The sequence below is a fragment of the Rattus rattus genome, chromosome 5 (genome assembly GCF_011064425.1).
Source record: "Rattus rattus isolate New Zealand chromosome 5, Rrattus_CSIRO_v1, whole genome shotgun sequence".
NCBI classification, from domain to species: domain Eukaryota; kingdom Metazoa; phylum Chordata; class Mammalia; order Rodentia; family Muridae; genus Rattus; species Rattus rattus.
Window position 1 is genome coordinate 99,945,118 of NC_046158.1, and position 128,750 is coordinate 100,073,867.

The following is a 128,750-nucleotide window of genomic DNA, read 5'->3' on the forward strand; positions in this document are numbered from 1 at the left end:
CTCGGACTGAGCAGCTGCCAGATTCTCAGTGTTTGCAGTGTGTAGAGAGCATTGACGGACCACCCACATCATGTGAGCCAATCTAATCAATCCCCCTTTGATAAATATTCATCCTCTCAGTTCAGCCAGAGAATCCTGGGTAACAGGATAGGACCTGTGTCTGATCCCCAGAGAAAAGGAGAATCATTCATTAGCAAGTATTTACTAGGCATGGTAGTACCCAACTGTAATCTCAGCATTCGGGAAGCTGAGACAGGAGGATAATCAATTCAAGGGCAGTCTGGCCTACCAAAAACCTGTCTGGAGGAGAAAAAAACAAAGGACATAACAGAAATAAAATAAGGAAGATTTCAAATAAAACTGAGCAGAAGCAGAAAGAAAATAGACTGTGAGAAATTATCAAGGGGATAATTCATGAAAAGGGCCCAAAATGAACAACATGAATTTTCAAATTTATGGAGCCTGCCAAGTATCCTGCACAACGGATAGAAACAAATCTACGCCCCGACAGCACTGGAAAACCTTCGAGCCCTGGGAACGGACACAACACTTTTATTTCCAGAATGAGCAGAGTATTAGGAACAAGCATTAAGTTTCTGACTTCTCAAGAGCAGCTCTGTGAGGAAGCATCTGCAGGCTCTGGGAAAATAAGTTTCTCCCAAAACACTGTGCCCACAAGCACAAACCGTGCTTAGACACGTAAGATCTCAAAAGCGATTTAACTCACACGCACCCTTCCTTCTTCAGGGCGTTTCTGAAATGTGAGTTTACCAACATCATCACTGAAAACTTCGAGATAAGAATGCTCCAGCGTCTGTTTTAAGTCCTCAGACACTTAAAGTCCCTTCTCTCAGAGCTGCCGCTTTACTTCCTCCCCCAATAGAATCGAGGGTGGCTACTTACTGGTTTTGAACAATAGAATAAAACTGGAAAGGGTAGATGCATCTTTTTCTTTCTTTCTTTTCTTCTTTTTCTTTCCTTTTCTTTTCTTTTTCTGTTTTTTTCTTTTTGGATAGTAGTATTGAAAATTGAACCCAGAGCTATCTCCCTGCTTGGTTTGATTTTTGTTTTGCTCTGTGTGTTTTGTTTTGTGTGTGTGTGTGTGTGTGTGTGTGTGTGTGTGTGTGTGTTTCTTGCACTTGTATGTGCGGGTGTGTGTTCCCACACACACAGGCCAGGCCAGAGCAGAACATCAGGCATCCTGGTAATCATTCTCCATCTTATTCCCTTGAGACAGGGTCTCTTTGTTGTGATTTGCCCTGAAGTTACTGTATTTTGATGCTAATTCCACTGCCCCAAGGACAGCTGCCTAGTCAGTACTCAGAACTCTGGTGACTTCACCAGAACCACCTCCCCCCACTGAATTTGTAAAGTACAGGTGAGGGACAGGGACAGGATAGAAGGAGGCCTGTCATTGGAGGAGAAGGAAGGATGGGTGGGAGAGAAGTTTGAAGGAAGAGGAGGAGACGAGAGGAGAAAAGAAGAGACAGGAGAGAGAAGAGGGTGAGAAGCCATGGCAGGTGATGTTAAGATTCTGCTCTGTGTATTTACAGGTTGTCATTAATGTTCCTAAGGGATGGATGGTACCGGGCTTTGTATGTTTAAGTGGGCAATTATGTCTTATCAATTGGATCTAAGATTATTGTGTTGTGTGTTCTTTTATGTGAGGGTTTGAGTGTAGGAAAGTATGCGGCTGGGATGTGTTTCCACCAAGATATCTAGCAGATATCTTGGATATCTTGGGACACCGTGGTGCAGACTTAATGAGGTAAAAGACACCTATATTTTATTTTTATTTTTACTTTTTTTTTTATTTTTACAACAACATCTCTTCTTGAAACCAGAGCAAATCCCAGCCATCCCTCTGTCTCTACTTGTACCCAAACACACGGGACTACAGATGTGAGGCAGGGAGGTGGGGAGGGGGGTGGGGGAGATCCTGCAGATGTCAGGGTAGGCAGGTGAGAGTGAAAACTCAGTTCAGACTGACTTCACCAACCTGGATCAAACTTCAGGGAAGCTGATGCCAGGTAATGCTGTGGGCATATTTAAACACAATGAAATTTGGAAAAAAAAAAAGCAACAGTCATTCCAAGTCTAGGTGCACAATAAAGCTTAAGGTATGACTATATAGAAATTCCACACAAAGTACATGTGGCCTTAAAGACAGGCTCTATAGCTTAAGGGCCTAGCATCTGGTGAGACCTCTGATCAAGACAGCAGAGAGGTCAGCAGGCTACAAAATACATGTGACATCTCCCCTAAGGATAGGTTCTTTAAATGGAAGATAAAGTTAACAGTCTAGGCACGAAGAGTCTGGATTTGGGTGGGGTCTGCCTCTGCAGAACAAAAGGTCATCAGGTCCTGAAGGCTTATATTTTTAAAGCCTACCTTAGTAAGGGTTCTTAAGTGCTTCAGCCTCCCTTATAGCCCACTGACCAAAGGTAGGGGAGGAAGATGGTTAATAGGACAAGGGGGGCATGGACCTATTTAGAAGTAGTTCCTTGAGGCGACTCCGATCTTTGCTGTCAGCAGTCTAGTCCACTGGAGTCAGTAGCAGCAGCTCGAACCAGAAACCTTGAAGCTTCGCAGATCAGCAGGAGCCTAATGAAGCAGCAAGAAGCAGCCAGAACACCACCAGAAGTTCTTTGGTGTCTTTCTCTCTACGAAGCCACGACAAGTGAAGATCAGTGAAGAAAGCACGGTGAACCAATGCCAGCGCGTCATCAGCAAAGACCAGCATCAGTGAAGCCCACCCACAACCAGCAAAGAATTGCAAGGCGAACCAATGCAATAACACTGTCCACAGTCTACTGTTGATACTCATACTCTTCCCAAACATCACGTGACCTCTCAACGTCCGGTCCGACAAAACATCATGTGACCTTTCACCAGACTGCTTCTAGAAAAACACCACGTCTGCTCTCAGCAAATATCACATGACACAACTACTTCTCCAAAGGAACCAGAAATTTCCACTTCAAGGTTGTTAACAATATCCACTCCCAGCTTTCTGGGTGAAAAACAAGGGTTTTATCTCCTCCGTTGAGGAGACACCCCGAGTATTTAACGTTCCTGGTTTCCCTAGTGATTTGTGGGTGCAGAGACATTTGTGCCTCCAACATGCAGCAAGTACTCTTAGCCACTGAGCCATCTCTCCAGCCCTTGTTTTAATTTGGGGTTTGGGTTTTGTTTGTTTTGGCCCAGTCTTGCTCTGTAGTCCCGCTGACCTGATTCTTTATAGACCCAGCTGGTCTTTTTTTTTTTTTAAAGATTTATTCATTCTATATATGTGAGTACACTGTTGCTGTCTTCAGACACACTGGAAGAGGGCACCAGATCCCATTACAGATGGTTGTGAGCCACCATGGGTTTGCTGGGAATTGAACTTAGGACCTCTGGAAGAGCATTCAGTGCTCTTATCCTCTGAGCCATCTCTCCAGCCCCAACCCAGCTGGTCTTAAACTTACATAATCCCCTTGTTTCAGACACTTCCAGCACTGTGACTCCTGGCCTATTGCTAAGTCTTGACTTCCCATTTTTTAAAATTTTTTTTGACTTTTATTTTATATGTATGGTTGTTTTGTCCCCATGTCTGTCTATGCACCATGGGCCTATCTGTTGCTCACAGAGGTCAGAAGAAGCTTTTAGATCCCCTGTAAGTAGAGCTACAACTGTGAGCTGCAATGTGGGCACTGGAATTGAACCAAGGTCCTCTGAAAGAACTGTCAATATCTTTATCCCCTGAGCCATCTCTCCAGCCTGACTTCCTTCTTGGTAAGGATAGACTTTCCCAGAGCTGCTGGGAGAATGTGCCTCTATAGACAAGAGCTCAAAGGAGAAAGAGCACACACAGCACATAAAGCCCTGGCATTAGCTTTAGTTCCTCATCCTCCCTGTTAGGTTAACAGATGGCCGAAACAGTAAGTCAATAAAAGGGGGGAAAGCTAAGGGAAAATCCAGGATAATATATAAACTGGAAATCCAGATTGAAAATGTTTTTTTTTCTTCAGTTCAGGAGATCAAACGCAAGGCCTTGGAACAAGCATTCTGTCCCTAAACACAGTGACAGTGAGGTTTTTATCACAGAGGTCAAGGTTGGGGATTCAACTGCTTCTTCCTTTCTCTATTCTATTTTCTTTCCTTTCCCACGTTCATCTTAACCATCATTGTCAGTGTCCTATTTTTATTTTATTATTTTCAATTATGTGTGTGGGCTTAGTATGTGCACATAAGTGCCAGTGCCTAGGGAGTCCAGGGGTTTTGGGTCCCCATGAACTGGAGTTGGAAACAACTGTGATCCACCTAGTGTGGGTGCTGAGAATTGAACTCAGGACCTCTGGAAGAGCAGGACTCACTCTTAACTGCTGAGCCATCTCTCCAGCCTTGTCTACATCATTTTAATGCATCTTAAGGATCTCATCAGTTTAGGGAATGCAAAGTAACTAATGCAGGTCTTTCACTTTCTGATTCTCATGTGCTCGGCTGACCCACCTACATGATTTAGACAAAAATTAAGACTAGAAAAAAAGGGGATTTTCACTTGTAGTTGTGATCAGTCCTGGGTAAAGAGACTCAACAGCCTGAGAGCAGATGTGCTGTACAGCGCACAGTTCTCGAATACATGACTGTCTTCTACAACGAGAAAAATTCTAAGGATAAACGTGAAGTTCTCTCTCTAATACAGTCATTTGATTTTTCAAATGAAATCCTCTTCTCTCTCAGTGCTAAAGACTGGACCTGATACAGAGTGCTTCAGTTGTAAAAGCACAACTCTTACGAAATTACAGCTAGTCTCGCTCAACCTTTATTGGTCGGCCCAGAGAGGAGTGTCTGCTGAGACCACCTGTCTCTCAAGATAATCTCTCCGGCTTGAAACCATACCAGGAAAGAGAGACTGCAGACCCGTATGTAGCTGAAGCTGCTGCCTCCACTTACTCATTCCACCTCTATAAAAGGTTCAAACCAGCTTTTCCCCTTTGAGGGGCCTTCATTCCTGCCAAAGGTTGTCTGTCCTTCACTGTTTGAAATAAAGTTCATCTGTTGAGGTCAGACTCTGGTCCGTTTCCTGCCTTTTATCTCTTTACTATGTGCCCTAGAGTCTAACAGAACCCAGACCTTGTGAATGCTAGACAAGGTCTACCTTCAGCTTCCTCCCTAGATCTGGGTTTAAGGGTATAAGGTTTTAACCTGGGATTAAACCTTGGATTATAACTTTGTGTTAGAAGACCAGTTTTTTTCCTAGCCCTGCTATGGAGAATATCTAAGGACAGATTAGGGGTTGGGGATTTAGTTCAGTGGTAGAGCACTTGCCTAGCAAGTGCAAGGCCCTGGGTTCAGTCCTCAGCTCCGAAAAAAAAAGGACACAGATTAGAGGGAGAAAATATTCACTATCTCAGAGTTTATAGGCAGGAAGAAACAAACAATTTCTCTTTGAAATATAGATTTTTTTTTCTTTCTTCCCATGTCTCAGGGATGTCTCTAGGGTCACATGACATATTTAAGACCCTTGTTTGTTCATTGAGAGAATGGCATCCAGTGTGGCTTCTGTGATTAATGCAAAGACAAAAGATGCTGCCACATGAACACTTCCCTCCCTCGTGGACATGCTGGCATTTGTTCCTTCCTTTCATGTTCGCCCAGCATTCCCAGCCCTTCTTATCCCTTCGTAGACACACAGTCTGCCCAGTCCACGCCCAGGGTCCATCTTTACCTGAGAGCAATTGTAGATGTGTCCGTCCTGAGCTGCTTCAGTCTTACTTTCACAAGAAGAGCTCAGAGTTCTGACCCTCTGCCCCATTCCCAGTAATCAATTGGCACCTGAGTTCAGCATCCTCTTATTAGTCCCGAGTCTCAGTGGTGCTCTCTGCAGACATCCTGATTCAGGAGGTCCTTTTGAACTTTTAAATATTCCCCCTCCTGAATATTACACCGGAATAAGGTGTCTTCCTAACCAAAGTCAAGCTTTCTTATTAACAGTTTTCCCAGGCTCCTCCTCCTAGGGCCTGCAGCTGGATCCATATAACACTAGTCTTGCCTTATTGTACCTGTCTACTCACAGTTAACCAGAATTCTGGCCTTCACTGTCTCAAGGTAATTACTCAGTCACTTTACCAGGCAGGATATAGAGCCAGTAAAGAAGTAGGAGGATTGAAATCAGAGATCAAGACTGCTTGTACAAAGTCATTGTATGCATGTGTGTGTGTGTGTGTGTGTGTGTGTGTGTGTGTGTATACATACATATAGCTTACAATCCTTTATAGAGCCCACACTGCTCTACACCCATAATAAGACAAACATGAGTTACTGATTGTTTTTTTTTCGGAGTTGGGGACCGATGATTGTTTTAAAAGGATATTATACTAAAGAAATAGTTTGTCCCATTGGCTAACGGTTTTACATTTTGGGGTATAACTAATATCACTTACTGTATGCCAGGCACTGTTCTAAATACTTCATACAAATGAATTCATTTAATCCTCCTCACTTTCCAGTGAAGCAATATTGCCATTGTTCCCATTTCACAAATCAAAACGGTAAGGCACGTAAGGTTGAGCCCACCAGGAGAACTGGGCCTTTCAATTATGGTGACCAATGTCTCATATGAGACAAGAGATCACCTTGGGCTACGCAGCCAAGCCTGTCTCAAGATGTAATAATAATGAAAGCTGGTCCTTGCCCACAGTGGTGGTGCACGCCTTTAATCCCAGCACTTGGGAAGTAGAGGCGATTGTATCTCTGTGAATGACTGCCAGGGCTGCACAGAAAAACCCTGTCTTGAAAAACAAACAACAATAATAATAGCTGGGCCTAAACATAAAGAACCCTAGGAATGCACTATGTGTCTAGCCTCTACTCTTAGCTTTTTTAAACTGGATTTCTTAGTCCTTCGAATAAAACCCAAACTGATTACTCTAAGTGAATCCAGAAACTTCTGTCTCATTTGGCTTCAGCCTCATAAGACCCTTGATAATGTAAACAGGAAAGCTGCCAAGTTCCAGTAAATCATGTTTTGTATTTATTAAACAATACTATAAAATGCAGATGAAAACCCTTATTGTAATTCAAACTGGAGGGATTTTTTTTTTCTTGTTGACGATGTTCAGAAACTGGTCCAGCTGTTTCTCCAGCTGCCTGGTAGAATCCAGAGAAACAGATCAGCAAATCAGTTCACATTCTAAATTCTGGAAGGGACAGTGCATTCCCTTTTGTTCTCATATGGCATCTATATTTAAATTATAATGAGAAAGCTACCCAGGACTAAGTGGGCACATTTACGTAATTGGTGCCAGAGGTCTAAAGCAGAAGCAGAGGGGGTTAGACCTTGATGGGTGCGATTATTCTATCCATCTTCTTATTCTCCTTTTCAAAGATCTATTTTATTTATTTATATAAGTACACTGTAGCTGTCAGACACACCAGAAGAGGGCATCAGATCCCCGATGGTTGTGAGCCACCATGTGGTTGCTGGGAATTGAACCCAGGACCTCTGGAAGAGCAGTCAGTGCTCTTAACCACTGAGCCATCTCCAGCCCTTTTTATCCTTTTATGATGAGACATTTCATGGCTGTGCATACCTGCTTTAAGTCCACCTATACTAGTAGAGCTGAGTTTGGTTAAAAAGAGCAAATTTCACAAGTTTTTACATATTTGGACCTTTCTGTCATTGGTTAGAATGTATATGGTTAAACACGTGTGCCCATTGGCTGTAAAGTTTTCTTCATGCTGTTCAGCATTTCCCCAGGAACTATTTGCCCACAGAGCCTGCAGCATCTGTTGAGCTAAACTAGAGAATTCTAGCAAAGTTTTCAGGAGCCAGGCATCTGCAGTAAATATGGCCTACGTCCTTTGGAGTTCAGCTGTGTAGGGGCGATTGCCCATGAGGAACAAAATACCATACAAACTTGCCTAAGTGTGAAGATGCTGCTCTTGTTTAAAAAAAATTGTTTGTGTCTGAGAAAGCTGGCGGGGCAGCCAGATTTCACAAGGGACTTGACATGGGATTGAAGTTGAGACTGAAAATATTATTTTCCTCTCCCCTAGGCTCTATGAAGCCTTCTGACTTCTCCGAAGACTGGCTTTTCCAGCTTCTGCATCTTCTTGGTGGTAAAATACGTGACCTCACCTCAACCCTTCACACTCTCTGACTCCCCTGACAACAGAGGTTCCACACCCCAGTGCTAAATTCCCAGGAAAGAGAGTCGTAATTAACTTAGCTTAAGGCAGATGGAGAGCTACCTCTTACTCAATTATATGGACACTGGGTCCTTTCCCAGGTAAGGACCCGGGCTCCCAAACAATCTGATAAGGTTTCGAGAATTTTGTTGCCATTCTTCCAAATGAGAGGAGATTTATACCAACCAGTTCAATGTAAAGTGTCCGCACAACGATGCAACATGCCACACATGATGAACACATGTTTTTATTTGTCAACTGAATAGAAAACAGAAAAGAAAAACGGGCTACAGGTGAGTTTGCACTCAAGTCCTCGGGGCCCCACGCTGTGTGCATCTCTGTACCGCAGATCTACCCTTGTCTCTACTAATAAGGTTAAAAACCTTTTCATCGTTTTATCTGCCGGCAACCATCAGCAACGTGAACTTATACAGCTGACGCTGCCTCTCTCCTGTGTGGAGAGGATTTCCTGGAAATTTCACACATTGTCTACAAGAACTTCCACACTCGCCCTCAAATTAGGTGCTCAGTGACCAAAAATAACATCGGGAAACCTGATGTACACCTTTGAGTCAATGTCATCAGGAAGGTGAGCCGCTCTCTTTGCTGTTTTACTTGAACACGTATAGAAGAGAAATCAAGAGTGAGATCTTGGTTAATTAGCACATTATAGCTTTGGCATACTAACTGAAAAGGGAGTCAATTCACTAAAATACGGCCATGTCATTCTCTACTGCAAGTGACATCTCAGAAAACAAAAAACAAAAACAAAAACAAAAAAGCAGCTATCCATCTAATACTAGCTTCAGCCATGATAAACCCGGGCCTCTGTGAGCCGCCCAGGCCAAGGCCCCTTTTCCATCTCAGGAGAAAGTTCCATTTTAATGTTTAATTTTCAACTTTTCAAAAATAAGCTGCGTTTACTTTCTGTTGTATGGGCATTTTGCCTGCGTGTATGTACGTGCACCGCTTACATGCCTGGTGTCCTCATGGACCACAAGAGGGCATTGGGTCACTTGGGACTGGAGTAACATCGTGGTGAGGCACTGTGTGGATGCTGGGACCTGAACCCTGGACCTATGGAAAGGCAGCCAGTGCTCTTCACTGCTGAGCTGACCTTCCGGTCCTATCATTTTTCACCTTTACGATGCATGTCTCCCTCGGGCATCGCAAGGGTCTCTGGGTACAGAAGGTAAAGAACGCTGCCGCGTAGCTCTTAGACTCACTCAGTGAGAACACGGAATTTAGCAACTGAAGAGAGAGATGGCTTCCTAATTGCATCTGTGCAGAAAATGCTGACTCTGAGTTCTAGGCCAGGAATAGCCACAGCCATTTATTTTTCCCTTCCTATGCTTTCCAAGTGACTCATAAAAGATGCTGTGCATTCCAATAGTGCGCCACGAAGTGGAGCCACGCAAGGTGGAAAACGGACATTACTCTCTCTTCTCGACGGATCCGGCTTTCGGGTATCATTTGTGAGGGCACAGTAACCTATAGAAAGCAGAAACGAGACTACTCCATGCCAGCCACTCCCGGAGCCCTGCGCCACGTCTCTGCTCTTCATGTGGGTCCTCGTCCTTGCCGAATCAGTGCTGCTGGCCTTTGGGGATGTCGGATACAGTGCTTCTTAGCCCTCCCTGCAGATCAGAATCACTTGTGGGCTTTAGAAAACAAAACTAAAAAGTGCGTTGGGGCTGGAGAGATGGCTCGGCAAGTAGGAGCATTTACTATTCTTGAAGGTTTGATCCCAGCAACCACAGGCTGGCTCACAGCTGCCTCTAACGCCAGTTCCAGGGGATCCAACAGCCTCTTCTGGCCTCTACAGGTTCCTGCACATAAGGTATTTTTATATAGATCTTTCCTTATTTACAACTTTTATGGGTCTCTGTATGAATGTATGCCGCATGTGAACAGGTACCCACAGAGGCCAGAAGATGATGCTGGATCCTCCAGAGCAGGTGTTGTGGGGGTTAGGAGCGTCCAATGTGGGTGCTGGGAACCGAACTTTGGTCGCCTTAAAGAGCAGCAAGTGCTCTTAGACATTGAAGCATCTCTCCAGCCCTATAAAAAATTAATAATTTACCAATAATAATTGGGAGCATGTAGATTCTACCCATTAACTGGGGGTCTGAGAGGTAAGGTTGGATATCACTCTTTAAAAAAAATCTCCTAGGAAAATTGAATGAACTCACCAGAGGTAACACCCTCTACACCAGATTAGACTTAAAGAAAATCTGATCGGATAGATCAATGCCTCTGAATCTGTTCTTCATCATTACCTCATAAAGGAGCCTGTTTAGACTTTGGCCCTTCGTCCTCACCCCAAGAGTTGAGTGCAGATATGTATCTGGTTGTGTACTGCGTGTGTGTGTGTGTGTGTGTGTGTGTGTGTGTGTGTGTGTATCTGTGTTTAACACACATAAAGAAATGGCTTTCACCCTCTCTGGAGCAATTTTTCCTCACAGGAGTTCTAGTGAGCCCACTTACAATGGATGTCTGCTTGAACTGCAGCGACAACCCCCACATCAGCAGCTTAGAGCACAGACGTTTCCATTTCACCTGCACAGCATGTGCACTGATCAGCAGAGTTATTCTGAGTCATCTTCTAGACTTCTGGGTCATCACCTAGACTGTTAGAGCAGAGGGAAACAGGGTCCAGGGGATGGCAGGTGCAAGCTTGGACTGCGTGGCACAACACTGACTCAACGAACGAACAAACAAACAAACACCCCACAAGAGAGGACTCTTCCCCTCGAGCTTTTGCCACAAGACCCTCCAGAGGTGCCACCTACCTTTCAAGGAACAAAGCAAGTCACATGATACAAGCAGGGCTTAATAAGATGGGTCTGAGTTTCTAGACCATCAATCCTCAGCCTTTCTAATGCTCTTACCCTTTAATATGGTTCTGTGGTTCTGCGTCGGGCTTCCTCCCTCAGGGTGTCCAGGTACCACGGCTGTTGTTGCACACTGGGAGGGAGAGGATGAAGCAGAGACTGGGATGGGTGGGTCAGCAGGATCTTGGTCCAGCTGTGGGGAAGGGGGCATTCTCTGAGGATTTCAGTGTTACAGCTCTCTTAGACAACATTCAGTGATGCATCTTGTGCGTATGTATTACTCGGGGCGAACAAGGACTATATGAACCGTGGAGCATGGGAAAGGATTTTTAGGCGAGTGTACATTGACTGAGGCTCAAGGTACTGGGAACGCCTCATTTGCATGGAGAGGATCTTAGGTGTTTGCCAGGCAGGTTCTTACTGGGAGAAAGGGAGTTGAGCCTGTAATTTCACCAAGAACTACTTGGCATTCCTCAGGTAGATGTGGGGGTCGGGCTTCCTAGGTAAGGTCAGATGGAGAAGAGGAAGCCCTACCAGGAAAGAAGTCTTCCATTTTGCACCTAGCTCAGGGAACTGTCCAGTCATGCTACATTACAACCTTAATAGCAGGGTTTTCCAAAACAGTTCCTCAGCTCTGCTGACCCCCAACCCTAAAATTATTTTCGTTGCTACTTTGTGACTATAATTTTGCCATGGTTATGAATCATAACATAAATATCTGTTTTCTCCTATGACCTTAGACAACCCCTGTGAAAGGGTCATTTCACCTCCAAAAGGGTTGTGACTCACAGGTTGAGAACCACTGTTCTAGCCATCAATGAACAGGCTCCTAGAGAAGGCAATCTTCTCAGGTGCGTGCATTGTGATTTTAAAAGAGACATAATAATGGGAGAGTTGGAGCTGGAGAGATGGCTCAGAGGTTAAGAGCACCGACTGCTCTTCCAGAGGTCCTGAGTTCAATTCCCAGCAACCACATGGTGGCTCACAACCATCTGTAATGGGATTCAATGCCCTCTCCTGGTGTGTCTGAAGACAGCTACAGTGTGCTCATATACATATAAATAAATAAATCTTAAAAAAAAAATAATGTGAGAGAGGCTCAGTGGTGAGGGACTGTATTGCTCTTCAGAGGGCCTGAGTTCAGATTCTGACACCTCTGTCAGCTGACTCACAACTTCATCCCGCTGAGGCTCCAACTGGCTTCTGAGAATGCCTGCACTTATCATGAATGGTTGCTTATACAGACAGATACATCATTTAAAATAAAAGATAGACACCTCCCTATGGACCATAAAGATGGCTTAGTAACTAAAGGCTCTTCCCATCAGACCTGGAGACCTGGGTTCAGTCTCTGGGACCCACATGGAGAGAGTTGACTCCTCCGAGTTGTCCTGTGACCTCCACAAGTATGCCATGGCATGTGTCCACTGCCTCACCCCACCCCCGTTACTAAACAAAAGATTTTGGCGTTTTGAGACAGCATCTCACTGTGTAGACCAGACTGACTTTGAACTCAGAAAAGTCTGCTGGCTTCTGTCTCCAGAGAGCTATGGTAATGGTAAGGGCATATACTGCCACATCTAACATTTTGCTCTCTCTCTCTCTCTCTCTCTCTCTCTCTCTCTCTCTCTCTCTCTCTCTCTATCTCTCTCTCTCTGTGTGTGTGTGTGTGTGTAGGTGGCTTTGGAGGCTGTAGACAGAGTTGTGTCCCCTGGAGCTGGAATATTCTGTTGTGTACTGGGAACCAAACTCCAGTTTTTTGCAAGGGCAGCATATGTTCTTAACCACTAAGCCATCTCTCCAGCACAGAAGTTTCGTTTTGTTTAAATAAATAGGTCAGTAGGGGTTGGGGATTTAGCTCAGTGGTAGAGCGCTTGCCTAGCAAGCACAAGGCCCTGGGTTCGGTCCCCAGCTCTGAAAAAAAAGAAAAAAAAAGAAAAAAGAAAAAAGAAATAGGTCAGGAAAGGAACTTCAAGATAGTAGAATAATTTTAAAGAAAAGTAAGTATTTTAGCAGAAATTGACATGATTCAAATATTCAATATGATAATTTCATAGCAACTATTTATTATAAAATGTTTTGAGGAGTCAGGAAGAAGACTTACACACACACACACACACACACACACGAGGGTGGGGAGTGTCCCCAGTCTCAAGGCTCTTCCAGGAAAGGACACTATGGAAAGGACAAGGCCTTTGCTGCCTTGCATCTCAGTGGTAGAACCGTGCTGAGCTTGTGCCAGGCCCCAGGGCTGCAAACAAACAAGATCCAGGCTTTGTTTCATTGTTTCAGTCGCCCCAGAGCCAATCCCCAGGATCAAAGGTAGAAAGGATGGGGGGTGGGGGATGCAAGGTGGGAAAGGAAAGAAAAGAAGGGAGGGAGGAGAGGAAGGACGAGGGGAGGGGGGGAGGGGGAGGGAGGGAGGGAGAGAGAGAGAGAGAGAGAGAGAGAGAGAGAGAGAGAGAGAGAGAGAGAACAGACGTTCTTCATCCCGGAACCAGTTTGTTGTGAAGGGTCCATATGGACCATGTGACTCTGTGACAGATGGACACACATTTTCACAAAGCCAGGCCTCAGGTCTTTTAGGACTTCCGGGGAGTCAGGCGATGGATAGGTCTCAGGGTTGTTCACCCTTCCATGACTCCGTCCCTGACCTGTCTCTCTCCACAGACACAGCTCTGCAATCCTGTTTCCCTTCATGAGTTAGGCATCCGGCTCTGACCTGGCATTTCAGTACCAGGAACTGATTGTGACACCAGGATGACAACTTAAATCTTCATCTGTGACCCTGAACAATCAAGGACAGTGAGAGCTTTGGGGGAAGGTTGCGGAGGAATGAGCAATGCTGCCACCTTGTGGAAGACAGTAGTTACGTTCTTTGAGGAGGAAAAGGCTAACAAAAAAGAACTTCGGGGAGTAGGGATTGCAGTTCAGCCCTGAAATTTTATTTATTTGGTAGCTTGTGTGGTTTGACTTTCAGTAACTTTTAAGAATGGATCTCATTTTAAAGTAAGTTTATTCCACTAATAAATCAAATCTGAAAGAGACCACCCCCCACACACTCAAGGCAAATATTTCATTAACATTTGTCAAGGCTCTACTAGGAACTAGCTGGATAATGCTTTTTATAATTCAAATTTGGTCTCTTGTAGGTAAAAGGTGGGCTTTGACGATACTTAAATGGTAATTCTTTCTCTATTATCTTTTTATTGCATTTCCCCAACCTTTACCGACTGTAGGAACTCCTATCTCGAGGATAACTCAACAGGAAAGTAAGTGGGGCACTTTGGTCAGTGAAGCTTGAAGTGAGGCAGGGTTGCAGAGCACAGTGGCGTCCTCCGGACACAACAGGACAGCTGCCCTTATGAACCCAGGGCGGCTGTTCCTGCCTGCACGGAGGTTGGGGAAATGGCTCAACAACTAAGGGCTCCGACTACTCTTCCAGAGAACCAGGGCGATTCCCAGCACCTGGTGGCTCTCAACCAGATATGCATCCAGTTCCAGGAGGTGAATCGCCTCTCTGACCTCTGTGGAGGGTCAGGCACACACACGGTACACAGACATTCATACAGGCAAAACACACATAAAATTAAAAACTGAATAGACCCAATTTTCAAAAACAAAGACCTGCACTGTCGCAGTTTCCAGTTAAATCTACTGAAATCGATCCCAGAGGGTGTTTCTTACTACCCGCCCCGGGGTAGGTGGAGGTGCATTTCTTGCTATCCATCCCGAATGAAAGACTCATACACGGAGCCTTTGTAATTTTATATGCCTTAAGCAGCTCAATGGCCAGGTCACTTCCTAACCTCCACGTGCCTGATCCCTTCCGATATTCCCAAGTTATTACTTACTAAAATCTATATTCCATCCTTGCTGCCCTAGACCCAGACGTGCAGCCCTCATGGAGCACGATCCCCCAGCTCCTACACTGTGGCTATGCTCTCTGTCCAGCACCTCTCAGGCATGGTGTCTCTCCTCTCTTTCTCCTGTCATGGGAGATCTCCTTCCTCGGTCCCTTGCCCGGGAATCCTAAAATCCCGCCTCTGTCTCCCCGCCCAGTCATTGGCCGCTGGCAACTTTATTTACCAGTCAAAACCAACTGGGGGCAGAGTTCCCTCAATGTCTCACTTGTGGAAGAGCAGATTCTCTTGGAATTTGGGGACCCAGATTAACACAATACAAGCAAACCCACCACACTGCACAATGCCAAGTCAGTCAACATTCTAGCAAGGAGGGGGGAGGGTTCATGAAGCACATCCCTGAGGAGCTATTGACTGCCGATGGCTCCTGGGAGAGGGAGAGTCAGTTTTCTTTAATAATGTGGTCCCTAGGAGGTTAGTCATGCTCCAGTGGTTGTCCCCATACAAGAGTATATGAGTGGCTCAAATAACTCAATGGGAAAAGAGGAAGAAGGAGGAAGAGGAGGAAGGGGGAAGGAGGAAGAGGAAAAGGAGGAAGAGGAAAAGGAGGAAGAGGAAGATAAGGATGAAAATGAGGAAGAGGAGGAAAGGAAGAAGGGGAAGAAGAAGAGGAGGAGGAAAAGGAAGAGAAATGGGAGGCTGGGGCATAACTCTGGGAAAAGTTATGGAGAGGAGTTGAGGATGCAGATTTTCAAAATATATGGTATGAAATTCTATAAGAATTAAAAACAGTATTTTTTTTAAAAAGCAAGGTAGGTTCATTCCAATCTTTTAGTTATTCTGTGTTAATAGATTTTAAAAAATTTTTATGCGTATAAGTGGTTTTCCCCAAACGTATCTCTGTGCATCTCTTGCATTCTGGTACCCATGGAGGCCAGAAAAGGACGGCAGAACCTTTGAAGTATAATTTAAAGTTACAAGGCCAATCAGGTGTCCTCAGTTTCCACATACTGAAGGGTATGCAAAGAATTGCATCTCATGGACCGTTTCCTTTAATTGTATAAAGCTAGAGCCTAGGCTAGACTAGACTAATGAACTCACGTGAGATAATTTGACATAATGACTGAAGTAAAGGCATTCGGTCCCAGATGATTTTTGTCAACTTGACACAGCTGGAGCCAAAGAGAAACCTCAATTGAAGAAACATCCCTGTCCCATCGCCTTGGGTAAGCTTATGGGGCATTTTCTTATTGCTAATTGATAGAGGAGAGCCCAGTCCAGTGGTGTTAGTGGCACTCCTGGGCAAGTGGTTGTGGGAGTTATAATAATGCAAGCAGAACAAGGAATGAGGAGCAAACCAGCAAGCTGCACTCCTTCATGGTTGCTTTCTGGATCAGTCCCACCCTCTGGGATCCTGCTCCTCCATGATGGATTACAACTAACTGTAAACGGAATAAACCTTCTCGCCACATTGCTTTTGGTCAGTGTTTTGCTATCACAGGAATAGAAACCTAATTAAGACATGCACTAAATGGAATGCTAGGGTTTTATATGTGAAGAGAGCTGTGCAAAGTTATGAAAGAAGATAACTGAGAGCTCACAGAAGTCTGTCATATTTTATGTTGGGGACACTCTGAGATGAAGAAGATGTGGTTATTTGATGGTTGAGGCTATGATTAAAACAGGGCATGAGATGAGAACAGGAGTATGTGTGAAAGAAGATGTATAAGAAATTTGAGGGAAAAATAGAATTTCTGAGAAGGGTTACTTAGAAGAAATACTGGACACACAGAGACCAAACTGTGGATGATCTTGTAAAGGAGCCTCAGATGCTGTAAGTGGGTGAGATAACATTCTGAAAGGATTTTAAGAGGAACAAACCCTTAGGCCTCATATACGCTAACGCGTGTTCTACTGTTGAGCTGTACCCCACCCCATAATTCTTACTTAGTTTCATGTGCCATTTCACATTTTAGAAAAGTGATTGCCATATACTAGGCTCCAATCCAGGCAAACGAAAAACTGATAGAGCTCTATGAGTGTGGATAAGAAATGAATGAGGGGCTGGAGAGATGGCTCAGCCATTCACAGCACTGGCTGTTCCTCCAGAGAACTGGGGCTCATAGGTTCTGCATTTTCATGAATCCCGGAGACATTTTTCTTTAACACTATGTGCTTTACTGAAACGTTAGGTTCCAGCTGGATCTGAAAAAGTCATTTCAAAACGTAGTCCCTTCTTTAGGAAGAAATCGTTTCTCTGGGGCGATGAGACAGATCTCTTACTGCTCTGTGAGTCTCTTGTCTTTGACAAGTATGCTGTGAACCCCATCAATGAGAAGGAGTACGACTCCTGTAGGTAACCTTCAGACTACACAGCTTGGATTGCTGTCGGCTGAGTTTGCTGCACTTTAGGAAACACATTGCATAGCTTTCAAGAAAAAATAATTTGACTCTGCCAAATCTTTGTTTGAGACAAAGCTTTCATTTTGTGACAGAAAAGCAAAACAAAGAGGTCATGCTTATACCAATACAATCCTTATGCTTCCTAAATGAATGGAGTTTAGAAATTAGACTGTATCTAAGGAAATACATTTATGTGGTTGTAGGCTTGGGGTTTTTGTTTTGTTTTGTTTCGGTTTGGTTTTTGGACTTGTATACCTCAATTGTCCATTGTTCTTCCTTGCGTAGGCCTTTTTATGTAGTCATAAAACGTTTTCTTAGAAACCACTATCAAATACAAGGAAAGAACTCGGGATGCTTGCCATGATGCAGAGACGACTCTATTCCATCTGCATACAACGTTATTACTAAACTAGAACCCTTTTTCTTGGTTTGAATGAAAACTGACACACACACACACACACACACACACACACACATACACACACACACACACCACCGATTCACACGGTCAAGCACTTGGTCTCCAGTTGGTGCTGCTGTTTTGCAAGGTTATGGGACAATTAGGAGGGATGGTGGTTTGAATGAAAATGGACCCCAAAGGCACTTAGGGAGTGAAACTTTTAGGAGGTGTGGCCTTGTTGGAGGCAGTGTGTTGCTGAGGGGAGGGCTTTGAGGTTTGTGAAGCTCAGACCAGGCCCAGTGGCTCTCCCTCCTTCCTGTCTGGGGATCTAAAGGCAGGACTTTCAGCTACCTCGCTGGCACCATGTCCACCCACATGCTGCCATGTTTCCCTCTGAACTGTAAGCCAACCCCATTTAAATGCTTTCCTTTATGAGAGTTACAGTGACCCTGGTATCTCTTCCCAACAATAAAAACCCTAAGACAGGAGATGGAGCCTTGCTGAAGAAGTATGTCAGTTGGAGTGGGGCTTTGAAGGCTTATTGCCTTATCCCTGTAGGCTTGGCTTTTTCAAAACCTACTTTAATAATAATAATAAGAGTTCTTAAAAGCTTCAACCTCCCTTATAGCCCATCAGCCAAAGGTAGGAGAGGAAAATGGTTAATGGATCAAAGGGGATGTGAATCCATTTAGAAGTAGTTCCTTGGGGCAATTCCAATATTTGCTGTCAACAGTCCAGTTCCCTAGCAAAACATCTAAGCATGAGTCAGCGGCAGCTGCTCGAACCATAAGAAATCGTATCTCCACCAATCGGCAGGAGTCCGCTGGAGCAGCAAAAAGCAGCCAGAACACCACCAGAAGTTTCTCTCTACAAAGTCACGACAAGCGAAGATCAGCGAAGAGAGCAAGGTGAACCAATACAAGAGCGTTGTCAGCGAAGACAAACATCAGTGAAGCAAGCCAGTGCCAGTGTCCACCACTGTCTGTTGGACATCACAAGCCCACTACAGCAAAACATCACATGGCCTTTCACCAGACAGCTTCCAGAAAACACCACATGTCTGTTCTCAGCAAAGCATCCTCTCATGTGTCTGCTTCAACAACAACAACAAAAAACAAAAAACAAAAAACAAACAAACAAAAGAAACCCACCTTCCATAATACAGCTTCCAGAAAAACATCACTTCAACAGAAGCAGAAATTCACACTTCACACCCCACTTCCTTTCTGCCTCCTCTGCTTCCTGTGTATAAATAAGATGGGATTAGCAAACCTCTTGTTCCTCCCACAAGGTCTGCTTGTTACCATGCCTTCCCCATTATTGTGAACTCTGTCTTAGGAACAGTAAACTAAAATAAACCCTCCCTTCTATAAGCTGATCATAGTGTTGTATCACAGGAGCAAAAAAAAAAAAAAAAAAAACAAAAAAAAAAAACTGATTCTGAAGTTGACAGCAGTTCTGAAGACAGGGACCACGTTGGTTTTTGTAGGATGACTTTGGATTTAAATACATTGACTGCCAGTGAGCAGAGCTTAGATGGCTGTTAACAGGCTATTCTAGTCAGAGCTGTGAGAGTCAGCATTATAGTTAAGTTTTAATTACTGTGCCTAAGAGATCCATAAAACAAAAATCCCTATAACCTGTAAGCCCCTCGCCCAAGCACAGATACTTCCTGAAACGCTGGAGGCCGTTGTTTATAGGAGATAACAAGCCACTTGTTTTTGCTCCCCTAAACAAGGAGGTTTGACCCAACTACAGCAAATGTGCTTGATCACATGCAGGCAGGAGGTATGCAGGTAGGAAACATGTCAGAATGTATGCTTGCCCTTGATTGGATCTGATGGGAAATACACAGCCTTGTGAGTTTGCCTTTATAAGCCTCTGCACAATGTGACTCACTGCCATTTTCTGGGAACCCCAGAATGGGTCTGGCTTTTAATGAAAGCATTCTTCAGATCGGGCTCAAACGGTAGTGGTGGTCTGGTAGGATTAACAGAGCCTGGGAGATAGTGGGGCTATGAGTAATACACATGGTGGAGAGCTCATTCGAGAGGTTTCAAAGGGGAGCATGTACTGCATTAACAAGTAGCCTAGAAGACATACATGTGATATTTTAGTAAAGAATATGATTGCATCTATCTACATGCCCTTAAGACTTGCTTGAGAATAAAATGTTAAAGTAATTGACTCATTTATTTAGCAAAGGAAATTTCAAAACAGCCTGTGGTGGTTTGAGTAAGAAATGTCCCCGCCCCCATGTATTTGAACACTCAGGCACTGTTTGGGACAGTTCCAGGGAGGTGCAGCCTTACTGAAGGATGTATGTTTGTTCTCTCTGCTTCCTATATGTTGGTGGAAATATAATCTCTCAGCTTTCTGCTCCAGCTGTCTGCCACCATACATCCTTGGCTGTAATGGATCTTCCTCTGGAACCCAAAGCTCCAATAGACTCTTACTCTATAACCTACTTCTGGTCTTATCACAGCAACAGAAAACTAACTGATACAGAAGTTGGTACTAGGCAGGGGCTGTGTGGGGGCTGTTGATGTGAAGACCCTGACCGTTTGTTTGTTTGTTTGGAGAGATGTGGAAGCTTTAGACTAGAAAAGGGGTTGAAGATTGTAAGCAGAGTTTAAAAACCGATCTAGTAGACAGTAGTGCTGAGAGCTGTGCAGGCTGTGGAAGCCTGACTCAAAAGGTTTCAGAACTGGGCTAGAGACAGTGATATTTTGACAAGGTCTCTAGGTACCTTCTGACCACGTCACAAGAACATGTCTGCAGCTCAATTAAAAAGTAATGGCATTAGCACCTTTGTTGGAGGACATTTCGAGGCGGCATAAGATTGGATCTACGGTGTGGTTACTGCTAATAATGATTATGTAGATCTACAGTGACAAAGCAACTGGGGAATAAAGAAACACAAAATGTATGGTTTGGAGAGAAGAGTATTAGGAAGCTTAATGCTGTGTTCAAGGTATGTGCGTCTACAACCAACCAGACCCCACCAGAGCTCCCAGGGACTAAACCACCAACCAATGAGTACACATGGAGGGACCCAGACTCCAACCACATATGTAGCAGAGGATGCCATTGTCCAGCATCAATAGGAGGAAAAGCCCTTGGTCCTGTGAAGGCTCGTTTCCTCAATGTAGGGGAAGGCCAGGGCGTTGAGGTTAGGGTTGGTGTGTGGGAGTGGGAGCGTCCTCATAGAAACATGGGGACAGGGAGAGGAGAAAGGGGATAACATTTGAAATATAAACACATAAAATATCCAAGAAAAATAAAGTAAAATAAAATAAAGATGTGTGCTTGTAGGCTGTGGGTGTTGATGAGATTTGTATGATTAGAGACCTCCTCTCTTCACTGGAACAAAGAGTGCCCTCAGGACAACTGCACCCAGCTAAGCTTCCCATTTGTGAAGGATGGGTCTGAGGACTTCCCCGTTCCCAGCAATCAACAGCATGCGAAGGTTGCTGCTTATGTGATTCAAGGGAGCAAGGGTCCATGCAAGACTGACAGCCAAACTTGGCAGTATCATCCACACAGAACTGGCTTTAGGGTGTGAAAGATTCAAGAGTGAGGGGCTTGTGGATTCCACTCCCCCCTAACCCCCAGTCTCAGGGAGCTGCTGAGACTGACTAACATGCAACGGGGCTGGTTGGCAAAAAAGGCCCTGAGATGTCACTGTGTAAAGACGTAAAGGTGATGCCTGGGCTGTGGTGGAGACTCAAGGTGTCAGAAATGTTAGAGCAGTGAGACATCACAGTGGAGAGCTTCACACCTAGGGAGGAGTAGAAAGACCACACACGGCAAAGCTGGAGGGTGGCCCGGGTACCAGACACAGAACTACAGGATTTGGAGATTTCCCTGCTGGGTTTCCATCTTGCTCTGGGCCAATCATTTGTCACCATGTCCCCATTCTTCCATTTTTAAAATGAAAATGTATATCCTGTGTCATTATACATTGGCAACATATAATCTATATTTTGATTTTATAGGAGGTCATAGTTACGAGATTGCCTTGAGGTTCAAAGGGGATTTTAGATTTGTGAACAGTGTTGAAACTGGTGAAAATTAAGGGACTTCTTAAAGTGGATTAAATGCACTAATGTCAGGAGAGGGCCATGAGCCTAAGGAGCCAGGGGTCCAATGTGGTAGTTTGAGTAAAGAGTGTCCCCACGGGGTTGGGGATTTAGCTCAGTGGTAGAGCGCTTGCCTAGCAAGCGCAAGGCCCTGGGTTCGGTCCCCAGCTCCGGAAAAAAAAAAAAAAAAGAAAGAAAGAAAGAGTGTCCCGCATCTTATACATTTGAACAGTTGGTCCCACCAAGTGATGCTGTTTTGGAAGTTATGGAGCCTTAGGCGCTACAGTCTTGCTGGAGGAAATACTATTAATCCCCCCAGGTGAGACTAAAAATCCTACCACAATTTTTAAGCCAAACGTGAAGCAAGCTTTATCAAATACTGGCCAGGACAATGGACACTGCCCAGGTCCATACTTGGGATTCCCAGAGGATGATCCTGAATTACATTAGTCCAGTGTTTACGAAGGCAAAAATCCACAAGGTTACTACACACTTCCCACCTTTGTCCGATGATGGCAAATACACACCCTGATGTACTTCCTGCCTTTGCACGTCCCATCTCTGCGACCAAGCACATCCTGTGCGGTTTGGCAACCAACCGTGTTTCCCAACGTGAAAACATGCATGGCTCGTTATCTTACGTGGACAGCATGCCTTAGCATTCCCAAACGGTACCTCCTATAGGTTAGACTCGGCTTTGCTTTACAGATCTCTTAAGCACGGTAATTTAAACTTAAAACACAACTTTAGCCGTCCCAGTGCATCGCTGGGAGTTTATAACTCCTCTCTACTTCCTGCCTGTTCTCTCTGCTTCCTGTGTGTACCAACAGTGGTCAGCAAGTTTCCCACTCTTGCTCTCACGATTTCCTGATGCTATGCCTTCCCCACTATTACAGACTCCGGAAACATAAGCTAAAATAAACCTTCCTCCCATAAATTGTCGTGGTATTTTATCATAGCAACAGAAAAGCTACTAACAGACACTGACCTCCTCTTTTGCTAAAAGCTTATCTAGTCTTCATTGGCTCCCTGATGTAAATGTTGTTATCACTTTCAGGAGAGTAAGGAGGTTTAGAGTGCTCAGATAATCTCCCCTAAGCTTTAAAAACAAAACAGCAAAAAGCAAGGAACTGAAGAATAAATGCCATTGGCTAGGTTCTCTCTCTTTCTCTGGTTTATTCGTCATGCTTTGACCTTTCGGTGTAATTATGGAAAATAGTAGTGCTTGCATAATAAAAATAAGGAAAGAAAAAGTCAAACTGTCAACTAAATAACCAATAAACTTTTCGCTAGAAACCTCCATGATGGAAGTGTCTATGTTGTAAAGTCAGAAAGTAAGGAAATGCTAGAGGAGAAAAAGGGAAAAGAATGGAAGGAAGGGAGGAAGGAAAGAAAGAAGAGAGAAAGGGAGAGGGGAAAGGGGGGGAGAAAAAGGAGGAAAGAGAGATGAATAAGCACATCAGAAGAACTCGGAGGCCATGTTGGGGGTGTCTAATTGATAATCCTGCTGTTCAGTAAGAAGATAGCAGACACCAACAAAGGTCAGTGGAGTTACAGCTGGGTCTCGCTAGGTGAGAACTTAGCCTCTACCTATTCTGTAGTGGGGCTGCCCGATTCTGCGTGTGCATGTGAGTGTGTGTGTGTGTGTGTGTGTGTGTGTGTGTGTGTGTGTGTATGTGAGTGTGTGTGTGTGTGTGTGTGCGTGAGTGTGAGTGTGTGTGTGTGTGTGTGTGTGTGTGTGTGTGTGTGTGCGTGAGTGTGAGTGTGTGTGTGTGTATGTGAGTGTGTGTGTGTGAGTGTGTGTGTGTGTGTGTGTGCGCGTGTGCGTGTGCGTGAGTGTGAGTGTGTGTGTGTGTGTGTGTGTGTGTGTGTGTGTTGGTATCCACAGAGCACAGAGGTGTGGGAATCCCCTGAGCAAGAGTTGTAGGTACAGCTCCCTGATGTGGGAGCTGCAAGCCAATCTCAGATCCTCTTCAAAGGGAATGCATACTCTTAATGTTGAGACAAGTCTCTTTCCCCACTCCCTTTTAAAAGATTTATTTTCTATTTATTTATTTGTGTGTGTGTGTGTGTGTGTGTGTGAGAGAGAGAGAGAGAGAGAGAGAGAGAGAGAGAGAGAGAGAGAGAAAGAGAGAAAGAGAGAGAATGTGCACACGGGTACCCAAAGAATCCAGAAGTGGGTGTTAGATCTCTTGTAACATGAACCCTCTGGGAAAGTGCTTTCCCTGTTCACCCCTGTGTTATGATTTCATAGAAAAATATCTCAGCCAGGAAATACACATCTGTTTATTTATGTTGACAGAGCTGTGTAAAGTCTCTTCCTGGGAAGCAAGCACCACCTCTGGCTGGTATCTTTCGATCCCGGCATGGGATTCCCAGGGGAATTTTAATTCTTTGGGGTCCAGTGTTTCTAGCATTCTTGTAGTCAAAAGGATGGCACCCAAGTGCTTTTCTTTAAACTGTTGTTTTTCTCTCCTAGAGTGTTTACAGTCAGAGGTTGGCCTAAAAGAGCTCACAATGAGGAAAGAGTAATCATGTAATCCACAAATATGTAAGGATAAGATTATACCATAACCCAAGGAATATAATAAATATTCATGAGTTTACTCTGACATAAAAAACAATTAAGTAAACAAATAAATAGTAGGGAAGGGCAATCACTACTCCCAGAAGAATCCTAATTAATAATATAGAACAAACCCAGCTTGCTAGGGCTGCCAGTGTCCTAATAAGTTAATAACAATGCCACATTAACCAAACGATCATGGTTTTCTACCATTAGAAATTAGACATGCCACCGTCATGTTTCTTTGGCTGGAAACACTGAGAATAGCATGCTACCTTTCTTTTTAGGTAAAATACCAAAACAAACAGAAACCAAATATCTGTAATTTCAGTCTAATGAAAAAAACAAAAAACAAAAAACAAAAACAAAAAACAAAAACAGATAAACCCAAACTGAAATATATCTGCTGGATTCCAAGTTAGCGTAACTGAAGAGTGTGGAGGTTGTGAAAGACAAGCACGTCAGACATTACAGGAGCCTAAAAACACATGAAAACTAGTTGGGGGTAGCACTAGAGGAACATGGGTTGGAAGTTCAAAGAAAGTTCAAAGCCTTTGGAGTCTACACAGCGAGTTCAGCTCCAGGCTGTATATCCACTGCCTGTCTGAAGAATAACAGAAAGCAAAACAAAACAAAACAAAACAAACAAAACAAAACAAACAAAACAAAACAAATAAAACACCCAGAAGCCGGAGAGATGGCTCAGCAGAAAGAGTGCCTATTGCTCTATTGGAGGACCTAAATTTAGTTCCCAGTACCCACATCTGGTGGCTCACAACTCCAGTGCCAAGAGATCTGGTCTCCTCAGCCACCCCCACATGCGTGGAACATACTCATATACACAGACACTTAAATTAAAACAAAAATAAATCTTTAAGAGTAAAAAAAGGGTCAGTGAGATGGCTTCGTGGATAAGGGCACGTGCTGCCAAGCCTGGTGACCTGGGTTCAATCTGCGGAGTCTACGAGGTGCGAATGAGAGAGCTATGTCTGAGAGTTGTCCTCTAGTATCTGTGTCATGTACAACTCCCCACATTGATTAATTATGTGTAGAATAATATAGAAGAAACGTAAACACAGAATGAAATATAAGATCCTACCTCAAATCCTACAACAAAAGATATTTTTGAAAAATCATGATAGCCAAAGCAAGTCTGCACCTTAGGGTTTTACCAATGCTAGTGTTCTAGTTTTGGTAAGTGTGCAACGGTTAAACAAGTGTGACATTAACATTGGAGTAACCTATGTAAAAATGTGTAAGAGCTCTTCTATCATCTTTGGAACTGCTTCAGAATTCTAAAATTGTTCTAAAAGTAATAGAATTGATTAAAATTATATGTAAATAATACAAAATTGGGTTTCTTCTGCTTTTTTTTTTTAGCCTTCTAGAAAGTTCTAATACTTTAAAATTATTAATTTTGTATATATGGGTGTTTTGCTTGCCTTTCTTATCTGTGTACCATTTTGTGTGCCTGGTCCTAAGCAGGCCAAAAGAGGTTACTGGACCTCCTGGGTCTGTGAGCTTCTGTGTAGACACTGAAACTTGAACTTAGGTCCTCTGGAAGAGCAGCCAGTATTCTTAAGCCACTGAGCCATCTCTCCAGTCCCCTACTAGGTTTTAGTATTCATAGACATTATGTATAAGATTTTCATTTTCAGGTTGGACCAGAGGGCTCTGCCCAGAGACCTGAGTTCAATTCCCAGCACTCACATCCTATAACTCACAATCATCTACCTATAACTCCAGCTTCAGAGGGATCTGACATATTCAGCCCCTGTGGGCACCTGAGCTCATGTGCTCACACAGACCAGCTTAAAAACAATGCAATTAAATTAAAAAACGAAATTGTCACTTTAATAACCAGGTATGATGGTGCACACCTGTAATCCTAGCACTTGGAATGTGAAGGCAGGAGTACAGAGTTCTAGACCAGCCTCAGCTAGATAGCAAGTTCAAGGTCATCATGTGTGACCTTTTGAGACAGTGTCTCAAACAAACAAACAAAAAAAATCAAAATTAAAGGGGCTGGAGAGATGGCTCAGCGGTTACGAGCACTGGCTGCTCTTCCACAGATCCTGAGTTCAAACCACAGGGTGGCTCACAACCATCTGTAATGGGATCTGATGCCCTCTTCGGGTGTCTGAAGACAGCCACAGTGTACTCACATCCATAAAATAAATGAATAAATCTTAAAAAAAAAAAACACTGTCACTTCAAAAAGTCACATGCCATTAGGCCCTAAGATCCTTGAGAACAGAACCCACGTCTCATCCATTCATCTTTTTTGTGTTCTTGATACTTCACAAATAAGTACAAACAAATGCCTATTGAGTTCTCAATGCCTTATACATATCTATAATATACACACATACTTACACATACACATATATGTTCTGAAGAGTGGAGCACATGTGTACGTGCTCTTAAAACTGAAGTGCCAAATGCAGAAATGACACACCTCGTGGGTGAACTGAGCATGCTATCTGAGTGCAGATGCTGTAAAACCTTCCATTTCTAACATAGGAGAGAACAAATCAATTAATCTTTAAAAACCCTTCCATTTCTTTCTTCTCTGATGAACTTTGGGACCATTTGACATAGAACATTGGTCTTTGCCACCTGGTGACGAGAACTGAGGTCACACAGTGACGGAGTTAGTTCATTTCCCTCCCATGCTGCACCTTCCCCCAGAATTCATTCCCAGTGCTTCACCTACTCCAAAAAGAGCATCCTTCACAAGAGCTGACGCAGCCATGGAGTTACAGAAAGGGAAGTGCTGTAGCAGGAAACAGCAACCTGCCTTTCACACACCCACTTCACGAGCGGGGGATGGGAGGGAGATGAATACCCCGGAGAGCAATGTGCTCACACTTGCAGAGTGATGGGCAGGAAAGGACAAACGGGAGAGAATCAGATGACAGCTGTCTTTGTGTTTTCTTTGCCTGTATCCTCTTCTTTACGTGTATGTCTGAATATAGGGATGGTGTGCGTGCGAAGAGACAGGGAGAGACTAGAATTCATTTCCAAGTGCGTGTAAGAGATCATCTGCCTCTTACAGTCATTCGCACACAGTTGTCTGTGGAGATGCGGATAGGAAATGCCTGCTTGCCACGTCTCCTAAATATATGTGTTCAAAATTTTCCTATCACTAATGAACTGCAAACTAACTACATATTGAAGCGGAATACAGCTGTGTATGCTGAGCTTGAAATGCTTTAGCTAAACATTAAACAGATAATGTAAACTAGGGATGGAAATTCTCTAAGATGCTTCAATAGGAAGGAAGAAGCAGCCCAGTGGTGATGCACACCTTTAATCCCAGCACTGTGGATGCAGAGGCAGGTGGATCTCCGCGTGTTCGAGGCCCAGTCTACAGAGCTAGTTCCAAGAACCCTGTCTAGAAAAACAAAACAAAACAAACAAACAAAAAAACCAAAACAAAACAAAAAGCCAGCAAGCGTGAGAAGAGGGAAAAAATGCACTTTGAAGGTTGGATGTTAGATTTGGGAATATTTATTATGACCTTAGAGTTAAATACATAGCATGTATGTTTTACAAGTTTCAAAATATATGTTCCTAAGAGAGATGTGGTCCTCTCAACCACTCATGAGGCTTAAATAGGAGGATCTTAGGTCTGAAGTGTGCGGTGTGGTGTGTGTGTGTGTGTGTGTATGTGTGTGTGTGTGTGTGGTGTGTTATATGTATTGTGTGTCTGTGTGTGCACATGCATAGATGTGTGCACAGGCTGGTGAAGGACAGAGTTTGACATGTGGTGTCTTCCTTGATCACTTTTTAATCTTATTTTTGGATCCAGGGCCTTGCACTGCCTGGAGCTTACCGAGTCAGTTAAGCTTGATGTTCAGAAGCTCCAGCAAGCTGCCTGTGTCTGCCTCCCCTGCACTAGGCTTACAGATGTTCACTGTCATGTCCAGCTGTTCCCATGGGTACTGGGGATCTGAACTTCATTGATGGAACCTTCAACGTTGCTTGTTTTCTGAGGCCGAGTCTTTCTCTGTCTTCTTGGTTTGCCTGGACTCATTATGTAACCCACGCTGCCCTCACACTTGTGAGTCTCATCATGTAACCCACACTGCCCTCACACTCGTGAATCTCATCATGTAACCCACACTGCTGTCACACTCGTGAATCTCATCATGTAACCCACACTGCCCTCACACTCGTGAATCTCATCATGTAACCCACACTGCTGTCACACTCGTGAATCTCATCATGTAACCCACACTGCCCTCACACTCGTGAATCTCATCATGTAACCCACACTGCTGTCACACTCGTGAATCTCATCATGTAACCCATGCTGCCGTCACACTTGTGAATCTCATCATGTAACCCACACTGCCCTCACACTTGTGAATCTCATCATATAACCCATGCTGCTGTCACACTCATGAATCTCATCATGTAACCCACACTGCTGTCACACTTGTTGCCCCTTCGCTTCTGTCTCCCAAACATTCTGAAGTGTACTGTCCACCACACCACGCTCTGCAAAACTTGTAGTAGGAGCTTAGACCTGTCCTTGTTCAGATCACTGAGAGAGGTATAGGAAAACATGCTGGACCCACCACATGGGGAGGGGGCGTTTATTATCAAGTTTTTCTTCTACGATTATCCTATTTACAAAAGTCTATTCTTCATAAAGTGGATGCTTTTATTACCACTGCACAATGGAATTTAGGGACATTAACCAACTTGTGGTTGTAAAACTGAGCAGCCAGTCAGGCATGATGGTGCACACCTTTCAACCCGGCAGTCAGGAGACAGAAGAAGGTGGATCAATGTTAGTTTAAGACCAGCCTGGTCTACATAGAGTTCCAGGCTGGCCAGGGATTCACAGTGACACTCTGCCTCAAAATAACAAACACATTCCACAGGGAAAGAATTATAAGAACACTTTCTGTAGTCGGTAGGATATGACAAAGCCAAGGATGAATTTTGGAAGAGCAATTTCCCTGATATGGGAATACAAGTGTGTGAAAGGCAAGGGTATTTATAGAGGAGGTTTTGACATGGAAGTTCGTCCCTATAGGGCACATAGAAGGTAGTGGTAGGAATGTGGGCAGTGCAGAAGTGAGTCATGTGATCAAGTGAGGCCACCTGGACAGGGCTCTCTGTAGGAGAATCTGAGGATGACAGTCTTCTAGGCGCTGTGGAGTGACACTCCTGCTCGGTGGATAGAGTCTACCCAGGAGTGTAAAGAGCCTTTGAGGAATAGCCTGAAGTCTAGAGCAGACCTTGCAAGCCTTGGTAGTAGCACATCAGGGGTAGAGGTATTGTCAAATATCTACAGAAGTGGCCCAGCCACTGCTATGGGTAATAAGATATTTATTAAAGATAAAGACTGAGGTGGCATCCTGGAGGAAGATGTAGATGTGAGTGAGGGATAGCAAGAGAGGGATGTGAGGCTGGAGGCTTCTATATTGGCCTTTGGCTTAGAGGATTGATTAGATAAAAGAGAAGAGATCAAATTGCAGGGTTTTGTAACTATGAAGACCAAAGAGGAAGAGGATCCAGATTAGTTCAGTAACACAGAGCTGATCCTGGGCCCCAAACCTGGAAACTATAGAAGGAGTCAGGAATGAATGAGGAAGAGTGACCTGAAAGCAAAACATCCATGGTCCAACAGACAGGAGTCAGAGGTGGGAGATCATGGTAATCAAAGAATATTCTGCACCAGAATTACAGGAATTAAGAAAATCCTTAAACCAGCAGTGAAGGAATCCCCCACACCTGGCTTGAGAGGCTGAGGGATAGCAGAGAAACTGAGCACCATAACCACACACTCATCCTTGAGGCATAAGCTGCCCAGCCTGAGGCACTGTGGGAGCGGGACAACCAGTCCCCGATGGAGTGGTTCATGGGAGTCATTAGAGATACTTAGCCATCACCAGTACAAATCCCAGGGGCTGGAGGACCATAGAGTAGGGACAGATCATAAACCGAGGGAAGCAATGAAGATGTCCAGTTCACAGGGCCCGAAAGTGTGGTTTCACAAGAGACAAAGAGCTGGATTCAGTAAGGACGACAAGACTGGCATGGTGTTTAGGAGCTTTGCCGAGCCCTTTGGTGGGGCAATCTTTATAAAGTAGAAAAGGCTTTGGAGGTTCTAAATGGCTTAGACCAGCATGTCTAAAAATAACAGTGTCCTTAAAGTGGGAGAGCAACCTAGAGATACGAGGAAAGTGAAACAGAGAAAAAGGTCTATATACCTTGCAAATGGGGCAAGTTCTTGCATCAAGCCCAAGTTCCTAAGGAAAAAATTAACAGAATTCTGTGCTAACAAACATCTGGAAGGCTTTAAAGACTGAAGAGCATTTTACATAAGGCGTCCATGATATAGGTGCAGAAGATCAAACCTACCCCAGGAGTGGACAATGATCCCTCCAGACCAAGCAGGGTATCTTTCTGTCCTATGAAAGGATATGCCAGGAGTGGGGATGGCTTCCCCTCCAGGGCCTCCCTAAGCAGCTAGGTATGGTAGACAGACAACAGTGCCAATCCAGAACCTACCTGACCCAAGGAACCAGCCTGAGCAGCAGGGCAGAGGGTAGGGGGATTACTGCTGGTTGGTTCTAGCAGGCCTGGGCAGCATGAGCCAGTGCCAACAAGCTCAGTATGGATGGTCAAATATGGAGAACTCTATGGACAAGCTCTGGGTACGGAAGTGGAATGGCTCAGAGAGAATGACTGAAGATCGTGAAGCTCTATGATAGTGCATCCTTTCCTGGTACTGTAGCCAACATTGTTCTGTGGAAGAAACAACCAAGGCTAAGATGATAGACTTTGCTTATATTTAACTTTGTTGTGGACTTCCGTGATCATTGGATTCAACAGTCTTCCAAGTGCTTTGCCAAGGCTATCTCTAAAGTCCCAGTAATCATTATGGGATGGTGGCTCGGGGCTCTGCCTCATCATTCTAGCCATCCTCTGTATAAAGGTTTGTTCTATACGGATAGTGTTAAGGACATGAGAGTGCACCTGAAGGTGTAAGCATGGGAAATTAGGTCAAAGGATGGAAAGAAAGGTCAGGTATTGTGGAATTCTGGGGAGCTTTGTACAGCTAAGGTAGTGATACCCACAGGATGATTAGGGAAAGTTTGCAACAGCCTGTAAATGTTTGTAAGTAAACAAAAAGTAAAACATGTTGCTCTTAGAAGCCATAGTCAGTTCTCTGGGAATCCCAGTGCCAGGAGAGCATTACCTCCCTAGGGATTGTTGACAGCAGAGGCCTCTAAAATCATAAAGGTTATTGCCGCCATTTTGTTGCATTCAAAAACTGAATTGGAAGACCCTATTGCTGAAGAGGTTGCAGGTTTTAGTTGTCAAACTTTGAGAAATAAAGCTAAGACTGGGCCTAAAGTGTCCCCTCCCTGAGAGATAGCTCCTGTAAGAATAAGAGATGCCTCTAAGGATGCTGAGGGGAATTAAGATTAAAAGTCTCATTCAGTCATGGGTTCTCCTTGTTTCTCAATGGAAGTACCAGGCAAGATACACCAGCTGGCATAGTAGTGCCATGAGTACTTATGGATAGGACTCACTTTCTATCAGACTTAAGGCCGCTTCAGCTCTAGAGAAGGAAAAGTCACCTCTGGTTCAGAAACTGTACTGGAACAAAACCTGTGGCCATGGAAGCCCCAGGAGAACCAACTGCTACCAACTGATTAAATGGTGTGGCAGATACAAAGCTTCCCTCATTTGTGTTTGCAGTCAAACGTTATCCCTGCAGTCCATTTGGACATTCTTCCCATTCCTGTTTTTTGTACATTCCTCAGTTGTGTCTTGTGGTAGGAGAGATAGCAGAACAGCTGTGTTCTGGAAACGGAGGCATGATGAAAGGACACGAGGGTTTGGTGCCTCACTGGAGTTGGAGGAAAATAAGTCAGACATCGGCGGAATTGGAAGAGAATAGTCAGACATTTATGCACCCTCTCCAAGGCTCAGGGACCTTCCCAGAGGAAGGGGTGGGTACTGAACATGGCTGTCCTCTGAGCTGAACAATCGCTACCACGGGACATTCAGCTGGGCTGGTTCACAGTCCCAGTTTGGTTGTTGACTGTACACATCCCTTTGCAGAGGAGTGGGGAATGTCACAAAACCCTCACCTGAACTTCTAGCTGCTCCCTACTACCCATTGTAGGCAACTGTGCTCTGACTGTGTGGCCTGTGAGAGGGGCAATCCATCTATACGGCCGTGAGAAAGCCAGAATTCCTGTTGGGTAAAGACTTTCTCATGGGACTTAGGATGGGAGGAGTGTCTACACTCCAGGAAGTAACCTCAACCTGGGTCCTGTAAGTAAGCCCCATAAACTCCTTGATTCCCCTGAGTGAATTTTGGTGGAATTACACATCAGTTTGTGGTTGGTACCTTAGAAAGAGGGGTAGATATTGCTTATGTGTAACTTTAAATTTTTCAACATTGTTTTTAATGATGTTTCTTAAATGCTTTAACCTCCCTTGTAGCCTACCATGCACCAGAGGTAGTGGGAAAGAAGGGATGCAGGGAAAGTGGACTTGTTTAGAAAGGTTCTTTGGAACAACTCCCATCCGTGTTGTCTGGAAATCCACACTTCGGTTTACAGGTTACCAGGCAGCTCGATCCACTCACAAGCACTTCACAGACACAGATAGAGTTGGGATAGCAAACACGAATCAGCGGCAAGTGGCACTGCCTAGCAGAGACAGCCAGACCTCAGCCTCGGCTAGAATCAGCAGGAGGGACGAGAGTAACGCCAGGAGAAGTTCTCAGCTGTGTCTCTCTCAGGGAAGTGAAGATCAGTGAAGACAGGAGACCTACAAGCATTGCACAGCTAGTTGTAGCAGCAAGCCAAGCTCTCCTCCATCGCTCAGTCTTACACCCTCCACACATCATGTGTCCTCCACGTGCCCTGCCTCAGCAGGGGACTTGCCCCAATGCAGCCAATCAGTTTGATTCCAAGGAAACAGCAAGAAACTGCAGCACAACCACCAGAAGTGTTTTGGTGCGGTTTCTCCTAATGGAGTCCCAACAAATGCAACTCGATTACACAATGTAAGGCAGACCAATACATTCGTGTTGTTAGCAAAGAATCCTTCATCACATGTCCTTTCACGTGCTTGCTCTAGCAGAGCATCTTCTCTCCTGTGTCTGCTTCAGCGAAACCTTCCTTCAAGAGTCTGTCTTAGCCTTTCATGGCTGTGTCCATTTTAACAAAGCATTCCTTTCCATGATTGCCCCAGCAGAACCCCATCCAACTGACTTTTCAAAGAACCCTTAAGTTTCTACTTCACCTATGTCTCCTGAGGGGAGGGAATTTGAGCAGAATGACCTAAAATGTAGACATGAACATTATCTACATAGATATGTTCGGGTGATTGTCCATTCTCAACCCTTGAGAGTGCTTCATTCTGTGCTATCCTTCAGTCTTTACTAAACCCTGCCTGTCTTCTGCACCTCTGCACATATCTCACCTAAATTTTTTGACAGAGATCTTAGTGACCCAGTCTTGAGGGCCAAGTAAAAAAATACTGGGGCCTAACACCAGTCATTAAACCAAGACTCTGCTGACACCTCTAAACTAGAAATTTCCTAGCTGCAACACTAATGGTGTAAAGAGTAAGTACATAGCGTGATGTGCTCACATGAATGTCACACAATAATGATAACAACAGGCTACATCTAAATATGATACTGTGAGTCTCATGAGTACAATGTTGAATACAAGAAACTAGATACAAAGGGACTCATGATGTTTCTTCTCATCTGCGGAAAGTCAAAACAAAATGGGCAAGACCAGTCTCTAGTGTTCAAGAGTATGCACTTAGGAAAGTTCAGAAGCAAAAGGGCATAGTGATAGGGAGGGCTGTAGTTCCTTTTCCAGACTAAGTGTCTGGTTTTGTGATAACTTGCTGATGATCTATTTTTTGTCTTGCTTGATCTTCTAATTGTGAGTTCTATTTCACAATAAAACAGATTCACAAAGGGGGAAGAGGGAGATCAGAACTTTACATCCATTCAACTTTATTGCAAAGAGGGGAAAAGGCATTTAGTGCTTCTGTATTGAACAAATAGGATACAAAAGTAAAGACCAGGGTCACTCCCTCAGGAAGCTCGCTATTTTATGAGAATCAGGATGTGTAACATCTGGCATGGGTGAATTCAATGAACAGAAAAGAAAGGTATGAGTCAGCTACTCATACTAGCTGTGTTTCTACAAAGCATCTAAAAGTTGTACTTAAAAGTGATGGTCTCAATAGGAAGAATTGTAGTATAGATGCAGGAAACTCTTGATGTTACAAAGCAGAAGCTATAAAGGATTCACTAATAAACTTGCTTAGAAATACTAAGTTACCCAAAGTAGAATCTAGCTAAAGAAGCGCCACCTCCAACAGGACTGGAAGGTCCGTAGTAAACTGATCTGGCTTCTTAGAAAAGCTTGTGCCATCGCTGAAGTGTACAGCTGCTGACAAAACATGTCTGCTAATGTTTATTCACTAAGTCTGACTTTCTGCTGGGCTCTGTTCCCTTAACAAAAGGAGAGATGGCTCAGTGGTCAAGAGCACTTGCTGCTCTTGCAGAGGACCTGAGTTCATGTACCCTGCATCTACACAGTGGTTCACAGTCAGGCTTAACTCCAGTCACAGGGGATCTGATGGCCTCCTCTAACCTCCAAAGACATCAAGCACACACATGGAACATAAACACACATGCAGGCAAAATACTCACATATGTCAATAAATCTTAAAAAAAAAAACTCAACTCTAGCTGACAATGTACTATGAAATGTTAGATATTCTTATAGAGTGATGTTCCATATGATACATATTACATATGTCAGATTTAGTGGTTCTTCAGCTACCTATATTGAGCCACTTCTGCATAATAAAATTATCTCAAGACATCAAGAAGATCCAATTGAATGAGACTAGAAAACTTTATATCAGCAAAAGGGTGGCCTCTTTTCACAAGATAAGGGCACTTCTTATCCAAAGACAAAGAAAACACAGGGACTATTTGAATAAAGAATATTATTTTGGGCCTAGAGAGATGGGTCAGCATTAAGAATACAGACGACTCTTCCAGAAAACCTAGGTTCAATTCCCAGCACCCACATGGCAGCTCACAACTGTCTGTAACTCCAGTTCCAGGGGGTCTGACAATGTCACACAGACATATACACTAATGCACATAAAATAAAGATAAATCATTAAAAAGGAATATTATTTATAGCTAGTCATAGTGGTGCAAACCTTTAATCCTAGAACTTGGGAGGCAGAGGCTGGTGGATCACTGTGGAATCAAGGCCAACCTGGTCTACATAGCAATTTCCAGGCCAGCTTGGTCTATATAGTAAAATCCTGCCTTACAAAAACAAAAAACAACAAAAAGGATACATCGCGATAGATTATCTTGACCCTGGGTAGAAATTAAAAGAGATGTCCCCAGACCCAAATGTGGGGAAATAGATGGTCAGCCTCTTTCTTTTATGATTTATGGCAACTGAAAAGGATCACAGCTAGGAGAAGATCATAATTTTCGACCCAAAGCAAAGAGGCATGCTTCTTCAGTGAAGTTACCAGCAGAGGTCATTAGAAGGGCGTTTTCTGAGATACGCTCCTTGGGACCTTAATACCCAGCATGCCAGCAAGTGTGTGAGGCAAACAAGTTTTTCAACATTTATTTTTTGGAGAGAGGTAGACCTATGCCACAGGGATCAGAGGGCGGATTGTGGGAGTGAGTTTTCTCCTTACACCAGGGGTTTCCAGGAAATGAACTCGGATTTTCAGGCAACACACCAAGAATATGTGTCTGCTATACCATCTTACCACTCCAAGCCTCTCCCTCAAAGAATCCTTGTAATTTAAAGAGGGATTTTTAATTTTACCTACTTAACTTTATTTGGGGCAAGATCTTATTGTGTGGTCTAGTTAGCCTGGTAGTCAGTGTGTAGAGCAGGCTAGCCCCTAACTTGCAGGAAACCTCCTGCCTTTGCCTCCAGAGTGTTGGGGTTACAGGCATGTGCCACCACACCTGGCAGGAGAAAGAGCTTTAAAACTAGGGTCAAACTAATCAATAGGTTTACTGATGAAGAACAGCAGTGCTCCAAGAGGCAGGCATTAATTAGAACTTTAAAAAATATTTAATGTTATGTGTATGAGCATGTACGTATATGTACCATCTGAGTGTCTGGTATCTAAGAAGCCATAAGAGGGCATCAGACAGCCTAGAACTAGAGTGACAGGTGCTTGTGAGCCATCCTGTGGGTGCTAGGGATTGAACACGGATCCTCTCCAAGAACCTGTGTTAAATTCAATATAACATTATTATATGTTTATTATTATTATTACTATTATTATTATATATGTGTTCATTCAATAATTCAATAGAATATTAAGTGATTGCTGGTTATTACCTTATTTGCCATCTTCTTCAGGTAATCTTTTTTTTTTTTTTTTTCGGAGCTGGGGACCGAACCCAGGGCCTTGCGCTTCCTAGGCAAGCGCTCTACCACTGAGCTAAATCCCCAACCCTTCTTCAGGTAATCTTGATTCTAAAATTTTGTTGCTGTTCCCAGAACTATCAGAAATTCAGTTCTGCCCTACTCTATAAAAACATCATCTGGTTATTGTCCTATCTCCTCAGGTGACCTGCCACCTTCTATTTTAACAAAGGTTGGTAGTGAAAATATTTGATTACAATTTCTTTTTTCTCAGAGGCAGGGACGCAGCTAACTGATTGAGTACTTATCTAACATGTAGAAGGTCCTGCATTTGACCTCCAGCAATCCCCTACAAGGTACATTTGGCATCCATCACCAGAGTTCATTTCCGTATGGTAGAATAATACCAGGGGAGTAAATGTTAACCGATGAAACCACTCAAGACAACTACATTGCCGCAGAGCCCTTGACAAGCTTCTAGCAAGATAGCAAAATGCAATGTCAGATGAAGCTCTTGAAGGCTTAGTGATGTATAATCAGCATGCAATAGAAATGACTAAGTTCACTGGCAAAGGAACTCCTAATGCAGAATTCTCCAAGGTTCTGTGCCACAGTGCGTTGTCTGGGGGGAGAGGCTCCTTCTGCGACTCTTCCATTTTCATCTGCACTGTGACAGTCGCCTCATGAACCTTCCTGCCAGCCTCAGACTTTAGACATAATCACACGTATTCAGAAAAAAATACCCTGAAAGCAGAAGTCTGGTTATACGTCCTCCTCTTTAAGATCCGTTGTGGTTTCTTATTACTCTTGAACGGAAGTCCAGACACCCACAAGAAGTCTGGGCTCTCTTCTCTGGGCCTCAGTTTTCTCTCCTCCCATTCATCCTCTTGATGGTCTTTCTCTAGTCCCTGTACCAGGGGATCCCAAGCAGTGTGTATGAGACCATCCTCTGAACATGGATGCAAAAGTAAACGTCTACTAACCAATGTTAGAGACAAACAGAAAGAACGTGCAAAAGCCCGGAGTAAGTTATGCAAAAGTTAAGAGGAGGCAAGAACTTGGAGGAAGAAGGGAGAATCGGAGGAACATGGAGAAAGAGGGGCGTCAGAAGAAATGATTGATTTTCAGAGCTTTGATCATGATAGACAGACTCCTGGAACAAGTTTCAACCTATTAGTATTTAACATTAGTAGAATATATGCTCCTTTTCCTTGGGGCAATCTGAATAGGTTTTCTTTTCTTTTTTTTTTTTCTTTTGAGACAGGATCCCACTAAGTAGCTCTTGCTGGATCTGTTTAGAAATACTCCTTTTGGGATATTCCAATCTGCACTGTCAGGATATCAGCAACTCAGTTCACATGAATCAGCAGTGGTAGCTCAATCCACTTGCAAACATCATTCACAAATCAGCAACAACAGTTTAATCCAGAGGAAGCCACAAGGCTCTGCTAATCAGTCCAAGTCCGTGGGAGCATCAAGAAGCTGCTGGAATATCACGAGAAGTTCTTTGGTTCATTTCTCCCTAAGAAGTCACAACAATGATCAGCAAAGAGGACAAGGTGTGTCAAGGAGGATCAGGGTCAGCAAAGCCAAACGAAGACCAGCTGAGAGTGGCAAGGCAAACCAATGCCAGACAGCACCGTCCTCTGTCCGGTTATAGGTATACCCTTTCCAAACATCATGTGTTCTCTCAAGCCTCCGCTCTAACAAAACCTCGCATGCCCTTTTCCCAGGCAGTTTCCAGAAAAAACAGCACGTCTCTGTTCTCAGCAAAACACTCCCCATGTGTCTGCTTCAGTAAAAACATTCTCTCATAGGATAGTTTTAAAAAAAAAAAATCACATGACACAACTGAGTCTCCAAAGAAACCGGAAATTTCTACTTCGTTATGGTAAATGAATGAATGTGTTTATTGAGGGGAGGGGTAGTTAGGTAGGGGAAAGTTTGGAAAGAGCGAAACCAACATGCAAGCAAAAGTTATGCCCCAGTGAGTGTACTGTGGTTTTCAGTTTTGGTTTTCCCTTTCAGATTATCTGATTTTTAAGTGGGTGCATGTGTGTGTATGTATATGCAGGCACGTGTGTGTGCATGTGTATGTAGAGGAGAGGACAACCTTAGGTATCATCCTCTGAAACACCATCGATCTCCTTTAAGACAGGATCTCTTTTTGGGCTGGAACTCACCAGTTATGCTAGACTGGCTGACCAACCCCAGGGATCCTTCTGTCTGCCTCCCAGGTCTAGGATTACAGAGCATGCACCACTACGCCCAGCATTTTCCCGTGGCTTCGAGGGATGAACCCAGGGTTTCATGCTTACAACTGAATTGTCCCCTTACCTGGATTTTTTTTTTTTTTTTTTTTTTTTTTTTTTTTTTTAGAACTAGAACTAGACGTTTATTAAGAAAATCACTCCCAAGAGCAGGAGTAGACTAGTAAGCTGAGGGACAAGCCACGAAAGTGGATTAAAAATTTTTTAAATTACTATATATAATGGAGGGAGAAAAGGGACGGGGAAATGATAAAATTATGTTAAAAATAGTAATTAAAAAATTGTCTTTAAGACGCTCATAGTGTATAGCCAGGATAAGGAAGTCAACTATAGCTGGCTGAAGCTATAAAGTGTATAGTGTCCCATGTGCAAGATAAATCTAGGAAAGGCACTTAAATGTGAGTGAAAGGGTTTAGAGAAGGCAAAGGAAACATATTCTACAGAAAAGAAAGTGGACGACGGCACAGAGCAGGGAGTCACACAGCATGCAGACAGTGCCATCTAGTAATGTATAGTTTGATCCAACTTATTTGTCTGTGTATATTAAAAAGACTTCCTTAAAATACCACTAATGGTTAATATATGTGAAATGACTCCAATGGAGCCCAGCTAACAAAAGAAAGAACACTGTGTGTTCCAGCACTGTGTGAATAAGGGTGACTATTTCCAAGACACTGTTATCACTCGGTTCCAAGAGCCTCCTTCCTAATCTCTGGCTGGTGCTCTGCCTTGAGATACGATGTGCTGTTTCTCTAGGATAGACGAATCAAAAGAGAGCACCTGAACCGGAGCTGTGAAGAGGGCTCAATCCATCATTGTGTCTCCTCGCTGTACTTCCGGGGATCTCACTGTTGAGAGCGGCATGCTGAAATTCACTTAGTGAAAAAACAATGTAGGTTAAATAAAAGCTTTTAGCTTCTACTTAAAGCTCAGACAACAGGGAAATGAGGCTCTGCTTATGGAGCGCAGTGTGAACTCGCACGGCTCGGCTGGACGCTGTTTCTGCCACCTGAAAGCTAATGTGGAGGATTTAATGTAAGGCCAGGTTAGCTTCTGCAGCAAGCACACTGACAGGGGATAAGGGGGCGGTCGCCGTAAGTAAAAGTGGTTAGGGAACTCATAGGCTGATTGTTTGGAACCAAGTCCACGTAAAGTCTCACTGCATTCAACGGGGACATGTTTAATTGGGTCACTCTACAGAACCACATCTCACAGAGAAAGCCACCACTAGAAGATTAGATGAACTGCAGTGCAGAGAACAAAAAATAGGGCAGAAACCTTGGGTTTTCTGCCAAGTCCAGAAAAAAATACATTGCAGCAGACTGTGCACAGGCATGGCTGCCTTTTCACTGGTTGCCAAGATCCTAAGTCTGGTTTTTAAAAGCCCTAAAGGAAGAGAAGCAAATGTTAAGGAACACGAACTATTTTTTTAAAGGATATGTTTTTATTTTAAATTATACGCATGAGTTTGTGTCTGCATGTCAGCATGTACAAAGGGATGTTGTGCCCAAGGAGGCTAAAATGGGATGCTGGGTACTTCTGGAGCGGGAGTTACAGTGAGCTGCCTGGCAGGGGAGCTGGGAACTGAGCTCAGGTCCCTTGGAGAGCAGTAAGCTCTCTAATCACTGAGCAGCTCTCTCTCTTGGCCCACCATTATGGTTTTTTTTTTTAAGAGAAAGCTGAAAACTAGTGACTAATTGGTCAAAAATACTTATTTAACCCCAACTGTGTGTCAAAAAATCACTGGTTATTCTGTGAGCTACCTACTGACAGAGAGAGAGAGAGAGAGAGAGAGAGAGAGAGAGAGAGAGAGAGAGGGAGAGAGAGAGAGAGAGAGAGAGAGAGAGAGAGAGAGAGAGAGAGAGAGAGAGAGAGAGAGAGAGAGAGAGAGAGGGAGAGAGAGATGACCCAGTTGGTGCCTTCTGGAATTTGTAGCTAAATGAAGACTCAGGGCACATGAATGCATAAGTGTGGAGAAACAAGAACGCTGTACTGTTCCCCGTGAGTATTCCCAAAACAATACCATTTTGTGAAGAAACTTGTGTCCAGACCTTACACCTGCCTTTGAGTAGTAAGTCAGAAAAAGGTTTAGCGGTCACATTATGCCTCTAGATTTTCAGTTACCTTGTGGAAGCTTTAGACTAAGTAACCTGTAAATTCCCTTCCTGTCCTGTTTAAAAGAGTCTCTTTTTTTTTTTGTCCAATATAATTTTAGTTTGTATTTATTTTTTTAGTTTTTTTCCCCCATCTTTATTAAATTGGGTATTTCTTATTTACATTTCAAATGTTATTCCCTTTCCCGGTTTCCATGCCAACATTCTCCCTAACCCCTCCCCCTCCCATTCTATATGGGTGTTCCCCTCCCCATCCTCCCCCCATTACCACCCTCCCCCCAAGAATCCTGTTCACTGGGGGTACAGCCTTGGCAGGACCAAGGGCTTCCCCTTCCACTGGTGCCCTTACTAGGCTATTCATTGCTACCTACGCAGTTGGAGCCCATGTATAGTCATTGTATACATGTATAGTCCATGTATAGTCTTTGGGTAGTGGCTTAGTCCCTGGAAGCTCTGGTTGGTTGACATTGTTGTTCATATGGAGTCTCAAGCCCCTTTTCAGTTCTTTCAGTCCTTTCTCAATGGGGGTTCAGTGGTTTGCTGCTGGCATTCACCTATGTATTTGCCGTATTCTGGTTGTGTCTCTCAGGAGAGCTCTACATCCATGAACCCCATTTTTAATAGGGCTATTTGTCTCCCTGCAGTCTAACTTCATGAGTTCTTTGTATATTTTGGATATAAGCCCTCTATCAGTTGTAGGATTGGTAAAGATCTTTTCCCAATCTGTTGGTTGCCATTTTGTCCTAACAACGGTGTCCTTTACCTTACAGAAACTTTGTAGTTTTATGAGATCCCATTTGTCGATTCTTGATCTTAGAGCATAAGCCATTGGTGTTTTGTTCAGCAAATTTTCTCCAGTGCCCATGTGTTCGAGATTCTTCCCCACTTTTTCTTCTATTACTTTGAGTGTATCTGGTTTGATATGGAGGTTCTTGATCCACTTGGACTTTGTATAGGGTGATAAGAATGGATCGATCTGCATTCTTCTACATGCTGACCTCCAGTTGAACCAGCACCATTTGCTGAAAATGCTATCTTTTTTCCATTGGATGGTTTTGGCTCCTTTGTCAAAAATCAAGTGACCATAGGTGTGTGGGTTCATTTCTGGGTCTTTAGTTCTATTCCACTGGTCTATCTGCCTGTGTCTGTACCAATAACATACAGTTTTTATCACTATTGCTCTGAAATACTGCTTGAGTTCAGGGATAGTGATTCCCCTGGAAGTTTTTTTATTGTTGAGGATAGTTTTAGCTATTCTGGGTTTTTTGTTATTCCAGATGAATTTGCAAATTGTTCTGTCTAACTCTATGAAGAATTGGATTGGAATTTTGATGGGGATTGCATTGAATCTGTAGATTGCTTTTGGTAAAATGGCCATTTTTATTATATTAATCCTGCCAGTCCATGAGCATGGGAAATCTCTCCATCTTCTGAGATCTTCTTAATTTCTTTCTTCAGAGGCTTGAAGTTCTTATCATATAACTCTTTCACTTGCTTGGTTAAAGTCACACTGAGGTATTTTATATTAGTTGGGACTATTATGAAGGGTGTCGTTTCTCTAATTTCTTTCTTGACTTGTTTCTCTTTTGTGTAGAGAAAGGCTACTGATTTATTTGAGTTAATTTTATACCCAGTCAATTTTCTGAAGGTGTTTATCAGGTTTAGTAGTTCTCTGGTGGAACTTTTGGGATCACTTAAATATACTATCATATCATCTGCAAAAAGTGGTATTTTGACTTCTTCCTTTCCAATCTGTATCCCTTTGATCTCTTTTTGTTGTCTGATTGCTCTGGCTGGGACTTCAAGAACTATATTGAATAAATAGGGAGAGAGTGGGCAGCCTTGTCTAGTCCCTGATACTTCAGAGCTGGCAGTATAGCTCAGTGGTAGAGTGCTTGGCCAGCATGTGCAAAGCTCTCTCGGTTTGATGCCCTAGTGTATGTACACACACACACACACACACACACACACACACACACACACACACACACCTCTAAGTCTAAAGACATGGGAAAGAAGGGAGTAGTCCTGAAGAAAAACGCTATGAACTTTTTGGAGACAAATATGTCACACACACAAGAAACCTGCTTCGATGTATTATATCTTGAAATTCCATTCTGTTGAAGCGCAGTAAGACTGTGGTCATTTCTACTGAACAGCAGGGAGGGAAAAGTGTCAAAATTGTTTTCTAGAAGGGATCTGAATTGTTCCTAGATTGGAAGCTTGGGTTTTTGGAGGAACCTTTCTTTTCTTTTTAAAATTTTGTTTTATTTTTAAGCGTGTGTGTGTGTGTGTGTGTGTGTGTGTGTGTCCAGAGCTGTGAAGTTTGGTAGAGCCTATGTTATAATCATACAAACATGTGGCTGGGGAAGGGGCTCAGTGGTAGAGTACTTGCCTATCATCTATGAGGCAATTGGTGTCAATTCTCAGCATCCCTAACCTCAAATGTTGTAAGAGCCAGATGTAGTTGGCAGAGCTTGTAAAATCAGCACTTGGAAGGCTGAAGCAGGAGAATTGTGAGCTTGAGCAGTGTGAGCATTGTAGTGATGTCCAGGCTTGTTCTGGGCATACACTGAGACCCTATCTCAAAAAACAAAATGAAAGAAATCAAATGTGGTCTCCTTGGATATGTTAGTAATATACCTATAATTCCAACAACTCTGAAGGCTGAAGCAGGAGGATTGTGAATTCAAGGCCAAGCTGGACTATACAGAGACACTGTATGGCTTAAAGATGGGGGTTTGGGAGACTCCTAGTTTCCACTGTGAATATGGCTGGATCCCTTTGCCCTCTTGGTCACTAGGGCTTTGGTTAGCAAGAATTAAGGGGCATGTATACTTGGAGAAATTGTTTTAAAAGTAGGAGGAGCAGTGTTACCCTTCCTTTTGGTTCCTAGATCAAGAATGTCATGACCAGAGATAGAAATGAGGGTGACCCTGCAGGGTACTGAGAGCAGAGCGGAAGGAGCTGTACTAGTCTTGACAGCCTCCTCTGGGTGAGCCTGCTGTGTAGTTAGTGGTGCTAGAGATTGAAGCAGAGCATCATATGTGCCAAGGATAAGTTCTATCACTAAGCTCTACTCCAACCTTGCTTGTGAATTTATTTTATGTGGAAGAGATGCAGATTCTGTGTTGTTTAACTGAGCTTTATATATTTTCTGTAATAAATATATAAAGCCAAGATTAATTTTAATATGCTATTTCATAAAGGCAAAAACTAGGATTCTGGGTAGCTTGTCTGATGTTACAAAATTAAGAAGCAGGCATGACTTTCCTTTGTATGTCTCTATAGTTCTGTGAGCATGTCATGAAAGACTTGAAGTGTCAGGGTGAGCCCAAGTGTTCAGCATAAAACTTTCCAATTATACTCTAGAGCACACCATTCATTCCTCTTGTAATCAGGGTTTGCTGGTTGGTTTTTGTCAACTTGACATGAGCTAGAGTCACCTAGGAAGAGGAAATCTTAATTGAGAAAATGCCTCATCGGATTAGCCTGTAGGCAAGCCTGTAGGACATTTTCTTGATTAATGATTTGTGTGGGAGGATTCACCCAGTCAATGCTATCCGGGGGTATGTAGTCCTGGGGGCATAAGAAAGCAGTCTGAGTAAGCCTGTAGGCAAACCAGTAAGCAGCATTCCTCATCGGATTCTGCTTCAGCTCCTGTGCCCAGGTTTCTGCCTCGAATTCCCCCAGTGATAGGCTGTAAACTGTAAGCTGAGATAAACTCTTTCCCCTACAGGTCGCTTTTGGTCATGATGTTTTATCATTACAATAGGAACCTCAACTAAGACACAGACAGGACCATTTTCTCGTCAGATCTGCAAATAGATACTCTCTGCCTTGGAAAACTGGTTGTTTTAGTGCAAAGACTGAGGTATCCTTTAATCTCTAGATTGTTTGTAATACCTCAGGAGCATATAACCTAGAGGCATATATCAGACTGGTAAGTATTTCCACTTTTGCATTACCACTATTGATGGAAATTTCCACTTGGGAAGGGTGATGGCTGTCCTGATTTCTGAGGCATAAAAGTTTAGCTGCTGGACTGAAGAGTTAGCTCAGTGGTTAAAAGCACTTGCTTTCATTGCAAAGGACCCATGTTTGATTATCCAGCACCCACATAGAGGCTCAGCACCTCCTCAAGGACCAGCATGTATAGTACACAGGTCCCGGTGAAGGCAAAACTCTCACACATAAAATACTAAAAATCTAAAAAAGTTTTTTTTTTTTTTTAAAAAAAGTTTAGCTGCCAAATCGAAGCAAATGGTAGACTGTACACTGTGTTGAAGAGATTGTTATTGAAGGGTCTGGCTCTCCTCTGCGACTTTCTCCTTGAGCAGTTAGTCACACTTGTTTTCCCAACTGTCTTTTTAAAGAAATGTTTTATGTGTATGAGTATTTCCCTGCATGAATGTCTGTGCACTACTCACATGTCTGGTGTGCAAATGGGCATGTGTGTGGGAAGGTCATGGGTCAACGATGAGTCTACTTCTCAGTGGTTCTCCATTGTGTCTTTTTGAGACAGGCTCTCTCACTGAAACTGGAACTGGCCAGTTTGACTAGATTGGCTTGTCAGCAAGGGCTAGGGATCTATCTGTGTCCAGCATCCGTACTCTGTGCTGGGTGTACAGACATATCTGCTATGCCCAGATATGATTGGCATTGATTGACACAGATCTAAACTCAAGTCTTCACGCTTGAGTGGCCAGTGGTTTAATTACTGAGCCACCTCTGCAGGGCCTACTCCATGTTCTTATACCCCCAACTAATTCTTAAAATACCGTCTGTGATTAGCCTATATTTCTAGTTATACGATAATATACGCATCTATACTTGACAATCCTAAAAATATCCCAAAGGATGGTATTTGACTTTGTTTGTTTGGCTTTTCAAGACAGGGTTTCTCTCTGTAGCCCTGGTTGTCTTAGAACTCACTCTGTAGATCAGGCTCGCTTTGAACTCAAAGATCTGCTGTCTCTGCCTCAAGAGTGCTGGAGGAGTTGAGTTCTTTTTTAAAAATTAATTTATGGGGTTGGGGATTTAGCTCAGTGGTAGAGCGCTTGCCTAGGAAGCATAAGGCCCTGGGTTCGGTCCCCAGCTCCAAAAAAAAAAAAAAAGAACCAAAAAATTAATTTAGAGTTGTTTCTATTTTCTTTCCTTCTTTCTTTCTTTCTTCCTTCTGCCTGCATGTATAACCACATGCTTTCCTGGTGCAGAGGATCAAAATGGGGCATCAGATCTCTTGGAACTAGAGTTAAGGATGGTTGTGAGCTATAAAGTGGGTACTGAAATCTGAACTTAGCCTCTTTTCAAGAGTAGCAAGAGTTCATAACCACTGGATCATGTCTTCAGCCCCAGGAATTGCCTGTCTTCTTTTCTTTTCTCTTTTCTTTTCTTTTCCTTTCCTTTCCTTTCCTTTCCTTTCCTTTCCTTTCCCTTCCTTCCTTCCTTCCTTCCTTCCTTCCTTCCTTCCTTCCTTCCTTCCTCCCTGAGGCAGGGTCTCCCGATATAGCTTTGGCTGGCCTGGAACTTGCTATGTAGACTAGACTACGCTGCCCTCAAAGCCATAGAGATAGTCTGCCTCTGCCTCTGCCTCCTGAATGATGGAATACTACTAAGGTTGTCAGAGTTGACTTCTTTTTTTTTTTTTTTTTTTGGTTCTTTTTTTCAGAGCTGGGGACCGAACCCAGGGCCTTGCGCTTCCTAGGCAAGCGCTGTACCACTGAGCTAAATCCCCAACCCCCAGAGTTGACTTCTTAAAAATGGTCTTTAACTGCCTGCACAAGACTGGCACCAGCTACCATGACATCACAGATGGGGAGAAGTTCAGAAGGATTCCCTCCTAGATGGAGTTACATATAGTCAATGCCTAGTGAGGGAGAGAGACTATGTCTCTTCAGGAACAAACCTCTTGGCAGATTGTTCAACCCCGAGTGGTCAGTTCTAAGTCCATGTACACACAGGTAAGACTAACTGGACAATTATAGGAGTTATGGATTTGAGAGGGGGAGGTGGCAGGAAGATGGAGTTGGAGGAGGGATGAAAGGATGGAAATGTAAAGTCAATGTATCCATGAATGAAATTACCAAAACCATAAAATTAAAATGAAAAACTAGGTTTTTAAGAATAGTTTTAGATCTACAGAAAAATTGTAAGCGTGTAGAGTTCTTCATCTCCACTTTCCCTTGTTAACAGCCTTTACTGTATGTGTATTTGTGACAATGAATTATGCAAAGTACATTACTGTACTCAGGTTGTATAATGCTTGCCTGGCATATGCAAAGCCCTGAGTTTGGTCACCAGCACTCTTTAAACAGGCTGAATGACTGTGGAGGCAGGAAGCTCAGGAGTCAGAGGTCATCCTTGGCCACATAACATGTTTGAGGCCAGTTAGCCTGTGGTATACGAGACCCCTTTCAAAACAAAATGGAAGGATAATAAAACATTAGTATTTGTAATAGTTTTCTGTTGCTTTGATAAAATATGATAACCAAGGCAACCTCTAGGGGAAAAAAGTTTATTTGGGTTTATGGTTCCAAAGGAATAAATAGTCCATCACCTTCATGGTGAAGCATCGGGCACAGCGGCAAGCACAGCTGCTGGAATGTCAAGCTCAGAGCTCTTATCTTGAACCTCAGGTCGGAAGCAGAGGGAACAAAGTAGTGTAAAAGCTCGCCCATATGCCCTTCAGAGACACCCTGGGCCCACCAAGGCCACACGTCCTAAACCTCCTCAAAGGAGCACCGCCTTAGTTAAGGCTTCCTTAATTTTTACCTAATGGTCTTGTTCTGGTCCACGGCTCCACGCTGCACTTGTTTATCATGCCCCTTACAGTTGTGGCTGTTTCTCCGGTTTTCTTCAGTTTTGATGTCCTTCGATTTTTATTGTTGTTGTTCTTGTCTGTGGTGGTGGGGATCAAACCTGGGGGAGGCACTCTACCACTCAACTCTACTCCAGACCACCGCAAAGGCAGCTCTGAGGAATACTGTTTAAGCACTTTGTAGACTATCTCCCCATTTAGATTCGTCTGGTGTTCTTCTCACCATCAGTCAATGTATTCCACTGTTGGGGGTTCATGTCGCTCGCCTGTCTTAAAGAACTGGCGTTAACCTTTATTTGGTTAATCCCCCACTCAAAACTGGCCATATGGATGCACTCTTTCCGTGATTTCTAGATTAGACCTGAATAAGGGGGTAGGTTGAGGAGGTAATGGGGGAGGGGGATCTTCAGGAGAGGAAAAGAGGCTTTCAAGCCTCAGGTCTGCAACCCCTAGCTTATAAGTCTAGAAAAATGATGTGGGAATCTATAAAATAGAGTAACAGTCAAATAGGGCTTTACAGCACCTGTTGGCAAAAAGTTTGTGCTTGTGTTTTGTATGATGTAGGTCTGTCAGAATCCCATTTTAAAAATACAACATCCTTAACAACCTTTTAAGAAGTTGATAGCATTTAATGGATTTTTCAACTACTGGCTGAGATAATACATTAGTAGGATAAATGGTTAAGATTTCCAGCTTGGGGACCCGAGAGAGGGCTCAGTAGGAACGGTACCTGCCGCCATGCTGGATAATCTTGAGTTCGATCCCTAGGACCCATGTGGGAGAAGGGAACACACTCTTGCAAGTTGTCTTCTGACCTCCACGCATGTCCCCCCTCCAATAAGTAAGTGTAATAATTATTTTAAATCCCTTTTTGACCTGGCTCCCTTTTGTCAAGGCTCCTTGGTTGAAATGTGAGAGCGGAGATGACTTCTCAGATCTTCTAAAATCAGAGCTCAACATTTTGAGACAAGGACTTTGTATGAAGCAGCAAGCTTCTGCCTCAACCTCCCAAATGCCGGGATTGCAGACACAGCCAACCTTCAACTTTAATGTGAACCAAATAGTAACAATTCTGGTATGTTTTTGTTGTTGTTTGTAGAGTATAAAAAGAGAAACAGCTCTGTGAAGGTACACTATGTTTTGGAAGCAGATAAGCTTTACTTTTGAAATGCACAGGAACATGGAACAATTTTTCACTGTTGAAAACCCTTCATGTTTCGAAGTTTATCAGCCGGTTTGAATAAACACGTTTAAGTTTGTGTTCCTGAGTGCTTATGCTCAACGGAAGCTCTTGACTGGAGTCAAGGCTCGGAAACCAGGCTGCTAACACATCTCAATCCCAGAGTTTCCTAAAGCTTAGGTTCTCTCGCTGCATTGTCTGGGCACCACTGTTTTGTGGGCTAATGTCAACTGTTCTGTTTTTCCCACCTCGTTGGCACAAACAAGAACAAGCAGAAAACCTTTCTAGACATCCCTCTCAGGTTCTTGACTGGAGTCTGAAAAATAAAATCCATCTTCTGGTTACACCGGTGAAAACCACTAACTTTTTACTGTTTGTTTAAACAAATAAAAAGGCACGCAGAAGGAACAAGCAGGGGATTCTCTGTAGCATTGAAAACAACAGTAAACGTGGAACACCTGCTACGAAGCAGAGTAATAGTGTTAAGAGTTCTTGGCTTTAAGCCCAGTTCAGAAGATACAGGACTTTGAAGTTTCTGAATATCTTTGTTTCCTGGTTTTCTCATCTGTAAAAGTGTTGTTGGGATAGGAGGGATGTAAAACTAGGCGTGCAGAAACAACTTGTAAGGGCTGCTATTGCTAATTCGGAATGTGTCAGCCGTCAGTAACGGCGCATTAGCTGCCATTCACTGAGGGCAGCTTCTGGGCTTTCTCTTCAGCTAAGTCGAGGAAAAAGCAGCAGAGCGTTTTAAAATCAGAGCACCGCATTCTGGAATTCTTCCTGTCCGTGACAGCAGTAACCTTGGAAACCAGGCTGCTAACACATCTCAATCCCAGAGTTTCCTAAAGCTTAGGTTCTCTTGCTGCATTGTCTGGGCACCGCTGTTTTGTGGGCTAATGTCAACTGTTCTGTTTTTTCCACCTCGTTGGCACAAACAAGAACAAGCAGAAAACCTTTCTAGACATCCCTCTCAGGTCCCATCTCACCTAGAACCTTCCTTACTTGTTAACGGTCTCAGAATTCGTCCTGGCAGAAGAAACTCGCCAAGGGGCCAGCTTAAAGCAGGACCTCCCTAAACCTGGCCTCAGGGGTCACACCCAGGTGACAGCAGCAGGCACACCCAACCCAGGTACGCAGCGCGACCCCGACCCCGCGACCCAGCCTCCAGAGAACCCTCGCGAGACAGCACCGCAAGGGGACGAGAAGAAGCCCACTATCTCGCGAGAAGAGGGGGCGTCGGCGGAAACGAGCAAATGCCCCCCTGGGCGCCCCGGCCCCAGCCGGTGGGCGTGGACCGAGGAAACCCGCCCCCTTCCGGCTCGCGTCCCCGCCCCCAGCCTTGAGGCATCGGGTCGCTGGGTACCAGCGCCGGCTTCTCCCGCTTCCCTGCGGCGAGCGCCGGCTGGCCTTCGATTCTTGGAGGGGGCGCGGCGGGGGCGCAGAGGGGGCGGGGAAGACCCGCGAGGCCCCGCCCCCACCCGCGCTCCGGCGGCTCGGCCCGTCCCTTGGGGACCGGGTCCCGAGGCCGCTCGGAGAGCAATCCCGCCCTGCCCGCAGGTGTCGGCGACGGCTGAGCCACCGGCCTCATGGTGGGTTTCGGGGCCAACCGGCGGGCCGGCCGCCTGCCGTCCTTCGTGCTGGTGGTGCTGCTGGTAGTCATCGTTGTCCTTGCCTTCAACTACTGGAGCATCTCCTCCCGCCACGTTCTGCTTCAAGAGGAGGTGGCCGAGCTGCAGGGCCAGGTCCAGCGCACCGAGGTGGCCCGTGGGCGCCTGGAGAAGCGCAATTCGGACCTTTTACTCTTGGTGGACACGCATAAGAAACAGATCGACCAGAAGGAGGCCGACTACGGCCGCCTCAGCAGCCGGCTGCAGGCCAGGGAAGGCCTGGGGAAGAGATGCGAGGATGACAAGGTAAGGTCGAGCCCTTTCCTCGGCCCTCCTAGAGTTTTTCTTTTCACCCCTGGCGTAAGGTATTAGTATGAGCCCGCCGGGGGTTGCTTTATGCCTTCTGCATGGTAGCCCTGGAAGCTCCCCAGTTCCCCAGCCCCCTAGCAATCCTGTTTGTTGTCAGACTTTCCCGGTATCAGCGCCACATTTCTCCATTCGCTGACTGTAAGTTCTGGTTCTCTAGAGTGGCCTATGTGTAGATACCACCTTTCCCCCAAGCTCAGCTGCTGAGCTGGCAGTGGTAATCATCTGGCCTATGTGGCCGCCTTCCGTTCACAGACAGCCAGGTGTATGGTATGGGCATTGTCTCATCCTCATTCTGTGCAGACTGATCAATATTAATTTCTTTATTTCAGAATGGGGCCTTCTTCCCTTTTGGTGCTCAACATATATTTGTCAACAATATGGCTTTTTAAGAAATCTCCATACATTGATGTGTTTTGCTAAGTAGATTTTTAAAAAAACAAGTGATTTTTGTGTTGAAGTGTGATAGATGAGTCTGGAACCGTATATGAGCCACACTTGTGACTTGGGCACTGTTAATCCATTATCTTCTCAATTTGAATTGTTAATGAAATTAGCTGAAATGGTTGAATCTAAAAATAAGTTCTTAGGAACAGAATCTTAGGTCTGTCATTATAATTCTTGAAAGAAAATAAAATTGTGTATATGCTTAAGTAGCTCTTAGGGCTGCTGCTTAATGCAGATAGAAAATAACAAATTTTTAAATTTAAAAATCTTAAGACTGGACTTTTATCATGCCCTACTTAATAGGATCTGTTTTCACCATTTTATTGACAGTTTATAACTTAGGCATAAACTTAGGCACAACTTCAGTTGGCATATCAGAATTCCAAAGACTAATAAATAGGCACGATAGTAGATGACTTCTACACTCTTTTTTTCTTTTTCTTTTTTTTTTCGGAGCTGGGGACCGAACTCAGGGCCTTGTGCTTGCTAGACAAGCGCTCTACCACTGAGCTAAATCCCCAACCCCGACTTCTATACTCTTAAATCTTTTAAGGTTCAGTGTCTTCTTTATCATGCGTGTGTGTGTGTGTGTGTGTGTGTGTGTGTTTATGTGTATGTGTGTGTGTGTGTTTATGTGTATGTGTGTGTGTGTGTTTATGTGTATGTGTGTTTATGTGTGTGTGTGTGTGTGTGTGTGTGCATGTGTGTGTGTGTGCGTGCACACGCATGTGTGGAGAGCAGAGGACAGCTTTCTGGAGTCAGTTCTCTCTTTCCATCCTGTGGAACTGACTTCAGGTGATCATCTCGGCAGCAGGTGCTTTTAGCTGCTGAGCCGTGTTGCTGGCCCTTAAGTGAAATGTTGTTTGTGTGTGTGCTCACTCTAGTGCACATGTGGATATCAGAGGACAACTTGTAGCAGTTGGTTTTCTCCTCCTACCACGTTGGTCCTGGGGATGGAACTCAAGTTCTATGAGATTTTAATGAGCTTCCAACCTTCCTACTCTCATTGGCTTCTACCTTCTTACTTTGTGAAAACTGAGTCTCTCACTTGTTTCTTGTACCCTTTTCTTTATACAGTATGCACATTCTCTTGAGAGGGCTAGAGGACTTATGCATCTTCTATACACTGAACTGTATAACGTGGAAAACACTTGGATACAGTAGGTAGAAACCCATGAGAGTTTGGAGCATTAAAAGGTCTTCAAGATGGACTCTTTTGAGCTACCACTCTCCACCTTCTGGTTGTGGCTCAAAAAGTGAGCTCTCAGATGTTTCTTTGCTCTGTCATTTGATGGACTTTGACCCTGTAAAACTATGAAGTATTTTAGTTTTCTCTTGCCCTGTCAGAACACCCTGACCAAGGCAAGTTACAGAAGAAAGCATTTTATTTGTGGCTTAAATTTTTATTATTTTATGTGTCTGCGTGTTTTTATTTGTGCAGTAGATAAGTATCTGGTTCCTGAGGAGGCCAGAGGCTTTGGATTGCCCTGGAACTTGAGTTACAGGTGGTTTTGAGCCACCATGTGGGTGCTGGGAATTGAAGCCAAGTCTTCCTCACAGAGGAACACTGGGGATGACATAACTCCTTTGAAACCTCAAAGCTCTCCCCCAGTGACACACCTCCTTCTACAAGGCCACACCTCCTAATCCTTCCCAAACATTTGCACCAACTGGAGCCTATCAGGGCCATTCTTATTCAAGATATAAGAATCTCAGCTCTGGAACAAGGAAGGTGATAATTTCCTTCTTCCAGTTCATTGTGCCATTTCTGTCATTTCCAGGATATGAGTAAGAAACAGTGTTCTCATCACTGTCCATGAAAGTGAGAAATCAGACCCATTTCTCTAGATTCTCTCAAACTTATTAATTTTATTCTGTCTGTAAAGGATTTTTTGGAGATGTATATTAGTTTGCCAGGGCAGGCATAACAGCACCACAAAAACTAGATATAGAACTTTATTTCTTCACAGCCCTGGAGGCTTGGAGTTCCAGTTCAAGGTACAGGAAAGGTTTGGGTTTCTCTGACCGCTCATCTTGGCTGCAGATGGCTGCCTTCTTGCTGCTCTGTCCTGCCATTGTATTGGCTGATGTATGCATCCCCAGTGCCTCATCTTCTTAGATTCTGGGCACTTTGGATTGTGGCCCCTCTTGTATATGACTGTTCAAGTGAAACAAGTATCTTTAGGAGCTTACCTGTGCCTGCTTGGAAAAGATCCTCCTGCTGGGCTTGCCACACTGTTTCCTTCCCCTACTTTTGTGATGAGCAGGATCACAAAATCTACACCCGAGTGGTCAGCCGCTGCATACCAGTGATCCTAAGCAAGTCTGCTCTAATTGCTCAAGGTTGCAGGGAGGGTCTAGAGTGTAGAGGCTGGTGAAGTCTAAGGGCGGAGAGCTTCATCTGTGTGGCTGTGGGAAAGCTTCATTCCTTCTGGGTAAAGGCCTTCTGGTAGGTGCTTTGGTCAGAGAAGGAGAGCACTCACACTCCTGTAAGTAACCCTTTACCTGTGTGCTATAAGGAAATCCAGTAAGCTTGTTGGTTTCCTGGGGGTAGATGTTTCTTGGGATTTTCCCCCAGGGATGTATTTTAGCACAAGCCCTACACTAATAGCTTTATTTAATCACTGCTTTAAACTCCAAATATGGCTATATTTTGAGATCCCAGAGGTTGAAGCCTCAACATGTGAGTTTGAGTAGTACAGTTCACCCTGTATCTTGGAATAATCAATCATATACACAATGTAGTCTTCTTCTTTCCTTCTTTCTACCAAAAAACCTGTTTGTTACATACACTGTATTTTTCTTTTTCTTTCTGTAGTAGACAAGAGTCTCACTGTGTCCCAAGGCTGGTTCCAAGTGCTGGTATTCATGTGTGTGCCCTCACTCTGTTACTGTGTCCCATGCACTGCAGCAAATGGTCCAGCTCAAGCCCTTGAATAGGGGAAGGAGCTGTTTGAGTGTAGACAATATGTTCCTCAAAGCTATTCTTCTGTATAAATACACAGATGCAAAGGTCCATCTTTTGAAGCTAGGTGTTGTGGCATAGGCTTGTACTCACAGCATGGGGAGATGGAGGCCAGAGTGTCATGAGTTCAAGGTCAACCTGGGTTACATAATGGAACCCTATCTTGAAAAAAGAAAAAAAAACATTCAATTTTGATGTTTGAAGCTGAGCAATAAATGACTTTTCTCTTAACTGCCTTAATCCTGACTGAGAATATATTAAAAAGAATATATAAAGTATGTAAAAAATTACAAATAAATAGCCATTGTGTGATATACATATATATACACACACATACACATATATCTATATCTATCTATCTATCTATCTATCTATCTATCTATCTATCTATCTATCTATCTCCACATTCTTTCCTTTTAACCAGGGCTCTTTCCTCCTGTCTCACTAAATTCCCATTGCTGGCTGTGGTCACACTCTGCCGTACCTGTCTCTGGAACTCAGTTGAGTTGCTGGTGAAGGAAAACATCACACAATCTTAGTTTAGAATCAACAGATAACACAATCACTGCTCACAGAACCTAACATCCTAATTTTGTAAACTAATCCATGCTATAAATCCTCAAGTGGTGGATCGCCACTTAAATCAACAGCCTCTGTTCCCTACATTCTGGCTACCCTCCTTGCTCCCACCATCCAAAAAGAAGTCTCCTTCTCCTGCCTTCCCTCTTCCTCTCTCTGACCCAGAGGTCCTGTGTACTCACCCAGTGATTGGTCCCTTGTAATGTTTATTTATTAGGGGAAGATCCTACTACATATCACCCTTTCTGTTCAACAATAACAACAACAAACCCCTTTTCTTTCAAATATAAATTGAGTATAGCTATTATCATTTTGTAATTTACCAAGTATAAGATACACCTAACATCCAGTCCATCATTTTTGTCAATTAAATAGAATTTTCTGTTATCTATCCTAACTTTTAAAAGGCTTATAATTCCATGTCTGTTACAGCCTGGTTTAGCTTGTACACTATCTGAAAACCATCCTCTCAAATCTATACCATCTTTCTAAACAGCCTAGGTTGGCTATGAGACCATAACTAGTTTCAGTCCTGTCAGAAACCCGAGAATGACTAATATTATCTGAGAATATAGGAAGCCTAACACAGCTTCCAGAACTGAGACAAACTGTAGCGACAGCTGTCTACCTATACAGCCCCAGTATGTCAGGAAGTTGGAGTATCAGTCTTCAGCCTTCTGGCCCAGGATCATCTGACAAACCTTTGAAACAGGAAAATTAAGGACTAGCATATTCTGTGTCTGCAGAACCAAGCTGTCCTATCCTGTCACTAGTGTCCTCTCATGAGCAGTACAGGTCTGTAGATGAGCTGAGGCAATTCTTGCATAGCAGCTATATTGCCACAACTGGAGCAGCACCATCACTGCTCAATGTCTTCTTTGAATCCAAGAAAGGGGAGCTGCTGGGAGCAGATATGTCTCAACCACAAATGAACAGATAACACTAAATGTCACATTCTGTGGATTTCTGATGTTTCTGAAAACTGTAAAGTGTGGATGCTTTTATTATATCTTTCGCACAACAAATAGCTTTATTTGAATAAAGAAAGGAGAATGGGAAATATATTTTTCCTTCAGAAGTTATCTTCACTATGTGTACACCACAGCATATAGGTATTTGACACACACACACACACACACACACACACACACACAAAGCCTTGGAACACAACAGCTCCTCACTTAGGTCTGGGCAGTCGGGTGCCCTTTGCCACACCACGTTGCACCTTTGCTATGCTACTTGGCATCAGTATAAATCAGACAAATTACTTCTCTGTGCTTCAGTTGTCCTCATCTGTAAAAGGAGGATGATGATCTTTCTTACTCTCTGGAAGTTTAAATGAACAAATTCATTAAAATTCTTAAAACAGAGCTAGAGAGATGGTTCGTTGATTAAAAGCACTGGCTGCTTTTCCAGAGGACATGAGTTTGATTCCCAGAACCTATGTGGTGCCCACAGCGATCTGTAACTCCTGTTCCACAGGATCTAAAGCCTGGCCTCCACAGGCATGAGACACATACATGGCACACAGGCATACATGCAGACAAAACTTTTTATATATAAAATAAATGAATCTTAAAAAGAAAATCTTAAATAGCCTTGTAGCCATTATTCCTTTTCTGCTCCTTGTGACCGACTGCCTTCTCTCCAGGATGGAGATCTATTTGTATTCCTGCCCAAGATCCGGTTCGAGCTCCAGCCTACTGTTTGACTTTTTCTTTCCTCCCATTTCCTGGTCCATTTTCAGTTAACTTTAGTTGGTTCCTCCATAATTGTCTTCCCTGACTCTCTGGAGCCTGGCGGTTTTTCAGTACTTTAAGACCCAGCCTTCCATCATTCTAAATGCTTCTATTACTTGTGCTTTTCCTCTGACTCACCTGCCAAAATCTGGCTACTTTATAACTGTGATTTAATTGCTACTTCATGTAACTCAAAATCATGAAAAATTGGTACCTTCACTCTGAGCTTCCTATCCTACTTATTAGTCCTGTACATGGCATGTAACCATTAATAAAAACAGGTTAGGAGTTTGGGCTCTACCTTTAAGCCGTTCTCCCTTATAAACAAGCTCGAGCATCCTTCAACCTTGCTTTCAGAGTTGCTCTATCAATCACTTCATGAAGTCAGAATGGTGTTTAATCCTTTAAACTTCTGTGTTGTGTCCCCAGCCACCTGTGTCTTCCATTAGCTCCTGATCTAGAGTGTTCCAGACTGGTAGTTCTGCTGAGTTCTGTCTCCACTTACCTTTCTATGTTATATAATTGATTGTGTGTCTTTCTTCTTCCTTGACTCATCCTCTTGCTTTTTTGTCTTCCCCTCTTTAATCCACCTTCTGATCCATCAGTATTCATTCTGTAGTTCCTAGGACTTCTTATCTAGATCATGCTTTTCCTTTTGTAGGTGTAATTTACCTTATTACTTGAGCCACACTAGCTTATTTGTTTAGCTAATAGCTTCCAATGTGTTAACCTCTTCTCAACATTGGAAGTTCCCTGAGGACAGGCTGCTTTAAATTTCTGGTGGTGTTTCTGATGGTGCTTGCTGTTGATTGTATGTTAAGAGTTCGTTTGTGGGGCTGGAGAGATGGCTCAGTAGTTAAGATTACTAACTGCTCTTCCAGAGGTCCTGAGTTCAATTCCCAGCAACCACCTGGCAGCTCACAACCATCTGCAATGGGATGTGATGCCCTCTTCTGGTATGTTGGAAGGCAATGACAGTGAACTCATTTTTTTTTTTTTTTTTAAAGTTCATTTGTGTATCTCTCATATACCTCTTTTACAAATTCTTTTAAAGATTTAATCCCTATTATTACGAATGTCACTTTTGGAAAGGGTGTGGCTTTTGACATTTATAGGAGCCACAGTCTCACAGCAAACTCTTGTTCCTCTAGCTCTTTTTTTTTTTGGTTCTTTTTTTCGGAGCTGGGAACCAACCCAGGGCCTTAAGCGCTTCCCTAGGTGCGCTCTACCACTGAGCTAAATCCCCAGCCCTCCTCTAGCTCTTAAAATCTTTCTGGTCTCTCTTCTGCAATGGTGTCTTAGCCTTTGGTGGAGGAATCATGTTAGATGTGTCCCTTGGGACTGAGCTCCACAGCACCACATTTTGATTGGCTGTGCGGTTTCTTTTTTTTCTTTGTATGGTCCTTAGGAAGGATGAGTACTCCCCTTAATCTGTGGTTATAAGGACAAATACTTAGAGTATAGTTAGGGATTATGATGGTTTAGTAAAGTAGTGATTTTAAGTTCTCCTTCAAGGTCTACAACTTCACTAGTCTTGGGTAGTTGACTAGATTTCCATTACCAGACATGATTTCCCTCTTATTGAATAGGTCATTAGTCCAATTAGCGAATTCTTGGTTACTGGCAAGGTATGTGTACCACTACTGTGAATTTCACAGGGTTCTGGTGGTTGATGTGGTTCATGGGACTGTTGGTTTCTTCCCTCCTTTGGAAGCTTAACATCGTGCCTTCTTGGTGCCGTGAAAGCTAGTACTCAGGAAGGAATTTTCAGGTCCATTCTAGCTCAGGAGCCTCTGGGCCCTGTGCCTGGAGCAATAGGGACTTACCTTCCACCTCTTGGGGTGTAGCCATGGGCTGTAACAAGAGCCTAGAACCTTTTGGAGTCTCTTGGACAACCTTGGTCAACAACTCGAGACAGTGCTTCTTGTACTTGGATTTGGAGTTTTTGTTAAATGGTCTTTGGCTCTTGGATGGAACATTGTAAACACAGAGAGGACAATTTCATTAAACTATATGTATATTTATACACCTACTTATGTGTGCCAGAGTATTTTTAGGTAGACAGTTAATAAATGATTTCTTATGACTTTTTCAGATATCCTTTCTGTCCTTATCTCTCCCTCCCTAATTAGAGTCCTCCTTCTTCAGATCATTTATACTCTGCTATCCTTCCTCTCTTGAGCTCCCTCCAACACCTCCCCCCATTGGTCCCCTTTTTACTTTTTTGGTTTCTTTAGCTACTCCAAGATATGTACTCATGTCTCAATATTTGGAGCTAGGAGCCTCAGATGAGAGAGAACTTGAAACTGTTGCATTTCTGGGTCTGGGTTACTTAACTCAATATGATGTTTTTCTATTTCCATTTACCTGGCTAGATCTCTTTTTGATGTGTCCCCCCCGCCCCCACTTTAGCTTAAAAAGTAACTTTTAAAAAGTTTTAGTATTTATTTTTTAATTTGTTGTTCTTTTCATTTATATGTTTGAGTGTTTTGCTGCACACATGTCTGCATACCACATATGTCTGCTATCCAATGGGCCCGGAAGGCAGTGTTGCATCTCCTGGGTCTGGAGTTCCAGATGGTTGTGAGCTGCCATTTGGGTGCTAGGGATCAAACCTGGTTCCTCTGGAAGAACAGTCAGTGCACTTGTGTTCATCAGAGAGATTAATCTATAATTTTCTTTTTCTGTTGGATCTTTGTGGTTATCAAAGTAATGCTGACTCTATTAAAAGAATTTAGCAATATTACTTTCTTTTCTTCTTTAAGGAATAATTTGAGGAATGTAGATGTTCTTTGGAGGTCTAGTAGAAGTCTCTGTTGTCTTCATCTGGTTCTGTTACATTGCAGATGTGCACTATTCCTGGTTTGGACTACATTTTTCTTTTTTCCCAAATATATACTCTTGAGTTTGCATGGGGAGGATGTCTAGCAGAATGTTTGTGTAGTGTGTGTGTGTGTGTGTGTGTGTGTGTGTGTGTGTGTGTGTTTCAGTTGAAGTTGTAAGGGGTCCAACCCAGGTCCTTGCACATGTAGGCAAGCATGCTACTACTAAGCCGTATCCCCAGCAGAAGCCCTGAGTTTGGTCCTTAGCACTGCAGAAAACAAAACCAACGCCAATCTGGTAGGGAGAAGGCAACTGGGAGAGGTTGAGCAACAGGTGCCATGTTAGATAACAGGATGAATAAATTCTAATGTTCTCTTGCACAGTTGACCGACTGCAGGTAATAGTAATGCATTGTACACTCTAAGATAATGGTAAGGATTTTAAGTGTTTTTCCAGCAAGAAATGAAAAGCACTTGAGGTGATAGATACATTAATTACTCTGCTTTGACCAATGTACACTGTATATGTGTATCAAACCATCACATTGTGCCCTGGAAGTTTGTATGAGTGGTATATCAAAATAAAATAGAAAACTAAAAGCCTGACTGTTGTAAACACAAATTTGGCACTATAAATTATGTGTGGACTCAGTAAATATTTGGTGACTGATTATAGTTTGCTCTGGTTCTAGAATGAAAGCATGTGTAAATATGTGCTGGGCCACCCAACACAGATTACCCACTTATCTGAATACAACCTCTGGAAGATATGATCAGAATATTGTTTTGTTTCCTTCATGTTTTTCTCCTACACACTCTCCTGTATTAGTTAATATTGAGATGGAGTCTTGCTATGATGCCCAGGCCTGTTTTAAAATCTTGTTCGAGCAATCCGCCTGTCTTAGCCTCCCATGTAGTTGGGACCTTAGGTAAGTGTTCCCATGGCTGGTTTTTATTTTAAAACCCCAAGTTTATCTTTGTTTCAATTTAATATTTAATGAAGAAAAGAAAGTTTAGGGATTAAGTTCATGGAGTATAACGAAAACATTTTCAGTCATTTTATATATTGCTGTCAGAAATAGTTTTAACTACTTTTTCTTTTAGATTTATTTTTATGTGCATGAATATTTTGCCTGCATGTATATATGAGCGCTGTGCTTGTGCCTGGTGCCTGCAGAGGTCAAAAGAGAGTGTTGGATCCCCTGGAGTTGGAGTTACCAATGGTTGTGAGCTACCATGTTGGGTGCTGGGAACCAAACTTGGGTCCTCTACAAGAATAAATAGTGCTCTTAACCACTGAACTATTTCTATTGCCTCAAGGACTTGTTTTATAAACTGATATGAAGAAATAAAGTCTTACATTGATAAGATGCTTTATGATGTTTAAATGTGTCTCAGCACTCTGGAGGCAGAGGCAGGCAGATTTCTGAGACCAGGCTAGCCTGGTCTACAAAATGAGTTCCAGGGCATCCAGGGCTACTGTTATTGGGTCACCAGAGAATACTGCTCTGACACGTGTAAGCCAATAGAAAGTCTTATTAGTGGGCCAGTGACTAAACTGGGTGGTTGGGATCCCAGTGTAGCCTGAGCCTTTCTTAGAGTGAGCTTTTAAGTACAAAAGTCATGTCCTGGGTTGATATATGTCAGTTAACAAGAACAGTTAGCCAGAAGCAGAACTACAGAAACCCAAAAGAAAGGCTAGTATATTTAGAGACTTTTCCATAACTAGGTACTTTGATGGATTAGGCCTGTGTTTAGGTGGTGCTGCGTATATGCTGAGCTTTATAACCTGAATGATACTTCCACCATGGAGTCAGTTGTGGAAGGGTCTTAGGGTCTACTAAGATCTGAGGTCCTGTTACACTATACAGAGAAGCCCTCTCTTGGAGGGGAAAAGTGTGTATTACTGTTTTGTTTTCTTGTATGTCTATGTACCACATATGTGCAAAGCCTTCAAAGATCAGAAGAGGCTCGTAATGTCCCTTACAACTGGAGTTCCAGAAGGTTACAAGCCACCATGTAGGTGCTGATAATTGAATCCAGATCCTTTGGAAGAATAGCCAAAGCTTTTAACCACCTCTTCAGCCCCCTCCCACTTTGTTGCTGTCCTTGTTCTCCTTCTCCTTAAGTGAAGAGAGGCTTTACTTCAGCTCCTGGTTCCGGGGAGACTAGGGTATCATGGTGGGCAAAGCACGGTGGCTAGAGAGACTCCCTTTGTTCATTTTTATATTTGCCATTTTTGTTACTGAACTGTCATTCTTTATGTATTCTAGGTGTCAAGATCAACCAGAATTGTTCCTCTATTTTGTGGGTTATGTTTTCAGTCTATCACTAGTGTTCTTTGAAGTTTTGAATGTTGATGAGGTTCAGTTTTATCTATTTGTTCTTTAGTTTTCTCTGCTTTTTTTTAATTACCAAAAGAAAATGGGTATTATTAAAATAGGAATCTAGACTCACTAACTCACAAGAAAATCATAATTTAAAATCTTACAGATTATGACCTCAAAGTACACAAAGCATAATCTAAAAAATAAAAAAATTTCATTTATAGTAATTCTCATCTCAAACAATTAATTGACACATGATTAAAAAATTATTAAGGCTCTTAAGATTTAAACAGCATGGGTTGGAGAGGTGGTTCATTGGTTAAGAGCACTGACTGTTCTTCCAGAGGTCCCACCATGATGATAATGGACTAAACCTCTGTAACTGTAAGTCAGCCCCAGTTAAATGTTTTTCTTTATAAGAGTTGCCCTGGTCATTGGTATCTCTTCACAGCAGCAGTAGAAACCCTAACTTAAGACAGAGTGTGGTACATGTAGAACTACTTGTGGGAGGTAGTTCTCTCCTTCCACTATGTGGTTTTCTGGGATCAAACTTAGATTGTCAGGCTGGAGGAGAACTGCCCTTACGCTCTTAACCACCTCATTGACCCATAGTTAATACTCTGTTTTGTTGAGACAGACAGGGTCTCTCTATGTAACTCTGCTGTCTTGGAACTCACTCTGTAAAACAGTCTGGCCTCAAACTCAGAGATTTGTCTGCCTCCTGAGTGTTGGGATTAAAGGTTTACACTGCCATTTCCAGCTCATAGTTGATACTCTTGAAGGCGATAAGCCACATGAAGATCATTAACTATAAATTTAGAGTGAAAGATTGAAGTAATTAGAAGATAATCCAAAATGTACTTCTTTGTACATTTTGTATAATTAACTCAGAGCTATTAAAGAGTTGAAGATTGGTTGCATATGCCTCCATTTGCCTTTAAGCCCAGCACTTGGGAGGTGGAGGCAAGTGGATGTTTGACACTGGCCTGGTGTATTTAATGAGTTCCAGGCCAGCCAGAGGTGTGCAGTAAGACCCTGTCTCAAAACAGAGAATTGGGAATACCATACCCTACCCCCCAAAAACCCCAAAACCAACCAAACAAAAGGGTAGAGCTAACAAATGGTAAAGCTTCAGGTTATAAACCAGGACACAAAATCAGTTAATGCTGCTGTCACAGGCAGTGGTTGTTAGAGCATATCATTAACAAAAAACAAAATAAACACTTGGGATTTTACAAAGGGATGAGAAGCTCCTACATTGAAAATTAAAAACACTGAGGAAGGAAATTGAAGAATACCAAAAAAGTGAAAGATACCTCCTATTCATAGATTGGAAGATGGAATACTATTAAAATATTGGTACCAAAGACAAACATGGCCTGAAAGTAAAAGGATTTAATATTGCCCAGCAAATGCATATTAAAAATTAGCTGGTATAGCTATTCTGCTGATAAAATAGACTTCAAGCCAAAATTAGCCAGAAAAGATGAAGAAAACCGTACACACTAACAGAACTAACAGGTAGAATAGTTAGACAGGCAAGATAGTCCAGCTAAAGGTTCTTGCTACCAGTCTCCTGATTGGGGTTTGATGCCTGGGACTCACATTACAGATAGAGAAAACTAACTCCTACAAGTCGTCCTCTGACCTCCACAGGTGTAGAGTGGCTTGTGTGGCTCTACAAGCTAAAGTTAATTAATTAAACAGTTGTTAAAAGAAGATTGTAAATGTTAATATTTATGCACCAAACATTGGGCTCTCAATTTTATAAAACAAAACTAATAGACACAAAAGTATATATAAGTCCTGATAAAAATAACAGATAACTTTAGAGTCTCGCTTTCATCCATAGATAGGGTATATACTGATGTAAAAGTCAAGAAACTTAAAGAGCTGATGTGTACCATAGACTGAATGGATTTGACAGACATTTACAGGATATTTCTTCAGTGGGAATGAAGTACATAGTCCTGTTAGCAGCACATGGAACTTTCTGTAGAATAGATCATATTTTAGGTCATAAAGCAAGTCTTAACAATTAAAAAAAATCAGAATAATTTCTTTTATCTTATTAGATCATACTTGATTAAAACTAGAACTCCTAGCAAGCGATACCATAGAAAGTATAAAATATTAAAGAGGAAACAATATTATTTTATTATTGAAGAAATCAGGTACAAGTTACTTTTCTAGAATCAAATGAAAGTAAAAACAACTTTACCAGATTACATCTAAGGCGGGTCTGAGAGGAAAGTTTGTATCTGTAATTGTTCACAATGAGATATCAGAGAAATTTCAAATTACTAATGATACACCTCACAGTCTTAAGAGAAGAGAAAGAAAGAGCAAACCAAGTCACAAAACAGTAGATGAAATGATAAAGATCAGGGCAGAAACTAATGAAATGGAGATTAAGAATAATAACAAAAAAACCCAATCAAACAAACAAACAAACTAGCAAAACAAGCTTTTCACCAAGATGGTGCAGACAGTGAAGAAGGAAGCTCCATGCTCCCCGACCCCCGAGCCTAAGACAGCGGTGCTGAAAGACATCCATGGCCACAGAACAAAGATGGCGCCCACCTTCCTGCAGCTCTGGGCAGTACAAATACCCTCAAAAGAGTGCACCCTGGCAAAACAAGCTTGACCACTGTGGCATCATCAGATGACAGAGGACAATACCACACTGTGTTCATTGAGGATGTCAAGGCTTAACAAGCTCCACATCAAACAGGCCATGAAGAAACTCTGTGACACTGATGTGGCCTGGCAGAGAGAAGGCTTATGTTCAGTGGGCTCCTGATTACGACACTCTGGATGTTGCCAATAAGATTAGGATCATCTAAACTGAGCCCAGCTGGCTAATTCTAAGTATATGCTTTTCACCATAAAACAAGCAAACAACAAAAAACCTAGCAAAACAAAAAGTTCTTTGGAAAAATAAGCCAGATCAAGAGAAAAACATAGTAAAAGTAATCAATAGAGAGTGAAGAACTAAATTACATACATTACAAAATCTACAAGATTATTAAAGAACACCTTGAAATTTTATATTTAAAGAAAACTGAAAATGAAGATATAGTTATAAATTACTAGACACATATGACCTACTTAAATCCAGAAGATGTAACCCATGTGAACAGACCTATCACAAGCAGAGTTCCAACAAAGAAAAGCTCAGGATGGACAGATCACTGCTGAATAATAATTATTAGACTTTTAAAGTAGCTCACCCCAGTGCTCCTGTCATATAAACAAAAAGAAGAAGAATACTATCAAAACCATTCTGTGGGTCTCATATTACCTTGATACTAAAATCAGGTAAGGAAATAGAAAATGTTAGACCAATTTCTATGATGGACATAAAAACAAAAATTACCAGTAAAATACTTGCAAACCAAATTCAGTAACACAGTATAAAAACCACACACTATAATCAAGATTTCATTCCAGGGTTTCATCCAGAGATGGTTCAAATCAATAAATATAATATAGCACATACATATTCATAAAGAGAAAAACCAGACTGGAGAGATGACTCAGTGACAGAGTCCTTGCTGCTTAAGCATGGGGATCTGGCCCACAAGCTCTAAGGCCCCCAATCCTTGTGTGCAAGGCAAGGTCTGTAAACTGGAGTGGGGTAGAAACTGGTGGGCACCCCCTCCTGACTGCTGGTGCCGCCACCTTAAGGAAGAGCAGACCAGGCCCAGAACTTGAAGGACTTAGCTGGACGCTAGGCATTGGGCGTGGTGCTGAAGCTGCTGCTGAGGCTGGGGCTGTGGCCTACAGCTTCCGTGAATCCCTGTTCTCTGTGGAAAGTGGTTATAGAGCCATCTTCTTTAATCATATTGGTGCCGTGCAAAAGGACACAGTCCTGCCAAAGACCTCCACTTCAGGATCTCCTCGTCCCAGTACCCCATCATCTATGACATCCGGGTCAGACCTTGAAAAATCTTCTCCCCCACAGGCTCCAAAGACCTGCAGATGGTGAACATCTTCCTGTGTGTGCTGGCTTGACCCAATGCCCAGGAGCTCCCCAGCATGTACCAGCGCCTAGGGCTAGACTATGAGGAGCAAGTGCTGCTGTCCCTTGTCAATGAGGTGCCCAAGTGTGATGGCCAAGTTAGATGCCTCACAGTTGATTACCCCTCGGGCTCAGGTGTCCCTGTTGATCCAAAGAGAGCTGACAGAGTGTGCCAATGACTTCAGCCTCATCCTGGATGATGTATCTATCACAGGGAACACACAGCTGCTGTAGAAGCCAAACAAGTGGCCCAGCGGGAAGCCCAACAGGCCCAGTTTCTGGTGGAGAAAGTGAAGCAGGAGCAGTGACAGAAGATTGTGCAGGCTGAGGTGGAGGCTAAGGCTGCCAAGATGCTTGGAGACGCACTGAGCAAGAGTCCTGGCTGTATCAAGCTTCTAAAGATCTTGTAGGCCCAGAAATCCCTAAGACATCACCACATCACCGAATCTCACAGCTGACAACCTTGTGCTGAAAGCTTTACTTGGGGGAAGTGACAGCCTCATTAAGGGTAAGAAATGGGGGTTGGGGATTTAGCTCAGTGGTAGAGTGTTTGCCTAGCAAGCGCAAGGCCCTGGGTTCGGTCCCCAACTCCGAAAAAAAGAAAAAAGAGGAGAAAAAAAAAAGGGTAAGAAATGAGTGTGGACATCAAGAACCCTACCACCAGAGATGTTGGCGCACTTCTCCAGTTTGGAAGAGCCAGCTAGGGGGTCAAGTACACATGGATTCTTCTGTATCCTTAATTTGGATTAAGGAAGACTGAAGACCAACCCTTTCAGAGGGTTTTTCTCCTTCCTGTATTGGCTGGGAAGAGGGGATGGGGGACAGTGTGACTTCTCAGGGATTTCCTACAGCATTGTCCTTCTCCCAGAGTTGGGGGAGATAACCACCATTGCAGGAATTCCCAATAAAATTTTTATTATTTAAACAAACAAACAAACAAACAAACAAAGCATGAGGGTCTGAGTTGAGATTTTCATTATCTATATGAAAGGCATGGCAGCCAGTCTGTGACCTCAATGCTAGGGGCTGGGAGAGAAAGGGGGGAAAACAGTTGGATCTCAGAGGCTCCTCAGTCAACCACTCTAACTGAAAGGGTTAAGTCCAGGTTTTGTGAGAGATGGCAGAAGAGTAAAAAACCCTGTCTCAACAAATACAACAAAACTCAGTAGAATACCTGACATCAGCCTGTGGCCTTCATTCACCACACATGCATACCACATCACATGATCATCTCAATAGCCAAGAAAAGGCCTTTGGCAAAGTTTAACATCATTTCATGATAAAAACTCTAAAGAAACAAGTGGAAGGAACATACTTCAGCATAATAAAGATGATATGATAGATCAGTAGCCACATAATACGAGATCAAGAAAAGCTGAAAGCATTTTTTTAAATCAGAAATGAGACAAAATATCTACTCCACTTAATATAATGCTTGAGGAATAAGCTAAAGTAATAAGGCAAGAGAAGGAAATAAAAGTTCCAAATAGGGAAGGAAAAAGAGAAATCTCTGTTTGTATGATCCTATACTTGAAGACCCTATGAACTCAACCTCGCTGATGTTCTTGAAGAGAATTGTTTTCCTCATGCCTACATATCCATTTCATGCCCACTCCCCATGTCTCAGCGTCTTTCCTCCAACTCTCTATGCTCTTGGCTCCCAGGACCCCAGGCTTTCCTGTTTCTTACTCTACTTTGCTGGCTTCCCTCTGTTTACCACTGTTTAGTACTGCTCATAACGTTTAGTTTGAATCCTCGTTTATTCTTTTCCTAAGTAGCTATATTTGCTCACAACTTTGATTATGCTTGTCCGTGACTCTTGAATTTGTATCATTTAATTAGAACTCCCTCTGTTTCTTGTATATTTCTATATCTCTAATCTTTGCAGTGGCAGTATTTCCTTGTGACTAGTTAATGGAATGAATGATTTCAGTGATTTAATGGAGCAACAAAATACTTTGTATCTCCAGTCCTAAAATATAGTACACTAAGTAATAAATCATTGATTGAATGAATAATGAATGTGTACCCACAATACAATACAATTTTAAAACACAATTAATGAGTAAGTGAAAAAAATTTGTGGTTCTTCGTAGCCAACCAAGACCAAAGACTTTGCTCATTTAAAATATGTAACTAATAGGGCCAATGAGATGGCCCAGCAGGTAAATGCACTTGATGACAAGCCAATGAGTTCAATCTCTGGAACCCATATAGTGAAGGAAAGAAGCAACTCCCTCAAGTTTTCCTCTGACTATCACACATGAATATAAACATGCAAACATACAAATAAATACTACAATAAAATTATTTTTGAAAGCATGTAACAAGACAAGCATGCTGCATGCTTTCAAACCAAGCACTCAGGAAGCAGGGGCAAGATTGAAGTCCAGCAATCTTGGTGAGTTCCAGGCTATCCAGAGCTACCTAACAAGACTTTGACTTATACACCCCACTCCCCATGTAATAAGGCATGATATCTCCTACTACTTCAAGAGAGACAGATCACATATTTACAGGGGTATGTGCCATGTAAGATGTGAAAGGTCAAGGTTAATCTCTATCAGATTTAATACATGTGCAATGGTCACAGGCACATCTTTGGATTGGTATTTCTTAGAAGAGTATCTAAAATTTGTGCCTGTGACTTAGGGAGTAAGGTTCTCAACTGTGAAATGAAGAATGTCACTGTCTTAGGCTTTTACTGCTGAGAACAGACACCATGATCGAAGCAACTCATAAGGACAACATTTAATTGGGGCTAGCTTACAGGTTCAGACATTCAGTCCATCATCATCAAGGAGAGAACATGGCAGCATCCCGGTAGGCATGGTGCAGGAAGAGCTTGAGAGTTCTACGTCTTGGGGTTGGGGATTTAGCTCAGTGGTAGAGCGCTTGCCTAGAAAGCTCAAGGCCCTGGGTTCGGTTCTCAGCTCCGGGGGGAAAAAAAAAAGAGAGAGTTCTACGTCTTCATCTGAAGGCTGCTAGCAGAACACTGACTTCCAGGCAGCTAGCATGAGAGTCTTAAAGCCCACGCCCACAGTGACACACCTACTACAACAGGGCCACACCTCCTAATAGTGCCATTCCTGAGCATATACAAACCATAACAATCACCGTGCCTACTTTGTAGGATGGTTATAAGCATTAATCAAGAGGATTTATCACAGGATCTGGTGTAAAACAAGTATTTAATATGCATTCATTATGCTATAGCTTGCTCTTATGTGTATGAGTTTTGACTGAATGTATATATGTGTACCATGTGAGTACGTATTGTCCTTGGATGCCAGAAGAGGCCATGAGATTCTTTATAACTTACAGTTACAGACAGTTGTGAGCTGCCATGTGGGAGCTAGGATCTGAAAAAGGTCCTCTGGAAAAGCAGCCAGTGCCCTTGACTGCTGAGCAGTCAATTTCTCCAGCTCCTAATTTAGAGCTTGAACATTTTGCAGGGTCCATGTATAGAAGGCGTTGTTCCCAGTCCACAGGTGATGGGAATAGTGGTAAGGCCTGGTGAAAGCAAGTGGAGTCAGTGGGGGCATGCCCTCAAGGGTGATCTTGATATCCTAGCCCAGTTGAGTCCTCCCTTTTGCTTTCCAGCAAAGAGATGAGCAGGCCTTTGCTGTGTGTTCCCTGTCATGTTATACTGTCTTGCTACAGGCCCAAAGGACAGAGGGACCAAGTGGCTGTGAACTGAAATCTTTGAAAGGAAAGCCTAAATAAATCTTAACTTTTTGAAGTTGATTATCAGGATAGTGCCGTTGTTAATGGTGCTCTGGCTTCTTGCAGCTGGCGTGCTTTCTAGCCAGCAACAGTACAAATGAGTAATTGCTGTGCCTGTTTGTCAGAATCTCTTGAGTTCCTGCACCATCCCTTGGCTGCTGAATCATGGTGGGTGGTGAGGGGGAAAGGGTATGGACTTTTTGTTATTGGTTTCTTTGTGAATTTTGAAGTCTGGAACTTGCTTTATTTATAGTGTAAGCTGGTTTGAACTTTTGATTCTCCTGCCTTTGCTTCTCAGCTTTGAAAATGCATTTTTATTACATTTATTTTTTGTGTGTGCATATCTGGGCCATAGCACATATTAGGGGTCAGAGGATAACTTGTAATTGGTTCTCTCCTTCTATTCACCATGAGGGTTCTGGGGAATCAAATCAGGTTGTTAGACTTGGTGACAAGTTCCTTAACCCACTGAATTACCTCACCGGCTAGATTAAAAAATAAAACAGTCAAACACACACGCACACACACACGCGCAAACACACACACCCCTACCTACTAAATATATTAAATATATTAACAACTAAATATATTGAAGAAGATAGAATTGTTTGTAGTGAGGATGGGAGGCAGACACCAAGACTGTCATCTTTTGGTGTTGGAGACAAAGGAGAAAGAAATGGCAGTATCTTATTAAAAGCTAAGTATATGTAACCTCTGAAGTAATTGGTCTTAGCTTTGCTAGTTGCTCAAGAACAAGCCATAATGAAAGGGAAGCAGACACAGCTGAGCCATTTTCAGGCCCCCCCCCCACCAGATGAAAAGGAAAGCCGAGCCACTGAGCCAGTAACAGCTGCCAGAATTAATCGAGACAAGCCCCAGAGGCTGGGGAAGGCATTGGAAGAATTTCAGAAGGGGCTGGTAGGACAATAGAGGCAAAGTTTTAGGTACTAGAGGATGAAAAATTAGAGGGAGTATGTGAAGTACTTGGAGATGAATAAGAAGTATGCTGGGAAATAGAAGGAGATAATTCTTCCTGAAAAGAAGAGGTCATAGGAAGAACAGTGTTACTGTTTGGACATGAATTGTCTTCAGAAAAGGCTCCTGTACTCAGAGCTTAGTACCCAGGTGCTGGTGTTATTTTGGGAGGCCTGGAAACTTGAGGAAAAAGCCTGACTGAAGGAAAGGTGTCTGGGGGTGCATCTATAGAAATATTTCAAAGAGGAAGACAGGAAGGGGTCAGCCTCAGAACGACTCCCTCCCTCCACACAGTCCCACTGCCATGATGTTCTGTCCAAACACATAAAGCCAGGTGACAAGACGACACTCAGCATGAATCCTTGGTCCTTGTAGTTTGCTTCTCCAGTGAGAGTACTACCTGGGCCCCACTTTGTTTAGCATCCAAGATGAGAAGAGATCCTGTGCCCTCAGGGCTGTATAACTATAGATTCCCTTAGATTGGTGTTTTGTCACAGCAGTGAGAAAAGTAATCAGTGAAAAAAAGACATTGACAGGGCAGAGGCCAGAGAGTACAGTGAATTGGCGTAGTTTTTAGAGAGACCCAAATCCTAGGGATCAGTATTACAGAAAAGTAGAGAAGAAATAAACTCTTAAGACAATGAAAGCATTAATGGGAATTATGTGAGGAAGTTCAGAAGTCTGTGAGGGGTGAGTAGTGTAGCTTAGTATAGTGTCAGCCTAGCTTGTAGGCTCCAGGTTCAACCCGAGCACTGCATAAGCTGGGTGTAGGGCACAGCCGCAATCCCAGCTCTTGGGAGGCGGAGGCAGGATGATTAATGGTTTCAAAGTTAGCTGGCTGGTGGTTGTTCACGCCTTAACCCAAACCCTTGGGAGGCAGAGGCAGGCAGATCCCTGTGAAGCTGAGGTCAGCCTGGTCTACAGAGAGAAACCCTAACTTGAAAAACAAATACAAACCCTCAAAAACCACCAACAAAAAAGTTTCAAGGGCATTCTCACCTACACTGTCTAGTTTGAAGCCAGATAAGATACTAGACCCAACCTTCCCTCCCCCACACCCCAAAATTCTTGAACGCTAATTAAAATATGTACAAGCATGAATGAAGATAATTCAAGTAAGGAAGAGTACAAAATACTAAGAGCATGGAGCAGACAAGTCTAGGGAGTCACTCAAGCTTGCATACATTCAGGGTTCTACACACACACATACATTCAGATGATGAATAATATAGGAATAATATAGGAATAAATAAGACATAGTTTCTTTTATGTCACAGTCCACTAGCTGACATATAATTCTTATTTTAAATGATCGATTCTGATAAACATTGAGAGTTGAAAAAAAAATCTTAAGTGGTATTAGCATTTGAAACAGACCAGATAAAACTTTTCAAAAAAAAAGTTTTGGTTTTTTTTTTTTTTTGGTTCTTTTTTTTTCCGGAGCTGGGGACCGAACCCCGGGCCTTGCGCTTCCTAGGCAAGCGCACTACCACTGAGCTAAATCCCCAACCCCAAAATTTTGTTTTTAAGGACTGCTTATAAGATTACTAGTAGAATCTGAGGCCAAGCAAGTTGTTTCCAACATTGTAGAAGGTTTTTTCTTTCTTTATACATAGTGTATTATTATATTTTCCAAATTAGCCTTGAACTCCTGGGCTCAAGCAGTCTTTCTGTTGTCTGTCCAGTAGCTAGGAGTATATAACTGAAAGCCAGTATTCCCAGCCACCATTTCAAATTTTTGAAATCTGAATTGGTAACTCTTAGTCACTGTTCTGTTACTGGCAAGAGACACCATGACTAAGGCAACTGTTACAAAACATCTAATTGGGGCTGGCTTACAATTTCAGAGGTTTCGTTCATTATCATCATGTCAGGGAGCATGGCAGCATGCAGGCAGGTGCTGGATCAGTAGCAGAGAGCTACATCATAATCTGTAGGTAGAAAGAGGAACTTTGGGCTTGGCATGGACTTTAGAAACCTCAAAGCCCACCCCCAGTGACACACTTCCTCCAGGAGGCTACATCTCATAATCCTTCTTCTTTTTTTTTGGTTCTTTTTTCAGAGCTGGGGACTGAACCCAGGGCCTTGCGCTTCCTAGGCAAGCGCTCTACCACTGAGCTAAATCCTCAACCCCCTCATAATCCTTCTAATTCTTTCTTTCAAGCATTTCTACTCCCTGGTGACTATACATTCAAATATGTGGGTCATTCTTATTCAAACCACCACAGTGTCTGATTATAGATGTAATTGGGCAAGAGATGGGCTGTGTTTGTGACCGTCCATCCTTCAACAGCACTCACCTACAAAGAAACTTGAAAGAGAACTTATTTGTTATCTTTTTGTATACTTTTAAGTAACTATATCTTGCCTATTTTAAGTAAAAAGCCTGAAAGTAGGACTGGGATATAGCTTAGTGGTAGAGCACTTCAGTAACTTGTGGCCCTGGATTTAATTTCTAGTGCTAGAAACAAACAAGTTCACTGCAAAAGCTAGTAAGTAGGGAGGGGGAGAAGCCACACAGAACCCAGAGAATGAGGATCCCTTTGTGAGATAAGTGGTAAATAATACTTTTGAGGTTTTATACTGTATCCTGTCTAGAAGATATTTAGAAAAAAAGCTAAGTAATTTTAGAACTTTTTAGAGCATTGCCTATTTAACAGTGAGTATGGAAATGTGATGAACCCAAATTAATTACTAATTAATTTCTAATTAGTCACTAGTAGTAGCAAGAACCAAAATTAGGGGCTGAGCAGAGGGCTCAGTGGTTAATTGCACCTTATTCTCATCCACAGGACCCCAGTTCAGGTCCCAGCACCCATGTTGGGCTGCTGATAACTGCCTGTAATTCAAGCTCCAGTGATTTTCAGCTAGCTTCTCATATCTTACTACACTACAGACTCTTCCTTGGCTGGCTTGCCTGTGTGCCTGTTTCTCTCTCCCTGCCCCCATCATTTGTGTGCATCTCGTTTACATTTATTTACTGGGTGTGGGGAGCACGCTCATGCCACTGTATCTATGTGGAGCTCAGAAGACAACCTCAGGAGTCATTTCTCTCCTACCATGTGGGTTCTGAGGATCAGACTTGGTGGCAAGCACCTTTAACCACTTAGCTACCTCAAGGATCTGCCTTTCTATTCTTAGCCTGTTAGTTTAGGAATAATCGGACCTCTTTTTTTTTTTTTATAAAAAGCCAGACAGTAAGATCTTGAGGCTTTGGAGGCTGTATAATTTCTGTCACTGTGGCCACAGCTAACACACAAGCATTATAGTTAATTTCCTGCACAACTATTTAGATACATTGGAAGCTGAGTTTATGGAGCTCAATATCAGAATATTCCTTGGAAATTTTTCCTCAACCAATAAAGTATAACCAGTAATCCTCAGCTTGTCCCTATACAAACAGGCCTAACCTATAAAATGATCTGATTTTATTTTATTTAATCTTGTCCTCTCTGGTCTGCTCATCATACTGTAGCCAAATTTACTTCAAAATTGCAAATTGGATATCATAATCTTGCTTAAAATTCCATGGAAAGTGCCCATCATCTTTGGTAAGACTCTTGTGCTATAGACCTTGATTGTTTTTAAAGAGATATATCTTAATATTTCCCCTTAACTCATTATTTTCCAGCCCCTTGGGACTGATTGCAGATCCTAGGATGTTGAGTGATTCTTACTTCTTAGTTTTGGTGCATCCTTGAGTGTCTTTCCTCTTTGTCTCCCCTACTTCCACATGGGCGAGAGTTACTCTTTCCATAGGAGTCATGTTAGACTCCATTATTAGTCATTATTAGTCATTGTTAGACATTATTGTCATCTCCAGAAGCCTCCTAATTGCCTGCTTTCCTCAGTGTCTCTTTTGAATAACGAGGCTCTCGAGCACACAGTGTTCACTGTCCCATCTGTATTTTCTTGCATGCTGTCCAGAGCACATTCAGCATTCTATGGTCCTTTTTATTTTGCATTATAAAATGGAGATGCAAAAAAAGTAGATGTAATTGATATAAAATTAACCCTTCTAAAGTATGTAGTTCATTTTTAAAAGTAAATTTATAGTGCCTTAACTATTACCACTGTCTAATTCTAAAACATTTTCAGGGCTCAAAAAGAAATCCTGTGCACATTGAGACTCACTCTTATGGCTAGAGATACTGTTCAGATGTAGAGCATGGACTTGTGAAAGACTCTATCTGGGTTTCTCCTTAGAGACTCCTTGTTACCGTCCCTCCCCAGATGGTAGCCGCTGTCCCTCTGTCCTTATGGGCTGGCCTTTTCTGTGCATTTCATATGGGTGCGATCGGAATTGTTTTGCCTTTTTGGTGAGTGTCTTCTTTTACTTGCCTGTGCAGTGTTCTCAGAGTGTACCAATGTTATATTTTTGCTGTGTACTAGAAGTGTTCCATTTCTTTTCATAACTATGCATCAGCCTTCTTTAAACTTCCTTCTTCAAAGTCTACAAGACCTCAGTGACACTGCTAGGCTCCTGCTCTTGGGACAGTCTTGCTTTCATCTACTCTTTGGTTGAACTTCCACCTTAATAATAAGCCATAGGACTTAGGGTAAAGAATGGACCCTGCTTGATTTGAAAGGACCTGCGTAGCCTTTCTGCCCTAGCTCCTTTTTCTACTATTCTTATAGTATAAGAGTATACTATAACCAGATAGTATGTTTGAGTGTTCTTACACATCTCAGGCCTTATTGACTTTATACACTTTCTTGGTTATTTTCTCTTTCCAAAGGGCTCTTTTCTACTTGCTTCAAGTTTTATTCAACATTAAATTCCTATTTCAGACAGAATCCTTTCCATAAAATCTCTGAATTATCATAGGAGTTATATTCTTTATGTATTATCTTGTCTACTGATTCCTTGACACTGTTCTTATGTTTTCTCTGTAGTTTCATATTCTTGCCCGTATGTTGGCACTAGATATAGGAGAAGGAAATGAGTCTTGACTCTATAAGATAGTGTAAGGTCTGGCAGGATGGCTGTAAATCTGATGGACCTGAGTTTGATCTCCTGGACTCATGTGGTAGAAGAAAAAAAATTCTTTTCCTGCAATTGTCCTCTGACCTCTGTGCACATTATGTGTACACACACACACACACACACACACACACACACACACACATTATAAAACAAAATAAAGTATAGTATAAGAGAAGTCTTTGTGGGCTGGAGAGATGGCTCAGTGTTTAAGAGCACTAACTACTCTTCCAGAGGTCCTGAGTTCAAATCCCAGCAACCACATGGTGGCTCACAACCACCTGTAATGGGATCCAATGCCTTCTTCTGGTATGTCTGAAGAGAGCAACTATGTACTCACATACATGAAATAAATAAATAAATCTTTTAAAAAAGAGAGAGCAGTCTTTGCAGTGATGGAATGCCTTCTGTGTCTTGTCTGTTATTGTGGTTTTACAGACCCGCACATATGATTAAATGACATGGAACAATGCATAGTTGTTATGTTAGTGCCCTAATTTTGAGATTGTACTAATATTTATACACACTGGGAGAAATTATGTGAAAGTTACATGAGATATCTATACAATATTCTAAACTTCAATTCAGAAGTTGGTATTTATCGTTTGCCTCTTACATGGTTGCTTTGGATCATTGTGAATCTGGCCTCCTTTGGGGCAAGAATACCCATTTGTAGTGATATTTTACTTATGTTTTATAATTAGGCAAAGCTTGTCTACAGCAAGAACACTTTCATGAAAAATAAGAGTATAAAGGGAAAAATGAAAGATTTTAAAACATAACGAACTTTTTGTTGTTCAAGTAAATGTTTTTACTTTTACTATGAGTGGTTTTGTTCACCTATGTTCTTATCATTCACGTGTACTGACTTCTAAGGGACAGTGACCATGGCTTTGAATCTTGAGCATAAACCTGAACACAGAGATGCTGTGTCATCCTGGGAAAGCCTGACAAGCAGGAGTCACTTTTGATTTGATAGTAAATGTTTCAAAGAGTTAATCTTCTTCTAATATTGAGTTAGTGAGAGGTCTTCGGTATGATTTGGGGTAGGGAAGTCAATAAATGATGTTCAATTCAAACTTTAAAACATTGAAAATTGTTATATCAGGTAAATATTCCCATGAATTTAAAAATAAACATTACAGAATCAGAATTTACCTAATTGTTTTTGAAATAGAGGTGGGGTATAAATAGAGTTTTTGTTTACATTTGTGATCAAGTTCAAAGTGAATATGAGTAAATATGAATGAAATGACATATTCTTGGTGAGTGACATAGCACACACATGTAAGCACTGGAGGTGGGGGCATGAAAATCAGAGGTTTAAGGCCATCCTTGACTTTACAGAGAAGAACAGGGAGGTGGTGGTGGCGGCAGATACCTTTAGTTCCAGCACTGGAAGCAGAGGATATATGACGATACCCATGAGTTTAAGGCCAGCCTGCTCTACATAGCAGTTCCTGATTTTCTAGGGCGACATAAAAAGACCTTGCCTCAAAAAAGAAAAACCCAAACCAAGCAAACAACAGCAACCACAAAATAACATAGGGAATTCAAGAATAGGTTGAGCTACATAGGATATTGTGTTAAGAAAAGAAAAAACTATATTATTAAAATGAAAACAATTTCTTTTTTAGGTTAAGCTACAAAACAACATATCATATCAGATGGCAGACATACATCATTTAAAGGGTAAGAAACTTTTCTTTTAGATTTATTTATTATGTATGCAGTCTTCCTCCTGCGTATAGGCTTGCAGGCCAGAAAGGGACACCAGATATCATTGCAGATGGTTATGAGCTACCATATGGTTGCTGGGAATTGAACTCAGGACCTCCGGAAGAACAGTTGATGCTCTTAACCTGAGTCATCTCTCCAGCCTCCAAGAAACTTTTAATTATAAAGGTAAAGACTACTTCATGTCTGAAATCTTCAAGCATTAAGTAGTAGATGACAGAGCCAGGTGGTGGTGGTACATGCCTTTAATCCCACCACTGAGGAGGCAGAAGCAAGTAGATCTCTGGACTCCACATGCTTATGTATGCATGTGTACAACCACATAAGCACATTAAAAAAATTCTCAAAGAAAATTGAACTGTAGCTTATGTGGCCATTACATTTCTAGGAAAAAAAAAAAAGGTGGGGGTTCTTATTCTGCATTGTGTCTGATCTGCTAATATTACCCATTCAGATCTGAGGATGCTTTGGTGAGGTTCTCTTGAGATAGAAAGAAACCTGGAATGTAGAGAAATAAGTAATAAATAAATTTAAAGCTCTAACTTTAAAAATACATTAATTAGTTTTCTATTTCTGTGATAAAACACCATGACCAAAAGCAGCCTGGGGAGGAGAGGGTTTATTACCTGTTGTAGGTTCTAGTCTGCTATCCAGGGATGTCAAGGCAGAAACTGATGAAAAGGCTATCAGTTTGCTTGCTTTCCATGGCTTGCTCAGCCTGCTCCTATCATTCAGGACCACCTGCCATGTGGTTTTAGATGAAGGGATAGGAAATAGTTAAAGTGTTTATAGAAAAGAATAGGCAAAGAGAGTAAGCGCCTCACTTAGATTAATTACATCACGTCCTCTGTCAGCTTGCCTTTCAGAATTGGGGCATGTGATGGTTTAATCTTCGTTGTCAACTTCATTGGATTCATAATCACTTGGGGAAAACAACTCTGGCCACTTCTGTAAGGGTGTTTCCAGAGAAATGTAATGGAGGAGCTAAAACTTACCCTGAATGTGAGTGGCATTATTCCATAGGACTTTTAGTTAAGGTCTTCCTGTGTAGCCAAGGCTACCCTCAGACTTACAGTGACTCTTATAATAGCAGCCAGTAGCAGCTTCATTGAACATTATCTTTGAGCTCATATTAAGAAAATACAATGTAGCTGGGCAGTGGTAGCCCACACTTTTAGTCTAAAGAGCCAGGACAGCTAGGACTTTACAGAGAAATTCTACCTCAAAAAACAAAACAAGAAAGAAAAAAGAAGGTAGTGTAATCAGGCATCCTGGTGCAGGCCTTACAGTCCAGCACTCAGGGCAGAAGCAGGTAGATCTCTGAGTTCTAGGCCAGCAGAGTTACATGGAGAGAACCCTGTCTCCATGAAAAGGAAGGAAGGAAGGAAGGAAGGAAGGAAGGAAGGAAGGAAGGAAGGAAGGAGAAAGAACAGAGAGACAGAGAGGAAAAGATTGCAAGATGCATCTAAGAACATATATTCAAATCTTACCTAAATACTCAAGTGTTCTGTTAACATGGGCCTGCCAAGGAACATGGTTAGTAAAGCAGAAATATAGACTTCAAAACTGAAACAAAGAAATAATGTAAAAAAAATATGGCAAAGTTGGAAAATACATGATCTTTGAAATTTCTGGTGCTCCAATGATGAAGCAGTATGGATAATTTTAGAAATTGAGAGCGTTAAATAGTAGCTAAAACTGCTTGGAGGGATTTTGATAGATAAGCAATAAAAGAATGTTTCTACAGTTTCTGTGAATACTGGGTCCTAGACTTGGCAGAACAAGTTTGATTTTTCAGAACTGGAGTCATCTCAGTGATCCTTACATGACCCATAGTCTGAACAATGAAAAAGGGACTTGTTGACCAGCCAGCCTAGCCTGCTTGGTGAGCCCAGATCTCAATGAAAGACCTTGTCACAAAACCTCGAGAGGAAAGGCTGGAGAGATGGCATGGCAGTTGAGAGTACTTAGTGCTCTTGTAAAGGACCCAGGTTTGGTTCTAGGACACACATGATGTGTTATAGCCGAGTGTAACTCCAGATGCAGGAGACCTAACACCTCTTCTGACCTCCAAGGTTTCCTGTACATGTGCGGCACAGATAAATACTCAGGCACACAAAAATAACAATAACAACCAAGGTGGAGGCCTCCTAAGGAGCTACACCCAAGGTTGACCTCTGACCACACAGGTTATCTGACATCCTGAGAATCTGACTAGAAAAATTGAAAATGTACATAATTAGAAGACCGTTCTATAGATCTCAATAGAAAGGGTTGCAGTAAGTAAATTTGATTCTTCTTTCGCTCCTTCCCTTGTCTGGCTAGAGCAACTGGCTGAGCTTCGTCAGGAGTTTCTTCGACAAGAAGATCAGCTTCAAGACTACAGAAAGAATAACACGTACCTTGTAAAGCGGTTAGAGTACGAGAGGTAAGGTGGCACATGCAGCAGCCTGTGAGTCTCCTCAGGGTTTGCAGCTTTCGTACACAATGCAAGTCTTCCCATCTCTCCTCTGCTCTTCCTCTTTTATTTTCTACATCTTATTTTATCTTTCAAAGGTTCTTGTAAATTTACAATCTTTTATTTTAATATGTTTAACACTGTGAAAACATCTCTTACATGATCTAGATTGTCAAACAGAAGAATCTTATGACAGCAGGTTTGAATGGGATACAGTAAGGACTAAAACAAGACTTTCTTTCTGAGGACTTCCAGAAGACGAAAACATCTCTGTAGCCTGTTCTCAACATGTGCTCCTGCTCTTGATCTGTCCCCTCTCACACTTCTACCTGGGGGGGAAATGGGGAACTTTTTAGGGCTATATAGGTTTGATCAGGTTTATGGTAAAGGGTTGAGTTTTTTTATCTATGTGTAATTACTTACTGTATGAATATTTTTAACCTGCCAGTATTCAGTGTTTTTTCTAGCATATCAATTTGTCAAAACTATGTTCTACAAACTTGTGGGACCACTGTAGAAATTTTCCTTTTCTTAGTATTACTTGGACCAGCAAGATGGCTCAGTGAGTAAAAGGCACTTTCTGTGCAAGTCTTGATTGACTACCTGAGTGTGATGCCTGGATCCTGCCATGGAAAAGAGAGACCTAACTCCTGAAAGTTATCCTCTAACATCTACACGTATACCATGGTACACTGTGCCACTCACATGTCTACAAGTAGACACATAAATGTACACATCATATATACAAATATGTCATAGTCATAATAATGATAAAGTAAAACAAGTAATTTTAGATGGTTTTATTTTTATTTTTATGTAATTTTTTGAGATTTTTCCCTCTTAATATTTCACTAGTATATATTCACAAACATAAATTTACTGAAAATGTTTTATCAGTTAGCTGCTTGTATAATATGAATGAAAGATTGCTTTCTGTCTGAATAATTGTGTTAATTGATAATGGGGATGTTTTATAGCTCTGCCAACATTGTTTATAGTTTGAATTTAATTTGGTCTCGAGATGTAAGAATAAGAAAGTACAATGATATCAAGATAGGAAGTTTAATTTGTGATTATAATATGAACATCAAGATTTGTCTGTGCATTTAATTTGTGATGATAATGTGACATTTGCATGTGTGTATGTATTATTTTCATTAAGTACTTATTTATATTTTGAAGAATGTCTGTTTGTATTCTTTGACTGTTTGTCCAGCAGAAAGTCACCATTTTTATCTGTTTTGACTTTTTTTCCTGACACTATATTGTTTCTTCCTTTCCTTGTATTACACGGTGTAAAGTTATATTATGGTATTTAAAGTACTACTGAAGACATGAATAACTATTACCTATACTGGCTCCTAATTCTAGCATTTCTCATCTATTGGATGAGAACCACGAGTTTTCTTTAAACAGCATTCTTCTCCGCTGTGATTGTTGTTGGCTGTGACACTTGTTTCTTTGTAGGTATAATTTGTAAACACTTGAGGAAGGCTTGCTTGCATCTGCCTGCTTTCTCTTTTTTTCAGTTAACTTTGGCAGTATTTCTTTTCCCCTGGTAAATATTGGAGATTTATGATTTTGATTGCATTTTACAGTTTCTCTATTGAATGATGTTGTGTCTTTCTAAATGTATGTGTGGCTTCTGGACAGATTTGGAGCACTCAGTCCAATGTAGTCTAAAGAATGACTTTCTAATTTAGTTTTCAGTGTGGACAGCAGATCAAGGAGTTAAGAGCACAACATGAAGAAAATATTAAAAAATTAGCAGATCAGTTTTTGCAGGAACAAAAGGTAAATTAAAAATAAGTATTTAAATAATGTATGCTTTATTATAATTCTTGCAATTTATAAGTAAATGTTTTTGTCGTAACACATTACGAATTCTAGTCTGCTTGAGTTAAAAGACAATGTGTATTTGCTGAGTAAAATGAATATGTGTAAAAATATATCAACTTACTTGGTTTTTCTTATGGTTAGGAATTGAACCTAGGGCTTTGCACATGCTAGGCAAATAAGTATCAGGGTTGTTATTGCTGTTAATGTTAGATTCTAAGGTGGATGGCTTTTTACTGAAAAGCCTTCCTTTCTCCCTCCTTCCTCCTTTCCTGAATCCCTTTCTCTTAGTGTATAGTTCAAATTGAGCTCGAATTCACAGTACCCTTACCCGAGGCGCTTCAGTGCTGGTGTTACAGGTGGATAACATCTACACCCAGCTTCATTTTTTTTTTTTATTCTTTTGAGAAAACAGAACAGAATTGTCAAGCTTTTTCTTATTAGTCTCTAATAGTCTGATGCCCTATCTTAAAACAGAAAAAACATGACAAAATACTATATAACTAATTTTGATTCATACTTTCTTAAAGTACTGTGGATCAGATCTGTGGCTTCATGTATGCTAAGTATATGTCCATGTATGCCCAACTCCGCTTGATACATTGTGAGTCAGCAAATGGTTTATTATTTTGAGTTGAGCTATCATAAAGGTCTTTGTAGAAATAGAGGGAACTTTTTTAAAGATCACTAACCATTATGGACATGAGTTATTTTCTATACTCTTTAATCTCAGTTGGTTAAATGTGATTTGCATAAAATCTTGTAGTTAGCTCTCTTTGTTCTCTTTTCTTCCCTGCTCTTCCTCTCTTCCCTGTCCTTTCTCTCTACCCCACCCCTTCCCTCCACGTGCTCATGGCCGGCCTTTCCTCTCCTCTACTCTTCTTCTCTCATTAAACCTCTCCACGTGGAAAAGCAAAACAAAACAAAAAAAAATCTTGTAGTTAAAAGTAAAGAGTGACTCAGTAATAAAAAGTATTTCTTTCGTTCTTTGGTAACATCTAAGGACCAGAAGTCAAGGCTGTGGGGTTTTTGTTCTTAGATTTTCCTGGGCTTTGCAGCAGGACATTGAGGGTGTTGTGTCTCTCCGTTTTCCAGTCTACAGATTGAGACAGTTGCAGTTTATCGGTCTCTGCTTTGAAGAGTGTGAGAATGGGTTAGTGAAAGGCTGGAGGGGTCAGCCGTGAGGTTCCAAGTGTAGTTAGAGGTAGTACTGAGACACCGGAAGTAGTTAGAGGTAGTACTGAGACACCGGAAGTTTAGAGTAGTTCAGTGGTGTGGGAAAGGAAGGAGGAAGGTTTGCTGTAGTGCCGTTAATGCACTGAAAACGTTTATTATTTTCGATGTTTTTGACAAAAATAGCTGACCAAAGCAACTCGTGGGTGAAACCTTAAAAGAATAGGATATTGTGACATGGAGATATTATTAAAAATTCACAGTCTAGTATCCGTAAATAAAATTTTGTATTGTTTTTATGATACAAGGACAGAAAGACTATACAGACCAGAGGAGAATAAAGAGACTTGAAGACCAAAACTCCTTAGAGTATATGCTGAATTAAATCTTGGAATGGAAAAAAAGATATAGTAGGAAAAACTGGTTTAAAAAAATCTGCATGAAGTCTGAAAGTTTAGTTAAGAATTATATTTTATTCTTTTTTTTTTTTTTTTTTGGAGACAGGGTTTTGTGTAGCTCAGACTGGTCTTAAATTTCCTATGTAGTCAAGGGTGGCCTTAAACTTTGGGGTTTTCTGCTTTTGTCACTTGGTGCTATTATTAGATGGATGCCACCCTGCCCAGCTTATGTACTTCTGGGGGAGCCAGCCCGACCAGGCCTTTTTTTTTTTTTTTTTTTCCTTCCTTTTTTCTTTTTTTTCAGAGCTGGGGACCAAACCCAGGGCCTTGTGCTTGCTAGGCAAGCGCTCTACCACTGAGCTAAATCCCCAACCCCGCATCATTAGTTTTAACATTAGGAGAAACTGGGCACACAGCAGTTAATTTTCTACAAATCTAAAATTATTTCATGCTGGGCAGTGGTAGTGCGAGCTTTTAATCCCAGCATTCAGGACGAAGAGGCAGAGACAGGCAGATCTCTGAGTCCAATGCCAGTCTGATTTACAGAGTGAGTTCCAGGATAGCCAAGGCTACCCAGAGAGACTGTGTCTTGAAAACTAAAATAAATAGATAGGCAGACAGACAGAGAGACAAACAGACAGTTTTTTTTTCTTCATAATAAAAACTTTACTTAAAAACAATAAGGAGATTTAGTCCCTTCACTAAATTACAAAAACATCATTTTAAGAAAGTTGCTATATGTTTAAGACTCTACATGGTGTCTTGTTCCTATATTCTCAGCACTTGGGAGGCAGAGTAAGGAGAGTCACCATACATTTGAGGCTAGCCTGCTCTGTTTTATCTAGGAAGTTCTAGGCAGCCTAGAAACTATGACCTTTCTTAAAAGAAGAAAGAGGTAGGTGGGGGACTAGACTATTAGAAGTTATCTATTGGCACAAAAGTGGTAACATTAAAAGGAAAACATCTTTGTTAACTTTTTTAAATGTATTTTTGTATCCCTTAGATGGTTCAGTAGGTAAGGGTACTTATCAATAAGCATGATGACCTGAGTTTGATCCCCACTCTGTACATGGTAGAAAGAGAGAAACTTGTGGATAACTTCCACAAGTTGGGGACTGGAGAAATGGCTCAGTGGTTAAGAGCACTGACTGCTCTTCCAGAGGTCCTGAGTTCAATTCCCAGCAACCACATGGTGACTCACAACCATCTGTAATGGGATCTGATGCCCTCTTCTGGTGTGTTTGAAGATAATGACATTGTGTGTGTGTGTGTGTGTGTGTGTGTGTGTGTGTGTGTGTGTATGTTATAAATCTTTTTTAAAAATTTCCACAAGATATCCTCTCATCTCCATATGTCTGGCACTATATACACGCACGCACGCACACACACACACACACACACACACACACACAAATTGTTTTATCAGTGGCTTAATGATTCAAAACTGAAAAATACTTACTGTTACCAAATCTTTATCCCACAATAGGAGAACCATAAGATTCAATCAAATGATGGAAAAGAATTGGGTAGAAATGATCATGTAGCACCTAAAAATATTCCAAATGTCCCTGAAAATGATGCAAATAAAAATGAGGACCCCTCAAGCAATCATCTTCCACATGGGAAAGGTAAGTTTGTGTTGATATGAGACTGACCAGTTCATCCTGTTTTGAAATGTATTCAGACATTAAAAACCTGTTTTCTATTAGTTCTGAGATGAATTAATATCTGTATTGTTTAAAAGTTTAGTCCTGTGATGAAAGAGAGAAAAGTATTTTAGTTAAAGCTAAATCAGAGCCAGGGAGTGGGCTCAAGACAGTCAAGGTGCACCTGTGCACCTGTGACAGCCAGAGTTCCGTTCCTCACATCTGCATTAAAGAGTTGATGTAGTGACACATGTCTACAATCCCAGAACTCCAGTGAGGTAGGAGATGGAAACAGATTCTTCTGGAAGCAATCAGGCCAGCTAGCCTGGTCTGTGAGGCATAGCACACACAACAGAGACCCTGCCTCAGTGGAAGGAAGGAGCTGACCCCTTGACTGCCCTGTTTTGCACATATGCATGCACGTACACACTGAAGAAGGTATGCTTTTTAAAATATTAAAAGGAAGAAGAAATAAAGCTGTTTCAAACAAGGTGTTCACTTATAATCTGTGACATTAGAAACTGATTTTTACTTTTCTTCAAATCATTTTTGATTTATATGCACATAAACATAATTGTACCTTGTTTTGTTACTTGGGCAGAACAAGTCAAACGAGTTGGTGATGCAGGGATGCCTGGAGTAGAAGAGAATGATCTAGCAAAAGTAGATGATCTTCCTGCTGGTAAGTGGGACTGGAGAGTTGAGTTAAAGTTCATGGCATTGTTTTTATGTGACCACATCTCTGCTGTTGTTTTGAGACGGACTGCAGCTATGCAGCCCAGGCTGCCCTGTTTCCTGTCTCTGCTTCCTGAGTGAGGGAAGTTGCAGGCATGCACCACCTCACTCTGATCCCTGTTAGTTTTGTTTTATTTTTTTTTGTGGAATCTAAAAGACTTACAGATTATGTGTGTTTGGTACTGCTCACTAATTACCAGAATTTACAACAAACTTTTTATTGCACTTAACTTGTTTTACGTGGGGGGAGGCGGGAGATTAAAGCATGGCGTGACATATGTGTGAAGGTCAGAGGACAGCTTGTGGGAGATGAACCAAGTTCAGGTGGTTAAGCTTGCTGGCAGTTGCCATAACCCATTGGACCATCTCTCTGGCCAATTGCCAGGATTTCTTTTTTAAAGATTTCTTTTTATTTGTTTAATGTATATGAGTGTCCTATCTGCATGTACACCTGCATGCCCAGAGGGCACCAGACCTCATTATAGATGGTTTAGGCCACCATGTGGTTGTTGGGATTTGAACTCAGGACCTCTGGAAAAGTAGTCGTAGTCAGTGCTCTTAACTGCTGAGCCATCTCTCCAGGCCCCCAGGATTTCTTTTTTTTAATGGAGTTTTTATGAAGTTTTTGCTAAGTATACAATCAGTTGAGAGAGAAAAAGTTCAGTATGAACATACCTTGCTCCTCTGTTTTTATATTACTTCTAACTTCCTCTGGGAATCTTATAAAGGTTTGTTTGTATAATTCAGCCTTGTTTTACCTGTCTATCTAAACTAGTGATTCTCAGTTGTCCTAGTGCTGGGACTCTAATACAGTTCTTTTTTTTTTTTTTAAAGATTTATTTATTTATTTTATAATAAGTACACTGTAGCTGACTTCAGACACACAAGAAGAGGGCATCAGACAGATCTCATTACAGATGGCTGTGAGCCACCATGTGGTTGCTGGGATTTGAACTCAGAACCTCTGGAAGAGCAGTCTGTGCTCTTAACCACTGAGCCATCTCTCCAGCCCTCTAATACAGTTCTTCATGTTGTGGTGACCCTCCCAACTATAAAATTATTTTTGCTACTTTATAACATTAATTTTGCTATTGTTATGAATCATTATACAGATATCTGTGTTTTCTGATGGTCTTAGGTGACCCATTTGAAAGGGTCATTCAACCCTCAGAGGGGTCACAACCCACAGATTGAGAAACACTGATCTAATACTTTATTTTTAAAGTCACCTTGAATTATAATATAAATCATAACATGACTGATTATTATTTAGTAATGGAGATACTCTCTCTCTCTGTCTTCTGCACTTAATCTTAGTCAAAAGGCCAAGAAGCATTCTCCCTCTCTCTTATGAGTTATGCTAAGGACAGCACTGACCAGCAGATTTATAGACAGAACTAAGCTGCCTCTATCCATTAGCAAGGCACAGTTACGCTGTTGATTCTAATGAAGTGCTGTTCATTGAAGGCTTTGTATGCAGACATGTGTTGGGCATTGCTGATGGCAGTGGAAACAGGATATAATGGTGACAAAGTCATGAAGAGAACAGCTGTGTGCTTGAGTGATGTTTTTCTCAGAGTAAATGCCAGACTTCTTGTATACTTAAGTTTAAACACTATGTAATAAATGACATAAAATCATTTAAGTACACTGTAAAAATGATCCAAGTAATATGTGCTAGTTAGAATAGACTGTGAAGTAATGTCTACTAGACATCTTCAAAGTACAGTATCCTAAAATGACAAAGGTTTCCCCTTAAAGCTTGATGTAGGGTGGGAGGCTCTCTTTGAACATCGGAACAGTGGTTTCTATCATGATTCCACATGTTCATATTAGCCTTCTATGTTGTTGAAGAAGGGAAAGAGATTATATGTGCTTGGAATGTATTTGATGGCTCAAATAAGATGTGAGGCCCGATTATTCAAGCCAGGCAGGCCTTTAATCCCAGCAGTAAGGAGGCAGAGGCAGGCAGATCTCTGGAGTTTGAGGCCAGCTTACTCTACAAAGCACATTCCAGGACAGAGCTACAGAGAAACCCTGTCTCAAAAACAAACAAAGTGACTTACTCAGTTTCATCTATATCGTCAATGTCAGAATTAAAGGCCCTTGTCTCCTAACTACAAGGGAAAGCTGGTTCTGTATCCAGCAGAAATGTGAAATAGGATCATATACCATCAAATCACCACACCAATCTTTAGGAAATAAAATGTGCCTGTATTTATAGGTAGGAGCATCTAGATTTTTTTCTTCCCCTCTTGTTTCCTTTTTCTGAGTTTTCCTGTGAGCTGTCTGCTTTCCCATCGTATTCTTTTCCTTCTGTGCAGGGTGTATTGGAATGAATGCTGATACGCAAAAAGTAATTTTTTTCTGTTGACCTTCATTTCTTAAGAGAGAAGAAATTTCTAACTTAAGTACCTTCTTGTTGGTAAAGCTCGTTGTACAAATAACATTTCCTATCTTAAAAGTAAAAGTTTGCAGGGGCTGTAGAAATGGTTTAGTAGTTAAGAGTATTTACTGTTTTTGCAAAGGACCCAGGTTCAGAGCCCAGCACCCATGTGGCAGCTCACAACCGTCTGCAACTCCAGGTCCAGGGAACTCACCCCCTTCTGAACTCCACAGGCTCCAGCGTGCACATGGGGTATATACATACACTCAGGCATGTGCACGTGCACATATACACACACACTAAATTAAAATAAATGTTTAAGAAATACAAAGTAAGAACTCCAGAGCTAAACATGGCTGCTCATGCCTGTAATCGCAGCACGAGGACAGTAGTTAAAGCCATATGTTCGAGTATTCAGCCTGGGCTGAATACTGAATTTCAAGCTCACCTGAGCTACTAAATAAAACTCACGTGTAGCTGGTCTTTGCTACTTTGTGGGTTCTTCTTTTTCCTAACCTTTATCTCCCCCCCTCCAGTTTCACCCCCTGTCACTAGATAGGAGAGGAGGGAGGGAGAGAAAGAGGGAGAGGAGGGAGGGAGAAAGAGAGAGGGAGACAGACAGACAGAGAGTCCCTGAATCTAATTTCTTTCCTTTTAGTTCTTCTTTGAGCATGAGTACTAATAAACTGCAACCAACCCCCCTGAATGGCCACCAACACCACTACCAGGGCGCTAGCAGTTATACACCCTCTGAAAAGTTCCCAGAGTTCCATACTTCACACAATCGCAGAAACCATCTACAGCCGGCAAAACCACGTCTCTGCTAGAGCATGAAGCAAATTCTCATCCACTGCTGCAGACAGTTTGAAATAGCCCCATGTCCCTACCCCTGGGATTAAAACAAAGACATTCTTAAAATATTTCTGAGTTTTTTTTAAAGAAACCAAAATTCCAGAATTGTCAATATAGTTGTTTTGTTATTTTATTTTTTTTATATAAACAGTTTATTTACTCTAAACAGCAACACAGACAAAATGCCCTAAACACAAAGGAAGTGGTGCAGAATGGAGATGCTGGCCAGCTTTGGATCTGAGGCTCATAAGCAACAGCCCAGGTTTCTGAGAAGCAGGAGGCTAGGGAAGGAAGGAGGGACGGTGTGGTTCTGTCATACTCCAGCTGGAGGCCAGAGCTCTGAACAGAGGAAAGCATGCCTGCATCCAAGCAAGACACGAAGAAACTAGCTCCTAGGGGCTCACCAAGTACAAACGTTTATCACTTTACAGCAGTTGAAATACTGACATCAGTATTAAAATAAAAGCAAGTTTTACTCAGTAATCAAAAATACAAAAGACTGAATATGCCAGTGGCGGAAATGGAAAATGGCGCCCGCTCAACCCTTCCAGGCTACTAGTAACTGTATGGAGCTACTTAGATCTGCAAAAGGTTGTAAACAAGTTCTTGCCAAGCCAATCCCTTCCTGGTCAAGGAGCCCGGGGCCGCTGCTTATGAGGGGGCAAACTTCTTCGCTTGTGCTGGAACCCTTTTCTCATATTCCACTCTGTTTTGGCAGTAAATTGTATAGGCTTCCCTCTGCTTGAGCTGGGTCTTGAATATTTGGTTCATTTAGAAGTTGGCCACCAGTCCTTGTCTTCCTCCAGGATGGACAGGCACACTGTGCCAGAAGGATACACGTTTGGATGAAACAGTGGTGGCTCAAATTTACATTTTGGTGGTGAGGACGAATAGTCATCTTTGAAAAGCATCCGTAGCTTGAACAAGCCTCCTTCCCACGGAGTCCCCTTCTTTCCAGGGAGAGCGTACTCCCAGTTCATCAGGTTCATCGTGCCATTGTTGGGACAAACACAAAGCCAAAAGGATGGTCCTTCCTCCAGGCTTTCCTCTCCTGTGCTGAGGGCAATCCCCGACTTTGACAAAGGGCAATCCCCAATTTTTGACAAAGAACCTGGGCGACCGCAGCTTGGACCACCAAAAGGCGGCGCTCCTTTGTCTTGGGACTTCACTCCGCGCCCTCCTCGCCCGTAAAAGCACCTGCCACCAAACCTGATGTTCTGAGTTAAATCCCCATGTCCCACTTTGTGGTATCCTGGCTTCCCTGCTCCCAAAACATTCATCTACACAAATAAGTAAATATAAATGTCATAAAAAATGTTGAGCAACTCAGAGTACACTGTTCTTAATGTTTTACCTAATCTGTACCTAAGTACTAATTTTTGCTTGTAATTATTTATAGAAAAAGATCTCATGGTTGTAAGTCATTATATTTGAAGAGATTAACTTGTTTATTCATAAACTCTCTGCTTACCTGCCTGTTATGTGGCAGTAACTATTTGAATATGACAGCCAGCAAGACAGAATAGAGAGTATAGTGTGCATCTATGACTTAATAATCGTATAAGAATGTTTTAATATGCCAAGGATAAGAATTATAAAATTGGGATACACATAGCTAGGATTACTTCGTTGTAAGTTGGTTCATGGTATTTTAGAAACCACAGTACTTTAATGGGAATAATATGGATCTGTTTTTTCTTACAGCTTTAAAGAAGCCCCCCGTGTTAGCTTCTCAACATGAAAGTCATCAAACCATATCCCATCTTCTAACTGGACAGCCTCTCTCAGCAAACATGGCTGCAGGTATAAATCTCACTTAGCATTCCGTTTGAGAACCACTCAGGGTTCAGTTGTTACTATAAAGGAAGTAGAACATGGTGAGATAGCATCTGTTCTGCAAATTAATATATTTTTAAATGACTGGCGCATAACATACATGCACACACAGAGAGATGTGGAGATTGCTGGCTGAGGAACTTTATGATTTCGAAACTATTAGCCTTAATGGGTCAAGCGGGCTCGGGACTCAGCGCAAGAATAGAGCAATTCCTGAGCTTGTATAAAGCCATAGTTTCTAGTCTCAATTTTGGAAAGCGCCTACAGCCAAGATGAGATAAAAGACATACTGATAAAAAGCATTAGAAAACAATGGCAATGAATCATTGTATAGAGGAGGATGACAAAGATATTAAAAGTCTCAAACCTTGGCAGATCTTAGAGATCTCTAGCAGCTGTTTGGATTTGGGAGGAGAAGAATGAGTGTCATTTCTCCTGTGTAGAAACCTACAGACAAAAGAAGTTGGATAAGCTTGTAGTCAGTGGTCAAAATACTTAGCTACAGATGATGTGATATTTGATAAAATAGAGTAAACTTTAATACTAAACCAACTCTATGACCTCCCAATGTCAGATGGCCATGATTTTTTGCTTTTCTAAATCAGGTCATATGAAATTGTTCTGTTAAAGAATTATATTCTTGGGTTGGAGATTTAGTACAGTAGGGTGCTTGCTTAGCAATATAGAGCCCTGGATTTGGAACTTGGCTCCAAAGAACGGTGGGGAGTTACATTCTTAGCCAGGTGGTGGTGGTGGTTACGATGATGGTGGCAGTGGCAGCACAGGCCTTTAATCTTAGTACTTGGGAAGTGGAGGCAGGTGGATCTCTTAAGTTCAAGGCCAGCATGACCTATAAACTGGGTTTCGGGATTACCAGGGCTACATATAGAAACCCTGTCTAATAATAATAGTAATAACAATAACAACAACTTGCTTTTTGTTTTGTTTTAAAGATATATTTATTATGTATACAGTGTTTTGCCTGCATGTATGCCTGTGTGTACACCTGCAAGCCAGAAGAGGGCATCAGATCTCACTATAGATGGTTGTGAGCCACCATGTGGTTGCTAGAAACTGATTTCAGAGCCTCTGGAAGAGCAGCCAGTGCTCTTAACCGCTGAGCCATCTCTCCAGCCCTAATTACATTCTTTTAATTTTCTTTTATATTGTAGGTTCACATCTAAACCAGAATGAAAATCCTAGTACTTCAAAACAGAACCCTTCAAATCCTCTTCAGCACATAATTCCAGGCCCAAACCTGGAGCGAGAACCCAGAATTCAAACAGACACGATAAAGCAGGCCACCAAGGACAGAGCCAATGATTTCCACAAGTTGAAGCAAAGTAAGAATCAGTTGGTGAATACTATCAGTACTATGCCAGTAGGAGTTGTTTAAATATATTTCTATGCGAGACTGAGTTGTGATTTCATTGTTATGCTCTAACAGATGTGTAAAGAGAAAGTATAGTTCTGTTAAAATATAAAAGAAAATTTGTTTTTAAGTGGATAGAAAATAGTCTAAAGAAACTCTAAAAAGCTTATCATGGTCATCATTGTTAATAAATTTCAGGTGAGTTGATTTCTTAAAAAATGCTTAATTCTTGGGCATTTAAGCTTTTTTGGAGAAATAGGAAAGATACCGTTTGCAAATCTAATGAGGGAAACTTTGATTTAGGAGGGCAGAAAGTAGTTTTGAAAAGTGGATCATTGGGGAGAGCAGGCACCTGGAGAGACTGCAGTAATGGGAGGGAGGATCCATGGGCTTCCACCTCCATCCCTTCCAGTTGTCTCTGCCTCGTGTGGGTGTCAACGCACTCATAGCGCTGTGGAATGAGGTTTGTCGCTTAGTTACTTCAGACACTGATTTTGGTAAGTTAAGGTCTCTAAATCTGTGTAACTCTAGTTAGTGGATTCTTGGGATCTGTAAGGAAAACCTGTGGTAGCAGAGAGAATTTGCTGTCAGTGCTGTCCCTTTTTAGGTCAATCCCATTCCATCTTCTGTTCTCGGCTCCTTCTCCCCTTCAGTCCTAAGTAGACAGAATATTCAAAAGCTCCAGTGATGGCAGCAACTGTCCCAGAAACAGTATTATTTGCACACAGGTTGCTTATAGGTTGAGAATTGGACATGTTTCATTTATTCAAACACTTTTGCTGTTTTCTAAGTTACTTATATGTATGTATATATGAATATATTATAATTTGAACATTAATTGTCTTCCATGATATATTAAAGTGTATTTGTGCAGCTTGATTAAAATGCTACTTAAATAACGTTTTATTTGTAAGAATGTAGCTAACTTTTAAATATGTTGGGAAAAAAATTTTCCCGTAAGTCCCATTGCAGAATTGGCTTGTGTGCTAGTTACTTGTTTCATTGCTGAAACAAAACACCTGAAGAAAACATTTTAAGGAAGTGTTGATTTTGGATCACAGTACAGCCTATCTAGTAAGGGAAGGTATGTTAGCAGGAGTTTGAGGGAGGCAGCTGTCCGCAGAGCCTCCTTAGGGAAGACCTATGCAGAGTGTGCTCAGCTCACTTTCTCCTTTTATGCAGTCTGGGATCTCAGCCCACCCACATTTAGAGTGGATCTTGCAACTTAAATTAGCCTAATCTGGATCATCTTTCACCAACAGACCAGAGGCTAGTTTCTTCAGTGAGTCTTACCAAGTTGCTAATAACCACCACAGACTGAAAATCTTTTCTCTCAAGTAGGACAGGGAACAACATTAAACAAGAGGTTTAAATGAATTGGTCCTGGTGGCTCACACCTATACTCCTTGGCACTTTGAAGACTGAGACAGGAGAATCACAAATTTGAAGCCAACCAGGGTTAGTGAGTTGAAGACCAGCCTGGACTGCATAGTGCAACATTGTCTCACAAAAAAGGGGGAAGGGGGTGCATGAAGCCCTGAACTTTATTCCTAGCCCCACATAAACTAGAAGTGATAGTGCACACCCGTCATCTCAGCCTTTAGGAGGTAGAAGCAGGAGTATGAGTTCAAGGTCATTCTTGGTACATGTTGAGTTTGGGATACATGCAATTCTTTAAAAAAAAAAGAAAGAAAGAAAGAAAGAGAGAGGTGTGGGGGGAATAATACTAATATAGGGCTGGTTAGATGGCTCAGTGAGTGAAGGCGCTTGCTGATAGTGATGTTCTGAGTTTGATCCCCAGGACCAATACACACACACACACACACACACACACACACACACACACACACACACACACACACACACACAAACTGGCTTTTGCAAACTTTCCTTTGATCTCCACATGTATATGCAGCATCACACATGCACCCAGGCACATGTATGCACACAAACAATGTTAGATGTTCAAAAAGAAGTTTATAATAATAATAAGGCTCTTAACTTGTCACCTAGATTCTCTTATAGCGTTGATTCTACAGAAATTTTGCTAGTATCGATTTACACTTTAGTATACATAGATTGATTTGTAGGTAAAGAATGTCTGTAAATTACGCTGGAAAATTACTCTCTATAAGTTAATTTGGAAGAACCTCTACTGAGCCTTAAATTATTTTCCATGTATCATTAATGAAGAACTGAAATCAGTGTGTGTACTTTCTTTTAAAGAAAAAATGTATGTGTTTTGCCTACATGTGTGTATATGTACCGTGTATATTCAGTAACCTTGGAGGCTAGGAGACACTGTTGGGCCTCCTAGAACTGGAGTTAGAGGCAGTTGTGAGCTATTGTTTGGGTACTGGGAGCTGAATCTTGTTCTCTGCAACAGTAGCAAGTGCTCTATACCACTGAAAGTCTCTCCAGCCCCCAAAGTACTGTTTTTAAATTCATTTCCACTGACATTGTTAATGCCCGTGGTAGGGTGGTGGGAGCAGGGTCTTGCTATATAGCCCTGGATGACCTAGGACTTGTAGTCATCGCCCATCTCAGCTTCGTAAGTGTTGGTGTTGCAGGCATGTGCTACTACTGCACCAGCTCTCTTACACACCTTTAATTTTATTTTATGTGTATGGGTGTCTTGTCTTCATGTGTGTCTTTGTACCACCTATGTGCCTGGTGCTTGTGGAGGCCAGAAGAGGGTGTCAGATTTATGGGACAGGAGTTACAGGCAGTTGTGAACCACCATGTTGGTACTAGGAATCGAACCCAGGTCCTCTGGAAAAGAGGCGATCTTAAAACTGAGCCATCTCTCCAATAATTTTGTATTTGTCATTAAAATACACATGCACATGCACACAAAGTACACACATTCTTTGTATGTGTGCATCTATGTGTGTGAAGGTGGGCCCCAGTGCCACAGTGCCACAGTGCCAAGGACAACGTCAGGTGTGCTCACTCTCACCCTGGCTCTTCCCTGACCTCGCGAGGACAGGTGCTCATTGCTGTTCCACAGTGCTCACCAGGCTCGCTGGCTCCAGCTCTCTGGACCTTTCCCATCTCTGCCTCCCATCTGCACATAAGAATGCCCATAGGCTAGGATCATGTGTCTGGTTTGGAGCTTGGGCCTTCATATTTGAGCCAAATTTACTATTCCATTGTGCTTTTTACTCTTACTATTTAGATTATTTCATTTTTTCATTTTACTTGTCATGATTTTTTTTCCAGATTATTTATTCCTCCTACTTTAAATTCAAGTGTAGTTCAAAGAAAGAAGTTACTGAGTCAAACCTTTGACAGCTTTGCAACTCATACATCTTTAGAGCGGCTTTCAGTGTCACTGCAGATGGTTAATGTTGCCCTGGGATCTGTCCACATTAATCTTTATCTCTTATAGGATATTTAGAATATAAGAATTCCTTCAGAGTGTATTAGTGGAGTTTGGTGGTGAAGTTCAGTGGTAACACACTCCTATCGTGTACAGGATCCTGGCTTCAGTCTCTAGCCCTGTTGATAGCCTGTTTTGTTTTGTTTGTTTGTTTGTTTTTTTCTTTTTCTTTTTCTTTTCTTTTTTTTAGGAGCTGGGGACCGAACCCAGGGCCTTGCGCTTGCTAGGCAAATGCTCTACCACTGAGCTAAATCCCCAATCCCACCTGTTTTTTTTTAAAAATAGTATTTTACTGTTTTTGAGGCAAGATCTCACTATATTGCCCATGCTGAGCTGAACAGGAGTTCAGTTCACTGGGTTCAAGAAATGTCCTCTTTAGCCTGCTGGGCAGCCTGGCTGCCTACGCTGTTTTATATGAGGAATTTTATTTTAAAGATTTCCTAGTATGTAATCTGTATATTGATTTTTTTTTTAAAAATTTACCCTGAAATGTTTATAGATTGTTTCTATATCAGATCTTTTAGAAAAATTGAGATATTAGCCTTTAATAAATGACTTTCAAAATGTTTATCCTACTCTAGTGCCTTTCCTGATAGAGGACTTTGTTTATGTATTTCCTTTAAATTTTTTCATTTATATGTATTTTGGGAGAACCCAAATATGTATGTATCTGGGAACCATGTGCAACCATGGTTCCAGACAAGAGGAAGACTCTGGATTCCCTGGAACTAGAGTTACAGACAGTTGTAAGCCACCATGAGGGTGCTGGCCATTGAATACTCGTTCTCTGGAAGGGCAGCTGGAAGAACCCTGAACCCATTAAATTGTCATTTCTCTGTTCTCTCCTTAGAGCCCTGGTAATGACCATTCTGCTCTTACACATATTTCAATAAGTAGCATCATAAACTATCTGGCCTTACACCGAATGTGGTGGTACACTCCTCTGAACTCAGCATCTGAGGGGTAAAGACCGGGGATTCAGGGTTCAAGCTGCCCTGTAGTGCCAAGCTTCTTAGCATGCTTCAGCTCTTAGAGTGGTGTAGAACGTATTACTGTTTTATTCCTTTATAAGCTAGATAATAATCAGTTCATGGATGCGTTTGTTTATTTAACCATTGATGGGCACTTGGCTTATTTCTACCCTCTGAGTATTATAAGGAGTGCTGCCATGAAGATTCATGCACAGATTTCCTGTTGATGCCTGTCTGAAGCCTTTTGGATGTGTACCTGGATGTGGAATTGCTGAGTCACATAATATCTGTGTTTAGCTTTTTAAGGAACTGCCAGGCCATTTTCCATAACAGCTGCACAATTTTATTAATACATTCCTTCTGAGATATGGAAGAGTTCCAAGGCAGGGATGACTCAGTTGGTAGAATGCTTGCCTAGCATACAGGAATCCCGACTGCCAGCACCACATAAAAACAGACATATTTGTAATCTTAGCTTCCATAGTGAGTTTGAGGCCAGCCTGGACTACGTTGAGACCCTGTCTTTTTTTTTTTTTTTTTTAAAGAAGTTGCAGTGTCTCCACCCGCCAGCAACACTTACTCTTTTCCCCATACACTGGCTCTTTCTCTCGGTGCTGCCAACCTACTGGGTGTGATAAGGTATTTCATTCCTCATTCTCTTTGTCGTTCAGTGCTGTGGATCAGACGCAGGCCTTGCACTGCCATCCTAGGCTTCAGTTGTTTTGGTTTTGATTTGTGTCTCTAAAGACTAAGCTCCTTTTGGTGTTCTGTTTGTATATACTGTGGGAGAAATGTCCGATTAAAAAGTTCTTTGCCCAGTTTTAAAATTGGATTTTGTTGTTGTTGTTGTTTTTGTTGTTGTTGTTGTTATTGTTGTTGTAAGAGTTTCGTATATATTGGGGATACTATATTTTTTTTCTATGTGTATTGCATGCTAGACCCACTGTCTAAAGTCTCAGTTTCAGTCTCTCTCTCTCTCTCTCTCTCTCTCTCTGTGTATGTGTGTGTCTCTGCTGGGGTATATGTATATACACGTGTGTGCACATGTATGTAGAGATCAGAGATTGATGTCCTTTATATTGCTCTCCCTTATATTGTTAGACCAGGTCTCTCACTGAACCTGGAGCTCACTCATGTGGCACAACTGGATGACCAGTTAACTAGGCCTAGGCCCTATCCCTACTTCCCAGCATTGTCTGTGAATGTGTCTCCTTGCCCAGTGCTTCTGTTTCTTATTATTATTGGTTATTTTATTTATTTACGTCAAATGTTATTCCCCCTTCCCAGATTACCCTCCACTCCCCCATGAAGGTGCTCCCTGTCCTACACTCCTGCCTCAGTGGCCTAGTGTTCCTCTATCCTGAATCATCAAGCCTCCACAGGACCAAGGGCTCCCCTCCCAGTGATGCCAGATAAGGCCATTCTCTGCTACATATGTGGCTGGAGCTGGGGGTCGCTCCATGTACACTCTTTGGTTGGTGATTTAGAACCTGGGAGCTTTGGAGGGTCTGGTTGGTTGATATTGTTTTTCTTCCTATGAGGTTGCAAACTCCTTTAGCTCCTACAGTTCTTGCCCTAACTTCCCCATTGGGATCCCGACGCTCAGTCCAGTGTTTGGCTGTGTACATCCACATCTGTATTGGTTAGGCTCTGGCAGAGCCTCTCAGAGGACAGCTATAGCAGGCTCCTGTCAGTAAGCACTTCTTGGCATCAGCAGTAGTGTCTGGGTTTGGTGTCCGCAGATGGGATGGATCCCTGGGTGGGGCATTCTCTGGATGGCCTTTCCTTCAGTCTCTGCTCCATTCTTTTGTCACTACATTTCCTTTTGACAGGAGGAATTCTGGATTAATATTTTTTTTTTTTTTTTTTTTTTTTTTTTTTTTTTTGGTTCTTTTTTTCCGGAGCTGGGGATCGAACCCAGGGCCTTGCGCTTCCTAGGCAAGCGCTCTACCACTGAGCTAAATCCCCAACCCCTGGATTAATATTTTTGAGATGGGTGGGTGGTCCCATCCCTCAACTGAGTGCTGTGCCTAATCACTGGATATGGTGTCTACAGGTTCTCTCTGCCTTTTGTTGGGTATTTCCGCTAAAGTTCTCCCTGTTGGATCCTGGAAACCTCTTGGGTCCCTGGCATTTGGGATTTCTAGTGGCTACCTCCAGTTCCCCCTTCCCCATTGCTACACACCTTTCAAATTCCTGACCCTCTGTACTTCTCTCATCTCCCATGTCTGAACTGGACCCCCCCCTTTCCCTTCCCCCTCCTCTCTCCCTCCAAGATCCTTCTCCCCCTCTACTTCCCAGAGATTATATTCTCTTCCCGCTACTGAGTGGTACTGTAGCATCCACACTTTAGTGTGATCTTTCTTCTTGGGTTTCATATGGTCTGTGAGTTGTATCATGGATATTCAAAACTTTTTTGGCTAATATCAACTTATCAGTAAGTGCATACCATGTGTGTTCTTTTGTGACTAGGTTACCTCATTCAGGATGATATTTTCAAGTTCCATCCATTTGCCTGGGAATTTCATGAAGTCATTGTTTTTAATGACTAAGTAGTACTCCGCTGTGTAAATGTATCACAATTTCTGTATCCATTCCTCTGTTGAGGGACATCTGGGTTGTTTCCAGCTTCTGGCTATTATAAATAAGGCTGCGATGAACATAGGGGACACGTGGGTTCTAGGGATCACTTTGAGTTCTTATGCTTATGCAACAAGCACTTTACCTGGTGAACTATATTCCTAGCCCCAGCAGTTAGGTTAGGCATTACTGTGAGTCTGTGGAACCCATCTGAGAATATTGCCATCTTCACAGCCTTTTCATTTATTTATATCATCTTTAATTTCTTTCAGCAGTGTTTTTATACAAATTTTGTATTACCTCTTTAATTTATCTCTACCTTATTCTGCTTATGGTATTATTAATTTTCAGATTCTTCAGTGCTAGCACTCAGAACCTCTGCTGCTTTTATGTGTCTGTTTTGTGTCCTGCTGCTTTGCTGAGTTTGATGCTAAAGGTTTTAATGTTTTTGGAGAAGTTTGCCTCTTCATTTTGTTGTAGTTATTGTTTGCTTGGGAGGTTTATTTTGGTTTTTTATTTTCTGTTTTGTCTTCTAGTTTTTTTTTATATTTTAAAGATACATTTATTTCATGTGTATATATGTATGTGAATGTATGTATATGTACCATATAAATGTAACTGCCCATGGACTCCAGAAGAGGGTGTTAGATCCCCTGAAACGGGAGTTATAAGCATTTGTAAGTTGCCTGATTAGATGCTGGTAACAGAACCTATCACCTCTCCAAGAGAACCTTACGCACTGAGTGCTCTTAACATTGAGACAATCAGCTCCTCACTGTTGATATTGGAGATAGTTTTGCTGTGTAGTTTCCATTAACTTGAACACAAATAGTTCCTAAACCTCATGGGTATTAGATAAGCATGAGCCACAGTCTGCAACACTTGGAAACATTTTTACATTCATTTAGTTAGTTAGTTAGTTAGTTAGTTAGTTAGTTAGTTAGTTAGTTAGTGTGTATCTGTGTGCATATGTGTGCCACAGTTTGCATATGAGGGTCAGAAGATGACTTTGCAAAGGCAGTTCTCTTCTTCTCAGGATTGAATTGTCATATGTGGTGGTAAGCTCCTTTACCCACTAATCTATCTTCTTATTGGCCTAGAATGTTTTTTGTTTGTGTGTTGTTTTTTTGTTTTGTTCTGTTTTGTTTTTGAGACAAAATCTCTTCCCTAGGCTGGATTAGAACTCCTGAACTAGCTGAAAGGCCCTTGGACTTCTGATTGTTCCTCCCCCTTCCTCCTCCTCCTCCTCCTCTTCTTCCTCTTCCTCTTCCTTCTCCTTACCCTTCCGCTCCCCCTCCCTCTCCTCAGTGCTGGGCTGTATTATAGCTGTGCATTGTCACCGTTGGATGATTCTCCTTTTATCCCCTCTTTCAAGTTTATAATGATATACTTCTCTAACGCTAATGTCTGTTTATTTCCTCATTCTTAATAAATTTCATTTTACCTTGGAAATTGTTAGTAACAGTTTCCTTATTATGTTGAAGCATGGTTGCCAAAAGCAGCTAAAGTAGGAAACAGCTTACAAGTCCTTCATGAAAGGAAGTCAGAACAGGAACCAGAACAGAGACCATGGAGTCATGCTGTTGACTGGCTTGTTCCCTCCGGCTTGCTCAGCCTGCTTTCTCATACACCCCAGGACCACCTGCTCACGACCCAGTGGGTTGGGTCTTTCCAAGTAAATCATTTTTATCTGATGGAGGCATTTTCTCAGTTGCGTTTCACCTTTCCTATCTGTCAAGTTGGCAAAGAGCAGGCAGGAAGGAGATAGTGCTTGTGGTCTAGTATTCATGCATTAAACCGTCTCACTTAGAGCTTTTTTTTTTTCTTTTTTGGACCAGGGGTTGAGGCACACACCTTTAATCCCAGTACTTGGAAGACAGGAACAGGGTGATCTCTGATCTCAAAGCCAGCATAGTTTTCAAAGTGAGTTCTAGACCTGCCATGACTACACAGTAAGATCCTGTTCCAGTAAACAAACAAACAAAGCTGCACAATGAGATCCTGTTTGTTTAAATAAATAAATACATAATAAGAATAAATTTCAATATTTTGGGGAATTTCATATACTGTGTTTTGATCATTGACACCCCACCCTACCCCCAGCCCCAAATCTTCAGATTCATTCCATTCCCTAATCACCCAGTTTTTTCCTTTTTTTCTTTTTTTTTTTTTTTTTTTATGTGTGATACTTATTTTATTAGAAACATTTTATAATAGTTTTTATTGGATATTTTCTTTATTTACATTCCAAATGTCATTCCTTTCCTGGTTTCCCCTCCAAAACCTCCTATCCCATCCCTCCTCCCCCTGCTTCTACGAGGGTGCTCCCCCCACCCACTAACTCCCCGCTCCCTGCCCTAGCATCCCCTACACTGAGGCATCGAGCCTTCCCAGGACCAAGGGCCTCTCCTCCCATTGTTACATATGTGGGTGGAGCCATGGGTCCTCCATGTATATACTCTTCGGTTGGTGGTTTAGTCCTTAGAAGCTCTGATTGGTTGATATTGTTGTTCTTTCTATGGGGTTGCAAACGCCTTCAGCTCCTTCAATCCTTTCTCTAACTCCTCCATTGGGGACCCTGTTCTCAGTTTAATGGTTGGCTGCAAACATCCTCCTCTGTATTTGTCATGCTCTGGCAGAGCCTCTCAGGAGACAGCTTTATCATGCTCTGTCAGCATGCACTTCTTAGCATCTGCAGTAGTGACTGGGTTTGGTCTTTCATGTTGCCTATGTATTCTTCTTTGTGTGGCCTTCCATTTCAGTGTGGTATACTTGCTAGGGGACTACACTCTTAAAGAAAACTGACTTCTCCTGCCAGGCCATGGCAGTTGCATACCTTTGGCCCAGCACTGAGGAGGCAGAAGCAGCTATGGATCTCTGAGTTTAAGGCCAGCCTGGTCTACAGAGAGAGTTTGAGGATAACCACAGCTACACAGATAAACTCTGTCTCGAAAAACCATAAAGGGAAAAAACAAAAACAAACAAACAAAAACCTGACTTCTCCCTTTCCCAGCAGTTATCAATTGCCAGTAATTCCTTAGCCAGGAGTGGGACTTGGTGCCTGCCTTCATTCTCCACGTCTTTCTTCCCATCTTCCACAGATCCCAGAGCTGTGAGAGGACGAGGAGGTCTGAAATAGATGTCCCATTTAGAGTTAGACATGCTGCAGTCTGAGTGTCTGCATTCATCATACTCTTCTTTGCTATAAAGCTTCACTGATGAGGCCTGAGAGATGGATTTATCTGCATATATAATGATACGCCACTGGGAGTTGGTTCAATACTGTGTCTATTTAGGAGAATAGTAGTTCTTCCTGGAGGGTCTATGACCTGTGCAGTCACAGGTTCCTGGCCCTAGTAATAGTGCCAGGTATGGGTTTCATTTTGTGGAGCAGGCCTTACATCCAATCAGAAAATGTTACTTCCATGGTGTTGATTACACTGCTCTTCCCGTGGGCCTGTCTTACCAGACCGTTCCTTATGGTAGCGCACAGGACTCACTCTGGATAAGGCTGGGGATCACAGGGTTTGATCTGGATGAGACTGATGGAGCACCTTCCTGCACTGTGGAAGCTAGCCAATAGGGATAGAGCTTGCACATCGCTGGTCAGACTGCCATGAGGATTGACTTACACCTTCTTTTCATGCATGTTGGTGCTGGGAACAGAGTCCAGGGCATGCACATACTAGGCATGTGCTCTACCACCCAGCTCATAAACCCAAGACCATAATTTGGAAGTGGAAATACTCTAATATGTGTCTATTCTGTTTTTAGCAAGCTCCTACTATGATTTGAAATGCCAGTGTGGCCACCAATTCAGTACAGCCCTAACTCATGTCTGCATTATCTTGTCCATGTCAGTTTCTCTTCTCATACTATTTCAAGTTGTAGAGCATACTTCATTAGTATATGCAGTGTGTCCCACTGTTCTGTAATTATGTTTACTTTCTGCCATAGTAGTAACTGACCGCATCAGAGTGCCTGACTTTTTTTCCCAGCCTAGCAAGCATTTGTTAAGCACTAATAAAGTTGTTCTGTCAATACTTTATTTCTTTAGATAAGCAATGAAATTATCAACACATAATCATATTTAATGTATTTAATGTACATACTTAATGTATTCATAATTAATGTCTTCATTTTATATGTTTTGTTATAAGATTCTCGGTCCTAAACTTTTTATATTCTCTTATACTTAAAAATTATAAGGAACTACACACTTTAATACTGAAACTCCTGAGGCAGAGACAGTTGGATCTCTGTGAGTTCCCGGCTAGTCTGGTTTACAAATGAGCTTTAGACCAGTCAGAGCTACAAAGTGAGACCCTGTCTCAAGGAAATGCATCTGTGTGTGTGTGTGTGTGTGTGTGTGTGTGTGTGTGTGTGTGTGTGTGTGTGTGTGTGTGTATGTGTGTGTGTTTTAATCAGTAGGGTGGAGGGGCTCACTAATGGACTAGCCTACTGAAATGAAAAACTCTGGATTCAGTTAGGGGATTCTTTTATCTTAAAGGGGGAATGGGTTTGGTAATTGCCAGAGATCAGCTCTGAAGTTAAGAACGCCTACACTTTTGCAGAAGACCTGAGTTTTTCCCAGCACCCATGTTGGGCAACTCACAGCCACCAATATCTCTAGCTCCAAAGAATCCAACATCTTCTGACCTCTGCAGGCATCGTGCATACATCACACATACCACATACACATACAGACACACACATCACAAACACAACATATACAATAAAAAACAAACAAATCTTTTTGAAGGGGGGGCATATCTCAGCAATTAAGAATAAGTATCCCCTTTGAAGATAATCTGAATTTAGTTTACAGCCCCCATATCAGGTAGCTTACAACTGCCTCTAACTCTGCCTCCAGAGGATTCTTATTCCACTCCTGTGTGCTCTGTGGGTACCAAAACACACCTACACAAACATACACATGCACACTCATGTGCATGCTCCCACATGCACACGGGCATGCATGCACACAAACACACACACACACACACACGCAGAGAGAGAGAGAGAGAGAGAGAGAGAGAGAGAGAGAGAGAGAGAGAGAGAGAGGGGAACGAGAAACGAGAAGATTGTTATAATTCCCAAATAAAAATAAGGCGAATTTACTAAGGATTTGAATTCCATCCCTAAAAGGCACATGGGGGGGGGCAAGCTGTAATTGACTGACACATACACACTGAAGCAGGTGTGTGAACACACACACACACACTAAATAAATGTAATAAATATTGGGAATTGCTAGGTGGTGGTGGCAACACACTCTTTTAATCCCAGAACTTGAAAAGCAGAGACAAGTTAGTTGATCTCTGTAAATTTGAGGCTAGCTTGGTTGACATAGTGAGTTCCAAGGACAGCCAGGACTGCATAAAGAAACCTGTTTAGAAAAAACACAACCCCCTCCCCCTGATATTGGTAATCATTTCCAATTTAAAAAGATCATGTAGATCCTCAAGTCCACGTTAAGTGGATGTGACTACAGGTCCTAAAGCTTTCTATCTCTGCAAAAGATTTGACAACATATAACATATAAGATTTGATGAACATATAAATATAGCACAATAAAACATAAATTTAATAACAAAATTGCCAAATTTGATGAAAGTCTGATATGCCTATAAATTGTAATCTCCAAATAAACAACTAGGATTAACTGTCAACTTCAGTCCCAACTATTCATTCACCTGTCTGGTATGTTAGAAGAAAAAAATACCAAAATCATAGCTTGGTCTTTAATCCCAACATTCAGAGAGGCAGAGGCAGGCAGATCTGTGTGAGTTTAACACCACCCTGGTTTTCACAGTGGGCTCCAGGACAGCCAGGGCTACACAGGGAAACCCTGTCAAGTGCCATGGTGAGAACTGCAGAGACAGAGGATAACTGTGGGAGTCATTCTTCTCTCACCTTTACTTTGGGTCCCCAGGTTGAACTCAGGTCATCAGACATTTGCAGCAAGCATTTTTTACCAGCGGAATATCTCTCCTGCTCTTAATATTAATTTGGGTTAAATTTAATGTTAAAGTAGTTTTATGGCATTTTTATTGCTTTGTTTGTCAAAGTTCTAGGAATCGAGCATATAGCCTCATATATGCTAGACAAGTGATCTACCACTAAGCTTTGTTCCCAGCTCACAGTAGTTATGACTGTTTACAAATTAGATCTTAGTACACCTAGGTGTTTACTTTCACAGTTTAGAATATACATGTCAGGGAGATAGACTCACCATTACCTGCTGAGCCACCTCATTGGCCCCATTTTGCTTTTAATGCACAGCTATTAAGCAGCTTTTTATGTTAGGTATTAGGTTTATTACCCTTCTTGATTTGTTATTGTTATGAACATATATAATGGTTTGACACAGACCGACTTCTTAAGCTTCCGTTAACACTTAGAAACATGAGTTAGGGAACAGGAAGGATAAGCCAGGGTTATCCAAAGAAAGCACTAGCAGGGGTTCTGATTTGTGCTGTCTGCTAATGCCTCTCTGGTAGCTCATGGCTGTGACAAGTCAGTATTACTAAAGGAATTCGAAGCATCCTTCACTGGTGATAGTTTGTCTGTGTGGAACTCATTGATTACTTTAAAATAATTCTCACATTATTCATGAATGATATTTTATATAGCAGTAAATGACTATATATTTTAAGTGAATATTGTATAAAGTAATACAATGATTTATCCTCTTCTCTAAAGTATCACTTTCAACCAGTACTTACATTAAAGAAATTATAGGTCAATAGAAAAGGAATTCTAGGGTTGGAGAGGAGAGATGGCTCATCGGTTAAGAGCACTGACTGCTCTTCCAGAAGTCCTGAGTTCAATTCCCAGCAACCACATGGTGACTCACAACCATCTGTAATGAGATCTGATGCCCTCTTCTGGTGTGTCTGAAGACAGCTACAGTGTACTTATATATAATTAATTAATTAAAAAAAAGAAAAGGAATTCTAGACATGGTACTTTTTCTTTCAGAAAGCTGTCAATCACCAGCATTGGAGACACAGACTAGCCTGAGCTACACAGTAGTAAGACTTTGTCTAAACAAAAAGACAGACAGCAGTGACTTTTTTTTTTTCCTCTTTGACTTTCTGTGTAGCCCTTACTGTCCTGGAGCTCACTCTGTAGACCAGACTGGCCTCTAACTCAAAGATCCACCTGCCTCTGCCTCCCAAGTACTGGGATTAAAGTGTGCCACCATAGCTGGCAGAAAACATTAGCTCTTAACAGGAAACACTCAACACAAAGAGACTTTTTTGAATAAATTTTATTTTGTGGTACAAGCAGGGATGGAGATGCTGCTCAGCCCACCGTTCTCCTGTAGTATGATCAGTAAACTTTTTTTAAAAGGTATTTTGAGTCTTCATTCTTAACTACTTTTGACTTACGTAACCTTCATAAAGTGTATTCTTTTGTGACCAGTACCCTGAAAGTTGCTGGGTTTCCCCTTGCCTACTTTCTCATCTGTCTTCAGTATAGGTCCCTTCTTTTCTCCTCTTTACTCTTGAATTAATCCTCTACCTACTTCACAGGCCGGTTCTTTGATGAAAATGAGTCCCCTGTTGATCCGCAGCATGGCTCTAAACTGGCGGATTATAATGGGGATGATGGTAACGTAGGTGAGTATGAGGCAGACAAGCAGGCTGAGCTGGCTTACAATGAGGAAGAAGATGGTGATGGTGGAGAGGAAGACGTCCAAGGTGAGCGTGGCCTGGCTTCCATGCTGTGACCCTGAAACTCACCTCTTGGTTTGTGGTTGAATTTGTGTAGAATTTCCCCCACTTGTAATTAATCATAGTAGTATCTTAATCTTAACTCAAGAGGTTCCGTGTAATTTTTCAGCTTTGAGAACTATTTTATGATAGTACAAGTTATCTATGAGTAATTTGAAGTTTTTTCCATTTTTAGATTATCTTATATATTATTGATGTGATAATATGAAATGCTGAGTTCTCAAAATTTTTAGAATTAAATTTTTTGAAATGAGCTAGGCATTACTTAAGGCAGATACTTTGAGGAAACATCCTTTTCTAATCTCAGTGGAAAGCATTTACTATTCCAAGAATGTATAGATATTGGCTTGACAGCCTTTTTGTTAAAGCAAAGCCACAAATGAAATACGGTCTCCACAGTGAACAGAAATTTACTTTGCGGGGTTGGGGATTTAGCTCAGTGGTAAGCGCTTGCCTAGCAAGCCCAAGGCCCTGGGTTTGGTCCTCAGCTCCAGGGGGAAAAAAAAAAAAGAAATTTACTTTGCTGCTGGTGGAACAGGAGAAAGCTGAGTGATCTGAGAACCTAAACCATATTTTGTGACGAGTTTATAAGATTTGTCTTCATGTTTAATACACAGATTCAACACATTGTTTTCTTGTTAACTGTTGCTTCTGAGCTTTTAACTTGTTAAAAGTTCAGAATCTTAACTGTGTACACTTCAGACCACACTGCTATGCTGTAGTGGGGCCTTGGGTTTCTTTTTTGCCTGCTTGTGTTGAGTAGTGTTTATGGAATCTATGAAAGTTACTTATGATCTTAGGGAAAATGTAAGATTTTTGTATATAGTGCATGAGTTTTCTGCTATAACCAGTTTGATTTCTTATTTCCTTTTATAGTTATTAAAATTTTACTTAGGTTCGGGACAAGAGTTCTTTTTTAGCTTGGAGAATAATGTAACTGCCCTTGACTACTATATAGTCAGGATAAAAGGGAGAACCAAGAGGTACACCTCCAGGCTTCTCTTGTGGACCACCCTAGTTTAGGGATAAGTACAGTTATTGGTGACAAGATTAATAAATATTGGGAGTTCTGTAAAGACATCTTCTTTTCTCATAAATTTTTCTTTTCTCATCGCTTTTATGATTTAATTGAGTTATATTTGTTTGCCGCTATCTGTAACACTTTTTGGCCTTCTCATTCGTGTTTATCATCTCACCAGTTAGAGTGTAAGCTCTTGGAGAGCAGGAATTCTCATTTGTTGTGCCTTGTATTTAATTCATGTTCTTTTTTGTGTTCACTCTCCCACAGTATTTGGACCCAAACAGTGCTATTAACTATGAATGCTATGCTCTTCACTGGCTTCTGTTCTCACAGCCGAGCGTGGTGAATGCTCTTTACCCCTGGTCACAGCTTGCACTTAGAAGAGACTCCCCTCCCTGCACTAAGGATTTCTATCATTAGATAACTTTGAGGTTTTTTATTAGAGTAGTTTATTTCAAGTATTAATAATTCTTGTACTTTGCCTGTCTTAGCCCTGCTGATTTTTAGTTACAGACCCTCGTGTAACACCTGTGGGTTACGCACAGTGACTGCGTCTTCAGTGACTTTGCTCCTGCATCCTCCCACAGCCATTTCTCATTACCACTTTGCTGTTCCTTTCACAAAACAAATAATAAATTCATCGTGTCTAAGGAAGATAAGAGCCTTAGGATGTTTTCAGTGAAATGGGAGATTCGTTTTTAATTTTCCCCCTTAGGATCGATTGCAGCCTAGTCTAGCCTCATGCTTGGTACATAGCTGAAGGCAACCTTGAACTCTTGATCCTTCTGCCTTCACCTCACAAGTGCTGGAATCCCAAACGTATTCCATCACATCCAGTTTTATGTGGTGCTGGGGAAGAAACCCAAAGCCTCACATGTGATGGGTGAGCACAACAGTAACTAAGCTATATCCCCGGGTCTAAATTTCTACGTCAGTATTTGCAAGTAAATCTTACTTGGGTTGAGAGTTGTTCTTTAATGTTTATCTTATTTCGTTATCCATTAGTAATAGTGTCAGGAAGTGGACCACAAGGATACTCATCACAGAACAGAAATAAACAGGGATAGCAGCCCCAGGAAAGGGGAATAGATTGTTTATACTGACTTTAACAAAAGTATTTTTTAAAGACATAAATAATTTTTTATTTATTATGATATCATAGTTGCCTGCAACCTGCAGATTTTTTTTTTTTTTTTTGAGATCCAAGAGCAGACAGTGCTCTTAGACTTCCAGCCCTGTCTTTTAACAAGTGAGATTCCAGATATTACTGCATGGCCAGACTTTGCAGAGTTGAAATCAGTTTGTCACGGTGCCCACCTAATTATAATGTTCTCACAGCCCAAGCAGGAACCAAGTAGTAGGGGCGGGGATGACGACAAAGCCACAGATTGCAGTTAGAGTTAAAAGAAAGTCTGTGCACAGTTTTTCATCTAGAAATTTCAGTGGAATTGTCGTGTATGACTTAAATACTATAGGAAAATACAGTTTTGATTTCAAAATGCCTGAAGCATATCTACCCTCAAACTCAGGAAAGAGAAAATGATCTTTTTTTCCACAGTTGGAACCTTACAACCAATAATAAAAACAGACAACAACCCTGAGATGTGGCTAAACGTGATGATGGCCTCCACATATCCTCCCAGCACTCAGGAAGCTGAGATGGATGACAGAGGGAGCTTTAGGCTGTTCTGAACTGCAGGGCCACACCTTTTCTTTTCCTTTACAGTTTTCTAGTATCTTATGTGTCTTTTGGATGAATGTGTGTCTAATGCCAGAAGACAGAAGTAGTGTTATAGCTCTTGGAACTGGAGTTAGCATGTAGGTACAAGGAATTGAACTTGGGACCTCTAGAAGAGCAGCCAGTGCTGTCACTGCCAAAGCATCTCTCTAGCAGGAAAACCTTGAGAGAAAGAAAAGGGGAAGGAAGGACCTCAAACGTTAACAAAGCTGTTGAGCATAGGCTCTGCTCTGTTGATTGTGGGAGCAATTTTTTGAGGTGTGGGATATCCAGGGTTAGAGACTCTAGCTAAAGACTAAGATTCTGTTAGTTAAATAAACTCTGTCAGGGTTGTGAAGTGGTAGCTCTGGCCAATAAGGAGTTAAAAGCATTCCAGCCTTACTCTGTTCTCTGTGCACACAGTGATTTTGGACTCAGCACTGTTACATCCAGTGTTTGCTTATAGAATTAAATTAGGCCTCTTTTTCCTGTGTTTATAATAATGACTTAGTATTATTTCAAACTCATAGAGTATTCTAAAGTAAATAATTTATTTGCATTACTATAAAATTTTGAAAATAATAACTGGAAACATGATAGACAATGTATCTTTTAGTCAATCTTTACTGTTATAAGAAGGTAAAAGCTTGGGGCTGGAGAGATGGCTCAGCTGATCTTGAGGATCTAGGTTTGATGCCCAATATATACATAGTAGTTCATAACAATCTATAACTCAGTTCCTGGGAAGCTAACACCCTCTTTTGGGCTCCCAGCCCATATGGATGGCACACAGATAAAACACTCATATAATTTTCTGTCTGTATGTGTGCATGCGTGCGTGTGCGTATATGTGTCGTATGTGTGTGTATCTGCATCAGATCCCTGGAACTAGAATTAGAGATAATTGTGGGTGCTGGGAACTGAACTCAGGTCCTCTGAAAGAGCTGTAAGTGCTTTTGCCTGGTGAGCCATCTCTCCAGTCCCAAATTAAAAATCTTTTTAAAAAGATGGTAGAAACTTGTACGTTTCTTTTACTCTTTAAAATAAAGAAGTTCCCAATTTTTTTTGCTAAATATTAATAAATATTAGCTAGTGTCTGCAAATGGAAGCTCAGCCTGAATTCCAATGCTGAAAAGGCTAGACTTGAATCGTCTCTCCTTCACTTGCTGACACTGTGAGCTTGTAGATACTAAGATTTATGCCATAATTCCCACAACTATACAGCAGAAATATATGTACTTATCTAACAGAGGTTATGTGGACTACATGATTTGATAACAGTCCACACTTAAAACAGACCATGTCATTCTATAAAGCACTGTTTAAGTGTTTGTTCAATATTTTTTTTTCTTTTCTTTTTTTCGGAGCTGGGGACCGAACCCAGGGCCTTGAGCTTGCTAGGCAAGCGCTCTACCACTGAGCTAAATCCCCAACCCGAATAATTTTTTTTAAGTAAAAGAAACTTTAGAATTTTCTCTCTGGATTGCCTCCCTTGAAGGATCTGCCCTGTGGGTGATTTGTGACTTTAGGATACCTTGCTGTCTTTAGTTGCTAGTCCTTTCTTACATTAACAGCAAGCTTAGCACTGATGTCACAAAGTATGCTTTTCTCTCTGGTTGTATTTCTTTGGCTGTTTCCTCATGGCTAGCTGCTTACACGTTCTGCTACTTTCTGTAGAAATTAAACACTCAGTTTCTGTATTTATCGTCAGAGTGTCAGTTATATTCTATCAGGTAATTGTATAGGTTTACATTAAGTATAAAGAAATTGTTGATAGAAACTTGAAATCTGGGAAAATAACTATACTGAAAGCAGACTATATAGTTAATTTAAAAGATTTTTACTGTAATATTCCAAAAGTACTATGGAATCCTTGAAAACAGTATATCAGCACTGTATTAAAATTGTGCTAAAGTAAGACTGGGGCAGCTAGTCCAGTGGTGGAATTCCTGAGATCAGTCTTTAACTACATGCACACACAAGCACACATGTATGTGCACACTAAAGAATGTAAAGGTCACCAAACCTCCCTTATTTTTATAGAGTACTTTGCAACTAGAAACTGCAGTTCCACCACTTCACTTTGAGGTAGGACAGTTGTTCTTGTACTGAAAAGGTGCAGTGCAGGTCCAAAGAATGGAACTGGCTTGTGTTTAAGTATTTGATCCAGGAACAGATTCCAGCTTTTCCTATTCCTAGAACCTTTGTTTTCATCTCATTCTGTCTTTGTATTTATTCATGCAAAAATACACAAAAGTAATAACATTTTTCCTGCAGTAAATTTTGTGTTGAATTTCTCAAAATGTTCCATTGCTCCATAGTGATTGTCTTCACTTAATACTAATGTGCTAAAAGATGTGTTCATGGACATAAATTGAAGCTTCATAGCTCAGGTTCTCCAGAGAGCACTCTGTCTGCCTTTCTTTCTGTCTTTCTTTCTTTCTGCCTGCCTGCCTTCCTTTCTGTCTGTCTGTCTGTCTTTTCTGTCTTTCTATCTTTCTTTCTTCCTTTCTTCTTTCTGTCTTTCTTTTCTTTCTTTTTTGAAGTATGGTTTTTGGTGAGTTGTTTGTATTGTTTTTTATAAGAAAATGATCGTCATGATTACAAATGCACAAATGTGACTATAGTGTAACTTCAGGTTTTACAAGTGTTATAATCGGCCTGGGTTGTACTTTACTTTAGAGATATCTGATCATCACACAAGGCCTAGTGGCACAAACCTCTAATCCCAGGTATTTTGTAAGCTGAGTACAGGGAATTACAAGTTCAAGACCAGCCTAGGGAATTTTTAATGAGATGCTATCTCTTTTCTTCTTTTTTTATAGATTATTTATTTATTAAATTTTATGTATGTGAGTCCACTGTCGATGTCTTCAGACACACCAGAAGAGGGCATCGGATCCCATTACAGATGGTTGTGAGCCACCATGTACTTGCTGGGAATTGAACTCAGGACCTCTGGAAGAACAGTCAGTGCTCTTAACTGCTGAGCCATCTCTCCAGTGAGATGTTCTCAAAATAAAAAGTAAAAGCAATCTAAGGATGTGGCTCAGTGAGCAAATGGTCAGAGCCCTGGGTTTATTCATAGCACCACAAAAGCAGATAAGAAGCAAATGAGCTAAAAGTATAAACCCAGTGGGATCACACTGGACAACTATGCAGATAGAGTTCTGTCCTTAGCACCTCTGCAAGAAAAGACATGATTGGTTTTCAGAATAGGATACAAAATGGTTGTCTGAATCCAAAACAAGAATTTCTATGACTTTAACAGGAAAGTTGTTGAAAGGAAAAAGAAAGTTGGCTTTTTTTTTTTTTTGTTCATTTTTGAAAGATTAAAATAGCATGTGGGGGGTTGGGGATTTAGCTCAGTGGTAGAGCACTTGTCTAGCAAGCGCAAGGCCCTGGGTTCGGTCCCCAGCTCCGAAAAAAAGAATTAAAAAAAAAAAAAAAAAAATAAAATAGCACGTGGATATGGAGGGGTGAAATAGGAGGATTGTGAAAATCTCCAAGAATTAATAAGAAAATTTAATTCAGTATGATTAAGGTTCAGAGATGGCCCCTAATTTATGGGTCCAGTGTATGAATCTCAGGTGCCCGTAGTACACACATGAGCCACCTATGGAACCACTGTGCTTTTCACTTCAGTGTGGAGTTCAGTAAATGATGGGCCATACTAAGAAATAAGTGACAAAATGAAGCATTGCACACAGACAACTCCTCTATCATTCTTTTTAAAAACTTTTACTTATTTTTTGTTTCATGTGTAGTGGTGTTTTGCCTGCATGTGTGTCTGTGTGAGGGTGTCTGGTCCTCTGGAACTAGAATTATAGACAGTTGTGAGCTGCCATGTGGGTGGCTGGGAATTGAACCTGGTCCTCTGAGTTCTCCAGAAATGTAGCTGGTGCTCTCAACTGCTGAGCCATCTCTTCAGCAACGCCTCCCCCATTTCATTCTTATTCTAACATAATTTTAATTATTTTGAGCAGTTAGATATCAAAATTTAGAGGGGGTGGCTACTGCGAGATTAAACAGAACCTACAAAAAGGCAGCTCTGACAGATGAGATTGGAGCTAGAGAAGTCAAACTGCAAGGCGCTCATTAGAGTTGTTTACTGCGGGTTGAGGATTTAGCTCAGTGGTAGAGCACTTGCCTAGCAAACACAAGGCCCTGGGTTCGGTCCCCAGCTCCGGAAAAAAAAAAAAAAAAGAAAAGAAAAGAAAAAAAAAAGTCGTTTACTGCAGCTGCTCAATGAGCTCTGGTGGTCTAGCAACTATAGTTTCTTTTTTGATGAAAAATCTAACTTTTGGATAGTATGCTCTGTTTAGAAAGTTATGATAAGCAATTTGTAGAGAACTTCATGGAAATGTTGGGACTGGGGAGAACTTATATTCTCTCTTATTTTCTGATTTTTTTCATGGCTAGTATAGATTACTTTCATAGTTTGAAAAGATGAGGGTGGTTTTTGAAAGTGTCACCTGTAGCTTAGACTACTTTGGAACTATGGAGATAGGAATGACCTTAAACTCTGACCTCACAGGCACATAAACCCCCCATGAAACCAGCTGGTTTTTAAGCTCTTCAGGGCTGTGAGTTCCTGACATTTTGCTCACTCTCTCTGTTCAACATTCATCTATTTCCCTAATACCTGTCAGAGACGGTTCTTGTTCTGTTTTTAGGTTGGAGATGGTTGTTGTTTTGTTTCTTTGAGATAGGGTTTCATGTAGCCCAGGTTGACCTCAAGTTTTCTATGTGGTCCAGGCTGGTCTTGAACTCCTAATCCTTTTGCCTCAGGCTCCCTAGAGCTGAGATTATAGGTGTGAGCCACTATGCCCAGCTCAGAATATTTGTTAAAATTAAATCTTGCAAAGTAGTGATAGACTTTTTACACTTAAGCCATGCAGCTAAGAAATAAGAGCACTGTTTAAAATAACAGATAAGAGATAATGAGAAAAGATTGGTTTAAACCTGAAAAACTGGAGGTATTTTGAAGCTGGCTCTCTACAGCAACATTAGAACTCTATTCTTGATACATGTTATTTTGCTTGCAGATGATGAGGAACGAGAGCTTCAGATGGATCCTGCAGACTATGGCAAACAGCGCTTCAGTGATGTCCTTTAAGTCTAAGGGATTCCTGAAACCCAAGTGCTGTGCAGCGAGGGAGCGGATCATCTCTACCTGTCAATTTTGACTTTTGTTATAAAGATCAGTTGTATCAGTTGTAAAGATACATTGAGATAGATTTAAGGAAACTTTAATGAAGGAATGTACCCATGTACATATGTGAACTTTTCCTATTATATTATCAAAGCAGATTCTTTTTTTTTGGTTATGACACAGCTGGGCCAAAAACAGTTAATCTTTGCATTTGAAAGCAAACTAATGTAAATTTCACATTTTATTGAGCCTAATTTTTTTTTCACAAAGAGAAACAGGAACAAATGGTTGTACAGGTTCTATGCTGCACATAGTATAACCACAATGAGAAGTTATTCAGCTGAAAGTCTACACTAATGCAGTTTTGTTACCCCATAGGTGTCCTCTACTACCCCTCATTTAACACGCTCTAAGAAGTTTGCTAGAATAGTTACACAGGAGTGGGGAGGCTGGATGCCAAACAGTGGGCAAATGTACAGAACGACCTCCCACCCTTTTACCTTACATGGGCACTGCTGTGAGTGGGCTGAGGCCTAATGAAATCCTAGGTCATCAAAACCATATTATCAGTTGTTCCTTTCTTGGTTCTTGAAGTTGTGGAATGCATGGTTGACAATGTATTTTTATTTTTCAAGTAATACCAGAACTGTTTAACTCTGGTTAGCACTGGCTAAATTTCTTTATATTTTCAGAGTTCAAGCTGGTGATTATATTCATCAGTTACGTGTCAGATCCTGAAAGAGACTAAGTCCACTTTGAAATGAGTCTACTACAATCAGTACAGCAAAGCTTTTCTGGTAGTTTTAATGATCGTATTTGATTAGACTTTTCCAGAACTACTAAGTAAGGGATTTTAACAGGTTTTTATTAATGAACAGATGAATAGAAGAACCATGAAGTTCACAGCTATTTTACTGAAATAGCTGGAAACTTTGTAATAAAAATGAGAATTTGTAATTAATGTTAGTTAAGAACCCACCAAGCTCATTTGCTAGACTTACAGAATTATTTTCAGTGCATTGTGTCTTCTGACATTTTTCATTAGGATATATAAGCTAGCTAATCCTTGTTTACTGATTTCAAGCACTTTTAATTTTTTGTGTTCCCTAAATATTAAAGGTGTTGATCATAAGGAGGAAATGTAAGGCTGTTAACCCCAAGGCTGTTATTCCCATTTTTTTTGAATGGCTGCTGTTAATTGCACATAAACATGAAATACTGACTATAGCTCAGATATGTGAGGCCTGGGTTTGATTCCAATACTGAAAAACAGCAAACAAGTGAGCAGACGTGAAAAGTCCCCACACTGAGGCTCTAATCGAAATACTCACAGAAGTACTGTTCACCTGTTAAGATCTGAAGTTCTTACAGTTCAGTCCAAAGTTATTTAATGGCCAGGAAAAGATGGAATAATTTATTAAAATTTGTTTTTCTACTATATCACACTATAAATCACTGGGCATGCACCACATCTGCAATCCTACTGTTGAGGAAACAGGAACAGGTGTGTTCCTGAGGCTCGCTCAGCCGCCATTCTGGCCTAATTAGCAAGTTCCAGGTCCCAATAAGGGACAGTTGTCCCTGAGACACACCTTCACACACACACACACACACACACACACACACACACACCAAGAAACTAAACAGTTCATGCTTTTGTTGTCAGTAAAGTTAGGCCTGCAGTAGAAAGTATAATTGACGTGGAAATGCAGTCAAAGGGGAGTGGCGCACAACCACAGGCATTAGCAGCAGGAGCAGACCCTACGAATACCTAGTGACACTCCATACTTGATACTGTAGAACTGTACAGACAAAGCCTAAAGATGCCTGCTGGTTCCACTGTCATAAAAACAGTCACTTTGTTTTATGGTACCCATCTTTATACAGCAGAAGCTTCAATTAGCAGCCTAGACATTTTATAAACTGAAGAATCTTGGACCAATTGATAATATTTCTGACTGTATTAACATTTTAGTGCTATAAAATACTATGTGGATCTCTTTAAATTGTGACATTCTACAGTCTGTATTAGACATGCTGTTTTGTTCTGTTTACAGTGTTTTACTTCTGCCTTAAGATTTACAGATGTTTTTCTCATTTTGTTTTATTTTAATATATTTTTGCCCTGAATTAAGTGTTAATTTGATGGGAACTCTGCTTTTAAAAAGATCATCACTCTCTGGGTTCTAATAAATTAAAAGTTAAACTGTTTCACAGTTTTGATTTTATATAAAATTACATGAATATATTATTCATTGAAATTTGAATAAATGTTATCATTTATTTTAGGTTAAACTGGACTAGAAAACTAGGGTTGTTTACTATAGAACCAGCTTATTCTGCAAAGGTGGAAGTCTTTTGTGTCCTTAACATTAGTTGTAGGTAGTGAGATGCGTAAATAAGGTAGACAAGGGCTGTTCTAGAGCTTACATTCAAGTGCGAGCAGCCAGCATGAGACATAAAATAGAAATAAAATAGAGAAATGTGAGAATGGGGTGTAGGGTGACCTAAACCTGGGGAGGAGGGTTAAATGTCACTAAGTACATTATAGACAGACAGACACTGGGCCTGATTTGGGTTTTTGAAACCTCAAAGCCCATCTTTAGTGACGTACCTCCTCCAACAGAGCCACACCTCCTAATAATTACACTCTGGTGACCAAGCATTCAATTCTATGAGCCTCATTCAAACCGTCACATAGATGTGTGTGTAAGTACACACAGGAGGAGATAGAGGGAAAGATTGTTAAAAGAACTTACACTACTTGGGGGAATAATGCTTCCTGAAAGAACCATTCACTACCTGTCAAAAACTCTAATGCCATGCCTGAGAAACCCCTCTCAAGTTGGGTAATGGACTCCAAGAGACACAGAACTTTATAAGCTGTTGCTTTGCCCGGGTCGTCTCTCACTGCTGAAAACGTGGTAGAACGTGGAGTGATGAGACCGGAACTGATCTGCAGCCTTCTCTGAGAAGTCGTTCTCAGAATCTGTGCTATGCAAGCTGTCAAGGGTAGCCCTGGGTAGTCCTACCCAGCTAGAAAGCCTGTGAACCACAACAGTCACGGGCCAGCACCAGATCTGCATTGGTAAAATAACAACAGGTATCTTGCAACAGCTTTCTAATACACTGAAGGCCTGCTCAGCAGGAGAGAAACCATGCCGCATACTGTAAACCTACCCAGTTACCTGTGACTGCAGAGGTCACAGACCTAAAAAAACCTATAATTCCTAACTGCACTCCAAATACTTATACCCACCGATTAGTTTAACTATCATCCATCATCAAAAGAAGCTTCTGTTTGCAGCAGGAGACCATCACAGAAAGTCACAGCTATTCATGCAGAGAACAAAACACAGCCATAATGGAGACATCCACAGCACAACTACATTTGAAGCTCGGGAATCTCTCTGAAGAGGGAACAGATCGACTGTAAGAGTCAGAGGACCAGGAAGTCTGCTCTGAGATTGTAGCTATGTCAGGGAACCATATCCATGACATCTCAACCACTCAGCTGCCTTAACAAGACCTGACGTCAAAGGAGACAAGGCTTCAAGTGGAGGGACAGGAGCACCCGCACAGCCATAAACTTCCCTCCTTTAGTTTGTTCTGCTGCAGAATATTCTGGGACTAGAGGCTAGAAGGATCATCATCAGAGTGACCAGTGAGACTTCATCCAGCAGCTGATGGAAAGACCTACAACCAAACATTAGGTGGTGCTCAGATTGTCCAAGTGGAGGACTAGGAGGAAGGGTCAGAGGAACCAGAGTGGTAGGGGACATATCACTGAACACTACCCACAGAATCAACTGACAGGACTCAGAGGGACTTGCAGAATCAGGGAGCCTGTACAGGTCTGACCTAGGTCCTCTGCATATATGTAATGGCTGGATAGCTTGGTGTTCATATGGGAATCCTACCAGTGGGGGAGGGGGCTGCTGCCCTGACTCTTGCCTATTTGTGGGACATTTTTCTTCCTACTGGGTTGCCTTGTCCAGCCTTGATGTGATGGTATGTGCCTAGTCTAATTGTAGCTTGTTATGTAGTGTTTGGTTGATGTCCCTGGGAGGCCTGCTCTTTTCTGAGTGCAGGCATGGTAGTAGGGGTATGGGTTGGATCTGAGGGAGAGGGGAGGTAAGGGAGACTGTGGTTAGGTAATATATGAGAATTTTTAAAAAGACCTGAATAATAATTGATATCCCAATGTAGATGGGAGCAATCTCATTGGATGCCACCCCTAGATAAACTATAAGCAGTTAACAACTGTGATGAATGGGAGAAAGTGTTCCCCAGGGATGGTCACCCTGGTAACTACACAGCACTAGGTGGTCCACCCTTGAAACATGAGCAGGCAACGCTGAACTGACTGTAGGTGGCTTTCATATGTTTATTCATTTGTACTTATATCTAACAAAAAGGGTTAAACAAGAGGAGGCCTGTGGATTTGGAAGGGAGGAATGATGCAATTACACGTTAAGATTTGTAAAATAAACATTTTAAAAGTTACTAAAAGTCAGGCCAACATTCAGGAGGCACAAGAAGGTGGATCTCTGTGAGTTTGAAAGCAGTGTGGTCTACATAGTAAGTTCCAGGACAGTCAGGGCTACATAGAGAAACCCTGCCTGAAAACAACAAAACAAAGTTCAACTAGAAAAGAGGCCAGCAAGGTGGCTTAGCAGAAGGTGTTTGTGCTTAGCAGTGCCAGCCTAACATCAGAATTTCATCTCTAGAAACCATGTAAAAGTGGAAGTAGTAGTAACCACAAATGTTTTCTCTGGCATGAAACACACACACACACACACACACACACACACACACACACATAATCACACACACATAATCACACACACAATCACACAAAAGTTTTAAAATTTATTTTCAGAAGTTCAACTGGTCTGAAGAGGTGGTTGTAAAGTTACTTTCTGTGCACGCATGAGGACCTGAGTTCAGATTCCCAATACCCACGTACAAATGCCAGGTTGGGTAGCAGTCTGAAACCTCAGCCCTAGGAAGTAAAGACAGACCCTAGAGCTCACTGGCCAGCCCACCTAGCAGAATCTATGAATGTCAAGTTAAGTGAGAGACCCTGTGCTGAAAATAAACTGTAGGGTAGGTGATTAAAGACACTGGATATTGACCTCTGACTTCCACATGCACACATGTGCACACACCCAAACGTGTATACACACAGTTTATGTTCCAAAATTTCAAGGTTCCAAAGCTTTTACTCAAGAAGAGTCCAGTCCTAAGACCAGTGTCTTCATTAGGGACTAGACACTCCCCTATCTATCACCCGCAGGCTAGCCTGTTTACAGCCTGGTCTTCTGCAGGCATTTTCTCAAGTGAGACTCCTGACTCTCAGGTGACAATAGATTGTGTCAAGTTGACATAAAACTGGCCAGCATAGCTGGAATGTAATGACTGGGGAAGAAAAATGGCCCATAAAGTATACAACACATATTTCAGTAAAATGCAAATATAACTAAAAATAATTTGTAGAGCATATCATCTCTTTAAATTAAGGTTATGTGGGACTGGGAACATATGTAGGTAGAATGCTTGCCTAACACTTGTTCAAGATTAGAAAAACCCAGGAAGCCATAGTTTCCCTTCCCAGCACCATATAAACTGGGTGTGGTCCATGTTTGAAATTCCAGTCCTTGGGAGATAGAAGCCAGAGAATCAGGAGTTCAAGTTCATGACATAATGAATTCAAGGCCAGCTTGGTGTACATGGGACCCTCTCTTCAAAGAAGAAAAAGACAAGTATTTCTCCAAGAGAAGAATAGATGTGTATATCCACCTATTCACTTGCATATTCATGTAAAGAATTTGCTATGAGGGCTGGAGAGATGGCTCAGCGGTTAAGAGCATCCAACTACTCTTCCAGAGGTCCTGAGTTCAATTCCCAGCAACCACATGGTGGCTCACAACCATCTGTAAAGAGATCCGATGCCCTTTCTGGTGTATCTGAAGATAGCTACAGTGTACTTAATATAATAAATGAATAAATCTTTAAAAAAAAAGAATTTGCTATGAGAACAAAGAATACATATCCCTCGTCCCAGCATTTGGGAAGAAGCTGAGGTAAGGGAAACTCAAGTTCAAGGTCAATTGGGTTATTTATTTTCAGGCTGTCCTGACATAGAGACCTGGTCTTAACCAAATAAAACTTGTGAAGGAAGATGTTATTTCCAGGATGGCTGACACTGGACACTTCTGTTCCTCAGCTGGCCCTGTGGCTCCAAGGAGCTGGCCATTGGAGAATTCCCAACAAATTGGGTCTAGCCATAGAAAATGTAATACTGAAAGGCAATAAAGAAATGTATTTGCCAGGTAGTGGTGTTACCTATCTTTAGCCCTGGCACTTGGGAGGCAGATCTCTGAGTTCAAGCCTGGTTTACACAGTGGGTTCCAGGACAAAGGGGCATTTAGAGAGACCCTGTCTCAAAACAAAACAAAACAAAACAAAATAGAGAAAGGGAAGAAGGTAGAAAGGAAGAATAGCCATTTGTTCTTTGGAGCTTAATGCCATGTCCTTTTGGGAGTATCTCTTCTAGACCTTCCCCGCTCTGATACAACCAGACATCAAGCCCTTGGTAATATTGTCAGAGGAAAACACTAGGGAGATTAAAGCCTACCAAGTTAGGACTTGAAAAACTCTTGGAACTCTGTAGATAGAAGTAGGGAGGTGGTTAATTTGGTGGTATAGTGTAGCATGCACAGGGCCTTGCCTTTCCCACACACCCACACTGCACAGACCAGACATGACTTGTAAGTCTAATACTTGGGAAGTGGAGGCAGGAAGATCAGAAATTCAGGGTTTTTCTAGGCAAGATAGAGAGTTCAAAGCCAGCTAAGGATACAAGCTAAACACAAAAGAGTTAACACTGAGAGTTAGGGAGACTGGCTCAGTCAGCAAAGTTCCTGCTGCACAAGTTTGGAACCACAGCATCCACAGAAGAGCCAAGTTCAGGAGCTAGAGAAGACTCAGTGGTTGAGCACTTGTTGCTATAGCAGAGGACCCAGGGTCAGAGCCCAGCATATACATGGTGGCTCACACAGCTCCAGTTCTATAGGTTCTAGTATCCCCTTCTCTGCTCTCCAGACAGCAGACGTGTGCATGGTGCAGACACAAATGCAGGCTAACGGGAGAGCTACTGAAACAAGAATCAGCACTGCCCAGAGATAGGAACAGAACCCATGTCTCAATAATAGTCCTACTTAGTGTTCAATTCAAAGCAAAGCAAAACTAGCTCAGCGGTCTGGGGAGGACGGCTCAGTGTTAAGGACTCTTATTCTTCCAGCAGTCCTGAGTTAGTTCCCAGAAGCCACAAGGGCCAGGTCCCAACTGCCTGTGACTCTAAGGAATCTGCTACCTTTTTCTGAACTCAGTCAGCTGCACTCACATGCACATACCAGGTGACCTGAATAATAGACACACGTAATGTAAAAGCAGTAAAAATGAATCTTAAGTGACTATATAGACAAAATATAATTTATCAGTCCCCCCTTAAATGGAGGGCTGTGGGTGGTGGTGTGCATGCTTATGTCACTATTCAGGAGGCAGAGGCAGTCTGATCGAGTCCAGCCTGGCCTACAGAGTTAATTTCAAGAGCTACACAGTAAGATCCTGTCTCCAAAACAAGATACACACACATATAATTTAAAAGTATTTAAGATACTTTTTTGTTAAAGAAAATGAAGATGGGCTGGAGAGATGGCTCAGCAGTTAAGATCACTCACTGCTCTTCCAGACGAGCTGCACCCACTGGACAGTTTCCAACTGTCCATGATGGGATCTGACGTCCTCTCCTGGTGTACAAGCATGCATGCAGACAAAGCACTCATATATAAAGAACATAAAAACTGGTGAGCCTAGCATAGTGAGTGACACATACCTTTAGTCCCAGCATTTGGAAAGTGGAAGCAGCGGGATCAGGAGAGAAAGGCCAACCTTGGCTGCACAGTGAATTAAAAACCAGCCTGTGCCTCAAGTGAGCCAGGCATTGTGGCCATGCCTTTACCCCACAACTGGGAGGTAGCGGTAGGAGGATACCTAGTCTGAGACCATTCTGGTCTATATAGCAAGACATTTTGCTAAATATAAGCAAAATAGTCATTTGGAGACAAACTCCTATAGCCCAGGATGATGCTGAAGTCCCTAGTAGCTGAGTCCTGATCCTTCTGTCCCATCCCTACGTGCTGGGCTTACAGATGTGTGCTATCATACCACAGCACACCACAGTTTACACAGTGCTGGATATTCAACCCTATGTCCTAGGCTTTAGTCATGTTTAGTAGGATTCTCTAGAGAGACAGGATAAGGGAAAAATGTATATATAATTTAATATATACATAATACATTAAGAAAATGTATTAAAGTTTACATTTTTAAAAAGTGGCAACAGTTGGCTCACGCCTGAGAGGCTGAGAACGCGAGAGTTGCTTGGTCTTTGGGGCTAGCCTCTGCTGTTGGAGATGCCCCACTGGGGCTCTCTCAGGCTAGAGAGGCTGATAGCTAATTGGTCAAGGCTGAGTCTCTCAGCAGTTCCAACCTGGCATGGAAAAACTGAAAGGTTCCTGGAGAGCCATTGGTCCTTAGTCAGTGACGGAATTCTCTACTTACAGTGTCACTGGAGACTGAAAAGTTTTGGATATCTGGAGCAATTTGCATTTTTTAAAATTAGGCACTGAGTTACTTTTCTGTTGCTGTGATAAAATACTGAGAGTAAAGGCAGATTAAGAGCTGAATTAAACTTGTTTCCAAAGGACTAGATTCCATGATGGTGGAAACAGCATTGGCAGGACTGAGAAGCTGGCTGATCACATTTCAACCTGATCATATTTTGACCATACACAGGAAGCAGAGGGAGAGGAAGGAAATGGGGTAGGGCTATAAACCCTCAAAGCCAGTGACTGCACCTCCCTAAATATTACCACCAACTGGGGACCAAGTGTTGAGAAACACAAGCCTATTGGGGACATTCTCATTCAAGCTACAATAGGGACGGTCCATTTGTACCACAGAATAAAGAGGAGATAATCACATTGTTTTGTGAATATCGGGTCATTTCCCACTCCCCCAGAAAACTCTTTTTTAACTGAGGAATGATGGCACATGTCTATAATCTCAGCCCTTGTAAAGGTATAAGCATATGGGTCAGAAGTTCAAGTTCACCTTCAGCTACATATGGAGTTTGAGACCAGACTGAACTACAAAGACACCGTCTTGAACCTTTCCCAGCTTCTCCTCAAAAAGTTAAACTGGGCAGTAGTAGCGTATGACTTTAATCTCAGCACTCGGGAGGCAGAGATATGAGGATCTCTGCAAGTCTTAAAAAAACAAAACAAAAAACAAAAAAGGAAAGAGAGAGAGAGAGATAGAGAGAGAGAGAGAGAGAGAGAGAACGAACCCCTGGGGCAGACAGAGATCCTGAGTTCAAATCCCAGCAACCACATGGTGGCTCACAACCATCTGTAATGGGTTCTGATGCCCTCTTCTGGTGTGTTTGAAGACAGCTACAGTGTACTTATATATAATACATAAATCTTTAAAACAAAAAAAAAAAAAACATTTTGGCACTCCAACTTGTGGCACAATCACACAGGTCAAAGAAATCACTCCAGATTCAGGAAAACTGAGAACCATCAGATTTGAAAAACCCAATGTGAAAAATGTTGAAAAATGCTGTACAAGCAAAATTAGCCACAGTAAGACAAAGGCTTGAGAGAAGAGGCAGAAATTAAGAGGACAGGGAATGCTTAATTGTGAACCTATGGTACCTAATAAAATTGAGGATCAAGATAAATAGCCCATTGACAATGGGTAAGCAGCCAGCCCACTGGCATGGTTGAGATGGCCTAAATGTCTAGTCCATGTGTAAATTCATAAAAGTCTACTTGTAACTTGATAAACAGAAAGGGGCCATGAGCTGTGCTGAAAGACACTGGATTGTTGGGGGAAATGCTCAAGTAGATCAACCTGCATTAAAGATGTTTTCACATCAGAATGGAACTTGGGGAATGTGTTAAGTTGCCTATGAGACTATGGATGCCATCAAAATTGATAAAGGATCTGAGCAGGAGAAGGCACATGAGAGGCACGACTCAAGGAGACGCAAAAAGACTTCAAGGCAGATGGCATTTGCTGAAGGACAGGAGGTCAGTACTGTAATTATGAAGGATCATCGCATTCATGGATCTTAAGGACATTTGGACTGTGAAGATTGTGGGACTGACAATTGTTTCTGTTGTAGAAAGTTGAACTGCGTACAATTTTTGCTTAGACAAAAAGGAGGAAATGTTGCAGGATATTTGATCAGACTGTGAAATTTGAGATTGTGTTATTTACTGAAAAAAACTTTCTAGTTGTGGTGTGGCTCAGCCCTTAGTGCATACCTTTAATCCCTCCGGCTGGAATACAGACACACTCTTAATATACATCTTTAATCCCAAACAATGACAATAAAGTTAGTTTGTAAAAGAAAGCACCCATGTATGAAAGTAATGTTTAATTGAGTGGGAGACAAAGTAATGAATCAGAGAAAGATTTGACAAGATCTGTCCAACTCTCATGAGGAGAGGAAAGAGAGGTAACACAGGAGGGAGCAGCACAGAGGGAGGAGGAAGCAGCTTTACTGGGACAGCTGGACTGAGACGGGTTACAGAGAGAGAAAAGTCTAGGCACGGGTAACGATGGAACAAGCCAGACAATGAGAAGGAGCCCGAAAATTAGAACATATTGTCAAAATTAGTTTGAGGCCAAGCAGAGCAATTCAGAGGCTGAGAAAGAATCCAGATTGAATCAGTTTTGAGCCAGAACAGCTGAGTTGACCAGCTTTTGAGTTCAGAAAAAACTACAAAGGGTGAGCTTATTCAGCAGTAAGTCTCAGAGGGTACATTCTAGGCCTAGATAAGATTGGAGGCTAGAAGGTTCCAGGTTTAGGCCTGTGTTGGCAGACTGAGGCGGTTAGCCTCAGAGATGACAATTACATCAGGCAAATAAGTTACTTTTACATCTTCCCTCCCTCCCTCCCTCTCTGAGTTGCTCCAACACGGCCTTGAATTCTCTCTCAGCCTCCCAAATAGGTCAGAGTTCAGGTGTGTAACTGTACCCAGTTAACAATTTTAGACTTTTAATCTAAAATCTTGGGCTAGGTTTTTATTTTTCTTGAGATGGGGTCTCCCTATGGAACTATGTACACCAGGCTGGCCTCAAATTCACAAGATATCCACCTCCTTCTGCCTCCTGAATGCAGGATTAAAGGCATCTGCTCCCAAGCTTGGCTTGGGCATTACTAAAGCTTAATATGTTAGAGTTAAAACTATCATATTAAGAAGAAAAGCACCAGGGTTGGGGATTTAGCTCAGTGGTAGAGCACTTGCCTAGCAATCGCAAGGCCCTGGGTTCGGTCCTCAGCTCCAAAAAAAAAAAAAAAAAAAAAAAGAAAAAAAAAAAAAAAAGCACCTTGCTGAGTGCTTTATAAATAATCTTATTAGAATGAGATTGTAGAAAAATAATCTCATCTAACAGCCTTTAGGTGTGTCCTTTATCCTAGGATATGGATGGAACACCTATACATTTAAAGTGAAACTCATATTTAGACTTATTTCATTTGGTAATAAGGGTGTGGAGATAGTAGAAGTAGACCAGAGAGTAAATAAGTGATAAGGTGAAAAGCAGTTTATTCTTTGTTGGTGGAAATGGCTTTAGAGGGCAAGCACACCTGTAATCCAGCACTTGGAAGATGAGGCAGGAGGTAGTCTTGTATCCATGGTGAGTCTGAGGCCAGTCTTGGAAACATAAAATGTTGCCTGAAAACAGCCCCGCCCCACAAAACCCCAAAACAAAAAATAACTGAAAAGAGAAAAGTTCATAAATTGCAAAAAACATTCCAGCTTACAAACTGCAACTTTTCTGAATGTAGCAAGCCTATCTTTTTTCAAGATTATTTTTAATAACTCATTTACTCATTTTTATTTCATGTGCATTGGTATTTTGCCTGCATATATGTCTGTGAGGGTGTTGGATCCCCTCGAAATGGAGTTAGTTTTGAACTGACATGTGGGTTCTGGGAATTGAACCCAAGTCCTCTGGAAGAGCAGCCAGTGCTCTTAACTGCTGACCCATCTCTGATAATCTTAACACTACCCAGAGGTATAATAGACACAATGGGCCTTTACCCCAACTGTAATTTCTTTAGTTAAAATTGTGGTGTGTGTGTAGTCCAAGTGTGTGTAGGTGCCTCCTGATGCCAGAGGTGTCATATCTCCTGAAGCTGCAGTTATAGCTAACAATTGGGTGCTGAGAACTCAACATGGTGGCCCGTAACAGTAGCCAGGGCTCTTCTCTAGAACTCTAAACATTTTTAAATAAAAATTAACTTATTACAAAAAGTTATTTCAAACTTGCATGATTCTAAAAAAGTAAAACATGCCATTTACAGACTCTTTCGTGCGTTTGTCATTCTTCCAGAGTTCTGAGATCCAGCGCCCTCTTCTGGCCTTCTATGGCACAAGACACTGGTAAACATGCAAGTAAAACACTCATACATGTAAAAACACGGTTTTAGGAGCAAGAGAGATCGATAATCTGCGGTTCTGCGGAGGCCTAATGATCTCAGTGTCATCTCTGAATTACACAAGGTGGCACGAGAGATTCTCAGAATTGTCCTCTGACCTTCACATTTAACAGTGGTATGTGTGCGCCTACACAAATACACGAAATAAAAACGTATACAAAATAATTTTAGTACTCAATAGGGATAATTGCTGGGTTTACATTCTATTACTTTCCATCATACACACTAGATAATCATTAGTTTTTGATTTTCAGTTAGCCTTTCAGGAATCTGATTATATGGACTCTCAATTTCTTCTGTGCTCGGTATACCATCGGCTCTCAATGTTTTATTCAAAGATTTCTTTACCTTTCCTCTCTTCTTTTGGAGCCACGTTCTCATTGCGCAGGCCAGGCTCTTTGGAACTTTTAAATCCCCTGCCTCAGTAATCGAGCCTTATGATTAACTGGCCGGTTGCACCATGCTCAGTCTGAAACCAATTCTGTGTTTGGGAAGATTTAAATTGCAAATGGACTCAGCTCTAACAGGATCATGACAACCCACCGACTCAAGGAGAAACAATATTGACAAGAGCACTCTACACTTCTACATATACCTTTCTGCCTCACACGCTATTGTCCGGCCATTACCCCTCCCTCTTTTTCTACAGATTCTGTGGCCCTTTCACTTCTCTTCTGTCTTGGGATTTTCTTCTTTTCTTTTCTTCTTCTTCTTCTTCTTCTTCTTCTTCTTCTTCTTCTTCTTCTTCTTCTTCTTCTTCTTCTTCTTCTTCTTCTTCTTCTTCTTTTTTTTCTTCTTCTTCTTCTTTTTTTTTCTTTTCTCTTCTTCCTCTTTTTCTTTCTTCTTCTCTTCTTTTCTTTTCTTTTTTCTTTTCTTTCGGAGCTGGGGACCGAACCCAGGGTCTTGCGCTTGCTAGGCAAGCGCTCTACCACTGAGCTAAATCCCCAACCCTGTTTCCGTTTTCTAAGAACACAACTTTTACAAAATCAACTCTCCATTTATGCTTCACTTAGGGAAGTCTTATATTTTTGATTGTGAGCCTAGCCTTTAACGGCTGAGCCATCTCTCCAGCCCACTTAGGGAAGTCTTATGGAAAGCTCCCCAGACCCTGTCGCTGGCATAATCACATGCTATCCTACTACGCTTATTATTTCTCATCTATAATTAATTTTGTCACGCCCTTACCCGTCTTCTTTGGTGGAGTGTTAACTCTGGGAACGCAGTGACTGCTTTTCCTAATTCAGTTACACAGCATGTTCTCAATCAACATTTGTTATAGAATAATGAGAACAGCTTGGAATTTCAGTCAAAAGCTCCATCTAGACCAGTGTTTCTCAACCTATGGGTTGCGACCCTTAAAAGGTCAAACCACCGGTTGGACAAGGATCATAGGAAAACAGATATTTACATTACGATTCATAACAGTAGCAAAATTACAGCTATGAAGTAGCAACAAAGATAATTT

The 128,750-nt window shown here is 41.8% G+C and overlaps 1 protein-coding gene and 1 pseudogene across 2 annotated transcripts; both read left to right on the forward strand.

Moving 5' to 3' along the window:
• Nucleotides 1–50,488: 50,488 nt before the first annotated feature.
• Golm2 (golgi membrane protein 2) lies at nucleotides 50,489–116,913 on the forward strand. Of its 2 annotated transcripts, XM_032904081.1 has the most exons (10): nucleotides 50,491–51,057; nucleotides 77,343–77,397; nucleotides 79,768–79,870; nucleotides 81,604–81,694; nucleotides 84,794–84,935; nucleotides 85,555–85,635; nucleotides 90,631–90,729; nucleotides 91,935–92,105; nucleotides 106,609–106,776; nucleotides 114,596–116,913. In XM_032904081.1, exons 1-10 carry the CDS (start codon nucleotides 50,731–50,733, stop codon nucleotides 114,664–114,666), a joined length of 1,308 nt encoding a protein of 435 aa, XP_032759972.1. In that variant the 5' UTR covers nucleotides 50,491–50,730; the 3' UTR covers nucleotides 114,667–116,913. The 2 variants fall into 2 exon arrangements, with proteins under 2 accessions (XP_032759973.1, XP_032759972.1); XM_032904082.1 differs by lacking the exon at nucleotides 106,609–106,776 and having other exon boundaries at nucleotides 50,489–51,057; nucleotides 114,596–114,858.
• On the forward strand, nucleotides 65,564–66,481 carry LOC116899966 (annotated as a pseudogene).
• Nucleotides 116,914–128,750: the final 11,837 nt, after the last annotated feature.

What these genes read in the sequence shown, in the direction of transcription:
- Golm2 (XM_032904081.1), top strand. Translation starts at nt 50,731, where the DNA reads ATGGTGGGTTTCGGGGCCAACCGGCGGGCCGGCCGCCTGCCGTCCTTC. An exon ending in TTTCCACAAGTTGAAGCAAA is followed by an intron (nt 92,106 to 106,608) that starts GTAAGAATCAGT and finishes CCTACTTCACAG; the next exon opens with GCCGGTTCTTTGATGAAAAT. An exon ending in TGGAGAGGAAGACGTCCAAG is followed by an intron (nt 106,777 to 114,595) that starts GTGAGCGTGGCC and finishes TTTTGCTTGCAG; the next exon opens with ATGATGAGGAACGAGAGCTT.